The sequence below is a fragment of the Oncorhynchus kisutch genome, linkage group LG3, assembly GCF_002021735.2.
Source record: "Oncorhynchus kisutch isolate 150728-3 linkage group LG3, Okis_V2, whole genome shotgun sequence".
NCBI classification, from domain to species: domain Eukaryota; kingdom Metazoa; phylum Chordata; class Actinopteri; order Salmoniformes; family Salmonidae; genus Oncorhynchus; species Oncorhynchus kisutch.
In genome coordinates, this window is record NC_034176.2 from 4351139 (window position 1) to 4475323 (window position 124185).

Consider the following 124185-nt stretch of genomic DNA (forward strand, 5'->3'; position numbering starts at 1 on the left):
CACGAAATTGGGGAGAAAAAGGGGTAAAGTACAAAATAAAAGATTCTCTGGTATTACAAACTCAGCAAAAAAAGAAACCTCCTCTCAACTGTCAACTGCGTTTATTTTCAGCAAACTTAACATGTGTAAATATTTGTATGAACATAACAAGATTCAACAACTGAGACATAAACTGAACAAGTTCCACAGACATGTGACTAACAGAAATAGAATAATGTGTCCCTGAACAAAGGGGGGTCAAAATCAAAAGTAACAGTCAGTATCTGGTGTGGCCACCAGCTGCATTAAATACTGCAGTGCATCTCCTCCTCATGGACTGCACCAGATTTGCCAGGTCTTGTTGGGAGATGTTACCCCACTCTTCCACCAAGGCACCTGCAAGTTCCGAGACATTTCTGGGGGGAATGGCCCTAGCTCTCACCCTCCAATCCAACAGTTCCCAGGCGTGCTTAATGTGATTGAGATCTGGGCTCTTCGTTGGCCATGGCAGAACACTGATTTTTACTAATTATCTTTGAAAGACAGGGACCTGAAAAAGGGACGTTTCTTTTTTTGCTGAGTTTATAATAAAGTTTTCAATAAATATTTTCTCTACGAATAGTGGTAGAGGATGATTATAGTCGTTTCTTTTCTGATTATGCAGAGCTGACTGTGGTGATAATAGGAGCTGACTGTGGTGATAATAGGAGCTGACTGTGGTGATAATAGGAGCTGACTGTGGTGATAATAGGAGCTGACTGTGGTGAGCTCCTGTACCTCATCATAACTGAATGTGAAAGCGTCACTGCTTCTTCTTCTTCCTCCTCCTCTCGTCTTTCTTAAGGGCATCACGTTTGGTCGTCGTAGCAACCGGCTGGACTTGTACTATTCTCCCACAGTGGCCCAGCCAGGCAGTGAGCAGGTGCCCGTGGTAGTGTTTATATACGGGGGAGGCTGGGGTTCAGGGGAGAGGTCCATATACTGTCTACTGGCCATGCAGATGGCTAAGGAGCTCAGCGCAACGGTGATCTGTCCGGACTATTGCACCTACCCAAAGGTAAGACTCCCTCCACGACCATAACAATAGAGCTGAAACAAGACAAAACAATTTAAAGTCGCTGTCATATTCAGTGAGCGAGCGTACACATTGAATTTGACTTTAATCTTCTTTCCAGGGTAATGTTTTGTGTATGGTTCAAGATATCGCCGACTGTCTCGTTTGGGCGAGGGAGAACGGCCATAAGTTCAACTTTGACAAAGTAAGCGATGCAAACAAGTAGATGAATTCACGTTTCACAATTACAGTGTAGCACGTTGGTGTGTATCACAGAGGTCTATTCAAACTTATTTATTCGGCGTTTTCACTTTAATGTATTGATGTCAATGGGATGTTACGTTTTTATAAGGCCCTTAACTGAAGATTATTCATAAATGCAATGTTTATATACACCCTCCTGTGTCTGTTGTCTATTCACAGGACAATATAGTGTTAAAATAACCTTTATAAGGTTAATAAACACTAACCTGTAAGTTAATACAGTGGGGCAAAGAAGTATTTAGTCAGCCACCAATTGTGCAAGTAATTTTTATCATAGGTACACTTCAACTATGACAGACAAAATGAGAGAAAAAATCCAGAAAATCACATTGTAGGATTTTTAATCAATTTTATATGGTGGAAAATAAGTATTTGGTCAATAACAAAAGTTTATCTCAATACTTTGTTATATACCCTTTGTTGGCAATGACAGAGGTCAAACTTTTTCTGTAAGTCTTCACAAGGTTCTCACACACTGTTGCTGGTATTTTGGCCCATTCCTCCATGCAGATCTCCTCTAGAGCTGTGATGTTTTGGGGCTGTTGCTGGGCAACACAGACTTTCAACTCCCTCCAAAGATTTTCTATGGGGTTGAGATCTGGAGACTGGCTAGGCCACTCCAGGACCTTGAAATGCTCCTTACGAAGCCACTCCTTCGTTGCCCGGGTGGTGTGTTTGGGATCATTGTCATGCTGAAAGACCCAGCCACGTTTCATCTTCAATGCCCTTGCTGATGGAAGGAGGTTTTCACTCAAAATCTCACAATACATGGCCCCATTCATTCTTTCCTTTACACGGATCAGTCGTCCTGGTCCCTTTGCAGAAAAACAGCCCCAAAGCATGATGGTTTCCACCCCCATGCTTCACAGTATGGTGTTCTTTGGATGCAACTCAGCAGTCTTTGTCCTCCAAACACGACGAGTTGAGTTTTTACCAAAAAGTTATATTTTGGTTTCATCTGACCATATGACATTCTCCCAATCTTCTTCTGGATCATCCAAATGCTCTCTAGCAAACTTCAGACGGGCCTGGACTTGTACTGGCTTAAGCAGGGGGACACGTCTGGCACTGCAGGATTTGAGTCCCTGGCGGCGTAGTGTGTTACTGATGGTAGGCTTTGTTACTTTGGTCCCAGCTCTCTGCAGGTCATTCACTAGGTCCCCCCGTGTGGTTCTGGGATTTTTGCTCACCGTTCTTGTGATCATTTTGACCCCATGGGTGAGATCTTGCGTGGAGCTCCAGATCGAGGGAGATTATCAGTGGTCTTGTATGTCTTCCATTTCCTAATAATTGCTCCCACAGTTGATTTCTTCAAACCAAGCTGCTTACCTATTGCAGATTCAGTCTTCCCAGCCTGGTGCAGGTCTACAATTTTGTTTCTGGTGTCCTTTGACAGCTCTTTGGTCTTGGCCATAGTGGAGTTTGGAGTGTGACTGTTTGAGGTTGTGGACAGGTGTCTTTTATACTGATAACAAGTTCAAACAGGTGCCATTAATCAGGTAACAAGTGGAGGACAGAGGAGCCTCTTAAAGAAGAAGTTACAGGTCTGTGAGAGCCAGAAATCTTGCTTGTTTGTAGGTGACCAAATACTTATTTTCCACCATAATTTGCAAATAAATTCATTAAAAATCCTACAATGTGATTTTCTGGATTGTTTTTCTCATTTTGTCTGTCATAGTTGAAGTGTACATATGAAAATTACAGGCCTCTCTCATCTTTTTAAGTGGGAGAACTTGCACAATTGGTGGCTGACTAAATACTTTTTTGCTCCACTGTATATAGTTTATAAAGGTGTAATAAGCTGTTATAACACATTGGTTGATTATTCACTCCACTACGTTGTCTGTGCAGGATAACATTGTGTTAGTCGTTCATAAACTGTTAATTTTTAGTTTGTAAAGTGGGTAATAAACAGTTAACAGGTATTGATATCCACTACGTTGTCTGTGCAGGATAACATGGTGTTAATGGGCCACTCCGCTGGGGCTCACCTAGCAGCTCTAACCGTGCTGTTCATGGTCGAGGGACGAGACGAGCTCTTTATAGAAGCCAAGAAGCAGACAGAGATCACCATGGCAATCAGAGGAGTTACAGGTCAATATGTGGTTTATAGATACAGGTCAATATGTGGTTTATAGATGCAGGTCAATATGTGGTTTATAGATGCAGGTCAATATGTGGTTTATAGATACAGGTCAATATGTGGTTTATAGATACAGGTCAATATGTGGTTTATAGATACAGGTCAATATGTGGTTTATAGATACAAGTCAATACGTGGTTTATAGATACAGGTCAATATGTGGTTTATAGATGCAGGTCAATATGTGGTTTATAGATACAGGTCAATATGTGGTTTATAGTTACAGGTCAATATGTGGTTTATCGAGTTACAGGTCAATATGTGGTTTATAGATACAGGTCAATATGTGGTTTATAGATACAGGTCAATATGTGGTTTATAGATACAGGTCAATATGTGGTTTATAGATACAGGTCAATATGTGGTTTATAGAGTTACAGGTCAATATGTGGTTTATAGATACAGGTCAATATGTGGTTTATAGATACAGGTCAATATGTGGTTTATAGAGTTACAGGTCAATATGTGGTTTATAGATACAGGTCAATATGTGGTTTATAGATACAGGTCAATATGTGGTTTATAGATACAGGTCAATATGTGGTTTATAGATACAGGTCAATATGTGGTTTATAGATACAGGTCAATATGTGGTTTATAGATACAGGTCAATATGTGGTTTATAGATACAGGTCAATATGTGGTTTATAGAGTTACAGGTCAATATGTGGTTTATAGATACAGGTCAATATGTGGTTTATAGATACAGGTCAATATGTGGTTTATAGAGTTACAGGTCAATATGTGGTTTATAGTTACAGGTCAATATGTGGTTTATAGATACAGGTCAATATGTGGTTTATAGATACAGGTCAATATGTGGTTTATAGAGTTACAGGTCAATATGTGGTTTATAGAGTTACAGGTCAATATGTGGTTTATAGTTACAGGTCAATATGTGGTTTATAGATACAGGTCAATATGTGGTTTATAGATACAGGTCAATATGTGGTTTATAGATACAGGTCAATATGTGGTTTATAGATACAGGTCAATATGTGGTTTATAGATACAGGTCAATATGTGGTTTATAGATACAGGTCAATATGTGGTTTATAGATACAGGTCAATATGTGGTTTATAGAGTTACAGGTCAATATGTGGTTTATAGATACAGGTCAATATGTGGTTTATAGAGTTACAGGTCAATATGTGGTTTATAGATACAGGTCAATATGTGGTTTATAGATACAGGTCAATATGTGGTTTATAGATACAGGTCAATATGTGGTTTATAGATACAGGTCAATATGTGGTTTATAGATACAGGTCAATATGTGGTTTATAGATACAGGTCAATATGTGGTTTATAGATACAGGTCAATATGTGGTTTATAGATACAGGTCAATATGTGGTTTATAGTTACAGGTCAATATGTGGTTTATAGATACAGGTCAATATGTGGTTTATAGATACAGGTCAATATGTGGTTTATAGATACAGGTCAATATGTGGTTTATAGTTACAGGTCAATATGTGGTTTATAGATACAGGTCAATATGTGGTTTATAGTTACAGGTCAATATGTGGTTTATAGATACAGGTCAATATGTGGTTTATAGTTACAGGTCAATATGTGGTTTATAGATACAGGTCAATATGTGGTTTATAGATACAGGTCAATATGTGGTTTATAGATACAGGTCAATATGTGGTTTATAGTTACAGGTCAATATGTGGTTTATAGATACAGGTCAATATGTGGTTTATAGAGTTACAGGTCAATATGTGGTTTATAGATACAGGTCAATATGTGGTTTATAGTTACAGGTCAATATGTGGTTTATAGATACAGGTCAATATGTGGTTTATAGATACAGGTCAATATGTGGTTTATAGATACAGGTCAATATGTGGTTTATAGATACAGGTCAATATGTGGTTTATAGATACAGGTCAATATGTGGTTTATAGATACAGGTCAATATGTGGTTTATAGATACAGGTCAATATGTGGTTTATAGATACAGGTCAATATGTGGTTTATAGATACAGGTCAATATGTGGTTTATAGATACAGGTCAATATGTGGTTTATAGATACAGGTCAATATGTGGTTTATAGATACAGGTCAATATGTGGTTTATAGATACAGGTCAATATGTGGTTTATAGTTACAGGTCAATATGTGGTTTATAGATACAGGTCAATATGTGGTTTATAGATACAGGTCAATATGTGGTTTATAGATACAGGTCAATATGTGGTTTATAGATACAGGTCAATATGTGGTTTATAGATACAGGTCAATATGTGGTTTATAGATACAGGTCAATATGTGGTTTATAGATACAGGTCAATATGTGGTTTATAGATACAGGTCAATATGTGGTTTATAGATACAGGTCAATATGTGGTTTATAGATACAGGTCAATATGTGGTTTATAGAGTTACAGGTCAATATGTGGTTTATAGTTACAGGTCAATATGTGGTTTATAGATACAGGTCAATATGTGGTTTATAGAGTTTTATTGCATAGCTTATTGTTAGAGGAATTCTAAATTCCTATATGTTTTGTAGCCAAAACCAAATTCACACTCTCTCTATTTCGTGATAAGTTGTAAGTATATCATTTATGCATGAAATAGATCGAGACCAGTCTTAAAAGTCAGGTAACAGCGTTTAATTCAAGAGAGTACTGGTATATACACATTTTTCCACAGGTTATAAACTGAAAATGACGTCAGCGTTTTCTAAATGATCTATCTCTTCATAACACCGGTAGAGAGGCCCTATAGTTCTCAAGCCTTCCCTCCTCGCCTGTAGCCAAGGTCAATTCATCAGTGCAGATAGCATTCTAGACAGTCTAGAGATAGTCCGTCCCTGCCATCTGGAGATAGTTCATTCATTTGTACCAAGGCACTGTTCTAAACTCCTGACTATATTATATACAATTGGAATAGGGATCAAGAGAGAATTCATATATGTACAGTAACATAATAGTATTTCTGATTAGTACATCCTGATTGAAATGTATAAATAATTAGTCATCATTGATAAAAAAATTCCCTTAACACTTATATGTTTATAACATGGCATATATGTCTATAACATGTTTATAGATCTTTATAAACATACAATATAATCACTCAATTGACCTAATTGGATGTATAAAGTTTGTTTTATGTATATATATATATACAGGTCAATATGTGGTTTATAGATAGATATATATATATATATATATATATAATACACACACAGTACCAGTCAAATGTTTGGACACGCCGACCCATTCAAGGGTTTGGACACGCCGACCCATTCAAGGGTTTGGACACGCCGACCCATTCAAGGGTTTTTCTTTATATTGACTATTTTCTACATTATAGAAGAATATTGAAGACATCAAAACTATTAAATAACACCTATGGAATCATGTAGTAAACAAGAATGTGTTAAAGCAAATCAAAATGTATTTTATATTTGAGATTCTTCCAAGTAGCCACCCCCTTTTGCCTTGATGACAGCTTTGTACACTCTTGGCATTTCTCTCAACCAGCTTCACCTTGGTAATCAAGCCCACTACTGTTGTGTCGTCTGCAAACTTGATGATTGAGTTGGAGGCGTACATGGCCACGCAGCCGTGGGTGAACAGGGAGTACAGGAGGGGGCTGAGCACGCACCCTTGTGTGGCCCCAGTGTTGAGGGACAGCGAAGTGGAGATGTTGTTTCCTACCTTCACCACCTGAGGACGGCCCGTCAGAAAGTCCAGGACCCAATTTCACATGGCGAGGTTGAGACCCAGGGCCTCCAGCTTGATGTTGAGCTTGGAGGGTTCTGTGGTGTTGAATGCTGAGCTGTAGTCAATGAACAGCACTCTTACATAGGTATTCCTCTTGTCCAGATGGAACAGGGCAGTGTGCAGTATGATGGCGATTGCGTCGTCTGTGAACCTGTTGGGGCGGTATGCAAACTAGGGTGGCCGGTAAGGTGGAGGTGATATGATCCTTGACTAGTCTCTCAAAGCACTTCAAGATGACAGAAGTGAGTGCTATGGAGTGGTAGTCATTTAGTTCAGTTATCTTAACTTTCTTGGGAACAGAAACAATGGTGGCAATCTTGAAGAATGTGGGGACAACAGACTGGGATAGAGAGCAATTGAATATGTCCGTAAACACACCAGCCAGCTGGTTTGCGCATTCTCCGAGGAAGCAGCTAGGGATGCTGTCTGGGCCGGCAGCCTTACGAGGGTTAACACGTTTAAATGTCTTACTCACGTCTGCCATGGAGAAGGAGGGGGGGGGGGGGGGCGCAGTCCTAGTTAGCGGGCCGCGACGGTGGCACTGTATTATCCTGAAAGCGGGCAAAGAAGGTGTTTAGTTTGTCTGGAAGCAAGACTTCGGTGTCCGTGACGTGGCTGGTTTTCTTTTTGTAGTCCTTGATTTCCTGTAGACCCTGCCACATACATCTCATGTCTGAGCCGTTGAATTGCGACTCCACCTTGTCCTTTTACCGGCATTTTGCTTGTAACTACACTGTTTATATTCAGCCATATTCCCAGACCTCTTTCCATGGTTAAATGCTGTGTTTCGGCCTTGCCAGTTTTGACGTGAAAGCCGCCATCCATCCACGGTTTTGTGTTATGTTTATTTATTAAAACACTCCCTGAACTTGATCCCGACTCGGCGCACATCGTTACACCTGAACTTGATCCCGACTCGACGCACATCGTTACACCTTGTCACAGCACGATTGTTTGGCTCAAACGCATCAAGGGAAGAAAAGAAATCCACAAATGAACTTTTAACATGAAGCTGCTTGAGAGAATTCCAGGTGAAGCTGGTTGAGAGAATGCCAAGAGTGTTCAAAGCTGTCATCAAGGCAAAGGATGGCTATATAAAATATATTTTGATTTGTTTAACACTTTTTTTGGTTACTACATGATTCCATATGTGTTATTTAATACTTCTGATGTCTTCACTATTATTCTATAACGTAGAAAATTAAATGAAGATATATATAAATAAATTAAGATAAATTAAAGTTCCGTGACTTTTGTTTCTGACATGGTGTTTTGTTGTCTGTACAGGTTTAAGTGGAGTGTACAACATAATGGACCACTATGAGCATGAACAGATGAGAGCTGTGGAGTATGTCTCTACAATGCACAAAGCCATGAACGGACTAGAGAACTTTCCTTATTATTCACCCACACACCTACTGAAGGAATTCAGCGAGGAGCAACTGAAAAGGTATGCGGGTGTTGCAGTGTTGTACTGAAATTTGATACGATCTCGTCTGGGTTCTGATGATACTTTGATGTGTTTAAATACACAGTGGAAGAACAAATTGGGGAATGGAAATATTACCTATTAGGGGAACGGAAAGAGGAATATGACTTATTAGGGGAACGGCAAGAGGAAATATGACTTATTAGGGGAACGGCAAGGGGAAATATGACTTATTAGGGGAACGGCAAGAGGAAATATGACTTATTAGGGGAACGGCAAGGGGAAATATGACTTTCTAGCATTTAGTCTACCTTTATTTGTTTTTTAGAAATCATTATTTTCGTTCTTCCTCCCATTCTGCAGAGTGGCCTTATATACAGTGGTGCTGTACTGTACTGTGTAGGATTACAGGGCATTCGGAAAGTATTCAGACCCCTTGATTTTTTCCCCCCCACATTTTATGTTATAGACTTATTCTAAAATGGATTCAATTGTTAATTTTCTCTCATCAGTCTACACACAATACACCATAATGACATCACAATACCCCCTAATGACATCACAATACCCCCTAATGACATCACAATACACCATAATGACATCACAATACCCGCTAATGACATCACAATACCCCCTAATGACATCACAATACACCATAATGACAAAGCAAAAACAGGTTTTTAGAAATGGATTGAAATGGATTAAATTTGTTAAAAACAAAAAAGTGAAATATTACATTTCCATAAGTATTCAGACCCTTTACTCAGTACTTTGTTGAAGCACGTTTGACATCGATTACAGCATCGCGTCTTCTTGGGTAATGACGCTACAAGCTTGGCACACCTGTATTAGGGGAGTTTCTCCCATTCTTCTCTGCAGATCCTCTCAAGCTCTGTCAGGTTGGATGGGGAGCGTTTTGCTGCACAGCGATTTTCAGATCTCTACGCAGAGATGTTCGATCGGGTTCAAGATGGGCACACAAGGACATTCAGAGACTTGTCCCGAAGCCACTCGTGCATTGTCTTGGCTGTGTGCTTGGGGTTGTTGTGCTGTTGGAAGGTGAACCTTCACCCCCAGCCTGAGGTCCTGAGTGCTCTGGAGCAGGTTTTCATCAAGGACCTCTCTGTACTTTGCCGGGTGGCCAGCTCTAGGAAGAGTCTTGGTGTTTCTAAACTTCTTCCATTTAAGAATGATGGAGGCCCCTGTGTTCTTGGGGACCTTCAATGCTGCAGACATTTTTTGTTACTCTTCCCCAGATCTGTGCCTCGAAATAATCCTGTCTCGGATCTCTACGGACAATTCCTTCGACCTCATAGCTTGGTTTTTTCTCTGACATGCACTGTCAACTGTGGGAGCTTATATAGACAGGTATGTGCCTTTCCAAATCATGTCCAATCAATTGGATTTACCACAGGTGGAGAAACAACTCAAGGATGATCAATGGAAACAGGATGCATCTGAGCTCAATTTCGAGTCCCATAGCAAAGGGTCTGAATACTTATGTAAATGAGGTATTTGCAAAGAAATGGGTGGGTGGTGGACCCTTCTTGATACACACGGGATACTGTTGAGCGTGACAAACCAAGCAGCGATGCAGTTGTTGACACAAACTGGCACCTACGACTAGACCCTGTTCAAAGGCACTTAAATATTTTGTCTTGCCCAGTCACCCTCTGAATGACACACATACACAATCCATGTCTCAATTGTCTCAAGGCTTTAAAAAATCCTTATTTAACCTGTCTCCTCCCCTTCATCTACACTGATTTGAAGTGGATTTAACAAGTGATTTCAATAAGGGATCATAGCGGTCACCTGGATCCACCTGGTCAGTATATGTCATGGGAAGAGCAGGTGTTCTTAATGTTTTGTATACTGTTTTTTTCCCCTGTTCTAACAGATTGCCACCTTTCTGCTTGCTGCACGGAACGAGTGACATCATAGTTCCGATGGAATCTTCCCAGAGGTTCTCTGAGCTGCTTACCTCCCTCTCGATCAAGGTGTCCCTTTACCTCATGCCTAAAATGGACCACACCGAGATTGTCACCGATCTCATGGCGACAGACAGGCACTTCTACAACACAGTGTACAGCTGCATCAAACAGGAGTACAGCAAGTTCATAGGTCAGGTCTGTCACTGCTGAGCGTTCTTCTAGACCGGTCTTCTGCACAACAAGGAAACTAACTTAACTTCAATACATTATCCATTCATTCATTCATGATGTGCCGCAATTCTTCGTTTACATCTTTTTTCAGTGCATTATTATGACACCATGAACTTACAGGGTTGAACCTTTTTGACTTAAAAACATTTTGCAGTTTTATCGCTCTGTTTTACTCTCAGTAATGATTCCTCTTCTTCCTCTGGTGTTTTACTGTGTGATTGATGATAGTTCCTGCGATTGTAAACAGACTGAATGATATTTATGATAGTACCCTGATCGTAAACAGACTGAATGATATTTATGATAGTACCCTGATCGTAAACAGACTGAATGATATTTATGATAGTTCCCTGATCGTAAACAGACTGAATGATATTTATGATAGTACCCTGATCGTAAACAGACTGAATGATATTTATGATAGTTCCCTGATCGTAAACAAACTGAATGATATTTATGATAGTTCCCTGATCGTAAACAGACTGAATGATATTTATGATAGTTCCCTGATCGTAAACAGACTGAATGATATTTATGATAGTACCCTGATTGTAAACAGACTGAATGATATTTATGATAGTTCCCTGATCGTAAACAGACTGAATGATATTTATGATAGTTCCTGCGATTGTAAACAGACTGAATGATATTTATGATAGTTCCCTGATCGTAAACAGACTGAATGATATTTATGATAGTTCCTGCGATCGTAAACAGACTGAATGATATTGATGATAGTTCCTGCGATTGTAAACAGACTGAATGATATTTATGATAGTTCCTGCGATTGTAAACAGACTGAATGATATTTATGATAGTTCCTGCGATTGTAAACAGACTGAATGATATTTATGATAGTTCCCTGATCGTAAACAGACTGAATGATATTTATGATAGTTCCTGCGATCGTAAACAGACTGAATGATATTGATGATAGTTCCCTGATTGTAAACAGACTGAATGATATTGATGATAGTTCCTGCGATTGTAAACAGACTGAATGATATTTATGATAGTTCCCTGATCGTAAACAGACTGAATGATATTTATGATAGTTCCTGCGATCGTAAACAGACTGAATGATATTGATGATAGTTCCTGCGATTGTAAACAGACTGAATGATATTTATGATAGTTCCTGCGATTGTAAACAGACTGAATGATATTTATGATAGTTCCTGCGATTGTAAACAGACTGAATGATATTTATGATAGTTCCCTGATCGTAAACAGACTGAATGATATTTATGATAGTTCCTGCGATCGTAAACAGACTGAATGATATTGATGATAGTTCCCTGATTGTAAACAGACTGAATGATATTTATGATAGTTCCTGCGATTGTAAACAGACTGAATGATATTGATGATAGTTCCTGCGATTGTAAACAGACTGAATGATATTGATGATAGTTCCCTGATCGTAAACAGACTGAATTATATTTATGATAGTTCCCTGATTGTAAACAGACTGAATGATATTGATGATAGTTCCTGCGATTGTAAACAGACTGAATGATATTGATGATAGTTCCTGCGATTGTAAACAGACTGAATGATATTTATGATAGTTCCCTGATCATAAACAGACTGAATGATATTTATGATAGTTCCCTGATCGTAAACAGACTGAATGATATTTATGATAGTTCCCTGATCGTAAACAGACTGAATGATATTTATGATAATTCCCTGATCGTAAACAGACTGAATGATATTTCTGATAGTACCCTGATCGTAAACAGACTGAAAGATATTTCTGATAGTACCCTGATCGTAAACAGACTGAATGATATTTTAATATAATAGCTGCTGGATCTGATGAAGGAGAGATACCAGGCAAACTAAACATGCATTTGACATATTTGACCTGCAGTAAGTCTGGTGTATGAGAATATTGGTTTATCTAGGATGCCTGTGAGCTATCCTAGAGGGCCCAGTATACAGTATATCCAGACTCAGCCTTTATAGAAATATCGTTATATGACGTAGCCATGATTTCCAATGGGAGTCGTACCGTCAACGTCCCATCCATTTTCATGGACAGAAAAGTTTCAGATGAACTTTTTGATTGGTCGATGGAGACGTTGGCCAATCAGACACACTCTGCACGGACCAAAATGAATCCCTTCTAATTCTGTTTCCGTTCTCCACGGATCAGTTTGGCCACGCCCTTATATAGCCTGCATTATGTGTACCATGTGGAACCCTGAATGGCCCCCTATTCCCTATTTGGTGCACTACATTTGATCAGAGTCCTATGGGCAGTGCACTACATAGGGAATAGGGTACGGTTGGGACAGAGACTGATAGCAGTTCTATTGTATATTTTCTACTGATAATCTGCTGCATTAATATGGTCAAACCAGGGCACATCAAATCAAATCAAATGTATTTATATAGCCCTTCGTACATCAGCTGATATCTCAAAGTGCTGTACAGAAACCCAGCCTAAAACCCCAAACAGCAAGCAATGCAGGTGTAGAAGCACGGTGGCTAGGAAAAACTCCCTAGAAAGGCCAAAATCTAGGAAGAAACCTAGAGAGGAACCAGGCTATGTGGGGTGGCCAGTCCTCTTCTGGCTGTGCCGGGTGGAGATTATAACAGAACATGGCCAAGATGTTCAAATGTTCATAAATGACCAGCATGTTCCAATAATAATAAGGCAGAACAGTTGAAACTGGAGCAGCAGCACGGCCAGGTGGAAGTTGAAACTGGAGCAGCAGCACGGCCAGGTGGACTGGGGACAGCAAGGAGTCATCATGTCAGGCAGTCCTGAGGCATGGTCCTAGGGCTCAGGTCCTCCGAGAGAGAGAAAAAGAGAGAATTAGAGAGAGCATACATAAATTCACACAGGACACCGGATAGGACAGGAGAAGTACTCCATATATAACAAACTGAACCTAGCCCCCTGACACATAAACTACTGCAGCATAAATACTGGAGGCTGAGACAGGAGGGGTCAGGAGACACTGTGGCCCCATCCGAGGACAGCCCCGGACAGGGCCAAACAGGAAGGATATAACCCCACCCACTTTGCCAAAGCACAGCCCCCACACCACTAGATGGATATCTTCAACCACCAACTTACCATCCTGAGACAAGGCCGAGTATAGCCCACAAAGATCTCCGTCACGGCATAACCCAAGGGGGGCTGCCAACCCAGACACATTACCTTGTTTATGGTCAACCCAGGGCACATTACATTATCCATTTTATGGTCAACCCAGGGCACATTACATTATCTCATTTATGGTCAACCAGGAGAACATTACATTATCTTGTTTATGGTCAACCCAGGGCACATTACATTATCTTGTTTATGGTCAACCCAGGGCACATTACATTATCCATTTTATGGTCAACCCAGGGCACATTACATTATCTCATTTATGGTCAACCAGGAGAACATTACATTATCTCATTTATGGTCAACCAGGAGAACATTACATTATCTTGTTTATGGTCAACCCAGGGCATATTACATTATCTTGTTTATGGTCAACCCAGGGCACATTACATTATCTTGTTTATGGTCAACCCAGGGCACATTACATTATCTTGTTTATTGTCAACCCAGGAGAACATTACATGATCTTGTTTATGGTCAACCCAGGGCACATTACATTATCTTGTTTATGGTCAACCCAGGAGAACATTACATTATCTTGTTTATGGTCAACCCAGGGCACATTACATTATCTTGTTTATGGTCAACCCAGGAGGACATTACATTATCTTGTTTATGGTCAACCCAGGGCACATTACATTACCTTGTTTATGGTCAACCCAGGAGAACATTACATTATCTTGCTTAATTAAATGTTAGGACATCAACTATATAGTACATCTGATTAAATGCATTCAGTACATTGTTCTACAGCGTTGGGGTCAATTCCATTTCAATTCAGGAAGTAAACCATTCAAAAGGATTGATGGAGGTAATTGGAATGTCAGGGTACTTCCTGGATTGACCCAAAACCTTGTTACTGTATTTAACATGTTGAATATCTGCTGTTAATAGTTATGCATATTGGTTCAATAAAATTATTACCATGTGTAAAATACATTGTAAGGATTATTATTATTTTTTTTTACTTTAAATAGCTGCAAAATGATTTGTTCGTTGGCAATAGGTTCTCATAGTTTTATAGTAGAATAGATGGTGTGCCAATATGCAGCTATACTGTAGTCACTGTGCTAGCCATGTAAATTACACAGTTATAGGGACACTACTGTAGTCACTGTGTTAGCCATGTAAATTACACAGTTATAGGGACACTACTGTAGTCACTGTGTTAGCCATGTAAATGACACAGTTATAGGGACACTATACTGTTGTCACTCTGTGCTAGCCATGTAAATGACACAGTTATAGGGACACTATACTGTAGTCACTGTGTTAGCCATGTAAATGACACAGTTATAGGGACACTATACTGTAGTCACTCTGTGCTAGCCATGTAAATGACACAGTTATAGGGACACTATACTGTAGTCACTCTGTGCTAGCCATGTAAATTACACAGTTATAGGGACACTACTGTAGTCACTGTGTTAGCCATGTAAATTACACAGTTATAGGGACACTACTGTAGTCACTGTGTGCTAGCCATGTAAATGACACAGTTATAGGGACACTATACTGTAGTCACTCTGTGCTAGCCATGTAAATGACACAGTTATAGGGACACTATACTGTAGTCACTCTGTGCTAGCCATGTAAATTACACAGTTATAGGGACACTACTGTAGTCACTGTGTTAGCCATGTAAATTACACAGTTATAGGGACACTACTGTAGTCACTGTGTTAGCCATGTAAATGACACAGTTATAGGGACACTATACTGTTGTCACTCTGTGCTAGCCATGTAAATGACACAGTTATAGGGACACTATACTGTAGTCACTGTGTTAGCCATGTAAATGACACAGTTATAGGGACACTATACTGTAGTCACTCTGTGCTAGCCATGTAAATGACACAGTTATAGGGACACTATACTGTAGTCACTCTGTGCTAGCCATGTAAATTACACAGTTATAGGGACACTACTGTGTCACTGTGTTAGCCATGTAAATTACACAGTTATAGGGACACTACTGTAGTCACTGTGTTAGCCATGTAAATTACACAGTTATAGGGACACTATACTGTAGTCACTCTGTGCTAGCCATGTAAATTACACAGTTATAGGGACACTACTGTAGTCACTGTGTTAGCCATGTAAATGACACAGTTATAGGGACACTATACTGTAGTCACTCTGTGCTAGCCATGTAAATGACACAGTTATAGGGACACTATACTGTAGTCACTCTGTGCTAGCCATGTAAATGACACAGTTATAGGGACACTATACTGTAGTCACTCTGTGCTAGCCATGTAAATGACACAGTTATAGGGACACTATACTATAGTCACTGTGTTAGCCATGTAAATGACACAGTTATAGGGACACTATACTGTAGTCACTCTGTGCTAGCCATGTAAATGACACAGTTATAGGGACACTATACTGTAGTCACTCTGTGCTAGCCATGTAAATTACACAGTTATAGGGACACTACTGTGTCACTGTGTTAGCCATGTAAATTACACAGTTATAGGGACACTATACTGTAGTCACTGTGTTAGCCATGTAAATGACACAGTTATAGGGACACTATACTGTAGTCACTCTGTGCTAGCCATGTAAATGACACAGTTATAGGGACACTATACTGTAGTCACTCTGTGCTAGCCATGTAAATTACACAGTTATAGGGACACTACTGTGTCACTGTGTTAGCCATGTAAATTACACAGTTATAGGGACACTACTGTAGTCACTGTGTTAGCCATGTAAATTACACAGTTATAGGGACACTACTGTAGTCACTGTGTTAGCCATGTAAATGACACAGTTATAGGGACACTATACTGTAGTCACTCTGTGCTAGCCATGTAAATGACACAGTTATAGGGACACTACTGTAGTCACTGTGTTAGCCATGTAAATGACACAGTTATAGGGACACTATACTGTAGTCATTGTGTTAGCCATGTAAATGACACAGTTATAGGGACACTATACTGTAGTCACTCTGTGCTAGCCATGTAAATGACACAGTTATAGGGACACTATACTGTAGTCACTCTGTGCTAGCCATGTAAATTACACAGTTATAGGGACACTACTGTAGTCACTGTGTTAGCCATGTAAATTACACAGTTATAGGGACACTACTGTAGTCACTGTGTGCTAGCCATGTAAATGACACAGTTATAGGGACACTATACTGTAGTCACTCTGTGCTAGCCATGTAAATGACACAGTTATAGGGACACTATACTGTAGTCACTCTGTGCTAGCCATGTAAATTACACAGTTATAGGGACACTACTGTAGTCACTGTGTTAGCCATGTAAATTATACAGTTATAGGGACACTACTGTAGTCACTGTGTTAGCCATGTAAATGACACAGTTATAGGGACACTATACTGTTGTCACTCTGTGCTAGCCATGTAAATGACACAGTTATAGGGACACTATACTGTAGTCACTCTGTGCTAGCCATGTAAATGACACAGTTATAGGGACACTATACTGTAGTCACTCTGTGCTAGCCATGTAAATTACACAGTTATAGGGACACTACTGTAGTCACTGTGTTAGCCATGTAAATTACACAGTTATAGGGACACTACTGTAGTCACTGTGTTAGCCATGTAAATTACACAGTTATAGGGACACTATACTGTAGTCACTCTGTGCTAGCCATGTAAATTACACAGTTATAGGGACACTACTGTAGTCACTGTGTTAGCCATGTAAATTACACAGTTATAGGGACACTACTGTAGTCACTGTGTTAGCCATGTAAATGACACAGTTATAGGGACACTACTGTAGTCACTGTGTTAGCCATGTAAATTACAGTTATAGGGACACTATACTGTAGTCACTGTGTTAGCCATGTAAATTACAGTTATAGGGACACTATACTGTAGTCACTGTGTTAGCCATGTAAATTACAGTTATAGGGACACTATACTGTAGTCACTGTGTTAGCCATGTAAATTACAGTTATAGGGACACTTAGTAGTGGGGTCATTATTTTATTGATTTAATAAGTTTATTTAAAACAAGGACAATGTAACAACAAAACATACATCTCAGAAGTAATATGTTGCACCAGATCTAGCTAACAGCTCATTACCATCTGCAGTCTCAACTTGATTGGACATGATTTGGAAAGGCACACACCTGTCTATATAAGGTCCCACAGTTGGCAGTGCATGTCAGAGCAAAAACCCAAGTAATGAGGTCAAAGATATTGTCCTTAGAGCTCAGAGGCGGGATTGTGTCGAGGCACAGATCTGGGGAAGGCTACGTGTCTGCAGCATCGAAGGTCCCCAAGAACACAGTGGCCTCCATCATTCTTACATGGAAGAAGTTTGGAACCACCAAGACTCTTCCTAGAGCTGGCTGCCTGGCCAAACTGAGCAATCGGAGGAGAAGGGCCTTAGTCAGGGAGGCGACCATGAACCTGATGGTCACTCTGACAGAGCTCCAGAGTTCCTCTGTGGAGATGGGAGAACCTTCCAGAAGGACAACCATCCCTGCAGCACTTCACCAATCAGGCCTTTATGATAAAGTGGCCTGATGGAAGCCACTCCTCAGTAAAAGACACATGACAACCCACTCTGGTCTGATGAAACCAAGATCGAACTCTTTGGCCTGAATGCGAAGTGTCACGGCTGGAGGAAACCTGGCACCATCCCTACAGTGGAGCATGGCGGTGGCAGCATCATGCTGTGGGGATGTTTATCAGCGGCAGGGACTGGGAGACTAGTCAGGATCAAAGGAAAGATGAACAGAGCAAAGTACAGAGAGATCCTTGATGAAAACCTGCTCCAGAGTGCTCAGGACCTCAGACTGGGGCGAATGACCCTAAGCACCCAGCCAAAACATCTCAGGAATGGCTTCAAGTCTCTCAATGTCCTTGAGTGTCCCAGCCAGAGACCGAACTTGAACCTGATCGAACATCTCTGGAGAGACCTAAAAATAGCTGTGCAGCGACACTCCCCATCCAACCTGACAGAGCTTGAGAGGATCTGCATAGAAGAATGGGAGAAACTCTCCAAATACAGGTGTGCCAAGCTTGCAGCGTCAAACCCAAGAAGACTCGATGCTGTAATCGCTGCCAAAGGTGCTTCAACAAAGTACTGAGTAAAGGGTCTGAATACTTATGGAAATGTACTGAGTAAAGGGTCTGAATACTTATGGAAATGTACTGAGTAAAGGGTCTGAATACTTATGGAAATGTACTGAGTAAAGGGTCTGAATACTTATGGAAATGTTATATTTCTATGAATGAGTTTTTCCTTTGTCATTATGGGGTATTGTGATGTCATTATGGGGTATTGTGATGTCATTATGGGGTATTGTGATGTCATTATGGGGTATTGTGATGTCATTATGGGGTATTGTGATGTCATTATGGGGTATTGTGATGTCATTATGGGGTATTGTGTGTAGATTGATGAGGGGAAAGAAACGATTTATACATTTTAGAATTAGGCTGTAACGTAACAAAATGTGGAAAAAGTCAAGGGGTCTGAATACTTTCCCGAGGGAGCTGTATACACACAGTTAGACCTATTATAATTGTCCAGATGTACAAAACCTAAGTGAGAGTGTTGGACCTTGTTGAGTATGAAATTACTGAACCAAATTAACATAAACGATGAACCACAAGACCCTTTGGTGTCTTTGTTTACCAAGACTAAGACCAAAAGCCTCACCAAAGTTGAAGATGGAAATCCTAGCACAGCACTGTGCGTGAGCCTCAGTTCCAGAATGTTAAGCAATAGCTCATTAAAAATAATGAGTAAATATGCTTACAGTGTTAACGTTAGCCATGCAGGGAGTGTGAGGTACACACACACACACACACACACACACACACACACAGACTAATTACATCTAACTAGCCACCCTTCTGTGGAGTTAGTTTGGCATGCAGCACAGGAAATTGAATTGGTCCACTGACCATCCACAGCTTATGAGGCATTAGGGCTCACGGCTCACGTGAGAAAGAGATGTCAATCTCATTATGACTTCTCTAATTAAATAACAGATCAATTGATACAAATAAATCAGAGTTGTCAGGTTATGTGCTTTAGCCCTGTTGTCAGGCATTAGCCCTGTTGTCAGGCTTTAGCCCTGTTGTCAGGTTATGTGCTTTAGCCCTGTTGTCAGGCATTAGCCCTGTTGTCAGGTTATGTGCTTTAGCCCTGTTGTCAGGCTATGTGCTTTAGCCCTGTTGTCAGGCATTAGCCCTGTTGTCAGGCATTAGCCCTGTTGTCAGGCATTAGCCCTGTTGTCAGGTTATGTGCTTTAGCCCTGTTGTCAGGCTTTAGCCCTGTTGTCAGGTTATGTGCTTTAGCCCTGTTGTCAGGTTATGTGCTTTAGCCCTGTTGTCAGGCTTTAGCCCTGTTGTCAGGCTTTAGCCCTGTTGTCAGGTTATGTGCTTTAGCCCTGTTGTCAGGCTTTATCCCTGTTGTCAGGCTTTAGCCCTGTTGTCAGGCTTTAGCCCTGTTGTCAGGCTTTAGCCCTGTTGTCAGGTTATGTGCTTTAGCCCTGTTGTCAGGCTTTAGCCCTGTTGTCAGGTTATGAACTTTAGCCCTGTTGTCAGGTTATGTGCTTTAGCCCTGTTGTCAGGCATTAGCCCTGTTGTCAGGTTATGTGCTTTAGCCCTGTTGTCAGGCTTTAGCCCTGTTGTCAGGTTATGAACTTTAGCCCTGTTGTCAGGTTATGAACTTTAGCCCTGTTGTCAGGCATTAGCCCTGTTGTCAGGTTATGAACTTTAGCCCTGTTGTCAGGTTATGAACTTTAGCCCTGTTGTCAGGCTTTAGCCCTGTTGTCAGGTTATGTACTTTAGCCCTGTTGTCAGGCTTTAGCCCTGTTGTCAGGCTTTAGCCCTGTTGTCAGGTTATGTACTTTAGCCCTGTTGTCAGGCTTTAGCCCTGTTGTCAGGTTATGAACTTTAGCCCTGTTGTCAGGCTTTAGCCCTGTTGTCAGGCTTTAGCCCTGTTGTCAGGTTATGAACTTTAGCCCTGTTGTCAGGCTTTAGCCCTGTTGTCAGGCTTTAGCCCTGTTGTCAGGTTATGAACTTTAGCCCTGTTGTCAGGCTTTAGCCCTGTTGTCAGGCTTTAGCCCTGTTGTCAGGTTATGAACTTTAGCCCTGTTGTCAGGTTATGTACTTTAGCCCTGTTGTCAGGCTTTAGCCCTGTTGTCCGGTTATGTACTTTAGCCCTGTTGTCAGGCTTTAGCCCTGTTGTCAGGTTATGTGCTTTAGCCCTGTTGTCAGGTTATGTGCTTTAGCCCTGTTGTCAGGTTATGAACTTTAGCCCTGTTGTCAGGCTTTAGCCCTGTTGTCAGGTTATGTGCTTTAGCCCTGTTGTCAGGCTTTAGCCCTGTTGTCAGGCTTTAGCCCTGTTGTCAGGTTATGTGCTTTAGCCCTGTTGTCAGGCTTTAGCCTGTTGTCAGGCTTTAGCCCTGTTGTCAGGCTTTAGCCCTGTTGTCAGGCTTTAGCCCTGTTGTCAGGTTATGTACTTTAGCCCTGTTGTCAGGCTTTAGCCCTGTTGTCAGGCTTTAGCCCTGTTGTCAGGCTTATAAGGGTAACAGCCCAGTGACATAGCTAATGTCACGCCCTGGCCATAGAGAGGCTTTTTATTCTCTATGTTGGTTAGGCCAGGGTGTGACTAGGGTGGGCATTCTATGTCCTTTTTTCTATGTGTTGTATTTCTATGTCTTGGCCTGGTATGGTTCTCAATCAGGGACAGCTGTCTATCGTTGTCTCTGATTGAGAACCATACTTAGGTACCCTTTCCCCCCACCTGTTTTGTGGGAAGTTAACTTTGTAGTTGTTCAGGGCCCATAGCCCAAAGCTTCACGGTTTGTCTTTGTTCAGGGCACATAGCCCAAAGCTTCACGGTTTGTCTTTGTTCAGGGCACATAGCCCAAAGCTTCACGGTTGTTTTTTTGTTCTTCGTTTTGTTGGCGCCATTTTTAAATAAAGTTAAAATGTACGCTTACCATGCTGCACCTTGGTCCAGTCCTTCAGCCTGCCGTGAAGTCTATTTCTGTTGTCACATCTTGATGTTACTCAAATGATGTATGTACTGGTGTAATCTGATCTAAATCAAATCAAATCAAATGATGTATGTACTGGTGTAATCTGATCTAAATCAAATCAAATCAAATTGTATTTGTCACATACACATGGTTAGCAGATGTTAATGTGAGTGTAGCAAAATTCTTGTGCTTCTAGTTCCGACAATGCAGTAATATCCAATGAGTAATCTAACCTAATCAATTCCAAAACTACTACCTTATAGACACAAGTGTAAGGGGATAAAGAATATGTACATAAAGATATATGAATGAGTGATGGTACAGAGCAGCATAGGCAAGATACAGTAGATGGTATTGAGTGCAGTATATACATATGAGATGAGTATGTAAACAAAGTGGCATAGTTTAAAGTGGCTAGTGATACATGTATTACATAAGGATGCAGTAGATGATATAGAGTGCAGTATATACATATACATATGAGATGAATAATGTAGGGTATGTAAACATATTAAGTAGCATTGTTTAAAGTGGCTAGTGATATATTTTACATCAATTCCCAGTATTAAAATGGCTGGAGTTGAGTCAGTATGTTGGCAGCAGCCACTCAATGTTAGTGGTGGCTGTTTAACAGTCTGATGGCCTTGAGATAGAAGCTGTTTTTCAGTCTCTCTCTGTCCCAGCTTTGATGCACCTGTTTCTGACCTCGCCTTCTGGATGATAGCGGGGTGAACAGGAAGTGGCTCGGGTGGTTGTTGTCCTTGATGATCTTTATCTAACATATTTCCTACAGTTGTTGTTGTTGTTGTTGTCTTTTCATTTGATATAGCTAATGATGCTGCTAAAAAAAAAGTAGCACTTCCCTGTTTGTGTTTGTCAAGATGGCTGTGCCACGTTTTTTTCTTGGTCAGATTTAAAGAGATATAGAGATGTAGGCCAAGTCCCAGACACTGTGTTTCCACTATACTGGTGTCAGATGCCATTCCTATGGAAGTTCTCTTCAATATGCACATAGACCCATAGCTATGAACCAGTTCTGCTAATATCATCTGATAACGCTCACATATTATGCAACACACATTAGGATGTTGAAAATAACAAAACTACTCTATAGATTTTGTGTGAAAGAGGTGGAAAAATGAATGAATGATTGAAGAAACCAACTGACGACCTCCCTCTCCTGTTTGTCATGTCTTTATTCTGAGTCTGGAGAAAAGGGTTTGTCCTCAGACCTGCAGGAAGGAAAAAGTCATTCTGCTACCCAATAATATTAAAGAACCCTTTACTGGTTCTAACAGCCGACCAATCAGCTTGCTAACCGACTCTTAGCCAAGTTTAGGGAAAAACATGTGTTTGACCAGACACAAAGCTATTTCTCTGTAAACAAATTAACAACAGACTTTCAGCATGTTTATAGAGAAGGGCTGCAATGACAATGTACTGTACTGACAAAACAAGACTGATGATTGGCTGAAAGATAATTGATAATAAGAAGATTGTGGGAGCTGTATTGTTAGATTTCAGTGCAGCCGTTGATATTATTGACCTTAATCTGTTATTATCACGCCTCAGGATATGACCCAGATGCAGACACAGGAGATGGATGGTTCAGTTCTCAGATCATTTATAATAACACGGGGTAACCAGGTTAGAGTCTGACAGGTACAGGACAGGCAGAGGTTCGTAACCAGGTTAGAGTCCGACAGGTACAGGACAAGCAGAGGTTCGTAACCAGGTTAGAGTCCGACAGGTACAGGACAAGCAGAGGTTCGTAACCAGGTCAGAGTCCGACAGGTACAGGACAAGCAGAGGTTCGTAACCAGGTTAGAGTCCGACAGGTACAGGACAAGCAGAGGTTCGTAACCAGGTTAGAGTCCGACAGGTACAGGACAAGCAGAGGTTCGTAACCAGGTTAGAGTCCGACAGGTACAGGACAAGCAGAGGTTCGTAACCAGGTTAGAGTCCGACAGGTACAGGACAAGCAGAGGTTCGTAACCAGGTCAGAGTCCGACAGGTACAGGACAAGCAGAGGTTCGTAACCAGGTCAGAGTCCGACAGGTACAGGACAAGCAGAGGTTCGTAACCAGGTTAGAGTCCGACAGGTACAGGACAAGCAGAGGTTCGTAACCAGGTCAGAGTCCGACAGGTACAGGACAAGCAGAGGTTCGTAACCAGGTCAGAGTCCGACAGGTACAGGACAAGCAGAGGTTCGTAACCAGGTCAGAGTCCGACAGGTACAGGACAAGCAGAGGTTCATAACCAGGTTAGAGTCCGACAGGTACAGGACAAGCAGAGGTTCGTAACCAGGTTAGAGTCCGACAGGTACAGGACAAGCAGAGGTTCGTAACCAGGTTAGAGTCCGACAGGTACAGGACAAGCAGAGGTTCGTAACCAGGTTAGAGTCCGACAGGTACAGGACAGGCAGAGGTTCGTAACCAGGTTAGAGTCCGACAGGTACAGGACAAGCAGAGGTTCGTAACCAGGTCAGAGTCCGACAGGTACAGGACAAGCAGAGGTTCGTAACCAGGTCAGAGTCCGACAGGTACAGGACAAGCAGAGGTTCGTAACCAGGTCAGAGTCCGACAGGTACAGGACAAGCAGAGGTTCGTAACCAGGTCAGAGTCCGACAGGTACAGGACAAGCAGAGGTTCGTAACCAGGTTAGAGTCCGACAGGTACAGGACAAGCAGAGGTTCGTAACCAGGTTAGAGTCCGACAGGTACAGGACAAGCAGAGGTTCGTAACCAGGTTAGAGTCCGACAGGTACAGGACAAGCAGAGGTTCGTAACCAGGTTAGAGTCCGACAGGTACAGGACAAGCAGAGGTTCGTAACCAGGTCAGAGTCCGACAGGTACAGGACAAGCAGAGGTTCGTAACCAGGTTAGAGTCCGACAGGTACAGGACAAGCAGAGGTTCGTAACCAGGTTAGAGTCCGACAGGTACAGGACAAGCAGAGGGTCGTAACCAGGTTAGAGTCGGACAGGTACAGGACAGGCAGAGGTTCGTAACCAGGTTAGAGTCCGACAGGTACAGGACAGGCAGAGGTTCGTAACCAGGTTAGAGTCCGACAGGTACAGGACAAGCAGAGGTTCGTAACCAGGTTAGAGTCCGACAGGTACAGGACAAGCAGAGGTTCGTAACCAGGTCAGAGTCCGACAGGTACAGGACAAGCAGAGGTTCGTAACCAGGTCAGAGTCCGACAGGTACAGGACAAGCAGAGGTTCGTAACCAGGTCAGAGTCCGACAGGTACAGGACAAGCAGAGGTTCGTAACCAGGTCAGAGTCCGACAGGTACAGGACAAGCAGAGGTTCGTAACCAGGTTAGAGTCCGACAGGTACAGGACAAGCAGAGGTTCGTAACCAGGTTAGAGTCCGACAGGTACAGGACAAGCAGAGGTTCGTAACCAGGTTAGAGTCCGACAGGTACAGGACAAGCAGAGGTTCGTAACCAGGTTAGAGTCCGACAGGTACAGGACAAGCAGAGGTTCGTAACCAGGTCAGAGTCCGACAGGTACAGGACAAGCAGAGGTTCGTAACCAGGTTAGAGTCCGACAGGTACAGGACAAGCAGAGGTTCGTAACCAGGTTAGAGTCCGACAGGTACAGGACAAGCAGAGGGTCGTAACCAGGTTAGAGTCCGACAGGTACAGGACAAGCAGAGGTTCGTAACCAGGTTAGAGTCCGACAGGTACAGGACAGGCAGAGGTTCGTAACCAGGTTAGAGTCCGACAGGTACAGGACAAGCAGAGGTTCGTAACCAGGTTAGAGTCCGACAGGTACAGGACAAGCAGAGGTTCGTAACCAGGTTAGAGTCGGACAGGTACAGGACAGGCAGAGGTTCGTAACCAGGTTAGAGTCCGACAGGTACAGGACAGGCAGAGGTTCGTAACCAGGTTAGAGTCCGACAGGTACAGGACAAGCAGAGGTTCGTAACCAGGTTAGAGTCCGACAGGTACAGGACAAGCAGAGGTTCGTAACCAGGTTAGAGTCCGACAGGTACAGGACAAGCAGAGGTTCGTAACCAGGTTAGAGTCCGACAGGTACAGGACGGCAGACAGGCTCAGGGTCAGGGCAGGCAAAAGTTCAAAAACCAAGTAGTATTTTTTTCTCTCGAAAGGGTAAGTGTCAAAATTGACACCCCTAACGATTCTCATAAATAATTTCAAACGTTTAGTATTTGGTCCCATATTCATAGCACAAACTTGTTGGATGCATTTGCAGTTCATTTTGGTTCTGTTTAGATTATTTTGTGACCAAAATACATTTATATTAAATAATGTATTGTGTCATTTTGGAGTCACTTTTGTGGTAAATAAGAATAGAATATGTTTCTAAACACTTTTACATTCATGTGGATGCTACCATGATTACGTATAATCCTGAATGAATCATGAATAATAATGAATAGTGAGGGAGTTACAGAGGGTCAAAGATTATACCCCCAAGACATGCCTCCCCAGTTATTGGTAATGGTGAGAGGTTAGCATGCCTTGGGGATATGATATTACATGCTAACCTCCCCAGTTATTGTAATGGTGAGAGGTTAGCATGCCTAGGGGCTACGATATAACATGCTAAACTCCCTTGTTATTGGTAATGGTGATAGGTTAGCATGTCTCGGGGCTACGATATAGCATGCTAACCTCCCCAGTTATTGGTAATGGTGATAGGTTAGCATGTCTCGGGGCTACGATATAACATGCTAACCTCTCTTGTTATTGGTAATGGTGAGAGGTTAGCATGCCTTGGGGCTTTGATATTAAATGCTAACCTCCCCTGTTATTGGTAATGGTGAGACCTTGGCCTGTTTTGGGGCTATGATATTACATGCTAAACTCCCTTGTTATTGGGAATGGTGAGAGGTTAGCATGCCTTGGGGCTATGATGCTAACCTCCCCTGTTATTGGTAATGGTGAGAGCTTGGCCTGTCTTGGGGCTATGATGCTAACCTCCCCTGTTATTGGTAATGGTGAGAGCTTGGCCTGTCTTGGGGCTATGACATTACATGCTAACCTCCCCTGCTAACCTCCCCTGTTATTGGTAATGGTGAGAGCTTGGCCTGTCTTGGGGCTATGATATTACATGCTAACCTCCCCTGCTAACCTCCTCTGTTATTGGTAATGGTGAGAGGTTAGCATGTCTTGGGGCTATGATGCTAACCTCCCCTGTTATTGTAATGGTGATAGGTTAGCATGTCTTGGGGCTATGATGCTAACCTTCCCTGTTATTGTAATGGTGAGAGCTTGGCCTGTCTTGGGGCTATGATATTACATGCTAACCTCCCCTGCTAACCTCCCCTGTTATTGGTAATGGTGAGAGATTAGCATGTCTTGGGGCTATGATGCTAACCTCCCCTGTTATTGGTAATGGTGATAGGTTAGCATGTCTTGGGGCTACGATATAACATGCTAACCTCCCCTGTTATTGGTAATGGTGAAAGGTTAGCATGTCTGGGGCTACGATATAGCATGCTAACCTCCCCTGTTATTGTAATGGTGAGAGGTTAGCATGTCTTGGGGCTATGATATTTGACCCTCTTCCATTATTCATGATTCATTCAGGACTACCCGTAATCATGGTAGCATCCACATCAATGTTGGAGTGTTTAGATATATATTATTTTCTTATTTCTAAAAGTACAAAAATATGACACAATTTTTTTAAATGTAACCTTTATTTAACTAGTCAAGTCAGTTAAGAACAAATTCTTATTTACGATGACGGCCTAGGAACAGTGGGTTAACGGCCTTGTTCAGGAGGCAGAACGAAAATACTTTTTACTTTGTCAGCTCAGGGATTTGACTCATCAACCTTTTGGTTACTGGCCCAGCGCTCTAACCACTAGGCTACCTACCTCTAACCACTAGGTTACCTGCCTACCCCTCTAACCACTAGGCTACCTGCCTCTAACCACTACGCTACCGGCCTACCCCTCTAACCACTAGGCTACCTGCCTCCCCCTCTAACCACTAGGCTACCTGCCTCTCCCTTTAACCACTAGGCTACCTGCCTCCCCCTCTAACCACTAGGCTACCTGCCTCTAACCACTAGGTTACCTGCCTCCCCCTCTAACCACTAGGCTACCTGCCTCTAACCACTACGCTACCTGCCTACCCCTCTAACCACTAGGCTACCTGCCTCCCCCTCTAACCACTAGGCTACCTGCCTCTCCCTCTAACCACTAGGCTACCTGCCTCCCCCTCTAACCACTAGGCTACCTGCCTCTCCCTCTAACCACTAGGCTACCTGCCTCCCCCCTCTAACCACTAGGCTACCTGCCTCCCCCCTCTAACCACTAGGCTACCTGCCTCCCCCCTCTAACCACTAGGCTACCTTTCTCCCCCTCTAACCACTAGGCTACCTGCCTCCCCCTCTAACCACTAGGCTACCTGCCTCCTCCCTCTAACCACTAGGCTACCTGCCTCCCCCTCTAACCACTAGGCTACCTGCCTCCCTCACTAACCACTAGGCTACCTGCCTCCCCACTCTAACCACTAGGCTACCTGCCTCCCCCCTCTAACCACTAGGCTACCTGCCTCCCCATCTAACCACCAGGCTACCTACCTCCCCCTCTAACCACTAGGCTACCTGCCTCCCCCTCCAACCACTAGGCTACCTGCCTCCCCCTCTAACCACTAGGCTACCTGCCTCCCACCTCTAACCACTAGGCTACCTGCCTCCCACCTCTAACCACTAGGCTACCTGCCTCCCACCTCTAACCACTAGGCTACCTGCCTCCCACCTCTAACCACTAGGCTACCTGCCTCCCCCTGAACATTATTTACCATTAATTTATATTGTTGATGCCAGTGCTTCTCACAGTTGTGTCAAGTTGGCTGGATGTCCTTTGGGGTGGTGGACCATTGTTGATAAACACGGGAAACTGTTGAGCGTGACAATCCCAGCAGCGTTGTAGTTCTTGACACAAACCGGTCCGCCTGACACCTACTACCATAACCTGTACAAAGGCACTTAAATATTTTGTCCTGCCCATTCACCCTCTGAATGACACAAACACACAATCCATGTCTCAATTGTCTCCAGGCTTAAAAATCCTTCTTTAACCCGTCTCCTTCCCTTCATCTGCCCTGATTTTAATTGGATTTAACAAGTGACATCAATATAGGGGATTATAGCTTTCACCTGGATACAACTGGTCAGTCTGTCACGGAAAGAGCAGGTGTTCTTAATGTTTTGTCCAGTCAGACCCAGTTAACCAGCAGACCTATCTAGTAGCAGCAGTACAAACTATCCTATTTCTATGGTTTCACAATCTGCTAAGATGAAAGCCAGTAACTGAAGTGGCTGTAGTACAGTTGTTACTGGAACATTTGGGGAACATTTGGGGATACTCTTTTGCACACCAATATCTCTACCTGCACATGACCATCTCATCATTTATCACTCCAGTGTTATTAATCTGCAAAATTGTAATTATTTGCCTACCTCCTCATGCCTTTTGCACACAATGTATATAGACTCCCCTTTTTTTTCTACTGTGTTATTGACTTGTTAATTGTTTACTCCATGTGTAACTCTGTGTTGTCTGTTCACACTGCTATGCTTTATCTTGGCCAGGTCGCAGTTGTAAATGAGAACTTGTTCTCAACTAGCCTACCTGGTTAAATAAAGGTGTTCTCAACTAGCCTACCTGGTTAAATAAAGGTGTTCTCAACTAGCCTACCTGGTTAAATAAAGGTGTTCTCAACTGGCCTACCTGGTTAAATAAAGGTGTTCTCAACTGGCCTACCTGGTTAAATAAAGGTGTTCTCAACTGGCCTACCTGGTTAAATAAAGGTGTTCTCAACTGGCCTACCTGGTTAAATAAAGGTGTTCTCAACTGGCCTACCTGGTTAAATAAAGGTGTTCTCAACTGGCCTACCTGGTTAAATAAAGGTGTTCTCAACTGGCCTACCTGGTTAAATAAAGGTGTTCTCAACTAGCCTACCTGGTTAAATAAAGGTGTTCTCAACTGGCCTACCTGGTTAAATAAAGGTGAAATAAAAAAATATATAAAAAAAAACAAGGATCACCTCAAGATATATATATTTGTTGATCAAATAGATAGATAGATAGATAGATCCAATTTTACAAACACTTATTTAGCAGATGTAGCTCTAACAATACACACAAATCTAAAAGTTAAAGAATGGAATTAAGACATAAATATTAGATTGAGCAATGTCGGAGTGGAATGTCGGAGTAGAATTGACTAAAATCTATGGATTTCACATGACTGGGAGTACAGATAATGCATCTGTTGGTCTCACAATGAGCCCCAGGATCTCCTCACGGTATTTTTGTACATTCAAATTGCCATCGATAATATGCAATTGTGTTCGTTGTCCGTAGCTTATGCCTTCAGCATACCATAACCCGCCACCATGGGGCACTCTGTTCACAACGCTGACATCAGCAAACAGATCGCCTACACGACTTCATACACGTGGTCTGCGGTTGTGAGGCTACCTTGGACTTACTGACAAATTCTCTAAAATGACATTGGTAGAGAAACGGAACATTAAATTCTCTGGCAACAGCTCTGGTGGACATTCCTGAAGTCAGAATGCCAATTTGCACGCTCCCTCAACTTGAGACATCTGTGGCATTGTGTTGTGACAAAACTACACATTTTAGAGTATCCTTTTATTGTCCCCAGCACAAGGTGCACCTGTGTAATGATCATGCTGTTTAATCAACTTCTTGATATGCCACACCTGTCTGGTGGATGGATTATCTTGTCAAAAGATAAATGCTCACTAACAACGATGTAAACAAATGTGTGCCCAAAATCTTTGCGAAATAAGCTTTTTGTACTTATATGAAAATGTATGGGATCTTTTATTTCAGCTCATGAAACGAGGGACCAACTCTTCACATGTTTGCGTTTATATTTTTGTTCATGCTATTATATTATACTGACCAAGGATCATCTCTGTAGTTTTTTCTAGCATGAAAACCATTGGTCACAAGAAAAGCGGTTTATTAATTTTTTTGCTTCGGTCACATTTCACTCTTTACCGCCGTCAGCTAGCTACGTAACGTATGTTAGAACAATATTAGTCGCGACACGTTTCTCTGTGTACGTGTGGAGACCGCGAAGTGAGAACGTACTTTATTGTCGTTAACCCTCTTCGTTTATTCGGTCTTGTATCCTTCCGAACGTCGGTGATGCTGTGGGCAACAGTGCATTGAAGTGCTGCTTTGTTTACTAGAAATAACGTTGTAATTTGACATTTTTCTTTCAAACTTTTTTTGGAGTCTCTTTTGACAAGTTAAAACACTTTTTTTTTAAAGAGCTGTTGCACAAGTGCGGTCAATGATCGATCACGGTGTGACTTTTCCTCCTATTACTAATGGTAAATCACTCTAGTGGTGTGTACTGTATCTAGCGTGCAATCATCATGAGTTGGCTGTTACTAAGCAACTTCAAACCAGATTGATGATGATGATTATTATTATATTAATCCGAGTTCATTATTTATACCTTCTCATGTACAGAAAAAAAAAGTTGATATGAATAGGAATCATGATTTTTATCGAATGCAATTTTATTGTTGTTGGGCATTTTAAAGAAAGGGTGCCTTTGTCCTCCAGAGTGAGTATGAACTGTTCAACGTATTTATGCAATAATATTATTATATTACTGGGTTTTAAACATTTGTACTATTGTTTTGTTTTTGGTTATTTTTAATGATTATTGTAATTTTCAGCAAGTTTAGTTACTTGTTGCGTGTCATATTAACACAACTGACTTTCTGTGTCGGTTCATTGTACATATTTTTTTGGGGGGGGGGGCATTATTATTGTTTGTTGTGTTTTTCTTATATATTTTCAAGGCATTGTCAGTCATGAGTTGTTATAAGATGTTATAAGCCCCGAGCGACAGGTCTGTGTACAGAGTGGTGGAGATGTGCTCCAACTCTGGGTGGACTTTTGTACTCTTTAAGGACCGATCAAAATGAAATCCTGGATTTATTTTGGTGGTCTTATATTAGACTGCATTACTACAGTATAATAGTGTGCAATATGTGATGATGATGACGGAATGTTCATTATATATTTGTGTTCAGTACAACAGTGGGGGAAAAAATGTGTGAATATCTCTTACATAAACTGCTACAAAAATGCAATAAAGACGGTACTTATTCTCTTAATTTAAATTAAATACTCGCTGTTTACCACCAATTAGGTTGTATTTGTCATTTGTGACCAATCAACACAATTCGGTCTTATGTAGCAACATTTGAAATTGTGTTTTTTTTTTTTTACATTGGATTAAAGTAGAAACTCAGAACTGGAAAATTGTATATCAGACACTTCAGTTGAGGAACAATGGGAAAGTAATTCTGAATTGAAAGCTGATAAACTTGTAACCCCATTTTTGAGAAAATGGCCCTTGAATGTTTTGGTACAGTATACCTACTGGAGAGCTATTCTTTGTCTACACCCATTCAGCATTGTACACACCCTCTTAAGCTTTAGCCCCGCCCATTTCTTTAAGGGTTGATTCGAGCGGTCTGTACTAACAACAGCAGTCAAGCACCCCTGTAAAGACCTTTTTTAATACACCGATTCTAAATAGCTATTGATAACAAATTGTGTATTCTGTGGTCGTGACCCACAGACTCTTGATCATTTATTTTGGGACTGTTCTCATGTCAGAAGATTTTGGAGTGAGTTAGATTCTATTTGAAAATAAACTACTACTTTCGTTGTTAATTTGAAAAGACTCTGATGGCAGATAATTTATCTATAAAATGAAGTGGGTGGAGAACAAACAAACCCCTCTTCACATGAATATTGTTACAACACATCATTACAGCACTGTATATATCCATAATATGACATTTTAAATGTCTCTATTCCTTTGGAACTTTTGTGAGGTGTCTGTTTTATGGGGTGTGTGTCTTGTCAATAACAGCTGGTGCACAATATCTAATATGAAAGAAGTCTCGAGGTATTGCTCGCCTGAGGTAGAGTACCTTATGTTAAGCTGTAGACCACACTATCTACCGAGAGAGTTCTCATCTATATTATTCTTAGCCGTCTATTTACCAACACAAACTGATGCTGGCACTAAGACCGCACTCAATGAGCTGTATAAGGCCATAAGCAAACAATACAATTCTCATCCAGAATTGGTGCTCCTAGTGTCCGGGGACTTTAATGCAGGCAAACTTAAATCCATTTTACTTCATTTCTACCAGCATGTCAAATTAGCAACCAGAGGGAAAAAACACACAGACTGGAATAGGTTTCCGTGTTCATCCAATGGCATTGAGGTGTATACCACCTCGGTCATATGCCTCATCAATAAGTGCATCGACGACGTCGTCCCCACAGTCACCGTACGTACGTATGCCAACGAGAAGCCATGGGTTAAAGGCAACATGCGCATTAAGCTTAAGGCTAGAGTTGCCGCTTTCAAGGAGCGGGACACTAATCCATACGCTTATAAGAAATCCAGTTACGCCCTCAGATGAAGCATCAAAGCATGAAGCATCAATACAGGATTAAGATTAAGCTCTAACGCTCGTCGGATGTGGCAGGGCTTGAAAACCTATTACGGACTACAAAGGGAGAACCAGCCGCAAGCTGCCCAGTGATGCGAGCCTACCAGACGAGCTAAATGCCTTTTATGCTCCCTTCAAGGCAAGCAACACTGAAACATGCATGAGAGCACCAGCTGTTTCGGACGAGTGAGATAACGCTCTCGGTAGCCGATGTGAGCAAGCCCTTTAAACGGGTCAACATTCACAAAGCCGCAGGGCCAGACGGATTACCAGGACGTGTACTCAAAGCATGCACAGACCAACTAGCAAGTGTCTTCACTGACATTTTCAACCTCTCCCTGACCGAGTCTATAATACCTACATGTTTCAAGCAGACCATAATCTCTCAGACCTTAGTGCCTGTGCCCAAGGATGTGAAGGTAATCTGCCTAAATGATTACCGCCCCATAGGACTCACATCAGTAGCCATGAAGTGCTTTGAAAGGCTCGTCCTGGCTCACATAAACAGCATCATTACGGATACCCTAGACCTACTGCAATTTGCATACCGCCCCAAGAGATCCACAGATGACGCAATCTCAATCGCACTCCACACTGCCCTTTCCCACCTGGACAAAAGGAACACCTATGTGAGAATGCTGTTCATTGACTACAGCTCAGCGTTCAACGCCATAGTGCCCACAGCTCATCACTAAGCTAACGGACCCTGGGACTAAACACCTCCCTCTGCAACTGGATCCTGGACTTCCTGACAGGCTGCTCCCAGGTGGTAAGGGTAGGCAACAACATGCCTGCCACGCTGATCATAAACACTGGGACCCCTCAGGGGTACTTGCTTAGTCCCCTCCTGTACTCGCTGTTCACACACAACTGCGTGGCCAAACACGACTCCAACACCATCATTAAGTTTGCTGACGACACAACAGTGGTAGTGATTACCCACAATGATGAGACAGTCTATAGGGAGGAGGTCAGAGACATGGCAGTGTGGTGCCCGAACAACAACATCTCCCTCAATGTGAGCAAGACAAAGGAGCTGATCGTGGACTACAGGAAAATACGGGCCGAACAGGCCCCCATTAACAACAACAGGGCTGTAGTGGAGCGGGTTGAGAGTTTCAAGTTCCTTGGTGTCCACATCACCAGCCAACTTTCATGGTCCAAACACACCAAGACAGTTGTGAAGAAAGACCGACAACACCTTCTCGACCCTCAGGAGACTGAAAAGGTTTGGCATGGGTCCCCAGATCCTCAAAAAGTTCTACAGCTGCACCATCGAGAGCCTCGTGACCTCCTGGTATGGCAACTGCTCGGCATCTGACCGTAAGGCGCTACAGAGGGCAGGGCGTACGGGGCCAAGCCTCCTGCCATCCAGGAATTATATACTAGGCTGTGTCCGAGGAAAGCCCAAAAAATTGTCAAGGACTCCAGTCACCCAAGTCATAGACTGTTCTCCCTGCTACCGCATTTTTTTGATCATAATCACAGTAAGCATCGATAGCTCTGAAAGTACTTCATTGGACTCTATGTAATCTGGAAACCACATATCCTGAAGCTGCATTTATTGTAGCAGGGGATTTTAACAAGGCTAATCTGAAAACAAGGCTCCCCAAATTCTATCAGCATATCGATTGTGCAACCAGGGCTGGTAAAACCCTACATCATTGTTATTCTAACTTCTGTGACGCAAATAAGGCCCTCCCCCGCCCTCCTTCCGGAAAAGGTGACCATGACTCCATTTAGTTGCTTCCAGCCTATAGACAGAAACTAAAACAGGAAGCACCCGCGCTCAGGTCTGTTCAACGCTGGTCCGACCAATCGGATTCCACGCTTCAAGATTGCTTCGATCACGTGGACTGGGATATGTTCCGCATAACGTCGAACAACAACACTGACGAATTCGCTGATTCGGTGTGCGAGTTTATTAGCAAGTGCATCGGTGATGTTATACCCACAGCGTCTATTAAAACCTTCCCCAACCAGAAACCGTGGATTGATGGCAGCATTCGCGCAAAACTGAAAGCTTGAACCACCGCTTTTAATCAGAGCAAGGTGACCGGAAACATGACCGAATACAAACAGTGTAGCTATTCCCTCCGCAAGTCGATCAAACAAGCTAAGCGTCAGTATAGAGACAAAGTGGAGTCGCAATTCAACGGCTCAGACACGAGAGGTATGTGGCAGGGTCTACAGTCAATCACGGACTACAAAAGAAAAACCAACCCCGTCGCGGACCACAATGCCTTGCTCCCAGACAGACTAAACAAATTCTTTGCTCGCTTTGAGGACTATACAGTGCCACTGACACGGCCCGCTAACAAAACCTGCGGGCTCTCCTTCACTGCAGCCGACGTGAGTAAAAAATTTAAACGTGTCAACCCTCGCAAGGCTGCAGGCCCAGACGGCATCCCCGGCCTCATCCTCAGAGCATGCGCAGACCAGCTGGCTGGTGTGTTTACGGACATATTCAATCAATCATTATCCCAGTCTGCTGTTCCTACATGGTTCAAGAGGGCCACCATTGTTCCTGTTCCTATGAAAGCTAAGGTAGCTGAGCTAAATGACTACCGCCCTGTAGCACTCACTTCCGTCATCATGAAGTGCTTTGAGAGACTAGTCAAGGACCATATCACCTCCACCTTACCTGATACCCTAGACCCACTCTAATTTGCTTACCGCCCAAATAGGTCCACAGACGACACAATCGCTATCACACTGCACACTGCCCTAACCCATCTGGACAAGTGGAATACCTATGTAAGAATGCTGTTCATCGACTACAGCTCAGCATTTAACACCATAGTACCCTCCAAACTCGTCATTAAGCTCGAGACCCTGGGTCTCAACCCCGCCCTGTGCAAACTGGGTCCTGGACTTCCTTGACCGGCCACCCCCAGGTGGTGAGGCTAGGTAACAACATCTCCACCCCGCTGATCCTCAACACTGGGTTCCCACAAGGGTGCGTTCTCAGCCCTCTCCTGTACTCCCTGTTCACCCACGACTGAGTGGCCATGCACGCCTCCAACTCAATCATCAAGTTTGCGGACGACACTACAGTGGTAGGCTTGATTACCAACAACGACGAGACAGCTTACAGGGAGGAGGTGAGGGCTCTCAGAGTGTGGTGTCAGGACAATAACCTCACACTCAACGTCAACAAAACAAAGGAGATGATTGTGGACTTCAGGAAACAGCAGAGAGAGCAGCCCCATATCAACATTGACGGAACAGTGGTGGAGAGGGTGGAAAGTTTTAAGTTCCTCTGCGTACACATCACGGACAAACTGAAATGGTCCACCCACACAGACAGCGTGGTGAAGAAGGCGCAGCAGCGCCTCTTCAACCTCAGGAGAATGAAGAAATTCAGCTTGTCACCAAACTCATTCACAAACTTTTACAGATGCACAATTGAGTGCATCCTGTCGGGCTGCACGGTACGGCAGCTGCTCCGCCCATAACCGGAAGGCTCTCCAGAGGGTACAAAGCACAACACATCACCGGGGGCAAACTACCTGCCCTCCAGGACACCTACACCACCCGATGTCACAGGAAGGCCAAAAAGATCACCAAGGACAACAACCACCCGAGCCACTGCCTGTTCACCCTGCTATCATCCAGAAGGCGAGGTCAGTACAGGTGCATCAAAGCAAGGGACCGAGAGACTGAAAATCAGCTTCTATCTCAAGGCCATCAGACTGTTAAACAGCCATCACTAACATTGAGTGGCTGCTGCCAACATACTGACTCAACTCCAGCCACTTTAATAAATGGAAAAATGGCTCAACTTATCACTAGCCACTTTAAACAATGCCACTTTATGTAATGTTTACATACCCTACATTACTCATCTCATATGTATATACTGTACTCTGTACCATCTACTGAATCTTGCCTATGCCATTCGGCTATCACTCATTCATATATTTTTGTCCATATTCGTATTCATTCCATTCCACTGGTGTGTATAAGGTAGTTGTTGTGGTATTGTTAAGTTAGATTACTTGTTAGATATTACTGCATTGTTGGAACTAGAAGCACAAGCATTTCGCTACACTCGCATTAACATCTGCTAACCATGTGTATGTGACAAATAAATTCGATTTGATCCTCCAGCATGACAATGCCACCAGACGAACTGCTCGTTCTGTGCGTGATTTCCTGCAAGACAGAAATGTAATTGTTCTAACATGGCCAGCGAAGAGCCCGGATCTCAATCCCATTGAGCACGTCTGGGACCTGTTGGATCGGGGGGTGAGGGCTAGGGCTATTTCCCCCAGAAATGTCCGGGAACTTGCAGGTGCCTTGTTGGAAGAGTGGGTTAACATCTAACAGCAAGAACTGGCAAATCTGGTGCAGTCCATGAGGAGGAGATGCACTGCAGTACTTAATGCAGCTGGTGGCCACACCAGATACTGACTGTTACTTTAGATTTTGACCCCCCCCCCCCCCCCTTTGTTCAGGGACACATTATACCATTTATGGTACCATTGAGTGGCTGCTGCCAACACACTGTCAATGACACTGACTCAACTCTAGCCACTTTAATAATGGGAATTGATGGGAAATTATGTAAATATATCACTAGCCACTTTAAACAATGCTACCTTATATAATGTTACTTACCCTACATTATTCATCTCATATGCATATGTATATACTGTACTCTATATCATCGACTGCATCCTTATGTAATACATGTATCACTAGCCACTTTAACTATGCCACTTTGTTTACATACTCATCTCATATGTTATACTGTACTCGATATCATCTACTGTATCTTGCCTATGCTGCTTTGTACCATCACTCATTCATATATCCTTATGTACATATTCCTTATCCCCTTACACTGTGTATAAGACAGTAGTTTTTTTGGAATTGTTAGTTAGATTACTTGTTCGTTATTACTGCATTGTCGGAACTAGAAGCACAAGCATTTCGCAACACTCGCATTAACATCTGCTAACCATGTGTATGTGACAAATAAAATTTGATTTGATTTGATGTTAGTCACATTGGGGCGGCAGGGTAGCCTAGTGATTAGAGTGTTGGACGGCAGGGTAGCCTAGTGGTTAGAGGGTTGGACTAGTAACTGAAAGGTTGCAAGTTCATATATAATTTGTACTTAACTGACTTGCCCAGTTGAATAAAGGTAATAAAAAAAATGTCTGAGGAACTAGTTCTGTTTATGTCTCAGTTGTTGAATCTTTATGTCTCAGTTGTTAAATATTCCTACAAAAATGTACACATGCATAAGTTTGCTGAAAATAAACGCAGTTGACAGTGAGAACGTTTTTTGTTGTTGCTGAGTTTACATCAGGTGAAACATCTCACTCATCTGTGTGAAGGATGTGCATAACGGCAGCAACATTGGCAGCATTAAGTCTACTGGTTTTCGGAATTTCCCTTCAAAATAAAAGTCTGTGATACAAAATCTAGATTTTTTTTCCCAGCTTTGCATAGTGCATACTCTTTTAAAATTATGACCACACAGGGACTAATCTAAACTAAAGAGAATTACTACTTCGTGTAAGATAACAAATATAAGGTGGAGCACACTGTGAAAAGACCCCTGGTGGCATGTCTGGTGGGATAAGTGTGTGTGTCAGGTCTGTGTGTAAGTTGACTAAGCAAACAATTTGGGACAATAATCAAGATTAGACAAAACTAGAGCCTGCAGGACTTGCATTTTTGGAGTGTGGTGTCAAAAAAGCAGAGCATCTCTTTATTACGGACAGACCTCTCCCCATCTTTACAACCATTGAATCTATATATGTTTTGACCATGACAGTTTACGATCTAAGGTAACGCCAAGTAATTTAGTCTCTTGTTAAATAGCCACACCATTCATTACCATATTCAGCTGGTCTAGAACTTAAGAAATGATTTGTACCAAGTACAATGCTCTTAGTTTTAGAGATGTTCTGGACCAGTTTATTACTGGCTACCCATTCCAAAACAGATTGCAACTCTTTGTTTAGAGTTTCAGTGACTTCGTTAGCTGTGGTTGCTGATGCGTATATGGTTGAATCTTCAGCATACATGGACACACATGCTTTGTTTAATGCCAGTGGCAGGTCATTGGTAAAAATAGAAAAGAGTAGAGGGCCTAGAGAGCTGCCCTGCGGTACACCACACTTTACATGTTTGACATTAGAAAAGCTTCCATTTTAAGAAAACCCTCTGAGTTCTATTACATAGATAGCTCTGAATCCACGATATGGCAGAGGTTGAAAAGCCATAACACTAGCTATGACGCTAGTTTTTGTATAAACTCTTCATTGGTAAGACTGTCCAGTGCATGCAAGTATGCCCCCAATGCAATTCTGAAATCTATACATGCAGCTGGTGGCCACATACATCAAAAGTGCGATTTAAACAGAGTTATACTTTTTTTTGGTTCAAATTAACAAATTATTGTCTTTTTGTTTGATTTATATAAAAAACATTCCAGCCTTGTTTGGCATTATCTAGTCCGAATATGGCATGATTCCACTAGTAGTTACCTTTTTAAAACCCTTTCAAAATGGGACATTTATTTTGAAGGCGAGCAGTAAAATCCACACTATTGTGGCCTAGTCCTTAGTGTCTAACTTCACACAGGTTCAGACACCTGAGATGGCGAACGACAACTGCGGTAATAAACAAAACACATTCGGATCAGGCTAGTAGAGAGGCTGCGTACTGTTGTGTCAAAATAACAGCACATTGCAGAATCGGAAAAACCGACCATTTATTTCACGGTTAAACCCCCCTGAAGATCTTCATAACCCCGTGTGTGATTACAAAGGGGGCCGACGAGGTTCAATTCCAAGCTGTTTTAGTTGAGTCTTCAGACTCGATTTTTTTAATGTGTCTTGAGTGAAAATAAGGAAAACATGACGGAGGTAAGGAAGAGAGGAGGAAAAGGAAGAGATCCCGACAGCGTTAGTGACAAGGTGAGAAAACTTAAACTAAGAAAACATATTTGAATCTCTTTCGTGCTGAAATGTGCTTCTTCGTTGCTAGGGACGTCGTAACTAGCTAATCTCCTTCCTCGCTAATTAGCTTAGTTAGCTATAGGTAGCTCATGTTCAGTCAACGTTAACTAACTTAAGTTTTCCGCGAGATAACTATGTGAATGTTACGTTATTAAATAGGCATTTAGTAACTGTATAACCCTGGTAAATTGTGCCATTTGTAACGAGTAATGTCTTATTTAGTTATAACGAGTAATGATTTGTTAGCTGACATGCTATAATCGAGCTGCTGGCTAACCTGTCAAACCAGCTGACTCGGTGCTCTAGCTTAGTGACCCGACTGTTGTCAAAAAGAGATGGCCTTTCAAAACAAAGATCAGCTCTTTGTCTGACACAATCTAACCAAATGTTATATTACTTTCACCCCCAAAAATAAAATATATAGGACGCTCTTTTTATGTGCCTTGGACCCAAAGCTAGGAGTAAGTTGCTTTTTCATTGGAAAGACAATCACGCTGTTGGTTTGACAGATAAAATATATATATATATAGCCTGACTCCCCTGGGGTGGATTTGAGGATCTAGTCAAGTTTGCTCCTAATCATTTACAATGTCTAATAAAATGAGGAGCAATTTGTCTAGGATGTAGTTAATAACATGATTATTATTATAATATTATTATTATATTCCATTTAGCTTTTATCCAAAGCATCTTAGTCATGGGGGTGGCAAGTAGCCTAGTGTTTATAGTGTTGGTTGATGGGTCAAACCCCCGAGCTGACAAGGTACAAATCTGTCATTCCTCCCCTGAACAGGCAGTTAACCCACTGTTCCTAGACCAGTTAACCCACTGTTCCTAGACCAGTTAACCCACTGTTCCTAGACCAGTTAACCCACTGTTCCTAGACCAGTTAACCCACTGTTCCTAGACCAGTTAACCCACTGTTCCTAGACCAGTTAACCCACTGTTCCTAGACCAGTTAACCCACTGTTCCTAGACCAGTTAACCCACTGTTCCTAGACCAGTTAACCCACTGTTCCTAGACCAGTTAACCCACTGTTCCTAGACCAGTTAACCCACTGTTCCTAGACCAGTTAACCCACTGTTCCTAGACCAGTTAACCCACTGTTCCTAGACCAGTTAACCCACTGTACCTAGACCAGTTAACCCACTGTTCCTAGACCAGTTAACCCACTGTTCCTAGACCTGTTAACCCACTGTTCCTAGACCTGTTAACCCACTGTTCCTAGACCAGTTAACCCACTAGACCATTTAACCCACTGTTCCCAGACCAGTTAACCCACTGTTCATAGACAGTCATTGTAAATAAGAATTTGTTCTTAACTGACTTGCCTTGTTAAATAAATAAATGTGTTCTGGAATCGAACCTACCACCATGGTGTTTCTAACTATATCAACTGAGCTACAAAGGACCACATTTTTATTAACTTAAATGAATTCTTAAAAAAATAAAAAAAAACGACTTGATTATGGTATTCTTAGACATGATGAAGAATAGTAAAGTGTAAAAGATCCACCTCTTTAGTAGTTATGAAATAGCTATGCTACATGGTATGCCTGCATTGTAAACAACATGTCAACAACGTTGTGATGTTACCATCATTATGTTTACTTCATGGTGGTGTGCACAGTTGGTACGGTTGAGGCGTGTCTCTGTGTAGCAATTAAACGGACAGGCCATTAAATAGCATGACGTACATTACCATGGTAACTATTTTAAATAACAACAACAGATTGATAATGACCCCCACCTTGGCCCTGACCTCACTCCGAACATGTCTCAGGAGTTGGGGTATACAAAAAAACAAATAATTATATATATATATATATATATATATATATAAAATAAAATCCCTCTAATTTCTCAAAAGTGAGTTTACAACTTTCAAAGCAGAATTACTCTCCTATTGTTTCTCAACTGTTGTGTATGATAAACCATTTTGTAGCTCTGAATCTCTACTTTAAAAAAAATCCAATGTAAAAAAACAACAACAACAACCTGTTGAGTCACATATGCGTATAATACACACTTGTACATTGTGAAATAGTACAAATAGCAGCACCCACCAAAGTATTCTAATGCACTAGTCACCCTCTGGGTCCTGATCAATAGTAGTGGACTATAGGGAATAGGGTGCCATTTGGGATCCAATCAGGATCTACATTACAGATTGTGGGCCGAAAGATCCCGAGCTTCCCGAAAATTCTAGGAAAAAAAATAAACACCATCTGGCGCTAAATTTTGTTCACTGTACATCATTCCAAACAACACTTTCGGCTACGTCAACCCAACACGGCATATTATCATTTGTTATTTAACTAGGCAAGTCAGTTAAGAGGTCTTATTTACGATGGCGGCTTACCACGGACAACGCTGGGCCAATTGTGCGCCGCCGCCCATCACGGCCGGATGCAGCCTCGGATTCGAACCGGGGACTGTAGTGACGCCCCTTAGACCGCTGCACCAATCGGTAGCCATAACGTAACATCTAAATGAAAGTGAGATCAAATGGTTACTATACAGAATGATGCTGCATGGATGTTTTCACCAGTAAAAACAAAGATTTACCATTCACGGTTGAATGCGGTGTTTTTTATTTTTTTAAACTTACAGTAAGTTTATGAGATATATTCTCTTATGTAGAGTACTGTGATCGTTGGGTTCTTTCAGAGACTGTGTAAAGAGACCGTTCTCTAGGAGTAGAGCAGAGACCGTTCTCTAGGAGTAGAGCAGAGACCGTTCTCTAGGAGTAGAGCAGAGACCGTTCTCTAGGAGTAGAGCAGAGACCGTTCTCTAGGAGTAGAGCAGAGACCGTTCTCTAGGAGTAGAGCAGAGACCGTTCTCTAGGAGTAGAGCAGAGACCGTTCTCTAGGAGTAGAGCAGAGACCGTTCTCTAGGAGTAGAGCAGAGACCGTTCTCTAGGAGTAGAGCAGAGACCGTTCTCTAGGAGTGGAGCAGAGACCGTTCTCTAGGAGTGGAGCAGAGACCGTTCTCTAGGAGTGGAGCAGAGACCGTTCTCTAGGAGTGGAGCAGAGACCGTTCTCTAGGCGTGGAGCAGAGACCGTTCTCTAGGAGTGGAGCAGAGACCGTTCTCTAGGCGTGGAGCAGAGACCGTTCTCTAGGCGTGGAGCAGAGACCGTTCTCTAGGCGTGGAGCAGAGACCGTTCTCTAGGAGTGGAGCAGAGACCGTTCTCTAGGAGTGGAGCAGAGACCGTTCTCTAGGAGTGGAGCAGAGACCGTTCTCTAGGAGTGGAGCAGAGACCGTTCTCTAGGAGTGGAGCAGAGACCGTTCTCTAGGAGTGGAGCAGAGACCGTTCTCTAGGAGTGGAGCAGAGACCGTTCTCTAGGAGTGGAGCAGAGACCGTTCTCTAGGAGCGGAGCAGAGACCGTTCTCTAGGAGCGGAGCAGAGACCGTTCTCTAGGAGCGGAGCAGAGGCCGTTCTCTAGGAGCGGAGCAGAGGCCGTTCTCTAGGAGCGGAGCAGAGGCCGTTCTCTAGGAGCGGAGCAGAGGCCGTTCTCTAGGAGCCGAGCAGAGGCCGTTCTCTAGGAGCCGAGCAGAGGCCGTTCTCTAGGAGCCGAGCAGAGGCCGTTCTCTAGGAGCCGAGCAGAGGCCGTTCTCTAGGAGCCGAGCAGAGGCCGTTCTCTAGGAGCCGAGCAGAGGCCGTTCTCTAGGAGCCGAGCAGAGGCCGTTCTCTAGGAGCCGAGCAGAGGCCGTTCTCTAGGAGCCGAGCAGAGGCCGTTCTCTAGGAGCCGAGCAGAGGCCGTTCTCTAGGAGCCGAGCAGAGGCCGTTCTCTAGGAGCCGAGCAGAGACCGTTCTCTAGGAGCGGAGCAGAGACCGTTCTCTAGGAGCGGAGCAGAGACCGTTCTCTAGGAGCGGAGCAGAGACCGTTCTCTAGGAGCGGAGCAGAGACCGTTCTCTAGGAGCGGAGCAGAGACCGTTCTCTAGGAGCGGAGCAGAGACCGTTCTCTAGGAGCGGAGCAGAGACCGTTCTCTAGGAGCGGAGCAGAGACCGTTCTCTAGGAGCGGAGCAGAGACCGTTCTCTAGGAGCGGAGCAGAGACCGTTCTCTAGGAGCGGAGCAGAGGCCGTTCTCTAGGAGCGGAGCAGAGGCCGTTCTCTAGGAGCGGAGCAGAGGCCGTTCTCTAGGAGCCGAGCAGAGGCCGTTCTCTAGGAGCCGAGCAGAGGCCGTTCTCTAGGAGCCGAGCAGAGGCCGTTCTCTAGGAGCCGAGCAGAGGCCGTTCTCTAGGAGCCGAGCAGAGGCCGTTCTCTAGGAGCCGAGCAGAGGCCGTTCTCTAGGAGCCGAGCAGAGGCCGTTCTCTAGGAGCCGAGCAGAGGCCGTTCTCTAGGAGCCGAGCAGAGGCCGTTCTCTAGGAGCCGAGCAGAGGCCGTTCTCTAGGAGCCGAGCAGAGGCCGTTCTCTAGGAGCCGAGCAGAGGCCGTTCTCTAGGAGCCGAGCAGAGGCCGTTCTCTAGGAGCCGAGCAGAGACCGTTCTCTAGGAGCGGAGCAGAGACCGTTCTCTAGGAGCGGAGCAGAGACCGTTCTCTAGGAGCGGAGCAGAGACCGTTCTCTAGGAGCGGAGCAGAGACCGTTCTCTAGGAGCGGAGCAGAGACCGTTCTCTAGGAGCGGAGCAGAGGCCGTTCTCTAGGAGCGGAGCAGAGGCCGTTCTCTAGGAGCGGAGCAGAGGCCGTTCTCTAGGAGCGGAGCAGAGGCCGTTCTCTAGGAGCCGAGCAGAGGCCGTTCTCTAGGAGCCGAGCAGAGGCCGTTCTCTAGGAGCCGAGCAGAGGCCGTTCTCTAGGAGCCGAGCAGAGGCCGTTCTCTAGGAGCCGAGCAGAGGCCGTTCTCTAGGAGCCGAGCAGAGGCCGTTCTCTAGGAGCCGAGCAGAGGCCGTTCTCTAGGAGCCGAGCAGAGGCCGTTCTCTAGGAGCCGAGCAGAGGCCGTTCTCTAGGAGCCGAGCAGAGGCCGTTCTCTAGGAGCCGAGCAGAGGCCGTTCTCTAGGAGCCGAGCAGAGGCCGCTCTCTAGGAGCCGAGCAGAGGCCGTTCTCTAGGAGCCGAGCAGAGGCCGTTCTCTAGGAGCCGAGCAGAGGCCGTTCTCTAGGAGCCGAGCAGAGGCCGTTCTCTAGGAGCCGAGCAGAGGCCGTTCTCTAGGAGCCGAGCAGAGACGGTGTAAAGTAGAGAATAAACACGTGTGCAGAAGCTTCAGGAAGCTCACAATCTTTTGGTCCCGTGAACTTTAGAGTTGAATCCGCAGCCACGGCCTACATTTGTATATGGCTCTGGGCTATCCTAGTGCTCCACCCCCCTCCTGGACTTTCTGCTGCTTCAAAGGCTTACCGTGACCACTCCCTCTCCCCGGCCCACTATGGACTTGTGTGGCGTGTCTGTCAAAAGGTTCTATCTGGTTTTATGTGTGTGGGTGCTCATTACACAACAGAAATAGTGATTCATGACATGATGTCGTCTGACCTGATTTAGCTCTGGGAATGTGTGTCCCAAATGCACCCTATTCCCATAGGACTCCGGTATAAAGTAGTGTACTATATATAGGAAATAAGATGCCATAGGACTCTGGTATAAAGTAGTGTACTATATATAGGGAATAGGGTGTCATTTGGGACATGGTCCTCTATGCCATAGGACTCTGGTTATTTGTGTGTAATGTCTTAGAGATGGTGCCAAAGTGGTGATCGGAAAGCAGCCCACAATGTAGATTAGGCTGCCACAAGAGTCCCAGAACATGTGCTGTTATGAGGTTATTACAGACACGCAGACCAGTTATCTGTTCTATAGTGGCAGCTACCTGTTCTCTAGAGTGGTAGGTAGGTAGGCAGGCAGCTAACTGTTCTCTAGAGGTAGGCAGGCAGCTAACTGTTCTATAGAGTGGCAGGCAGCTAACTGTTCTATAGAGTGGCAGGCAGGCAGCTAACTGTTCTATAGAGTGGTAGGTAGGCAGGCAGCTAACTGTTCTATAGAGGTAGACAGGCAGCTAACTGTTCTATAGAGGTAGGCAGGCAGCTAACTGTTCTATAGAGTGGTGGGCAGGCAGCTAACTATTCTATAGTGGCAGGCAGGCAGGCAGCTAACTGTTCTATAGTGGCAGGCAGGCAGGCAGCTAACTGTTCTATAGAGGCAGGCAGGCAGCTAACTGTTCTATAGAGTGGTAGGCAGGTAGCTAACTGTTCTATAGAGTGGTAGGCAGGTAGCTAACTGTTCTATAGAGGTAGGCAGGCAGCTAACTGTTCTATAGAGGTAGGCAGGCAGCTAACTGTTCTATAGAGTGGTGGGCAGGCAGCTAACTATTCTATAGTGGCAGGCAGGCAGGCAGCTAACTGTTCTATAGAGGCAGGCAGCTAACTGTTCTATAGAGGCAGGCAGGCAGGCAGCTAACTGTTCTATAGAGTGGTAGGCAGGTAGCTAACTGTTCTATAGAGTGGTAGGCAGGTAGCTAACTGTTCTATAGAGGTAGGCAGGCAGCTAACTGTTCTATAGAGTGGTAGGAAGGTAGCTAACTGTTCTATAGAGTGGTAGGCAGGCAGCTAACTGCTCTATAGAGTGGTAGGCAGGCAGGCAGCTAACTGTTCTATAGAGGTAGGCAGGCAGCTAACTGTTCTATAGAGGTAGACAGGCAGCTAACTGTTCTATAGAGTGGTAGGTAGGCAGGCAGCTAACTGTTCTATAGAGGTAGGCAGGCAGCTAACTGTTCTATAGAGGTAGGCAGGCAGCTAACTGTTCTATAGTGGTAGACAGGCAGCTAACTGTTCTATAGAGGTAGGCAGGCAGCTAACTGTTCTATAGAGGTAGGCAGGCAGCTAACTGTTCTATAGAGGTAGGCAGGCAGCTAACTGTTCTATAGAGGTAGGCAGGCAGCTAACTGTTCTATAGAGTGGTAGACAGGCAGCTAACTGTTCTATAGAGTGGCAGGCAGCTAACTGTTCTATAGTGGTAGGCAGGCAGCTAACTGTTCTATAGAGTGGTAGGTAGGCAGGCAGCTAACTGCTCTATAGAGGTAGGCAGGCAGCTAACTGTTCTATGGAGGTAGGCAGGCAGCTAACTGTTCTATAGAGGTAGGCAGGCAGCTAACTGTTCTATAGAGGTAGGCAGGCAGCTAACTGTTCTATAGAGGTAGGCAGGCAGCTAACTGTTCTATAGAGGTAGACAGGCAGCTAACTGTTCTATAGAGGTAGACAGGCAGCTAACTGTTCTATAGAGGTAGGCAGGCAGCTAACTGTTCTATAGAGGTATGCAGGCAGCTAACTGTTCTATAGAGTGGTAGGCAGGCAGCTAACTGTTCTATAGAGTGGTAGGCAGGCAGCTAACTGTTCTATAGAGTGGTAGGCAGGCAGCTAACTGTTCTATAGAGTGGTAGGTAGGCAGGCAGCTAACTGTTCTATAGAGTGGTAGGTAGGCAGGCAGCTAACTGTTCTATAGAGTGGTAGGTAGGCAGGCAGCTAACTGTTCTATAGAGTGGTAGGTAGGCAGGCAGCTAACTGTTCTATAGAGTGGTAGGTAGGCAGGCAGCTAACTGTTCTATAGAGTGGTAGGCAGGCAGCTAACTGTTCTATAGAGTGGTAGGCAGGGAGCTAACTGTTCTATAGAGGTAGACAGGCAGCTAACTGTTCTATAGAGGTAGGCAGGCAGCTAACTGTTCTATAGAGGTAGGCAGGCAGCTAACTGTTCTATAGAGGTAGGCAGGCAGCTAACTGTTCTATAGAGGTAGGCAGGCAGCTAACTGTTCTATAGAGGTAGACAGGCAGCTAACTGTTCTATAGAGGTAGGCAGGCAGCTAACTGTTCTATAGAGGTAGACAGGCAGCTAACTGTTCTATAGAGTGGTAGGCAGGTAGCTAACTGTTCTATAGAGTGGTAGGTAGGCAGGCATCTAACTGTTCTATAGAGGTAGACAGGCAGCTAACTGTTCTATAGAGTGGCAGGCAGGCAGGCAGCTAACTGTTCTATAGAGTGGTAGGCAGGTAGCTAACTGTTCTATAGAGGTAGACAGGCAGCTAACTGTTCTATAGAGGTAGGCAGGGAGCTAACTGTTCTATAGAGTGGCAGGCAGGCAGCTAACTGTTCTATAGAGGTAGACAGGCAGCTAACTGTTCTATAGAGTGGCAGGCAGGCAGCTAACTGTTCTATAGAGTGGCAGGCAGGTAGCTAACTGTTCTATAGAGGTAGACAGGCAGCTAACTGTTCTATAGAGGTAGACAGGCAGCTAACTGTTCTATAGAGGTAGACAGGCAGCTAACTGTTCTATAGAGTGGCAGGCAGGCAGCTAACTGTTCTATAGAGGTAGACAGGCAGCTAACTGTTCTATAGAGGTAGACAGGCAGCTAACTGTTCTATAGAGTGGTAGGCAGGGAGCTAACTGCTCTATAGAGGTAGGCAGGCAGGCAGCTAACTGTTCTATAGAGGTAGACTGGCAGCTAACTGTTCTATAGAGTGGTAGGTAGGCAGGCAGCTAACTGTTCTATAGAGGTAGACAGGCAGCTAACTGTTCTATAGAGTGGTAGGCAGGCAGCTAACTGTTCTATAGAGTGGTAGGCAGGGAGCTAACTGTTCTATAGAGGTAGGCAGGCAGGCAGCTAACTGTTCTATAGAGGTAGGCAGGCAGGCAGCTAACTGTTCTATAGAGTGGTAGGCAGGGAGCTAACTGTTCTATAGAGGTAGCCATGCAGCTAACTGTTCTATAGAGTGGTAGGTAGGCAGGCAGCTAACTGTTCTATAGAGTGGTAGGTAGGCAGGCAGCTAACTGTTCTATAGAGTGGTAGGTAGGCAGGCAGCTAACTGTTCTATAGAGTGGTAGGTAGGCAGCTAACTGTTCTATAGAGGTAGGCAGGCAGCTAATCCCAAAGCCTTAAGGTATGAACCTGGAACACGGCTCGTTGAAAAAGTTCACACACACACACACTGACCTCCTTGACTTGTGTTGTGTAGTAGTGAGTTAAATGGATTACCTCCGTCACAGTGGAGGTAAATCATTGATCCTGTACCTGACCTTGTATGGGACTGTCTGTCTATTAGACTGTCCTCTGATTTAGGTTCTGTGGGGCTCGTGGGACCTACACAGCTTGGTAATGGATCCCTCGTGCAGTGATATACTAGCCTGGTCCCAGATCAATTGGCTTCCTATGGCCATTGGCGAGACAGGACTTACATCGAGGACCAGGCTAGTATGAAATCAGGGAAAATGGATCTGTTCTCACTTGTATACGTAGCAGCCAGCACTGTGCTTTCTTCATACACACGCATGCACAGCCTTCACTGTGCTTTCTTCATACACACGCATACACAGCCTTCACTGTGCTTTCTTCATACACAGCCTTCACTGTGCTTTCTTCATACACACGCATACACAGCCTTCACTGTGCTTCATACACACGCATACACAGCCTTCACTGTGCTTTCTTCATACACACGCATACACAGCCTTCACTGTGCTTTCTTCATACACAGCCTTCACTGTGCTTTCTTCATACACAGCCTTCACTGTGCTTTCTTCATACACAGCCTTCACTGTGCTTTCTTCATACACAGCCTTCACTGTGCTTTCTTCATACACAGCCTTCACTGTGCTTTCTTCATACACAGCCTTCACTGTGCTTTCTTCATACACAGCCTTCACTGTGCTTTCTTCATACACAGCCTTCACTGTGCTTTCTTCATACACAGCCTTCACTGTGCTTTCTTCATACACAGCCTTCACTGTGCTTTCTCCTCAAGAGGCTATGTTTGAGTAATTGTATTCATTAGGGATTCATATTTTATCACCTTTCCCAAGTTTCAATACCAGGAGTCAATTTTTTATTTGACCTTTTTATATAACAAGGCAAGTCAGTTAAGAACCAATTCTTATTTTCAATGAAGGCCTAGGAACAGTGGGTTAACTGCCTGTTCAGGGGCAGAATGACAGATTTTTACCTAGTCAGCTCGGGGGTTTGAACTTGCAACCTTCCGGTTACTAGTCCAACGCTCTAACACCTAGGCTACACTGCCGCCTCTACACTCTAACCACTAGGCTACCCTGCCGCCTCTACACTCTAAGCACTAGGCTACCCTGCCACCTCTACACTCTAACCACCAGGCTACCCTGCCGCCCCTACACTCTAACCACTAGGCTACCCTGCCGCCCCCACACTCTAACCACTAGGCTACCCTGCTGCCCCCACACTCTAACCACTACGCTACCCTGCCACCCCTACACTCTAACCACTAGGCTACCCTGCCTCCTCTACACTCTAACCACTAGGCTACCCTGCCTCCTCAACACTCTAACCACTAGGCTACCCTGCCGCCTCTACACTCTAACCACTAGGCTACCTGCCACCTCTACACTCTAACCACTAGGCTACTCTGCCACCTCTACACTCTAACCACTAGGCTACCCTGCCACCTCTACACTCTAACCACTAGGCTACCCTGCCTCCTCTACACTCTAACCACTAGGCTACCCCGCCACCTCTACACTCTAACCACTAGGCTACCTGCCTCTACACTCTAACCACTAGGCTACCTGCCTCTACACTCTAACCACTAGGCTACCCTGCCTCCTCAACACTCTAACCACTAGGCTACCCTGCCGCCTCTACACTCTAACCACTAGGCTACCCTGCCGCCTCTACACTCTAACCACTAGGCTACCCTGCCACCTCTACACTCTAACCACTAGGCTACCCTGCCTCCCTACACTCTAACCACTAGGCTACCCTGCCACCCCCACACTCTAACCACTAGGCTACCCTGCCGCCCCTACACTCTAACCACTAGGCTACCCTGCCTCCTCTACACTCTAATCACTAGGCTACCCTGCCGCCCCTACACTCTAACCACTAGGCTACCCTGCCGCCCCTACACTCTAACCACTAGGCTACCCTGCCTCCTCTACACTCTAACCACTAGGCTACCCTGCCTCCTCTACACTCTAACCACTAGGCTACCCTGCCACCTCTACACTCTAACCACTAGGCTACCCTGCCGCCCCTACACTCTAACCACTAGGCTACCCTGCCTCCTCTACACTCTAACCACTAGTCTACCTGCCTCCTCTACACTCTAACCACTAGGCTACCTGCCTCCTCTACACTCTAACCACTAGGCTACCCTGCCACCTCTACACTCTAACCACTAGGCTACCTGCCGCCTCTACACTCTAACCACTAGGCTACCTGCCTCTACACTCTAACCACTAGGCTACCCTGCCTCCTCAACACTCTAACCACTAGGCTACCTGCCACCTCTACACTCTAACCACTAGGCTACCCTGCCACCTCTACACTCTAACCACTAGGCTACCCTGCCACCTCTACACTCTAACCACTAGGCTACCCTGCCTCCCTACACTCTAACCACTAGGCTACCCTGCCACCCCCACACTCTAACCACTAGGCTACCCTGCCGCCCCTACACTCTAACCACTAGGCTACCCTGCCTCCTCTACACTCTAATCACTAGGCTACCCTGCCGCCCCTACACTCTAACCACTAGGCTACCCTGCCGCCCCTACACTCTAACCACTAGGCTACCCTGCCTCCTCTACACTCTAACCACTAGGCTACCCTGCCTCCTCTACACTCTAACCACTAGGCTACCCTGCCACCTCTACACTCTAACCACTAGGCTACCCTGCCGCCCCTACACTCTAACCACTAGGCTACCCTGCCTCCTCTACACTCTAACCACTAGGCTACCCTGCCACCTCTACACTCTAACCACTAGGCTACCTGCCGCCTCTACACTCTAACCACTAGGCTACCTGCCTCTACACTCTAACCACTAGGCTACCCTGCCTCCTCAACACTCTAACCACTAGGCTACCTGCCACCTCTACACTCTAACCACTAGGCTACCCTGCCACCTCTACACTCTAACCACTAGGCTACCCTGCCTCCCTACACTCTAACCACTAGGCTACCCTGCCACCCCACACTCTAACCACTAGGCTACCCTGCCGCCCCTACACTCTAACCACTAGGCTACCCTGCCTCCTCTACACTCTAATCACTAGGCTACCCTGCCGCCCCTACACTCTAACCACTAGGCTACCCTGCCACCCCTACACTCTAACCACTAGGCTACCCTGCCTCCTCTACACTCTAACCACTAGGCTACCCTGCCTCCTCTACACTCTAACCACTAGGCTACCCTGCCACCTCTACACTCTAACCACTAGGCTACCCTGCCGCCCCTACACTCTAACCACTAGGCTACCCTGCCTCCTCTACACTCTAACCACTAGACTACCCCGCCACCTCTACACTCTAACCACTAGGCTACCCCGCCACCTCTACACTCTAACCACTAGGCTACCCCGCCACCTCTACACTCTAACCACTAGGCTACCCCGCCACCTCTACACTCTAACCACTAGGCTACCTGCCTCTACACTCTAACCACTAGGCTACTTACCACCTCTACACTCTAACCACTAGGCTACCCTGCCACCTCTACACTCTAACCACTAGGCTACCTGCCGCCTCTACACTCTAACCACTAGGCTACCTACCACCTCCACACTCTAACCACTAGGCTACCCTGCCACCTCTACACTCTAACCACTAGGCTACCTACCACCTCTACACTCTAACCATTAGGCTACCCTGCCGCACCAATTCATATTTATCCAGAGTGTCCCCCGGGAAACAAGACTTTAGAGAGTTTAAAGAGTTTAAAACCAAGATGTGGTGACTGTGCCATGGTTGTCCACCAATGAGATCAGTGCCTCACCATCTTTTGTCTGCTCGGGGGCACCACTATGGAAAGATTTCAGTGCAAATTCAACTGATTATTTAGAATTTAGTAATGATAGTTATTCTATACTTGATCGCCAATGGCATTGTTGTTAATTGCAAAACAGGCAGTTTTTTAAATTTTTTAATGAATTCCCAAATGTTATGTTCCTGAATTCAGTGAGTGAGCTATCTGGACATAAAGTGTGTTTAGGACACTCAGGGCTATCTGGACATAAAGTGTGTTTAGGACACTCAGGGCTATCTGGACATAAAGTGTGTTTAGGACACTCAGGGCTATCTGGACATAAAGTGTGTTTAGGACACTCAGGGCTATCTGGACATAAAGTGTGTTTAGGACACTCAGGGCTATCTGGACATAAAGTGTGTTTAGGACACTCAGGGCTATCTGGACATAAAGTGTGTTTAGGACACTCAGGGCTATCTGGACATAAAGTGTGTTTAGGACACTCAGGGCTATCTGGACATAAAGTGTGTTTAGGACACTCAGGGCTATCTGGACATAAAGTGTGTTTAGGACACTCAGGGCTATCTGGACATAAAGTGTGTTTAGGACACTCAGAGCTATCTGGACATAAAGCGTGTTCAGGACGCTCAGAGCGCATCCAGACTCTACGTCGTTGTGGAATCATTAAAAACATTATAACGGCAGTCAAATGACCAATGTTGCTAAGCTTGCTAGATAACCTCCTCCAACAGATGACAGAGCTATATTTGGAAAAATCGGTTTGATTTTTATACAGATGGCAGATCAGCTCACGAATAACGGGGGAGATGAAGAGTGGAAATATTTTTTAAATATCAAGGTATTGAATTTTCACCCATATGCCTATATGAATTGTTAACAAGATGTCGTCTTTGACAGAGATGCCTATGAAGTGAAGAGTCAAGACGTTTATATTTTACACAATTATATTATCGACTAGCCCAGGCCTCTGCCTAGAGAGTCAGTTGTCTGTGAAACAATGACGTTGAGCTCAGAATTCAGTCTGGTTTTACTTCAATAAATACCCTTCAATGGGTCCTGGCTGTGGGGTAATAATTGTCAGATGTTTTTTTTTGATAGTTCATCCATCACAATAATGTAGCGCTCCTCCGTGACTGTGAAATGTGTTGAGTCCGTGTCGATAGGTTTCAATGATTAGTAAATATAGTGCGAATTTACACAATAATTCCATATGGTATAGCTAGAATCTCCACAATGATAATATAGACTATGGATAGGTTATATGCATGGTTGAATATGTTACCAATATGTTTTTGGGCTACTTTCTGGAGATTGAATGATATCAGATATATATTGATGATATATTTTTATTGTCTTACATTTTGGAGTAGAATGACCTTTTTAAAAAGTTAGCAGAACTGAGATTCTCGGTCTTTCGACATTAAAATGATCCCTGGGAGGATCCCGGACCCCCTGAGCAAAGAGAATACATGCACAAAATGAGCCTCAGCAGTAGATAAACTAGACTCTAGCCTCAGCAGTAGATAAACTAGACTCCAGCCTCCGCAGTAGATAAACTAGACTCCAGCCTCCGCAGTAGATAAACTAGACTCCAGCCTCAGCAGTAGATAAACTAGACTCCAGCCTCCGCAGTAGATAAACTAGACTCCAGCCTCAGCAGTAGATAAACTAGACTCCAGCCTCAGCAGTAGATAAACTAGACTCCAGCCTCCGCAGTAGATAAACTAGACTCCAGCCTCAGCAGTAGATAAACTAGACTCCAGCTAGGCCTGGCACTACAAAGCAGAACAGAATGCATGTTTGTTTGGCTTTACTTTTTCGTCCGTGTTCATTTGGCTGTTTGCTGCCCTAGTGAGAATGAATCCCTAATCAAGCTGGGCCTCTGTTTTCTGCCACCTCTGCAAAGCAGTTAAAGGGACCAGGGTTGAATAGGGGGGGGTGGGGGTGGACCGTCCAGACATTGTGCAAAGAATTTAAAGGGATGGTCCCTCTGCAAAGCTTTTAAAGAGAGGATGAGAGGTGCCAGATACCATCAGGGTGACTGTTCAATCTCTGGATAGAGACAGGGGTCAGTGTGTGTGTGTACCTCACTGCTCTCCTTCTCATTAATTTCCTCCTGAATGGTGCTCTTTCTGCTTCTGTAGCATGGTCTTTGCTGTGTACTGTTTATACACACACACACACACACACGGCTGTTTCTTCCCTGGCTGTTGGGGATTTTCCTAGTCTCATTTACTGAGTAGCTCATCACCTGTCCTACTGCTCTCTTTCTCTCGCTCACGCTCTCTCAACATTTTAAATGCTTTATTGGCATGTTAACATTGCCAAAGCAAGTGAAGTAGATAATAAACAAAAGTGAAATTGACAGTAAACATTACACAGAAGTTCCAAAAATAAAATAAAATACATTTCAAATGTCATATTGTGTAAATTTACAATATTGTAATGATGTGCAAATATTTTAAGTACAAAAGGGAAAATAACATAAATATGGGTTGTATTTACAATGGTGTTTGTTCTTCACTGGTTGACCTTTTCTTGTGGCAACAGGTCACAAATCTTGCTGCTGTGATGGCACACTGTGGTATTTCACCCAGTAGATATGTGAGTTTATCAAAATCGGGTTTGTTTTCTAAATCTTTGTGGATCTGTGTAATCTGAGGGAAATATGTGTCTCTAACATGGTCATACATTTGGCAGGAGGTTAGGAAGTGCAGCTCAGTTTCTACCTCATTTTGGGGGCGGTGAGCACATAGCCTGTCTCCTCTTGAGAGCCATGTCTGCCTACGGTGGCCTTTCTCAATAGCAAGGCTATGCTCACCGAGTCTGTACATAGTCAAAGCTTTCCTTAAGTTTGGGTCAGTCACAGTGGTCAGGTATTTTGCCACTGTACTCTCTGTTTAGGGACAAATAGCATTCTAGTTTGCTCTGTTTTTTTGTTAATTCATTCCAATGTGTTAAGTAATTATCTTTTTTTTCTTCTCATGATTGGATTGGGTCTAATTGTGTTTCTGTCCTGGGGCTCTGTAGGGTGTGTTTGTGTTTTTGAACAGAGCCCCAGGACCAGCTTGCTTAGGAGACTCTTCTCCGGGTTCATCTCTCTGTAGGTGATGGCTTTGTTATGGAAGGGTTGGGAATTACTCCCTATTAGGTGGTTGTAGAATTTAACGTCTATTTTCTGGATTTTGATAATTAGTGGGTATCGGCCTAATTCTGCTTTGCATGCATTATTTGGTGTTTTACGTTGTACACTGAGGATAGTTTTGCAGAATTCTACATGCAGAGTCCCATTTTGTGAATTCTTGGTTGGTGAGCGGACCCCACACCTCAAAACCATAAAGGGCAATGGGTTCTATAACTGATTCAAGTATTTTTGGCGACCGGACCTTTTTTGGAACACCATTATTTTGGTCTTACTGAGATTTACTGTCAGTGCCCAGGTCTGGCAGAATCTGTGCTGCTGTAGGCCCTCCTTGGTTGGTGACAGAAGCACCAGATCATCAGCAAACAGACATTTAATTTCAGATTCTAGTAGGGAAAGGCCGGGTGCTGCAGACCGTTCTAGTGCCCGCGCCAATTCATTGATATATATGTTGAAGAGCGTGGGGCTTAAACTGCATCCCTGTCTCGCCCCACGGCCATGTGGGAAGAAATGTGTGTTTTTTGCCAATTTTAACCGCACACTTGTTTGTGTACATGGATTTTATAATGTCGTATGTTTTACCCCCAACACCACTTTCCATCAGTTTGTATAGCAGACCCTCATGCCAAATTTAGTCAGGCTTTTTTTAAATCAACAAAGCATGAGAAGACTTTGCCATGGTTTTGGTTTGTTTGTTTGTCAATTAGCGTGTACAGGGTGAATACGTGGTCTGTCGTACGGTAATTTGGTAAAAAGCCAATTTGACATTTTCTCAGTTTTCATTGAGAAAATGTATGAGTCTGCTGTTAATGATAATGCAGAAGATTTTCCCAAGGTTGCTGTTGACGCATATCCCACGGTAATTATTGGGAGACTAGAATGATATTTGGCCCTAAACAGAGAGTACACAGTGGCAGAATACCTGACCACTGTGACTGACCCAAACGTAAGGAAAGCTTTGATTATGTACAGACTCAGTGTCACGCCTTGGTCTTAGTATTTTGTGTTTTCTTGAATTATTTGGTCAGGCCAGGGTGTGACATGGGTTATTGTGGTGTGTTTTTGTCTTAGGGGTTTTGTGGGGTGTCTAAGTAGTCTAGGGCTGCCTGAGGTGGTTCTCAATCAGAGTCAGGTGATTATCGTTGTCTCTGATTGGGAACCATATTTAGGCAGCCATATTCTGTGAGTGTTTTCGTGGGTGATTGTTCCTGTCTTTGTGTTTGCACCAGATAGGGCTGTTTCGGTTTTCGTTATTTCATTTAGTTATTTTTGTAGTTTCTGCTTGTATAGGGTTTTCCTTCATTTAAATAAATCATGAATCATCATGAATCATCATCACGCTGCATTTTGGTCCGATCCTTGTTCTACCTCTTCGTCAGAGGAGGAGATAGAAGAGAGCCGTTACACTCAGTGAGCATATTGAGAAAGGCCACCGTAGGCAGACATGGCTCTCAAGAGGAGACAGGCTATGTGCACAATGCCCACAAAATGAGGTGGAAATTGAACTGCACTTCCTAACCTCCTGCCAAATGTATGACCATGTTAGAGACACATATTTCCCTCAGATTACACAGATCCACAAAGATTTAGAAAACAAACCCAAATTTGATGAACTCCCACATCTACTGGGTGAAATACCACAGTGTGTCATCACAGCAGCAAGATTTGTGACCTTTTTGCCACAAAAAAAGGGCAACCAGTGAAGAACAAACACCATTGTAAATACAACCCATATTTATGCTATTTTCCCTTTTGTACTTTAAATATTTGCACATCATTACAACACTGTGTATTTACACAATATGACATTTGAAATGTCTTTTATTATTTTGGAACTTTTGTGAGTGTAATGATTACTATTCATTTTTATTGTTTATTGCACCTTTGTTTATTATCTACTTCACTTGCTTTGGCAAAGTTTACCTATGTTTCCCATGCCAATAAAGCCCCTTGAACTGAATTGAGAGACCCACTTGCTTCCCTTGTTTCAGAAATAATCTATACTCCAGTACTGTATCAGAATGACTAGTCTAATCTAGTATCTTTAGCTCTATACTCCAGTACTGTCGCGGAATGAGTAGTCTAATCTAGTATCTTTAGATCTATACTCCAGTACTGTATCAGAATGACTAGTCTAATCTAGTATCTTTAGCTCTATACTCCAGTACTGTCGCAGAATGACTAGTCTAATCTAGTATCTTTAGCTCTATACTCCAGTACTGTCGCGGAATGACTAGTCTAATCTAGTATCTTTAGCTCTATACTCCAGTACTGTAGCGGAATGACTAGTCTAATCTAGTATCTTTTGATCTATACTCCAGTACTGTCGCAGAATGACTAGTCTAATCTAGTATCTTTAGATCTATACTCCAGTACTGTCGCAGAATGACTAGTCTAATCTAGTATCTTTAGATCTATACTCCAGTACTGTCGCAGAATGACTAGTCTAATCTAGTATCTTTAGATCTATACTCCCGTACTGTCGCAGAATGACTAGTCTAATCTAGTATCTTTAGATCTATACTACAGTACTGTCGCAGAATGACTAGTCTAATCTAGTATCTTTAGATCTATACTACAGTACTGTCGCAGAATGACTAGTCTAATCTAGTATCTTTAGATCTATACTACAGTACTGTCGCAGAATGACTAGTCTAATCTAGTATCTTTAGATCTATACTACAGTACTGTCGCAGAATGACTAGTCTAATCTAGTATCTTTATTTCATGCCTGTGTTGTTTTTCTTTGTTGATGACACACTAGTATTTCTAGTCTAACTTGCTCTCTCTCCCTTGTGTGTGTGTGTGTGTGTGTGTGTGTGTGTTAGGAGGCAGATGGAGAGGACAGACTGGGTCTGCCTGGTGAGGCCGGAGGAGACGGCGAATATAAAGCAGACACCCCATCCGTTCCTCCCTCCACAGCAGACAACACTCCACAGTTCCTCAAAGAGGCCGTGGAGGGCCTCAACCCCAGGTAACACGCACATTTAACGTCCTCACTGGAGGGAGAGGTGGGATTGTACTCTATACTACACATTGAATACACTATAATAACCACACGGAGATGCATTTTGAACCACACACACATTATAACCTTTTGGGTTATGACCAGCATTATATAGTAATGAGATGTGGGACACTACATTAGTCCAGCATTATAGAGTAAGGAGAGGTGGGAGGGACACCACATTAGTCCAGCATTATAGAGTAACGAGAGGTGGGAGGGACACCATGGAAGTCCAGCATTATAGAGTAACGAGAGGTGGGAGGGACACCACATTAGTCCAGCATTATAGAGTAACGAGAGGTGGGAGGGACACCACATTAGTCCAGCATTATAGAGTAACGAGAGGTGGGAGGGACACCACATTAGTCCAGCATTATAGAGTAACGAGAGGTGGGAGGGACACCACATTAGTCCAGCATTATAGAGTAACGAGAGGTGGGAGGGACACCACATTAGTCCAGCATTATAGAGTAATGAGAGGTGGGAGGGACACCAGGGAAGTCCAGCATTATAGAGTAACGAGAGGTGGGAGGGACACCACATTATAGTCCAGCATTATAGAGTAACGAGAGGTGGGAGGGAGAGGGGGAGGAAGAGTACATGAATTGGATTGCGGAGGCAGCAAGGCGGCAGCACAGCAAGCCACTTTTTCCTTGGGGGAAGTGTGACGCTCGTGTCCCAGGCTCTGTACACCAGTTTATACCTGGATTTAAGCATGCCTATCCCGTGTTTTACAGTCAAGTGTATTTAGCCTGTCTAGATTTATGTACCAAACATTCATGAGCTCCAGAAAGTATTGGGACAGTTTGGCTCTGTACTTCAGCACTTTGGGTTTGAAATGATACAATGAGGATTAAGAGTCAGCTTTAATTTGAGGGTATTTTCATCCATATCGGGTAAACCGTTTAGAAATTACAGTAGTTCCTTGTACAATAGTACCTCCATTTTAGTGGATTTAGTGGAAGTAGTCAAGTCAAGTTAGTCCCATTTTCCTAAAAAAAAAACATGATTTATTTATTTTGATTTAACTAGGCAAGTCAGTTAAAGAACAAATTCTTATTTTCAATGACGGCCTAGGAACAGTGGGGTTAACTGCCTTGATCAGGGGGCAGAACAACAGATTTGTACCTTGTCAGCTCGGGGATTTGAACTTGCAACCTTCCGGTTACTAGTCCAACGCTCTAACCACTAGGCTACCCTGCCGCCCCATGATATCCTGGTTAGCATGTCTTTGCGGTATGATATTTGTGCATCTATTTTTCTCGTTCATCATTATTCACAATTCATTCAGGATTATACGTAATCATGGTAGCATCCACATCAATATAGAAGTGTTTATAGAAACATATTCAATTCTTATAGTGAATTTGTCCCCTACTTTTGGTCCCCTAAAATGTGGGTACTACTATGTACAGGAAGTACTGTAATTTATAAACGATTCGGCCGATAGGGATGAAAATACCCTCAAATGAAAGCTGACGGTTTGCACTTTAACCTCATAGTCATTGTGTCATTTTTAAATCCAAAGTGCTGGAGTACAGAGTCAAAACAACAACAAATGGGTCAATACTGTTGGAGCTCACTGTCGGTATCCAGTGACCGATACCTTTGTTCAACTGTAAAAACAGGATAGCTTTGTTTTTAATGACTGTGGTGAGATATTGGGGGTTTATGCAGGCCTACATTGATGTTTCTGGGTATCTGTGTGTGTGTATTGATGTTTGTCTGTCTGTGTGTAGTGCTGTGTGTCTGTGTGTATTGATGTGCTGTGTGTCTGTGTATTGATGTGCTGTGTGTATTGATGTGCTGTGTGTATTGATGTGCTGTGTGTCTGTGTGTATTGATGTGCTGTGTGTGTTGATGTGCTGTGTGTATTGATGTGCTGTGTGCCTGTGTGTATTGATGTGCTGTGTGTATTGATGTGCTGTGTGTATTGATGTGCTGTGTGCCTGTGTGTATTGATGTGCTGTGTGTATTGATGTGCTGTGTGCCTGTGTGTATTGATGTGCTGTGTGCCTGTGTGTATCGATGTGCTGTGTGCCTGTGTGTGTTGATGTGCTGTGTGTATTGATGTGCTGTGTGTATTGATGTGCTGTGTGTATTGATGTGCTGTGTGTCTGTGTGTATTGATGTGCTGTGTGTATTGATGTGCTGTGTGTGTTGATGTGCCTGTGTGTATTGATGTGCTGTGTGTATTGATGTGCTGTGTGTATTGATGTGCTGTGTGTATTGATGTGCTGTGTGCCTGTGTGTATTGATGTGCTGTGTGTATTGATGTGCTGTGTGCCTGTGTGTATTGATGTGCTGTGTGTATTGATGTGCTGTGTGCCTGTGTGTATTGATGTGCTGTGTGTATTGATGTGCTGTGTGCCTGTGTGTATTGATGTGCTGTGTGTATTGATGTGCTGTGTGCCTGTGTGTATTGATGTGCTGTGTGTATTGATGTGCTGTGTGTGTTGATGTGCTGTGTGTATTGATGTGCTGTGTGTATTGATGTGCTGTGTGTATTGATGTGCTGTGTGCCTGTGTGTATCGATGTGCTGTGTGCCTGTGTGTATCGATGTGCTGTGTGTATTGATGTGCTGTGTGTGTTGATGTGCTGTGTGTGTTGATGTGCTGTGTGTGTTGATGTGCTGTGTGCCTGTGTGTGATGTGCTGTGTGCCTGGATGTGTTGATGTGCTGTGTGTATTGATGTGCTGTGTGTATTGATGTGCTGTGTGTATTGATGTGCTGTGTGCCTGTGTGTATTGATGTGCTGTGTGTATTGATGTGCTGTGTGCCTGTGTATTGATGTGCTGTGTGTATTGATGTGCTGTGTGCCTGTGTGTATTGATGTGCTGTGTGTATTGATGTGCTGTGTGCCTGTGTGTATTGATGTGCTGTGTGTATTGATGTGCTGTGTATATTGATGTGCTGTGTGTATTGATGTGCCTGTGTGTATTGATGTGCTGTGTGTGTTGATGTGCTGTGTGTATTGATGTGCTGTGTGTATTGATGTGCTGTGTGTGTTGATGTGCTGTGTGTGTTGATGTGCTGTGTGTATTGATGTGCTGTGTGTATTGATGTGCTGTGTGCCTGTGTATTGATGTGCTGTGTGTATTGATGTGCTGTGTGCCTGTGTGTATTGATGTGCTGTGTGTATTGATGTGCTGTGTGCCTGTGTGTATTGATGTGCTGTGTGTATTGATGTGCTGTGTGTGTTGATGTGCTGTGTGTGTTGATGTGCTGTGTGTATTGATGTGCTGTGTGTATTGATGTGCCTGTGTGTATTGATGTGCTGTGTGTGTTGATGTGCTGTGTGTATTGATGTGCTGTGTGTATTGATGTGCTGTGTGTGTTGATGTGCTGTGTGTGTTGATGTGCTGTGTGTATTGATGTGCTGTGTGTATTGATGTGCTGTGTGTATTGATGTGCTGTGTGTCTTTTTCCAGGTGGAAGAACTGCTGTATACGAGGGGTTCTATCCATGGCCATGATATCGGGATTCTTCATGATGATTTACCTGGGACCTATCATGCTCATAGTAGTGGTACGTGGCTTCATAACATGTTCATATTAGTGTTATGTAGCTTTATAACACCATGTTCATGTTAGTGGTATGTAACTTTATAACACCCTGTTCATGTTAGTGGTATGTAGCTTTATAACACCATGTTCATGTTAGTGGTATGTAGCTTTATAACACCATGTTCATGGTAGTGGTATGTAGCTTTATAACACCATGTTCATGGTAGTGGTATGTAGCTTTATAACACCATGTTCATGGTAGTGGTATGTAGCTTTATAACACCCTGTTCATGATAGTGGTATGTAGCTTTATAACACCCTGTTCATGATAGTGGTATGTAGCTTTATAACACCCGTTCATGTTCCCTGAGCTTGGTGCGAACCACCCTTTCCATCTTGAGCTTGGTGCGAACCACCCTTCCCATCTTGAGCTAGGTGTGAACCCCCCTTCCCATCTTGAGTTAGGTGTGACCCCCCTTCCCATCTTGAGCTAGGTGTGAACCCCCCCCCCCCCCCCCCCCCCCCCCCCCCCCCAACTTGAGCTGTATACAGTGGGGCAAAAAAGTATTTAGTCAGCCACCAATTGTGCAAGTTCTCCCACTTAAAAAGACGAGAGAGGCCTGTAATTTTCATCATAGGTACACTTCAACTATGACAGACAAAATGAGAAGAAAAAAAATCCAGAAAATCACATTTGTAGGATTTTTAATGAATTTCTTTGCAGATGGAGAACCTATACCAGTCGAGCAATTCATCTCAACAATAATCTTCATTTTAATTTGACTAAGAGGGTTTAATTGGAGTCTATTTCTTCTGAGCCTATAAATTAGCTTACCTCAGCCAGTTAAGTTATGAGGCCTAACAGCCTAATTGAAGTAGGCTTTTTTTTATTAGGCCTACTTACAACTGGTCAAACATTTTGCATCCTACATAAAACAATTTAAAGAAAAAAAATTTCTGCATGTTTGATCTAAAACAATGTAGCTAATAATGAAAAGCGCACATTTGTAAATCCCCCTAACTCTAATTGGAAAGGTAGATAACAAATTATTTGTGACATTGTGGTTACAATAAAGAATTTAAACAAGATGCTGTGTTTTTTAAAATTTACAATAGTGATGGACAATTGGAGGCATTTTGAAAACAGGTTTTCAAACACTTGTTTTTCACAAGTGTACTGTAGCAGGTGTAGCCCATCATGCTAATGTTTCCTATTAACAGGACAATAGACTTCTTATAGCCCGGCTACTGTAGTGAAAATCCCTGAACTTGCAAATGTTTTCAATGCTTAAGTCCTCTAAAGTGCTACATTTCTAACTCAGAACAGCAGTACAGTGTTTCTTCATCAACATCTTTTATACTTTTGTTAATAAAATAACCAGAAAAGACATGGATGTTTACTTATTACCCTGCATTTTAGTCGCACTTCCAGCTCCACGACCACAGGTAAAACCTTGCTGAGATTGATCAATGTAGTTGTTGTATCGTCAGTTTCTCTAGCCATAACATCTTGATGGCCTTGAACCAGTTCATCTGTGCTTGTCGGCTTGACGGATTAATGTTTGTCAGTTCGATCGGGTTTATATCAGGAGACCTTCCTGTAGAGATGAGAGAAAAAATATTTATAGATATACTGTAGGCCTACCGTAGGTGTTGTAGGTATTGTATTTATATTTCACTACATAAAGGTCTGCTGACGTCTTGACCCAGTTTATGCCCTCATTTGCAATGCAAACCCGGGCGGCAGTATGTTTTGGGTCATTGTCTGCATTTGGAGAAGGAAAAAAAGACAGTTAGCCAACATTAGGTACAATCATATAAATATACATGTAAATGCATCTGAACATAACAGAAATATTGCTATAATCCTACCTTGAAGGAAACGATGTGGGTCCTAAGAAACACCTCTCTGAGACAAGCATGGAGGAAACAGTAATGTTCTGTGATGTCTGCTGAACAATCAAGTTTTGGTTTCTCCAGAAATAAGTCATTCAAAATAACAGACTGGCCTTATTTTAAAATGAGTGAGAATATCTCACCCCCCCCCCCCCCCCCGTGTGTTCAAGAATTGACTTTTTCTCACTCACTCTAAATGAAAACGGAATCTCCAAAAATGTTGGTACTTAAGCATTTGTATTATTATTTATTCATTTATGATTAAATAAAAGCAGGGTTGAAATATGCTCTTTGTTTACTGTTGTGCTATCATCAGATAATAGCATTTTATGCTTTCGCCGAAAAGCCTTTTTGAAATCTGGCATGTTGACTGGATTCACAACGAGTGTAGCTTTAATTTGGTATCTTACATGTGTGATTTAATGAAGGTTTGAATTTGTCGCTCTGCATTTTCCCTGGCTATTGGCCAAGTGGGACGCAAGCGTCCCGCCTATCCCGGAGAGGTAGGAGGAACCAAAGATGGTCTAAAAGATGGTCAAAAAAAAAAGTGATTATTTTATATGGGTTACCTCCCAAACACTGGTCCTAACTCCTCTTTCTCTCTCGTTCTCTCTCCTTGGCTAGGTGATGACCATCCAGATCAAGTGTTTTCAGGAGATCATAGATATCGGCTACAGAGTCTACCATTCCTACGAGCTGCCCTGGTTCAGGACACTCAGCTGGTAAGGACCGACTATCTTTCTCAGTTTCGATTATCCTTTTTTTTCACTCCCTCTTATCTCCCCCCCTCTCGTTTATCTCTCTCTGTCTCTCACTCTCTCTTCTCTTCTCTCTGGCCCCTCCCTCTCTCTCCCCCCTCTCGTTTATCTCTCTCTGTCTCTCACTCTCTATTCTCTTCTCTCTGGCCCCTCCTTCTCTCTCTCCCCCCTCTCGTTTTCTCTCTCTGTCTCTCACTCTGTCTCTCACTCTCTATTCTCTTCTCTCTGTCCCCCCCTTCTCTCAGGCCCCTCCTTCTCTCACCCCCCTCTCGTTTTTCTATCTCTCTCACTCTCTATTCTCTTCTCTCTGTCCCCTCCTTCTCTCTGGCCCCCCCTTCTCTCTCTCCCCCCTCGTTTTTCTCTCTCTGTCTCTCACTCTCTATTCTCTTCTCTCTGTCCCCCCTTCTCTCTCCCCCCTCGTTTTTCTCTCTCTGTCTCTCACTCTCTATTCTCTTCTCTCTGTACCCACCTTCTCTCTGTCCCCTCTCTCTCTCTTCTCCCCCCCCCTGTTTCTCGTCTCTGTGTCTCTGAAAAATAGAGAGCCATCAACTGTTTCCGGTTTTAATTATATGTGCGACTCTCCTGAGGCTAGGTTAGAGGACATAGAATGACCAACAGGAGACAGGGATACCATCTACACTTTATCACCAGACAGGAGACAGGGATACCATCTACACTTTATCACCAGACAGGAGACAGGAGACAGGGATACCATCTACACTTTATCACCACACAGGAGACAGGAGACAGGGATACCATCTACACTTTATCACCACACAGGAGACAGGGATACCATCTACACTTTATCACCAGACAGGAGACAGGAGACAGGGATACCATCTACACTTTATCACCAAACAGGAGACAGGAGACAGGGATACCATCTACACTTTATCACCAGACAGGAGACAGGGATACCATCTACACTTTATCACCAGACAGGAGACAGGGATACCATCTACACTTTATCACCAAACAGGAGACAGGGATACCATCTACACTTTATCACCAGACAGGAGACAGGGATACCATCTACACTTTATCACCAGACAGGAGACAGGAGACAGGGATACCATCTACACTTTATCACCAAACAGGAGACAGGGATACCATCTACACTTTATCACCAAACAGGAGACAGGAGACAGGAATACCATCTACACTTTATCACTAAACAGGAGACAGGGATACCATCTACACTTTATCACTAAACAGGAGACAGGGATACCATCTACACTTTATCACCAGACAGGAGACAGGGATACCATCTACACTTTATCACCACACAGGAGACAGGGATACCATCTACACTTTATCACCACACAGGAGACAGGGATACCATCTACACTTTATCACCACACAGGAGAAAGGGATACCATCTACACTTTATCACCACACAGGAGACAGGGATACCAGCTACACTTTATCACCAGACAGGAGACAGGGATACCATCTACACTTTATCACTAGACAGGAAACAGGGATACCATCTACACTTTATCACCAGACAGGAGACAGGGATACCATCTACACTTTATCACCAGACAGGAGACAGGGATACCATCTACACTTTATCACCAGACAGGAGACAGGAGACAGTGATACCATCTACACTTTATCACCAGACAGGAGACAGGAGACAGAGATACCATCTACACTTTATCACCAGACAGGAGACAGGGATACCATCTACACTTTATCACCAGACAGGAGACAGGGATACCATCTACACTTTATCACCAGACAGGAGACAGGGATACCATCTACACTTTATCACCACACAGGAGACAGGGATACCATCTACACTTTATCACCAAACAGGAGACAGGAGACAGGGATACCATCTACACTTTATCACCACACAGGAGACAGGGATACCATCTACACTTTATCACCACACAGGAGACAGGGATACCATCTGCACTTTATCACCAGACAGGAGACAGGGATAACATCTACACTTTATCACCAGACAGGAGACAGGAGACAGGGATACCATCTACACTTTATCACCAAACAGGAGACAGGGATACCATCTACACTTTATCACCAAACAGGAGACAGGAGACAGGAATACCATCTACACTTTATCACTAAACAGGAGACAGGGATACCATCTACACTTTATCACTAAACAGGAGACAGGGATACCATCTACACTTTATCACCAGACAGGAGACAGGGATACCATCTACACTTTATCACCAGACAGGAGACAGGGATACCATCTACACTTTATCACCAGACAGGAGACAGGGATACCATCTACACTTTATCACCACACAGGAGACATGAGACAGGGATACCATCTACACTTTATCACCAGACAGGAGAGAGGGATACCATCTACACTTTATCACCACACAGGAGACAGGGATACCATCTACACTTTATCACCAAACAGGAGACAGGAGACAGGGATACCATCTACACTTTATCACCACACAGGAGACAGGGATACCATCTACACTTTATCACCAGACAGGAGACAGGGATACCATCTACACTTTATCACCAGACAGGAGACAGGGATACCATCTACACTTTATCACCACACAGGAGACAGGGATACCATCTACACTTTATCACCAGACAGGAGACAGGGATACCATCTACACTTTATCACCAAACAGGAGACAGGGATACCATCTACACTTTATCACCAGACAGGAGACAGGGATACCATCTACACTTTATCACCACACAGGAGACAGGGATACCATCTACACTTTATCACCAGACAGGAGACAGGGATACCATCTACACTTTATCACCAGACAGGAGACAGGGATACCATCTACACTTTATCACCAGACAGGAGACAGGAGACAGGGATACCATCTACACTTTATCACCAGACAGGAGACAGGGATACCATCTACACTTTATCACCACACAGGAGACAGGGATACCATCTACACTTTATCACCACACAGGAGACAGGGATACCATCTACACTTTATCACCACACAGGAGACAGGGATACCATCTACACTTTATCACCAAACAGGAGACAGGAGACAGGGATACCATCTACACTTTATCACCACACAGGAGACAGGGATACCATCTACACTTTATCACTAGACAGGAGACAGTGATACCATCTACACGTTATCACTAGACAGGAGACAGGGATACCATCTACACTTTATCACTAGACAGGAGACAGGGATACCATCTACACTTTATCACCAGACAGGAGACAGGGATACCATCTACACTTTATCACCAGACAGGAGACAGGGATACCATCTACACTTTATCACCACACAGGAGACAGGGATACCATCTACACTTTATCACCACACAGGAGACAGGGATACCATCTACACTGTATCACTAAACAGGAGACAGGGATACCATCTACACTTTATCACCAGACAGGAGACAGGGATACCATCTACACTTTATCACCACACAGGAGACAGGGATACCATCTACACTTTATCACCACACAGGAGACAGGGATACCATCTACACTTTATCACCACACAGGAGACAGGGATACCATCTACACTTTATCACCACACAGGAGACAGGGATACCATCTACACTTTATCACCAGACAGGAGACAGGGATACCATCTACACTTTATCACTAGACAGGAGACAGGGATACCATCTACACTTTATCACTAGACAGGAAACAGGGATACCATCTACACTTTACCACTAGACAGGAGACAGGGATACCATCTACACTTTATCACCAGACAGGAGACAGGAGACAGTGATACCATCTACACTTTATCACCACACAGGAGACAGGAGACAGGGATACCATCTACACTTTATCACCAGACAGGAGACAGGGATACCATCTACACTTTATCACCACACAGGAGACAGGGATACCATCTACACTTTATCACCAGACAGGAGACAGGAGACAGGGATACCATCTACACTTTATCACCAAACAGGAGACAGGAGACAGGGATACCATCTACACTTTATCACCAAACAGGAGACAGGGATACCATCTACACTTTATCACTAGACAGGAGACAGGGATACCATCTACACTTTATCACCAGACAGGAGACAGGGATACCATCTACACTTTATCACCAGACAGGAGACAGGGAGACCATCTACACTTTATCACCAGACAGGAGTCAGGGATACCATCTACACTTTATCACCAGACAGGAGACAGGAGACAGGGATACCATCTACACTTTATCACCACACAGGAGACAGGGATACCATCTACACTTTATCACCAGACAGGAGACAGGGATAGCATCTACACTTTATCACCAGACAGGAGACAGGGATACCATCTACACTTTATCACCAGACAGGAGACAGGGATACCATCTACACTTTATCACCAGACAGGAGACAGGGATACCATCTACACTTTATCACCAGACAGGAGACAGGGATACCATCTACACTTTATCACCAGACAGGAGACAGGGATACCATCTACACTTTATCACCAGACAGGAGACAGGGATACCATCTACACTTTATCACCAGACAGGAGACAGGGATACCATCTACACTTTATCACCAGACAGGAGACAGGGATACCATCTACACTTTATCACCACACAGGAGACAGGGATACCATCTACACTTTATCACCAGACAGGAGACAGGGATACCATCTACACTTTATCACCAGACAGGAGACAGGGATACCATCTACACTTTATCACCAGACAGGAGACAGGGATACCATCTACACTTTATCACTAGACAGGAGACAGGGATACCATCTACACTTTATCACTAGACAGGAGACATGGATACCATCTACACTTTATCACCAGACAGGAGACAGGGATACCATCTACACTTTATCACCAGACAGGAGACAGGGATACCATCTACACTTTATCACCACACAGGAGACAGGGATACCATCTACACTTTATCACCACACAGGAGACAGGGATACCATCTACACTTTATTACCAGACAGGAGACAGGGATACCATCTACACTTTATCACCACACAGGAGACAGGAGACAGGGATACCATCTACACTTTATTACCAGACAGGAGACAGGGATACCATCTACACTTTATCACCAGACAGGAGACAGGGATACCATCTACACTTTATCACCAGACAGGAGACGGGGATACCATCTACACTTTATCACCACACAGGAGACAGGGATACCATCTACACTTTATTACCAGACAGGAGACAGGGATACCATCTACACTTTATCACCACACAGGAGACAGGAGACGGGGATACCATCTACACTTTATCATTAGACAGGAGACAGGGATTAGGCACTAACACGGGGTTAGGAAGTCCATGGTGGAGGCTTGTCCTTATAGGGCCTAGTGGTGAGTTGTGTTTAGGTGACGTGTCCTTATAGGAAGGGCCTAGTGGTGAGTTGTGTTGAGGTGACGTGTCCTTATAGGAAGGGCCTAGTGGTGAGTTGTGTGTAGGTGCCGTGTCCTTATAGGAAGGGCCTAGTGGTGAGTTGTGTGTAGGTGCCGTGTCCTTATAGGAAGGGCCTAGTGGTGAGTTGTGTTGAGGTGACGTGTCCTTATAGGAAGGGCCTAGTGGTGAGTTGTGTGTAGGTGCCGTGTCCTTATAGGAAGGGCCTAGTGGTGAGTTGTGTTGAGGTGCCGTGTCCTTATAGGAAGGGCCTAGTGGTGAGTTGTGTTGAGGTGCAGAGTTCTGACCTGTTGTCTCTCTTGACATCTTTGTCCAACTAAAGAACAGACTGTGTTGAGGGGGTTTGATATCCTCACCAGGTACAATCGTGTCTGACCAGGTCACATGACTCTAGCCCAGGGAAGAGTGTTCTGGAAGGGCCCTTGGCAACCCCCTAGCAACGGAGTACCCAGGACCAGAGGTGTGAATCCGGGGGATGGTAGAGTTCTGGAGAGTTTCTCTCTCTCTCTCTCTCGAAGTTTGTGCCTTTGTATCCCAGGGGACAGAGAGGGTTGGGTTTAACAGTCTCTCTGTCAAAAATGACGACTAGTTTTTATTTTTCAGGTAATAGTCTGAATATAGAGTCCCCCCCCCCCCCCCCCCTCCTTTATTTTTAGGTTTCTGTAGAGCAGAGCAACCTTTTCCCATAAAGGCACACAAACAAACTCATACACACCAAGGCTTGAGTTGAGCCAACCATGAGCAAATGTCACTGCCATGCTGGACGTTTTCATTTATTTTTGTTGTACCTTTTTTTATTTATTTAACTAGGCAAGTCCATTTGGAAAGTACACACGCAGCATGCCCTCTGAACAGCCTAACCCTTCACCACTTGAACTCTGACCTCTGAACAACAACAAAAAACAAACACACAAAACCAAAAAGGAATGAATACAATATCCTGGTTTTCCTTCAAGTACTTTTATCCTGATGATGATTTGTGTGAATTGATATTGACTTGTTTACCTTCCTTTTAATTATTATTATTATTATTATTGTTGTTTTTTTTAAAGGTACTTCCTGGTTTGTGTGAACTACTTCTTCTATGGTGAGACATTGGCGGAGTACTTTGGTGCGTTGGTGCAGAGAGAAGAACCGCTCCAGTTCCTGGTCCGATACCATAGATTTATCTCCTTCGCTGTCTACCTGGCAGGTGAGGCTCAGTGTAACGACATCGGCACCGTGAAGACAAGTGTAAGATAGATATATTAAATAACATTGTATTTGTCACATGCACCGAATACAACCATACAGAGGAAATGTTTAGTTACAAGCCCTTAACCAACAATTCCGTTTTTTAAGAAAAATACCTACAAAAGTAAGAAATAACACTTAAAAAGATGTATATATATATATATACATATAAGCCTGTGCAGTTCTTATCTCCATGGTGATATGAATCTGTGATTTGTTCCGCCCGGCCGCTGTTATAAAACGGTAATAAACCATAGACGTTAAACGGTCTGTCTGTAAATCTGTCCTAGGTCACTTGGTTCATGGAAAACAACAGTACTAATACACCGGTCTATAACGACGTTTGTGTGTGTGTGTATATAGGCACATTTTAACAGCCTAATTTAGAAACATGGGGTCATGAGAGAAACTATGAATGAAAGAACATCATGCTTGGTTCATAGAATCAGGGTTAGACTGAGTAACCGGTTTCTGTTTTCTTCCTGCATGCGCTATCTTTTGAACGGTTTAAGCTACAAAGTGAAAAACCCAAGCAGGTTCGCCTGGCACCTACTACCATACCCCTGTTCAAAGGCACCTACTACCATACCCCTGTTCAAAGGCACCTACTACCATACCCCTGTTCAAAGGCACCTACTACCATACCCTGTTCAAAGGCACCTACTACCATACCCCTGTTCAAAGGCACCTACTACCATACCCTGTTCAAAGGCACCTACTACCATACCCTGTTCAAAGGCACCTACTACCATACCCCTGTTCAAAGGCACCTACTACCATACCCTGTTCAAAGGCACCTACTACCATACCCTGTTCAAAGGCACCTACTACCATACCCCTGTTCAAAGGCACCTACTACCATACCCCTGTTCAAAGGCACCTACTACCATACCCTGTTCAAAGGCACCTACTACCATACCCCTGTTCAAAGGCACCTACTACCATACCCCTGTTCAAAGGCACCTACTACCATACCCTGTTCAAAGGCACCTACTACCATACCCTGTTCAAAGGCACCTACTACCATACCCCTGTTCAAAGGCACCTACTACCATACCCTGTTCAAAGGCACCTACTACCATACCCCTGTTCAAAGACACCTACTACCATACCCCTGTTCAAAGGCACCTACTACCATACCCTGTTCAAAGGCACCTACTACCATACCCCTGTTCAAAGGCACCTACTACCATACCCCTGTTCAAAGGCACCTACTACTAATCAACATCTGGTGAACTTCTCAATACCTTTCTGATGCGTTTCAGTCACTTCAAACCATACTGTCTTCAGATTGAAATTCCATCAAAAGCACTGCCAAGCCTGTCATCGTCCCCATTTTTTTTAAAGTTATCATTGGCTGTTGAATACACTTTTTTGTTTTTTTTTGTATCAAAATGGGGTCACGGACCAAAAAACGCTTGCAAACCTCTGGGCTAGCTACTACCCTGCAAACCAAAAAAATGAGTCTTGGAACATCGGGAGGTTGTGCCGTGTTCCCCTGGACGTCCTTAGGACGTCCCCTGTTTGCTGGGTAGTTTTATTGTAAAGACAAGGCCGACATAAAACATTTGACTACTGGACTGACTAAGTGCCTACACACTGCAGTTGGTGATTAACTAACAGGGCTATAAAGTATGTTTCTCAGATGCCTATGGACTCGGGTCAAAGAGCACTTCCATTATAACCATTAAGAAACAGACCACTATTGTCAGTTTCCCTCCTTCCTCACCTTATTGGTGTGTTAGCTAGTTAGGTGACTACATGACAACATTTTCTTTCTCCCTCCAGCTTCCTGCTGCAGCCTGGAAGATCAGATTCCAAAAATCTGCCAATAGATCTGATTTGGGTTGTCAATGTAAACACAGTCTTTGTGAATACAGGCCTTGGAGTGTCTTGTGATTTGACCCTGGCTGGAGTGTGACTGTCTGTCACAGCCAGTTAAAATCCACAGCTCTGCTGAACAGACTAAATCTGCCCGGCGACTCAATACGCAATGTCTTCCTAGGGGATCTCATATCGGCTGCTTGCATTATGTGGTGAAACCCGACACACAAATGAGGGTTTTAATCGACACCTTCAGCACAAATGTGACCGACCGGCTCGATTCGGTTTTATGTAGCAACTTTTGAAATAGTGTTAATTTTTTTTTTTTACATTAGATAGAAGTAGAGACTCAGAGAGAGAAAATGTTTTATCATACACTACAGTTGAGGAACAATCGGAAAGTAATTCTGCTTTGAAAGTTGATAAACTTATAACCCCACTTTTGAGAAAATGGCCCTTGAATGTTTTGGTACACCTACTGGAGAGCTCTTCTTTGTCTGCACCCGTTCACACCCTCTTAAGCCTTCAGCTTCACCCATCTCTTTATGGATTCACATGTGTGGCGAGACAGCCAGCTGACGTTAGCTAGCCAGCAGTACTAGCTAACAGAACACTTTAACTTGCAATGAAAATGACTCTGACAAAATTTGAAACGTATATCTGAAAATGTAGCTAGCTAGACTGTCTTTCGCTTCTCCTTCTCTGTCACGGATGCCACGGTTGCCCTTAGTTTGACGATATAATCCTGAGACGTTTGTTTTATACAACAGCCTTCTTTGTGTTCTCTTTTCAACTCCCTCTGCATATTTGAAACGAGTCACGAATTGAGTTCTATTAGCCCAGGTCCCACATCTGTTTGTGCTTTCTTGACAACTCGGCGTGACATTGGCAATATCAGTTTAGCAAGATCGCACAAACAGATTTGAGACCGGGGCTACAAATCTATAGCTCTTCAATCAATCCAATGGCGTTTTCTGAGGTTGCTTTGTTATTATTTTGTTTTGAGTAAACAGAGGAGAGAAGTGTATAGCACTTTGATAAAATACATTTTACGTAACGACGATGTCCGAGGGAACAAAATAGTGTTTGTTGTTAGTAGCTTCTTGGTTGTAATTATCCCAAACGGACAGTTTGACCAATTTATCGATTCCAGTTTTAAAAGACAATGTGATGTCCCGTTCATTCAATAGAGCAGGGAATGTCACGTGACTGTGTATAACCTCTCGCTGTTACGATCATCAGGCCTTCTACAGTGACTGATTGGTTAATAGTTTAAGGATGTAACGATTCACCGATACGCATCTGTCCCCGATTGTCTATACTTTTTTTTGCGATGTGCGCTGCATGGCCGAAGTCAGAGAAGATCTCTCCATTAAACTTCCAAACAATCAAAACCATCATTTTTTTTGTAATGGGGCGGGTGAAATCCAAAATTTGCTAAATATTCATTCGGTATGTCATAGCTAATTTGTAAAGAAGAAATATTGATATATGACTAGCTCAAACACTTAATCTGCAAAAATGACAAGTTAATTAGTGGGGGATGGTGATTTCAGAACCACAGTGGGGATAAAAACACACAGGCTACAATGACCCACAGTGGGGATACAAAACACACAGGCTACAATGACCCACAGTGGGGATACAAAACACACAGGCTACAATGACCCACAGTGGGGATACAAAACACATAGGCTACAATGACCCACAGTGGGGATACAAAACACACAGGCTACAATGACCCACAGTGGGGATACAAAACACACAGGCTACAATGACCCACAGTGGGGATACAAAACACACAGGCTACAATGACCCACAGTGGGGATACAAAACACACAGGCTACAATGACCCACAGTGGGGATACAAAACACACAGGCTACAATGACCCACAGTGGGGATACAAAACACACAGGCTACAATGACCCACAGTGGGGATGGGATACAAAACACACAGGCTACAATGACCCACAGTGGGGATACAAAACACACAGGCTACAATGACCCACAGTGGGGATACAAAACACACAGGCTACAATGACCCACAGTGGGGATACAAAACACACAGGCTACAATGACCCACAGTGGGGATACAAAACACACAGGCTACAATGACCCACAGTGGGGATACAAAACACACAGGCTACAATGACCCACAGTGGGGATACAAAACACACAGGCTACAATGACCCACAGTGGGGATACAAAACACACAGGCTACAATGACCCACAGTGGGGATACAAAACACACAGGCTACAATGACCCACAGTGGGGATACAAAACACACAGGCTACAATGACCCACAGTGGGGATACAAAACACACAGGCTACAATGACCCACAGTGGGGATACAAAACACACAGGCTACAATGACCCACAGTGGGGATACAAAACACACAGGCTACAATGACCCACAGTGGGGATACAAAACACACAGGCTACAATGACCCACAGTGGGGATACAAAACACACAGGCTACAATGACCCACAGTGGGGATACAAAACACACAGGCTACAATGACCCACAGTGGGGATACAAAACACACAGGCTACAATGACCCACAGTGGGGATACAAAACACACAGGCTACAATGACCCACAGTGGGGATACAAAACACACAGGCTACAATGACCCACAGTGGGGATACAAAACACACAGGCTACAATGACCCACAGTGGGGATACAAAACACACAGGCTACAATGACCCACAGTGGGGATACAAAACACACAGGCTACAATGACCCACAGTGGGGATACAAAACACACAGGCTACAATGACCAAAAATCTAATGGGGGGTGGTAGTCTCCTATATGGCTTTAATCTGATGGGGGTGGTAGTCTCCTTTATGGCTTTAATCTGATGGGGGTGGTAGTCTCCTATATGGCTTTAATCTGATGGGGGTGGTATTCTACTTTATGGCTTTAATCTGATGGGGGTGGTAGTCTCCCTTATGGCTATAATCTGGTAGTGGGGTGGTAGTCTCCTTTATGGCTCTAATCTGGGAGTAGTGGGGTGATAGTCTCCTTTATGGCTCTAATCTGGTAGTGGGGTGGTAGTCTCCCTTATGTCTCTAATCTGGCAGTAGTGGGGTGGTAGTCTCCTTTATGGTTCAAATCAGGTACCTACACCATAGATATACGCTGAGTGCACAGTTATTAGACAAATTGTATTCCTCACGATTCATTTTATTGTTGAACAAACACAATGGTCTTAGTCAATCCAAAATGTAATTGAACCTCAACCCGGAATGTTAAACAAAGGAAAAGTGAGTCATGTCTTTCTCAGGGGAAATATATAAGTGTGCGCAATTATTAGGCAACTAAATACCAAAAATAATTTCTCCCAACTCGCTTGTTTATTCTCAATTTTTAGAATAAGGGTAACAAATAAGTTATACCAAATGACAATTAAATTTTAAAAAAATTGGCCTTTCAAAAATATTCAATGACCGATATGGCCACCTTTTTCTTTTCTGTTAATGTCATGAGCCTTCCTTCCATGGAGTCTGTCAGTTTCTTGATTTGTTCACGATCACCTTTCGCTGAGGCAGCAACCACAGCCTCCCAAATGCTGTTCAAAGAGGTGTATTGTCTTCCCTCACTGTAAATCTCACATTTTGAGAAGGGCCCCACAAGTTCCCAATAGGATTTAAGTCGGGAGAGAAAGGAGGGCCAAGTCATTATTCAGGCATCTTTGAGGCCCTTGCTGGTTAGCCAAGCAGTGGAGTACTGGGATGCGTGTGATGGAGCATTGTCCTGCATAAAGATCATGGCGTTCTTGAATGCTGAGGACTTCTTCCTGTACCACTGCTTGAAGAAAGAATGTTCCAGAAACTGGCAGTAGGTTTGGGAGTTGAGTTTCAGTCCATCTTCAACCCGAAAAGGTCCAACTACCTCATCCTTAATGATAGCAGCCCATACCAGTACCCCTCCTTCACCTAGCTGGCGCCTGACTCAAAGTGGTGCCCCTGTGTCCATTGCTGATCCAGCCACGGCCCCATCCATCTGGTCCATCAAGAGTCATTCTCATTACATCTGTCCATAAAATACCTTTTTGGGCAAAGAAATACCTGAAGATTTTTGTCAATCTTGACGCTTCAACCTCTGAATCTACTTCAGTGGTGGTCGTGTTTCAGCCTTCTTGACCTTAGTCATGTCTGAGCTTTTGATACCTTGTACACTCCAGGTAGGTTGTACCTCTGGACTCTCCAGGTAGGTTGTACTCCAGGACTCTCCAGGTAGGTTGTACTCCAGGACTCTCCAGGTAGGTTGTACTCCAGGACTCTCCAGGTAGGTTGTACTCCAGGATTCTCCAGGTAGGTTGTACTTCTGGACTCTCCAGGTAGGTTGTACCTCTGGACTCTCCAGGTAGGTTGTACCTCTGGACTCTCCAGGTAGGTTGTACCTCTGGACTCTCCAGGTAGGTTGTACCTCTGGACTCTCCAGGTAGGTTGTACCTCTGGACTCTCCAGGTAGGTTGTACCTCTGGACTCTCCAGGTAGGTTGTACCTCTGGACTCTCCAGGTAGGTTGTACCTCTGGACTCTCCAGGTAGGTTGTACCTCTGGACTCTCCAGGTAGGTTGTACCTCTGGACTCTCCAGGTAGGTTGCAGTTCTGGACTCTCCAGGTAGGTTGCAGTTCAGGACTCTCCAGGTAGGTTGTACCTCTGGACTCTCCAGGTAGGTTGCAGTTCTGGACTCTCCAGGTAGGTTGCAGTTCAGGACTCTCCAGGTAGGTTGTACCTCAGGACTCTCCAGGTAGGTTGTACTCCAGGACTCTCCAGGTAGGTTGTACTCCAGGACTCTCCAGGTAGGTTGTACTCCAGGATTCTCCAGGTAGGTTGTACCTCTGGACTCTCCAGGTAGGTTGTACCTCTGGACTCTCCAGGTAGGTTGTACCTCTGGACTCTCCAGGTAGGTTGCAGTTCTGGACTCTCCAGGTAGGTTGTACCTCAGGACTCTCCAGGTAGATTGCTGTTCAGGACACTCCGGGTAGATTGCTGTTCAGGACTATGTTGGCGCTGGAGGATAATGGGTCCCTGGTAGCTTGACGGTTAATTCTTCTGCAGTTCATTTAGCTCCTTTTCTTCTCCATGCGTTGGTTTTTGCGGCCCCCAGTTGACAATTCGCAACAAAACGTTTGATTGTCCGGTCGTCACGCCTCAATAGTTTAGTTTTCAAGAGTGTTGCATCCGTCTGAAAGGCTTTTTTGAAATTGACTTTTCAGTGTTTGTTTAAATGTATTTTTACCTGAGGTAATGAAGCTTGCCTAATAATTATGCACACCTTTTGATATAAGGCGTTATTCACTTTAACCACACCCTCCCTCATTACACAAATACATTGCATATCACCTGAAAATGATTCAAACCCAATAAGCATTCAAGTTCATATGGTTTTGGAGTTGGAAAATGTGTATAGAAACAATGATAAGATCAGAATACTCACTTGCCTAATAAATGTGCACGCAGTGTACATCATTCTCTCTCTCTCTCTCTCTCTCCACACACACACACACACACACACACACACACACACACACACACACACACACACGTCAGCTTAGACATATCCAGCCCGTGAGTTTCCCATCAGCAGTTGATTTGAACTTGAAAAGAAATGTCACATTTTGATTCTCATTGATTCACTGAATTGTTTTCGAATGTAAACCTCTTAGTTTCCTGTATGGTAATGGAGTCCATGTATCTATATGCGTATATCAAATCGTCTCGAAAGATGCACATCCCTATTGATACCCCACTGCAACAGATTAAAGAGGGGGGGGGGGGGCTGTGGAATGATGATGATGATGATGATGATGAGGATGTTGTTCTTTCCCTCCATCCTTTGCAGAGAAACTGACCGCATGTTATTTGATTTTTCACAGGTTTCTGCATGTTTGTTCTGAGTTTAGTGAAGAAGCATTACCGCCTGCAGTTTTACATGGTGTGTATGAGTCACGTAACCCTGGATACCACTGACTGACTAACATCCTGGTACTCTGCATGCCATACCGTACAGCAGGGTTCCCCAACTACATCCAGCCACGGATGGTCAGGTGGCTGGAACATGGGTTTTAAATCATTTCTACAGTGCAAATTGACAGAAAACCAGAATCATTTCAAACTTTTATAACGTTGGGATACGATCACCTCTTTTATGTTTGGGAATACTTGGATCAGATTTCCTAAATTTAAAATCAATTTGAGTTGATTTCCTGTTTTCTTTTATTTTTTAATATCCAACAACGAAAATAATAAAATAAATATATACTGTACCAGTCAAACGTTTGGAATCACCTACTCATTCCAGGGTTTGTCTTTATTTTTTACTATCAGTTGTGTGTCTGATGTGGTGCCTTGCCTTCTCATCCTTGAGGCATTCAACTACTGTTGCAAAACAGGTCCTTCTGAAGTCACTGTGTGAGCGCTTCACATGCGATATGGCCTCACATTTTTTTTTTTAAAGCTTATGGCCATTCACAATATACATCTACATATTATTACTATTATTTTTTACTATTTGCTACGTTGTTAAAATAATAGTGAAGACGTCAAACTGTGAAATAACACATATGGAATCATGTAGTAACCAAAAAAGTGTTAAAGCAAATCAAAATGTATTTATATATTTTAGATTCTTCAAAGTAGCCACGCTTTGCCTTGATGACAGCTTTGCACACTCGTGGCATTCTCTCAACCAGCTTTGTGAGGTAGTCACCTGGAATGCATTTCAATTAACAGGTGTGTCTTGTTAAAGGTTAATTTGTAGAATTTCTTTCCTTAATGTGTTTGAGCCAGTCAGTTGTGTTGTGACAAGGTAGGGGTGGTATACAGAAGATAGCCCTATTTGGTAAAAGACCAAGTCCATATTATGGCAAGAACATCTCAAATAAGCAAAGAGAAATGACAGTCCATCATTACTTTAAGGTCAGTCAATGTGGAAAATGTAAAGAACTTTGAAAGTTTCTTCAAGTGCAGTCGCAAGAACCATCAAGCGCTATGATGAAACTGAGTTCATTAGAGTTAACTGCACCTCAGATAGCAGCCCAAATAAATGCTTCACAGATTTCAAGTAACAGACTCATCTCAACATCAACTGTTCAGAGGAGACTGTGTGAATCAGGCCTTCATGGTCGAATTGCAGCAAAGAAACCACTACTAAAGGACACCAATAAGAAGAGACTTGCTTGGGCCAGAAAACATGAGCAATGGACATTAGACGGGTGGAAATCCAAATTTGCGATTTTTATTTTCCTACTGCCGTGTCTTTGTGAGACGTAGAGTAGGTGAACGGATGATCTCCGCATGTGTGGTTCCCACCGTGAAGCATGGAGGAGGAGGAGGTGTGATGGTGTGGGCGTGCTTTGCTGGTGACACTGTCTGTGATTTATTTAGGCACACTTAACCAGCATGGCTACCACAGCATTCTGCAGCAGCGATACGCAATCCCATCTGGTTTGCTCTTAGTGGGAATATCATTCGTTTTTCAACAGGACAATGACCCAAAACACACCTCCAGGCTGTGTAAGGGCTATTTGAGTGCTGCATCAGATGACCTGGCCTCCACAATCACCTGACCTCAACCCAATTAAGATGGTTTGGGATGAGTTGGACCGCAGAGTGAAGGAAAAGCAGCCAACAAGGGCTCAAGACTGTTGGAAAAGCATTCCAGGTGAAGCTGGTTGAGAGAATGCCAAGAGTGTGCAAAGCTGTCATCAAGGCAAAGGGTGGCTACTTTGAAGAATCAAAAATATATTTTGATTTGTTTAACACATTCTTGTTTACTACATGATTCCATATGTGTTATTTCATCGTTTTGATGTCTTCACTATTATTCTACAATGTAGAAGATGGTAAAAATAAAGAAAAACCCTAGAATGAGTAGGTGTGTCCAAACTTTGGACTGGTACTGTGTATATATTTATTTTTTGCCCAAAAAACATTGAGAACTCCCTCTTGTTGGGGAACCTTACTTTACAGTATATACTGCCTCCTATTGGGGAACCCCACTATACAGCTCCCTCCTATTGGGGAACCCCACTATACAGCTCCCTCCTATTGGGGAACCCCACTATACAGCTCCCTCCTATTGGGGAACCCCACTATACAGCTCCCTCCTATTGGGGAACCCCACTATACAGCTCCCTCCTATTGGGGAACCCCACTATACAGCTCCCTCCTATTGGGGAACCCCACTATACAGCTCCCTCCTATTGGGGAACCCCACTATACAGCTCCCTCCTATTGGGGAACCCCACTATACAGCTCCCTCCTATTGGGGAACCCCACTATACAGCTCCCTCCTATTGGGGAACCCCACTATACAGCTCCCTCCTATTGGGGAACCCCACTATACAGCTCCCTCCTATTGGGGAACCCCACTATACAGCTCCCTCCTATTGGGGAACCCCACTATACAGCTCCCTCCTATTGGGGAACCCCACTATACAGCTCCCTCCTATTGGGGAACCCCACTATACAGCTCCCTCCTATTGGGGAACCCCACTATACAGCTCCCTCCTATTGGGGAACCCCACTATACAGCTCCCTCCTATTGGGGAACCCCACTATACAGCTCCCTCCTATTGGGGAACCCCACTATACAGCTCCCTCCTATTGGGGAACCCCACTATACAGCTCCCTCCTATTGGGGAACCCCACTATACAGCTCCCTCCTATTGGGGAACCCCACTATACAGCTCCCTCCTATTGGGGAACCCCACTATACAGCTCCCTCCTATTGGGGAACCCTATTCCCTATGTATTGCACCACTGTTGACCTTGACCACTGTTTTTGACCTTTTGAGTGGAAAGTGGAGCACTACATAGTGAAATGATAAATACATTTGACAACTCTCTCTCTCTGGACTAAACAGTAGGTGCACTACATGGGATGATGTTTCAGACTCGCCAGCATGACACACACACACACTAGTGTGCGGTGTATTAGCCTACCATAGATATCAGTGGGTGTAGTGGTGTGGAGTGACAGCCTTGCCGATCTTGATACTGTATTTCTATATCTATTGCCTGCCTGTCTAGATGCTGTATTTCTATATCTATTGCCTGCCTGTCTAGATGCTGTATTTCTATAGCCTGCCTATCTATATACTGTATTTCTATAGCCTGCCTAGCTAGATGCTGTTTTTTTGTATCTGTTGCCTGCCTATCTAGATACTGTATTTCTATAACTTGTCTGCCTATCTCTGCATTCTACGTACCAACATTTTTATTGTGAGTGGTCAGGCTACATTCCCCATGGCTAACTGTGTGTGTGGTTTACCCCTGCAGTTTGCGTGGACCCATGTTACCCTACTGATAGTGGTGACTCAGTCTCACTTGGTCATCCAGAACCTGTTTGAAGGAATGATCTGGTAAGAGACACACACAGCAAACACAACACACCCAGAAACCCTTCTCTCCTCTTCACTAATACTGTAGTAGTCTGATTCTCTGATACTGTAGTAGTCTGCTTCTCTTCACTGACACTGTAGTAGTCTGATTTCACCATCTGAGCCCTATGGTAGTTAGCCCTATGGTAGTCAGCCCTGAGCCCTATGGTAGTTAGCCCTATGGTAGTCAGCCCTGAGCCCTATGGTAGTTAGCCCTATGGTAGTCAGCCCTGAGCCCTATGGTAGTCAGCCCTATGGTAGTCAGCCCTGAGCCCTATGGTAGTCAGCCCTATGGTAGTCAGCCCTGAGCCCTATGGTAGTTAGCCCTATGGTAGTCAGCCCTGAGCCCTATGGTAGTCAGCCCTATGGTAGTCAGCCCTATGGTAGTTAACCCTATGGTAGTCAGCCCTGAGCCCTATGGTAGTCAGCCCTATGGTAGTTAGCCCTGTGGTAGTCAGCCCTGAGCCCTATGGTAGTCAGCCCTATGGTAGTCAGCCCTCAGCCCTATGGTAGTCAGCCCTATGGTAGTCAGCCCTCAGCCCTATGGTAGTCAGCCCTATGGTAGTCAGCACTGAGCCCTATGGTAGTCAGCCCTATGGTAGTCAGCACTGAGCCCTATGGTAGTCAGCCCTATGGTAGTCAGCCCTATGGTAGTCACCCCTGTGGTAGTTAGCGCTGGGCCCTACGGTAGTCAGCACTCAGCCCTATGGTAGTCAGCCCTCAGCCCAATGGTAGTCAGCTCTATGGTAGTCAGCCCTCAGCCCTATGGTAGTCAGCCCTCAGCCCTATGGTAGTCAGCTCTATGGTAGTCAGCCCTCAGCTCTATGGTAGTCAGCCCTCAGCCCAATGGTAGTCAGCTCTATGGTAGTCAGCCCTCAGCCCAATGGTAGTCAGCTCTATGGTAGTCAGCCCTATGGTAGTCAGCCCTCAGCCCAATGGTAGTCAGCTCTATGGTAGTCAGCCCTCAGCCCAATGGTAGTCAGCTCTATGGTAGTCAGCCCTCAGCCCTATGGTAGTCAGCTCTATGGTAGTCAGCCCTCAGCCCTATGGTAGTCAGCCCTCAGCCCTATGGTAGTCAGCTCTATGGTAGTCAGCCCTCAGCCCTATGGTAGTCAGCCCTCAGCCCAATGGTAGTCAGCTCTATGGTAGTCAGCCCTCAGCCCAATGGTAGTCAGCCCTATGGTAGTCAGCCCTCAGCCCAATGGTAGTCAGCTCTATGGTAGTCAGCCCTCAGCCCTATGGTAGTCAGCCCTCAGCCCAATGGTAGTCAGCTCTATGGTAGTCAGCCCTATGGTAGTCAGCCCTCAGCCCTATGGTAGTCAGCTCTATGGTAGTCAGCCCTCAGCTCTATGGTAGTCAGCCCTCAGCTCTATGGTAGTCAGCCCTCAGCTCTATGGTAGTCAGCCCTCAGCCCTATGGTAGTCAGCCCTCAGCCCTATGGTAGTCAGCCCTCAGCTCTATGGTAGTCAGCCCTCAGCTCTATGGTAGTCAGCCCTATGGTAGTCAGCCCTCAGCTCTATGGTAGTCAGCTCTATGGTAGTCAGCCCTCAGCTCTATGGTAGTCAGCCCTCAGCTCTATGGTAGTCAGCCCTATGGTAGTCAGCCCTCAGCTCTATGGTAGTCAGCTCTATGGTAGTCAGCCCTCAGCTCTATGGTAGTCAGCCCTCAGCCCTATGGTAGTCAGCCCTCAGCTCTATGGTAGTCAGCCCTATGGTAGTCAGCCCTATGGTAGTCAGCCCTCAGCTCTATGGTAGTCAGCCCTCAGCCCTATGGTAGTCAGCCCTCAGCCCTATGGTAGTCAGCCCTCAGCTCTATGGTAGTCAGCCCTCAGCTCTATGGTAGTCAGCCCTCAGCCCTATGGTAGTCAGCCCTCAGCTCTATGGTAGTCAGCCCTCAGCTCTATGGTAGTCAGCCCTCAGCCCTATGGTAGTCAGCCCTCAGCCCTATGGTAGTCAGCCCTCAGCCCTATGGTAGTCAGCCCTCAGCTCTATGGTAGTCAGCCCTCAGCTCTATGGTAGTCAGCTCTATGGTAGTCAGCTCTATGGTAGTCAGCCCTCAGCTCTATGGTAGTCAGCTCTATGGTAGTCAGCCCTCAGCTCTATGGTAGTCAGCCCTCAGCTCTATGGTAGTCAGCTCTATGGTAGTCAGCCCTCAGCTCTATGGTAGTCAGCCCTCAGCTCTATGGTAGTCAGCCCTCAGCTCTATGGTAGTCAGCCCTCAGCCCTATGGTAGTCAGCCCTCAGCCCTATGGTAGTCAGCCCTCAGCCCTATGGTAGTCAGCCCTCAGCTCTATGGTAGTCAGCCCTCAGCCCTATGGTAGTCAGCCCTATGGTAGTCAGCCCTCAGCCCAATGGTAGTCAGCCCTATGGTAGTCAGCCCTCAGCTCTATGGTAGTCAGCCCTCAGCCCTATGGTAGTCAGCCCTCAGCCCTATGGTAGTCAGCCCTCAGCCCTATGGTAGTCAGCCCTCAGCTCTATGGTAGTCAGCCCTCAGCTCTATGGTAGTCAGCTCTATGGTAGTCAGCCCTCAGCTCTATGGTAGTCAGCCCTCAGCTCTATGGTAGTCAGCTCTATGGTAGTCAGCCCTCAGCTCTATGGTAGTCAGCCCTCAGCTCTATGGTAGTCAGCCCTCAGCTCTATGGTAGTCAGCCCTCAGCCCTATGGTAGTCAGCCCTCAGCCCTATGGTAGTCAGCCCTCAGCCCTATGGTAGTCAGCCCTCAGCTCTATGGTAGTCAGCCCTCAGCTCTATGGTAGTCAGCTCTATGGTAGTCAGCTCTATGGTAGTCAGCCCTCAGCTCTATGGTAGTCAGCCCTCAGCTCTATGGTAGTCAGCCCTCAGCTCTATGGTAGTCAGCCCTCAGCTCTATGGTAGTCAGCCCTCAGCTCTATGGTAGTCAGCCCTCAGCTCTATGGTAGTCAGCCCTCAGCCCTATGGTAGTCAGCCCTCAGCTCTATGGTAGTCAGCTCTATGGTAGTCAGCCCTCAGCTCTATGGTAGTCAGCCCTCAGCTCTATGGTAGTCAGCTCTATGGTAGTCAGCCCTCAGCTCTATGGTAGTCAGCCCTCAGCTCTATGGTAGTCAGCCCTCAGCTCTATGGTAGTCAGCCCTCAGCCCTATGGTAGTCAGCCCTCAGCTCTATGGTAGTCAGCCCTCAGCTCTATGGTAGTCAGCCCTCAGCCCTATGGTAGTCAGCCCTCAGCCCTATGGTAGTCAGCCCTCAGCTCTATGGTAGTCAGCCCTCAGCTCTATGGTAGTCAGCCCTCAGCTCTATGGTAGTCAGCCCTCAGCTCTATGGTAGTCAGCCCTCAGCTCTATGGTAGTCAGCCCTATGGTAGTCAGCCCTATGGTAGTCAGCCCTCAGCTCTATGGTAGTCAAATACATGAGGTCCTCCTCATGGCTCTGTATTCAAACTGTATTTTGTAAAAAAAAAGATATGTCTGTAAACGGTCAAGATGCTCGTTGGTCAAATGTAAAGGTAATGTTAGGTTGGAGTTGACGTGTTTGAATGTTGTTTTTCTGTTGGAGTTGACGTGTTTGAATGTTGTTTTTCTGTTAGGTTGGAGTTGACGTGTGTTTGAATGTTGTTTTCCAGGTTCCTTGTCCCTGTCTCCATAGTGATCTGCAATGACATCATGGCCTACCTGTTTGGTTTCTTCTTTGGCAGGACACCACTCATTAAGGTACATTTACTGTATATTGTATTTTATTATACACCCAGTGGCCAGTTTATTGGGTACATCACCCTCGTTCACCAAAATGGATGGCTCCTACAGACAGTGAGTCACGTGGCTGTATAAAGCAGGCAGACAGGCATCGAGGCATTCAGTTACTGATCGATTAAGCGTTAGAATGGACAAAACTAGTGACCTAAACGACTTTGAGGGTGATATGATCGTCGGTGCCAGGCGTGCGGGTTCCATTATCCCAGAAACGGCAGCCCTCCTAGGCTTTTCACGCACGACAGTGTCTAGGGTTTTACCTAGAATGATGCGACAAACAAAAAACACATCCAGTCAGCGGCAGTCCTGTGGGCGAAAAACAGCTCGTCGATGAGAGATCGAAGGAGAATGGGAAGCTGCATGCAAGCTAACAGGTGAATAACGGCATCTCGGAACGCACAACTTGTCGGTCCTCGTCACTGATTGGCTATTGCAGCAGAAGACCACACCGGGGTTCCTCTCCTATCAGATTAAAACAAGAAGCTGCTGCTCCAGTCGGCATGACATCATCAACACTGGACCATTGAAGAGAGCAAAAACATGGCCTGGTCCGACGAATCCCAGTTCCTGTTGCGTCACGCCGATGGCCGAGTCAGGATTTGGCGTAAGCAGCATCAGTCCATGGACCCATCCTGCCTGGTGTCAACGGTACCGGCTGGTGACGGTAGTTCTGGGGGATGTTTTTTCCATCCTGCTTGGTGTTAACGGTACTGGCTGGTGACGGTGGTTCTGGGGGATGTTTTTTCCATCCTGCTTGGTGTTAACGGTACTGGCTGGTGACGGTGGTTCTGGGGGATGTTTTTTCCATCCTGCTTGGTGTTAACGGTACTGGCTGGTGACGGTGGTTCTGGGGGATGTTTTTTTGGCACCGGTAGGCCTGTAAATATAGGACATACTTTTTCTAAAAAGTAAATATATCCATAAAATATCCATGTGACATTGTTATACAAGGATATACAGTGCCTTGCGAAAGTATTCGGCCCCCTTGAACTTTGCGACCTTTTGCCACATTTCAGGCTTCAAACATAAAGATATAAAACGGTATTTTTTTGTGAAGAATCAACAACAAGTGGGACACAATCATGAAGTGGAACGACATTTATTGGATATTTCAAACTTTTTTAACAATTCAAAAACTGAAAAATTGGGCGTGCAAAATGATTCAGCCCCTTTACTTTCAGTGCAGCAAACTCTCTCCAGAAGTTCAGTGAGGATCTCTGAATGATCCAATGTTGACCTAAATGACTAATGATGATAAATACAATCCACCTGTGTGTAATCAAGTCTCCGTATAAATGCACCTGCACTGTGATAGTCTCAGAGGTCCGTTAAAAGCGCAGAGAGCATCATGAAGAACAAGGAACACACCAGGCAGGTCCGAGATACTGTTGTGAAGAAGTTTAAAGCCGGATTTGGATACAAAAAGATTTCCCAAGCTTTAAACATCCCAAGGAGCACTGTGCAAGCGATAATATTGAAATGGAAGGAGTATCAGACCACTGCAAATCTACCAAGACCTGGCCGTCCCTCTAAACTTTCAGCTCATACAAGGAGAAGACTGATCAGAGATGCAGCCAAGAGGCTCATGATCACTCTGGATGAACTGCAGAGATCTACAGCTGTATATTGCACAAATCTGGCCTTTATGGAAGAGTGGCAAGAAGAAAGCCATTTCTTAAAGATATCCATAAAAAGTGTCATTTAAAATTTGCCACAAGCCACCTGGGAGACACACCAAACATGTGGAAGAAGGTGCTCTGGTCAGATGAAACCAAAATTGAACTTTTTGGCAACAATGCAAAACGTTATGTTTGGCGTAAAAGCAACACAGCTCATCACCCTGAACACACTATCCCCACTGTCAAACATGGTGGTGGCAGCATCATGGTTTGGGCCTGCTTTTCTTCAGCAGGGACAGGGAAGATGGTTCAAATTGATGGGAAGATGGATGGAGCCAAATACAGGACCATTCTGGAAAACCTGATGGAGTCTGCAAAAGACCTGAGACTGGGATGGAGATTTGTCTTCCAACAAGACAATGATCCAAAACATAAAGCAAAATCTACAATGGAATGGTTCAAAAATAAACATATCCAGGTGTTAGAATGGCCAAGTCAAAGTCCAGACCTGAATCCAATCGAGAATCTGTGGAAAGAACTGAAAACTGCTGTTCACAAATGCTCTCCATCCAACCTCTCTGAGCTCGAGCTGTTTTGCAAGGAGGAATGGGAAAAAATGTCAGTCTCTCGATGTGCAAAACTGATAGAGACATACCCCAAGCGACTTACAGCTGTAATCGCAGCAAAAGGTGGCGCTACAAAGTATTAACTTAAGGGGGCTGAATAATTTAGCACACCCAATTTTTCAGTTTTTGATTTGTTAAAAAAGTTTGAAATATCCAATAAATGTCGTTCCACTTCATGATTGTGTCCCACTTGTTGTTGATTCTTCACAAAAAAAATACAGTTTTATATCTTTATGTTTGAAGCCTGAAATGTGGCAAAAGGTCGCAAAGTTCAAGGGGGCCGAATACTTTCGCAAGGCACTGTATCATGACATTTCAAATTATTCATTTCAATAAAAACAAACTTTTCAATATAGTTTTTAATGACGCTAAATAAAACAGACCGGTAGCATGTAGCATGTAGCTTGTTGTTTACAGTATGTTGGCCAATCAAAGTGACTAACTTCACAGTCAGAGGCGTCATGTGTAGCAGGAGTTCACTAATACAGATGAAAATAAAATCACAGAATTAAAAGTGAAATAATGAAGGAGTATGCTACAACGAGCAACCAACAGGTAGGCTGTTTATTTTTTTTTATGAATCTGTTTCTGGGCTGGAAAGTGTAGCATGTAACGTTAGCCTAGCTAGCTAGCTAGCTTCTGTAGGCTACTCCATTCAAGACCGCCACATGTAACGTTAGCCTAGCTAGCTAGCTAGCTTCTGTAGGCTACTCCATTCAAGACCGCCACATGTAACGTTAGCCTAGCTAGCTAGCTAGCTTCTGTAGGCTACTCCATTCAAGACCGCCACATGTAACGTTAGCCTAGCTAGCTAGCTTCTGTAGGCTACTCCATTCAAGACCGCCACATGTAACGTTAGCCTAGCTAGCTAGCTTCTGTAGGCTACTCCATTCAAGACCGCCACTGTTTTGAATTGATGATACATTTTTTGGCTGGACTTCCTGGGCTGGTGTTGCTGACTTACCCGTGGTCTGCTGTTGTGAGGCCGGTTGTGGACTTCCTGGGCTGGTGTTGCTGACTTACCCGTGGTCTGCTGTTGTGAGGCCGGTTGTGGACTTCCTGGGCTGGTGTTTGCTTACTTACCCGTGGTCTGCTGATTGTGAGGCCGGTTGGACGTACTGCCCAAATTCCCTCAAATTAGGTGACCTATGGTAGAGAAATTAACATTAAATGATCTGGCAACCGCTCTGGTGGAAATTCCTGCAGTCAGCATGCCAATTTGCACAACCCCTCAAAACTTGAGACATTTGTGGCGTTGTGTTGTGTGACAAAACTGCACATTTTAGAGTAGCCTTTTAATGTCCCCAGCACAAGGTGCACCTGTGTAATGATCGTGCTTCTTGATATGCCACACTTGTTAGCTGGATGGATTATTTTGGCAAAGGAGAAAAAGCTCACTGACAGGGATGTAAAACAAATGTATGCACAACATTTGAGAGAAATAATTTTTTTATGAGTATAAAACATTTCTGAGATCTTTTATTTCAGATCATAAAACATGGGACCAACACATGTTTGCGTTTTATATTTTTGTTCAGTGTACATGGTCCCCCCCTGTCTTGACTACATCAAACCGAGAGTAGCTAGCCAGCTAACGTTAGCTAGGCTAATTGAGACTACATAGCTTCAACTGTGCGTTTTCTCCCCGTCCCGAATCCTACAGTAAATAACTCCGTTCAGATGAATAAGTAGCAGTCTTCCTGATGGCTCCTTGGTGTTGTAGCCTGCCCTTCTCATTTTAGTTCTGTCATTTTAATTCCATCTTCCATTGATTTAGCCTAGATATCTCTTCATAACTTGGAACAGGGAGGCTGTAACTCTGACTGTAGCCTAGTGCTGGTTTGTTGACTTGCAACTGGATGACAACAACAAGCTAACATGGCATCACTCTCGTGAAAAGCAAGAGAACCAGCAGGATAAATTATTCAATTTTCTATCTCCGCGGGAAGCGTGACGTTAACCATCTGCATTGTGAATTCATGTGGCATTTTATGAATCTTATCGTTTTAATGGACATTCTTGTTTTTTATGTAACATTTTTTTGGGACAAAATTGTCCATTTGTCACACCCATAGTGTGAAACACTGTCATTCCTGTTTGAAAGATGGTTCCTGTATCTGTCTCTACTCGACGCCACAATTCAGTTTCCTAGTCACTCAGTTCAGGAAGTGGAATTTGCCATTTTAAAATCAATTTATGCATTTAAAAATATTTTTAAAAGACCTCATTGGAAGAAATGAAATAATTATCATAACATGCGTTAAAAATTAAATGTATTATTATTATTATTGTTATTTATTATTGTTGTTATTTATTGTTGTTATTTATTGTTGTTATTTATTGTTGTTATTTATTGTTGTTATTTATTGTTGTTATTTATTGTTGTTATTTATTGTTATTTATTGTTGTTGTTATTTATTATTGTTGTTATTTATTGTTGTTGTTATTTATTGTTGTTGTTATTTATTGTTGTTGTTATTTATTGTTGTTGTTATTTATTGTTGTTGTTATTTATTGTTGTTGTTATTTATTGTTGTTGTTATTTATTGTTGTTGTTATTTATTGTTGTTGTTATTTATTGTTGTTGTTATTTGTTTATTGTTGTTGTTTATTGTTGTTGTTTGTTGTTGTTATTTATTGTTGTTATTTATTGTTGTTGTTATTTATTGTTGTTGTTATTTATTGTTGTTATTTATTATTGTTGTTATTTATTATTGTTGTTATTTATTACAGCTGTCTCCCAAGAAGACGTGGGAGGGATTCATAGGAGGGTTCTTTGGAACCCTGGTCTTTGGATTCATAGTGAGTATTACAGTATGACAGCATGGTAATAGAATGGAATAAAGTTTAACAACATGGTAATAGAATGGAATAAAGTTTAACAACATGGTAATAGTATGGAATAAAGTTTAACAACATGGTAATAGTATGGAATAAAGTTTAACAACATGGTAATAGTATGGAATAAAGTTTAACAACATGGTAATAGTATGGAATAAAGTTTAACAACATGGTAATAGAATGGAATAAAGTTTAACAACATGGTAATAGTATGGAATAAAGTTTAACAACATGGTAATAGTATGGAATAAAGTTTAACAACATGGTAATAGTATGGAATAAAGTTTAACAACATGGTAATAGTATGGAATAAAGTTTAACAACATGGTAATAGTATGGAATAAAGTTTAACAACATGGTAATAGTATGGAATAAAGTTTAACAACATGGTAATAGTGTGGAATAAAGTTTAACAACATGGTAATAGTATGGAATAAAGTTTAACAACATGGTAATAGTATGGAATAAAGTTTAACAACATGGTAATAATATGGAATAAAGTTTAACAACATGGTAATAGAATGGAATAAAGTTTAACAACATGGTAATAGAATGGAATAAAGTTTAACAACATGGTAATAGTATGGAATAAAGTTTAACAACATGGTAATAATATGGAATAAAGTTTAACATGGTAATAGTATGGAATAAAGTTTAACAGCATGCTAATAGTATGGAATAACATCTCTGTGTTTCTTCTCTCCTGCTAGCTGGCATACCTGCTAGCTCAGTTCCAGTACTTTGTCTGTCCCGTGGAATACAACAGTGAGACCAACCGTTTCACTGCGGAGTGTGAACCCTCGGACATTTTCGTGATGCACGAGTACACATTGCCCTTCACTGTCCAGAGCATCCTCAGATGGGTAAGGGGACCTTTACAGTTGTACATTTCACCCCCCCCCCCCCCAGAAATCCTGTCTGAATAATTCCTGTTTGGGGAATTCCCTAACATCTTATTCTCTGCTGGTCCCAGAAGACCTCTAACTGGGCAAAGCAGTGGCATTTGGGAATGTTTTGGGGGATTTTGCCAACAGGGCCAAAGGTTATCTGGTCATAGAAGGTCAGCGCCTCTAGGCTGCGTGCTTTATTCTAGCCCAGCAGTCCTGGGCTCACCTGCTCTGACAAGTAGTGTGCCTTTCCTGTGGTCCTGGATGGCTTAGACACGAGGCAAACCTTTGTGTTCTTAGGCTGAGTTTTACACAGGCAGTCCAATTCTGGGCAAAAAAAAAAGAGCTTATCTGATTGGTCAAAAGACCCAATTAGTGGCAAAAAGATCAGAATTAGGATGCCTGTATTACTGGTCTGGTGAGAACAGAAGTCTGAGAGGCCTGCTGTTGTGTGTACTAGACATGATCAGTAATACAGGCATCCTAATTCTGGTCTGGTGAGAACAGAAGTCTGAGAGGCCTGCTGTTGTGTGTACTAGACATGATCAGTAATACAGGCATCCTAATTCTGGTCTGGTGAGAACAGAAGTCTGAGAGGCCTGCTGTTGTGTGTACTAGACATGATCAGTAATACAGGCATCCTAATTCTGGTCTGGTGAGAACAGAAGTCTGAGAGACCTGCTGTTGTGTGTACTAGACATGATCGATGCTTAATTGTATTTTACTACATGTTGCTCAAACATTTACTTACTAGCTGGTTACAACTAAATAGTAGTGCTTGTTTCAATGAATCCAAGGGAAATGCTAAAGTGTCTGCCTCTCTGTCTTCTTCTGTCTGCCTCTCTGTCTTCTTCTGTCTGCCTCTCTGTCTTCTTCTGTCTGCCTGTCTGTCTGTCTGTCTCTGTCTGTCTGTCTGTCTGTGCCTCTGCCTCTCTGTCTTCTTCTGTCTGCCTGTCTGTCTGTCTGTCTGTCTGTCTGTCTGTCTGTCTGTCTGTCTGTCTGCCTGTCTGCCTGTCTGTCTGTGTCTGTCTGTGCCTCTGCCTCTCTGTCTTCTTCTGTCTGCCTCTCTGTCTTCTTCTGTCTGCCTCTCTGTCTTCTTCTGTCTGCCTCTCTGTCTTCTTCTGTCTGCCTGTCTGTCTCTGTCTGTCTGTCTGTCTGTCTGTCTGTCTGTCTGTCTGTCTGTCTGTCTGTCTGTCTGTCTGTCTGTGCCTCTGCCTCTCTGTCTTCTTCTGTCTGCCTCTCTGTCTTCTTCTGTCTGCCTCTCTGTCTTCTTCTGTCTGCCTGTCTGTCTGCCTGTCTGCCTGTCTGCCTGTCTGCCTGTCTGCCTGTCTGCCTGTCTGCCTGTCTGTCTGTCTGTCTGTCTGTCTGTCTGTCTGTCTGTCTGTCTGTCTGTCTGTCTGTCTGTCTCTGCCTGCCTGTCTTCTTCTGTCTGTCTGTCTGTCTGCCTGTCTGTCTGTCTCTGTCTGTCTGTACAGAAAACGGTGACCATCTACCCATACCAGATCCACAGCGTGGCGCTCTCCACCTTCGGCTCTCTCATTGGTCCTTTTGGAGGATTCTTCGCCAGCGGATTCAAACGAGCGTTCAAGATTAAAGTGAGAACAGAGACATACACACACACACACACACACACACACACACACACAAAGGCCTACGCTTGGCTATGCTTGTTTAATTAACTAAATATTTGTGTAGGATTATTTCCATGGATACCTTAAAGACATAATCATGATGATTTGTCTGTAAGTAGTCTTGGGCGGTATCCAGATTGTCGTACTGTTCTTCTGCCATCCCGGGGTTTACGGTATTTCCAGCATAGTACACTAGGGGGCACTAAATACACACACACACACACACACACACAAAAAATACATTTTTTTGAGTTCTCATGAACACGTTTTAGCTAAATGCTAACGAAGGGAAAACAAACCAACTAATTGCAGACTGCCAAGTCCAGCTCATAAAGCTATAGCAAGCTACTTTAATCTCCTCATGTAGTTGTACAAGTTGACTGCGGGTATTCACTTCATATTCAAATGTATTGAAAAACTTTAAAGAAATAGTATTCAGCTCATAAAGGTATAGCGAGTAAACATTGAGTGAGTGTGGAAATTTTACAAGTTGAAAGTGAAATAAGAAAAATTGTGCAAATGAACAAAGTTGTTTTATGCAGTTCTTAAAATATCTGATGGTAACATTTAGTAGTGAATAACACACAAGTGTAACTTAATCACCTGATTGCACCACACGAGGCTTTGGGACTCCCGCTTTCTCCCGTGATGCTCGTTACGATGAACACGCGACTGGCTGCTGTTCTGGGAACCTACGGTGAAGCTTCATAATGTAAAGTTATTGTAACAGGCGACATGAAGGATGCAACCTACTTTAATCTCCTCATGTAGTTGTACAAGTTGACTGCGGGTATTCACTTCATATTCAAATGTATTGAAAAACTTTAAAGAAATAGTATTCAGCGGTATTGAAAAAAACATCTCGTGGGTATTTCCAAATATGTTATACTGCTCAAGCCTAGTAGTAACTTCTCTCTCTCCTGTCAGGACCTTCTCTGTAGTAACTTCTGTCTCTCCTGTCAGGACCTTCTCTGTAGTAACTTCTCTCTCCTGTCAGGACCTTCTCTGTAGTAACTTCTCTCTCTCGTCAGGACCTTCTCTGTAGTAACTTCTCTCTCTCTCTCCTGTCAGGACCTTCTCTGTAGTAACTTCTCTCTCTCTCTCTCTCTCTCTCTCCTGTCAGGACCTTCTCTGTAGTAACCTCTCTCTCTCCTGTCAGGACTTTGCAGACACAATCCCTGGTCACGGAGGCATCATGGATCGCTTCGACTGTCAGTATCTGATGGCTACCTTCACTCATGTTTACATAGCCAGCTTCATCAGGTAAGGGTCGTCACTTTAACATAGCCAGCTTCATCGGGTAAGGGTCGTCACTTTAACCTAGCCAGCTTCATCGGGTAAGGGTCGTCACTTTAACCTAGCCAGCTTCATCGGGTAAGGGTCGTCACTTTAACCTAGCCAGCTTCATCGGGTAAGGGTCGTCACTTTAACCTAGCCAGCTTCATCGGGTAAGGGTCGTCACATTAACCTAGCCAGCTTCATCGGGTAAGGGTCGTCACTTTAACCTAGCCAGCTTCATCGGGTAAGGGTCGTCACTTTAACCTAGCCAGCTTCATCGGGTAAGGGTCGTCACATTAACGTAGCCAGACAAATACCCATAATGCACTACTTGGGGAATAGGGAGTAATTGACATAGTTTATTAGCCAGTTTACATCAGCTTTTATCAGGCATGGATGATCTTTAAGCTGATCAATAGGCAGCAACTGTTCATTTAAAGGGGCAATTAGGTGGTACTGGAAGTGTTTTGGTGAAAAGCTGAGGGACTGTAACCGTTCGCCAATTCATAGTCAGATTTATGGATGCAAGGACTGACCATCCAAGACATCAATATTATAGTTTTTTTTTTTACAAAAAATCCATATCGCAATACATTTCCTGAATTGATGCGACAACGATAAAGAGAACAATAATTGTTAAATTTCCCTTTAAACTACTGCTATTAGTGTGATGGTTGTAGCCATCAAGTGTCTCATTAACAATCACCCATATTAGCAAACTTATTGTATTTAATTTCAAACTTCACATTTCTCTAGTATAGGCTACTTATCATAATGAACGATATCAACAAAATGCCTGCAATGAGTGGTCGGTGTCGATGAGTGGTCGGTGTCGATGAGTGGTCGGTGTCGATGAGTGGTCGGTGTCGATGAGTGGTCGGTGTCGATGAGTGGTCGGTGTCGATATGAGTGGTCGGTGTCGATATGAGTGGTCGGTGTCGATGAGAGTGGTCGGTGTCGATAAGGTGTCGATGAGAGTGGTCGGTGTCGATGTCGATGAGTGGTCGGTGTCGATGAGTGGTCGGTGTCGATGAGTGGTCGTGTCGGTGTGGTTTGATTTGATTTTCAGTCGGTGTGGTTGGTGTCGATAAGGTGTCTGTGGTCGGTGTGGTCGGTAACAATCATTTTGGTTTATCGTCCCAGCTCTAGTTTTAACCATGTTTTGAGGCTGTGTTTGGTTACTAACAGTAAAACAAGCTTCTATATGGGATATCAAGAGGCATGTAATGGCTATATGTCATCAATTTCAAACTGTCACAGCAGTTTGTGTCTAACTGACGGCCAGACGGAGAGAGATGGTGGCCGGTTGGATAGATGGTCACCTCCAAGCTGTTTAGATCAGGGGTTGGTGTCTAACTGACGGCCAGACGGAGAGAGATGGTGGCCAGTTGGATAGATGGTCACCTCCAAGCTGTTTAGATCAGGGGTTGGTGTCTAACTGACGGCCAGACGGAGAGAGATGGTGGCCGGTTGGATAGATGGTCACCTCCAAGCTGTTTAGATCAGGGGTTGGTGTCTAACTGACAGCCAGACGGAGAGAGATGGTGGCCAGTTGGATAGATGGTCACCTCCAAGCTGTTTAGATCAGGGGTTGGTGTCTGACGGCCAGATGGAGAGCGATGGTGGCCAGTCATAAAAATAGGATTGTGAAAGTCCTTCTGTCTCTATACAAGATGGTGTGTTGGTGACTGGAGTTTAGGCTGTGGTGTGTTTATCTGTTCCAGAGGTCCCAACTCCAGTAAGATGTTAACAATAATGACTTGTGGTTTAATGACAGGTTAATGGTAGTTATGTGTTATGGCTGACCCTGTCCTGTGGTTTGATAGGAGATTTGGGGTCGTGATCTCAGACCCTGTCCTGTGGTTTGATAGGAGATTTGGGGTCGTGATCTCAGACCCTGTCCTGTGGTTTGATAGGAGATTTGGGGTCGTGATCTCAGACCCTGTCCTGTGGTTTGATAAGCAGCTGTTTATATTATAATATGTTAATGTTATGTTAATGTTATGTTAATGTTATGTCTGTGTTCCAGAGGTCCCAGCAGCTGTTTATATTATAATATGTTAATGTTATGTTAATATTATGTTAATGTTATGTCTGTGTTCCAGAGGTCCCAGCAGCTGTTTATATTATAATATGTTAATATTATGTTAATGTTATGTCTGTGTTCCAGAGGTCCCAGCAGCTGTTTATATTATAATATGTTAATATTATGTTAATGTTATGTCTGTGCTCCAGAGGTCCCAACCCCAGCAGCTGTTTATATTATAATGTTATGTCAAGGTGTTTATATTATAATATGTTAATGTTATGTTAATATTATGTTAATGTTATGTTAATGTTATGTCTGTGCTCCAGAGGTCCCAACCCTAGCAGCTGTTTATATTATAATGTTATGTCAAGGTGTTTATATTATAATATGTTAATGTTATGTTAATATTATGTTAATGTTATGTTAATGTTATGTCTGTGTTCCAGAGGTCCCAGCAGCTGTTTATATTATAATATGTTATGTTAATGTTATGTTAATGTTATGTTAATGTTATGTCTGTGCTCCAGAGGTCCCAACCCTAGCAGCTGTTTATATTATAATGTTATGTCAAGGTGTTTATATTATAATATGTTAATGTTATGTTAATATTATGTTAATGTTATGTTAATGTTATGTCTGTGTTCCAGGGGTCCCAGCAGCTGTTTATATTATAATATGTTAATGTTATGTTAATATTATGTTAATGTTATGTTAATGTTATGTCTGTGTTCCAGGGGTCCCAACCCCAGCAAGGTGTTACAGCAGCTGTTGGTCCTGCAGCCAGAGCAGCAGCTCAGTATCTTCAACGCCATGAGAGACCGCCTGAGAGACAGGGGAATACTGCCCCCTGCTGCCACGGAGGCGATGTAGAACACACACGCAAGAGGGGGAGAGTGTGTGTGTGTGTGTGAGTGAGAGAGCGAGAGGAAGAGTTTGGCTGTGTGTGTGTGTGTCTGAGAGAGAGGAAGAGTTTGGCTGTGTGTGTGTGAGAGAGAGGAAGAGTTTGGCTGTGTGTGTGTGTGTGTCTGAGAGAGTGTCTTCGGCTGCTTGTGTGTGGCCTGCACCTTCTTCCAGACACTCATCCCTCATCTGCCCAGCGTCTGTTTGTTTTCTTTTCTTGTTTCTAACCAGTCATTACTGTGAACTAAGATGTTGCTCCCAGCATCAAGGAGTTACCAATAACAGCAGCCACAACAACACGTTCAGACTGTCATAGCTACCACTGGGACCTGCATGAGTACCTAACTACACAAACAAACTGCATCAACCGACCGTTATGCTACCAAGCTAACAGCAGCGTCAACCGACCGTTATGCTAGCTAGCAGCAGCGTCAACCGACCGTTATGCTACCAAGCTAACAGCAGCGTCAACCGACCGTTATGCTACCAAGCTAGCAGCAGCATCAACCGACCGTTATGCTACCAAGCTAGCTAGCAGCAGCATCAACCGACCGTTATGCTACCAAGCAAACTACCAGCAGCATCAACCGACCGTTATGCTACCAAGCTAGCTAGCAGCAGCATTAACCGACCGTTATGCTACCAAGCTAGCTAGCAACAGCATCAACCGACTGTTATGCTACCAAGCTAGCTAACTTAAAGACTAAAGGCTGCGTTGCTCTGAACAGAATGTCTTCCTAAACAAAAATGGATCCTAACTTAAGCACACAGATCGGGGACAGTGGATGACTGACTGACTTGACGGTTTCTCTACGGATGTACGGAGAACATTGCACTGATTGAAGGAAGAATCGTGGTAAAGCTTTTACAATACAAGGCTATCAGCGTATCCTGGGTTAGTGTCTTGGTGTTGGAAGTGGTTTTAAAGCAACAACGGGGTTGTTGTATTCACTAGACACCAAACGGAGGGGAAAACGGACTGAAAACAGGGACCTGGCCTGAATTTGTCCAACAAGAAAAGCCTGTTTTTAACTTTCTGTTGCCCTTAGTGCTACGATGTGAAATACGACCCAGAGGACAAAAAAATAAACGTGTTTTTGTATGTCAGCTGCTCCAACATGTTTTCAAGATACTAAATACACTTGACTTAGGCTTTGGCCGTTTAGTATGATCTATCTATCTGAGATAATGGTGTTCACTAAACTTAATATAGGACCTCTAAATTTTTTTTTTTATGATAAAAATGGAGAACATGAAGCATGTTTCTAAATTATATTGTTCATTACTGCTGAAAACATTGTTTCCCCCCCCCCCCCCTCTATGAACTTCTTTTAGGTTCTAGATATACCTATTGTAGGTATTGGCAATTAACCTCAACCTTGAGATAGATGGAGCTTGTGTGTAACCTTGGACGTAAACAAACAAACGCAGTAACTATAGCAACCAGCACACTGTTCTTATTTCCAATGTATTACTGTACATAGAATATAACATATATATATTTAGCTGAACAAAGACCTAATATCAAATCTGTGACTTGTCAAAATATACTAATATGGTAGCCCTATTATAAACACAACAATTACATGGGATGTAAATAATAATTTGATAATATACCTATATATACATACATTGAGTGTACAAAACATTAAGAACACCTTCACTAATATTGAGTTGGACACCCCCTTTTGCCTTCAGAACAGCCTCAATTCGTCAGGTTGTGGACTCTACAAGGTGTTGAAAGCGTTCCACAGGGATGCTGGCCCCAATGCTTCTCACAGTTGGGTCAAGTTGGCTTGTGGTCCTTTGGGTGGTGGACTGTTCTTGATAAACACAGGAAACTGTTGAGCGTGAGAAAACCAGCAGCGTTGCAGTTCTTGACACAAACCGTCGCGCCTGGCACCTACTACCCTACCCCGTTCAAAGACACTTTGTATGTGTGCCCCCCCCCCCCCCCCCCCATTCACCCTCTGAATGGCACACATACACAATCGATGTCTCATGGCTTAAACATCCTTCTTTAACCCGTCTCCTCCCCTTTCATCTACACTTATTGAAGTGGATTTAACATCAATAAGGGATCATATCACCTGGATCCTCCTGGTCAGTCTATGTCATGGAGAGAGAGAGAGCAGGTGTTCTTAGTGCGTTTTGTATACTCGGTGTATATACACATAAGTTGAACTGGTGTCTGCTGCTGTGGGGAACGTGTGGGGGTAACTTAAAACATATTTACTTGAGATTGTGAGGAAATAATGTTGTACTTCCTTCCTGTCTAGCCTGTTTTAACCAATGAGTTTAGTTCCACTGTATCTGTCATCCGGTGTCCATTCCAACTCACTTGAGCTGAGCCACTCCCCACTCCCCAATATTCTACTTCTTACTAGACTCAATGTTTTGTCAAACTGTGTAAAGAAGAAAAATATTTTTTTAGAAGTCTACTTATTTGTTTGAATTGCTCTTAACAATTATTTAATTATAAGGTAATATGCAAGTGGTAACATTTGATGTTAGGATTACAGTGTGAGACTAAGTACAGTAGGGGTGTGTGTGTGTATAATACATATAACATATACTATATTCAGAAGAATAGTTGTATCTTTCAGCAATATTTGATCTTTAATATGCAAGGGTTGAATCTATGAAAATAATATGGATGGGATTTCTGTGTTGGGCTGGTATTCAATCAAACACACAGTACGGGAAAACACTGCACTGTGGGAGAAAAAAAAACATTACTACTGTGCAAAACTTGAAAAACACTATTTTAAGTCATGTGATTCATAGACCATGTTTACTGGGTGAAGAAAAAATCTGAAAATAAAACTCACTTTGATTTGAATGAGTTCATGAAAGACTGCTGGGTTTTTTATATTGGAAAACTTTTTCCAGATTTTTTAATTTATTTTCTTCCTCGTCTGGTCTTTGATTGAATCGGACCCATCTGTTCTGATTAACAGAGAGAGAGAGAGAGAGAGAGAGAGAGAGAGAGATCCTTCCTGAAACGTTTACCAAAGCACGGTCCACATTTTAGAACCACTGTCTTAACTCCCCTAATGAATGATACAGTAGTCACTCCTAGCCTGGATAAACCAGACTGAAAGCTGGTGAATGCAGCGTTCCAATCTGGGTTCACCAGGCTAAGCAACTCCCACGGTCATTCCCAAACAGACGGAGCCCTCCTTTGCTCTCCCTTGGCCCTTGTTCGACCCCTATAGCTGATCTGAAAGGACCTAGTGTGGACACGAGAGTTTTTTTTTTGTTTAGTTTGGGATAAGGCGTAAGTGTTGTAGGACCCTAGCCTGGTTCCAGATGTCGCCATCTAATTTGATCATTATCACAAGACATTAAAAATGGTCGTAGGAGTTGCAGGAACTCCCTTTTTTTTAATGAACTGTGTACAGTAATGCCTGTCGTGTCACGTTGTCCTGTTCTCAGTACGTATCCGTTTATTGTTGGGTATGTCCTACTGGAAAACCAAAAGGAAATTAGCCTGGTTCCAGATCTCATTTTTGCTGTCCTAGTGCAAACTCCTATGGCATGTCTTTGTTACACTGGACAACACAAACAGAAATGGGACCAGGCTGAAAGGACATGGAACATCTACTGTGTTGATTTGATTCTCCAGGTTTTTACAAATTTTAAATTGATTTCCTCCAGAAGTTCATTTTATTTTGTGCTTCTTGAAATAATATCCGTGTGGAGTTCTGTGGACTTGGGACCAATTCTCTACTGTATAATTGTCGCTTCTAAAGCCTTCCCCATGGCGTGATGGCTCCTCTATTGGTTCCTCCTTGGGATAGCTTTACAGATGTCTCTTTTGTGGAAACTAAACTGTCCTCTCGCTTATTAAAACACAACTTGTGGATTATACTCCCTTAGAAATTAAACTTTTTTTCCCAATAGGAGAACCCTTTTTTTCCCAATAGGAGAACCCTTTTTTTCCCAATAGGAGAACCCTTTTTTTCCCAATAGGAGAACCCTTTTTTTCCCAATAGGAGAACCCTTTTTTTTGTTCCAGGTAGAAGAACCCTTTGGTGGTGATAAAGGTGCTATGTAGAACCTTGCGTTTAGTGAAAGGAGAAATAGTTATTTTCAGATGGTTCTCCTATGGGGACAATCGAAGAACCCTTTTCTGGTAGCACCTACATTTTCTAAGAGTGTACTGCATGTGCGTTTAAAAACAACCTAACCAAAAGTAGAGCTATCAAAAGCAAAGATTGTGGTCAAGTTTACGAGACTTCCTAAGCTATGATAAGTTATGATCATAACTTAAGTTAGTAACTCATCATAACTTAAGTTAGTAACTCAACCAGAACATGGTTAGTAACTTAAGTTATTGCGTGGTTTAAGTTATAATATTGTGATGATCAGTTCTGTTAATAATTTAACCCCAATACTGTTCGTTAGCACAGTAGTATTGCAACGAACTTGACCTAAAGTGTCAGATATTTGGCAGGTATTATGCATCTGAAAAAGTTGGGGGGTCTCATGTCTTACTTTTTATAATTTTTCTTTGTTTTTTTTAATTGTATTTTTTTGTGTCTAGACATTAAAAAAAAAATCTTTAGCAAAAAACACCATATTAAAAATATTTTTATAAAACCACAGGGAGATGTTTTCCTGATAAATTATCTGCTATTTAAAGAACATGATATTATGTTATGTGCCCTTAAGGAAACACAAGAATTGTTCTCATATCTTCTTCTTTTTCTCCAGCCTCTTTGCTAAGATGATTTTTAAAATGTTTTTAAAATATTTTTTATTAACATGTTAATCCACTCCGTGAACATTTGCTCATTAGATCTGTTTGAATGTTTAACACGGACACAATACTTCAACATTTTATATTTTACACTGTCTGGTTAATCCCTCTTATTTCAGACGTGTCACTCAACAGTCTTGGTGACCTACAAGTAGGTACATGGGGAAATACAAGGCCGTCTCCCATGCACTGTAAGGCTTTGTCCCATAGGGGGTGTACAAACGAGCTTTCCCACAATGCATCTAGGAGGGTTCTTTTTGACCCGTTCACATCGGCAACACACATCAATCATCCTGTGACAAACCCATCCTATGTAACCGTTTTAGGTGGAGTAAAATAAAAAATATATGAAGAAAAAACAATGTTAAATTGTATACCTTTTTCTCTTGGCTTCTCTGACATGTTTGCCCTATATCTGACATAATATACAACCATGTCTTATCTATCTCGCAGTTGTAAATCCCTTTGTCACAATTCTCAAAATTTCAAAGTTGTCATTATGAACTTTTTCCACAGTATTTTGTAACGTAAATGAAGCTGATTTGTACAGAACATGGTAGTGAAGAAATCTACCTCATCCGTTGCCTTTTGACATAACGGCACCACCTAGTGTTGAGACACAGCTTTTAATGAGCATATCTCTATACCTCATTACTACACTTTATTTTATTTTAATTGGCATATCTCTATACCTCATCGCATTTGATTTGACATAGATTTACATTAGCATATATCTCCATACCTCATTATCACACAGTTTATACTTATTCCCCATTTCTTCAAATGACAAAAAAGACCTAATTCTTGTGCAGGTCACCCAGAGTATGAACCCCTTCTCTTATCCATTTCCCCCAAATGATTGACTGCTTCCCCATTCCAATAGCAGGATTCTACCACTCAGAAGCATATCTTGGTCTATGTAGAGACTCTTTGATCCTTGTATGTAATTGACATTCACTCTGCCCTAGAATGGCCTAGAATTGGATTGATGTCCTGCATTTCTGTATCATTGGCTCCTTTTTTGGGATAGAATATTTAACGTCCTAAAGGAATTGTCAAACCACTTTCCAACCCGCCTCACCTCATTTCATTGAAAATAATAAGTTATTCTTAAGTGACTTACCTAGTTAAATAAAGAAAAAAGAAAAAGTCACGTTATACAGGACTACATCTAGTGGCTGTCTTAACTCTCTTTCTTTAGGGGAATGCATTTTCTGCGTACTGATGCGTGGTCTTTTTCCCACCCATATAAAGTCTTTAATAATACCATTATACTGCTTAAAAGGTTATGATGGAATGCATATCGGTAGCGTCATTGATATTAGTGATGCGCTGGTCAGCTGTTTGTTCAACCGTATCCAGCCTGGATGCTCGTAACCCATCCGCAACTGCCGGACTAAATGTGATCGTGAAAATCTGAGGGGTGGACCCGATCCAAACCCGCCAAGCCACCTTTTCTGACTTCAAGAAATGCTTAATTCTGAAGGAGTTAATATTTTGATTATGTGAGAGGTTATAGACTTCTCACATATAGACCTCTAGACTGTAGGTCTACTCCTTCAGAATTAAGCATTTCTTAAAGTCAGTGATACACCAAATGTAGGAACAGGAGCTGAGAAATACGATTAATTTCTTTCAGCAATTTGAGAGAATGCGAATCCACAGTTAGGGTCCGTCTGTAAAGGTGGCTTCTTTATCAGCGGCATAAAAGCTGATAGTACACATACAATATTCATACAAGCCTAACTGAAATCTTATTCCGTCCATTTAACTAATCGGAACAGTAGGCTACAGTTGCCTTGACGTGCCATAGGTCTATTTGAAGTCTCCATCTTGTGACTGGAATTAGTATAGCCCTTCACAATCACCACTTAACCACATTTTACCCCAAACGCGACTTTTCTGGTCCTCCCTTCTCTTTACTTCCTCTTATTGAATTTAACTCTTACCATACCCCATTCAAAGGCACTTATAGCGTTTGTCTTGCCCATTCACCCTGTGAATGGCACACATACACAGTCCTTGTCTCCATTGTCTCAAAAATCCTTCTTCAACCTGTCTCCTCCCCTTCATCTACACTGATTGAAGTGGATTATAAACAGGGGCATCAATAAGGGATCATATCTTTCACCTGGATTCACCAGGTCAGTCTGTCACAGAAAGAGCAGGTGTTCATAATGTTTTGTACAATTAGTCTATAGTGAAAAATACACAGTTAAAATATAATCGCAACATTCAACAATTTTACTGTGTAACAACAGTTCAGATAAGGAAATCAGTCAATTAAAAAAATAATCATTGTAAGTAAGGATTTGTTCTTAACCTACTTGCCTAGTTAAATAAAGGTTCAATTAAAATTTGCTCAGCATATGTGGGAACTCCATCAAGACTGTTGGAAAAGCATTCCAGGTGAAGCTGGTTGAGAGAATGCCAAGTGTGTGCAAAGCTGTCATCAAGGCCTGCAGCAAGGTGAAGCAAGTTCATGTTTTCAACAGTTATAGGACCTGCAGCAAGGTGAAGCAAGTTCATGTTTTCAACAGTTATAGGACCTGCAGCAAGTTGAAGCAAGTTCATGTTTTCAACAGTTATAGGACCTGCAGCAAGGTGAAGCAAGTTCATATTTTCAACAGTTATAGGACCTGCAGCAAGGTGAAGCAACTTCATGTTTTCAACAGTTATAGGACCTGCAGCAAGGTGAAGCAAGTTCATGTTTTCAACAGTTATAGGACCTGCAGCAAGGTGAAGCAAGTTCATGTTTTCAACAGTTATAGGACCTGCAGCAAGGTGAAGCAAGTTCGTGTTTTCAACAGTTATAGGACCTGCAGCAAGGTGAAGCAAGTTCGTGTTTTCAACAGTTATAGGACCTGCAGCAAGGTGAAGCAACTTCATGTTTTCAACAGTTATAGGACCTGCAGCAAGGTGAAGCAAGTTCGTGTTTTCAACAGTTATAGGACCTGTAGCAAGGTGAAGCAAGTTCATGTTTTCAACAGTTATAGGACCTGCAGCAAGGTGAAGCAAGTTCATGTTTTCAACAGTTATAGGACCTGCAGCAAGGTGAAGCAAGTTCATATTTTCAACAGTTATAGGACCTGCAGCAAGGTGAAGCAAGTTCGTGTTTTCAACAGTTATAGGACCTGCAGCAAGGTGAAGCAAGTTCATATTTTCAACAGTTATAGGACCTGCAGCAAGGTGAAGCAAGTTCGTGTTTTCAACAGTTATAGGACCTGCAGCAAGGTGAAGCAAGTTCATGTTTTCAACAGTTATAGGACCTGCAGCAAGGTGAAGCAAGTTCATGTTTTCAACAGTTATAGGACCTGCAGCAAGGTGAAGCAAGTTCATGTTTTCAACAGTTTATAGGACCTGCAGCAAGGTGAAGCAACTTCATGTTTTCAACAGTTATAGGACCTGCAGCAAGGTGAAGCAAGTTCATGTTTTCAACAGTTATAGGACCTGCAGCAAGGTGAAGCAAGTTCATGTTTTCAACAGTTATAGGACCTGCAGCAAGGTGAAGCAAGTTCGTGTTTTCAACAGTTATAGGACCTGCAGCAAGGTGAAGCAAGTTCATGTTTTCAACAGTTATAGGATCTGCAGCAAGGTGAAGCAACTTCATGTTTTCAACAGTTATAGGACCTGCAGCAAGGTGAAGCAAGTTCATGTTTTCAACAGTTATAGGACCTGCAGCAAGGTGAAGCAAGTTCATGTTTTCAACAGTTATAGGACCTGCAGCAAGGTGAAGCAAGTTCATGTTTTCAACAGTTATAGGACCTGCAGCAAGTTGAAGCAAGTTCATGTTTTCAACAGTTATAGGACCTGCAGCAAGGTGAAGCAAGTTCATGTTTTCAACAGTTATAGGACCTGCAGCAAGGTGAAGCAAGTTCATGTTTTCAACAGTTATAGGACCTGCAGCAAGGTGAAGCAAGTTCGTGTTTTCAACAGTTATAGGACCTGCAGCAAGGTGAAGCAAGTTCGTGTTTTCAACAGTTATAGGACCTGCAGCAAGGTGAAGCAACTTCATGTTTTCAACAGTTATAGGACCTGCAGCAAGGTGAAGCAAGTTCGTGTTTTCAACAGTTATAGGACCTGTAGCAAGGTGAAGCAAGTTCATGTTTTCAACAGTTATAGGACCTGCAGCAAGGTGAAGCAAGTTCATGTTTTCAACAGTTATAGGACCTGCAGCAAGGTGAAGCAAGTTCATATTTTCAACAGTTATAGGACCTGCAGCAAGGTGAAGCAAGTTCGTGTTTTCAACAGTTATAGGACCTGCAGCAAGGTGAAGCAAGTTCATGTTTTCAACAGTTATAGGACCTGCAGCAAGTTGAAGCAAGTTCATGTTTTCAACAGTTATAGGACCTGCAGCAAGGTGAAGCAAGTTCATGTTTTCAACAGTTATAGGACCTGCAGCAAGGTGAAGCAAGTTCGTGTTTTCAACAGTTATAGGACCTGCAGCAAGGTGAAGCAAGTTCATGTTTTCAACAGTTATAGGACCTGCAGCAAGGTGAAGCAAGTTCATGTTTTCAACAGTTATAGGACCTGCAGCAAGGTGAAGCAAGTTCATGTTTTCAACAGTTATAGGACCTGCAGCAAGTTGAAGCAAGTTCATGTTTTCAACAGTTATAGGACCTGCAGCAAGGTGAAGCAAGTTCATGTTTTCAACAGTTTATAGGACCTGCAGCAAGGTGAAGCAAGTTCATGTTTTCAACAGTTATAGGACCTGCAGCAAGGTGAAGCAAGTTCGTGTTTTCAACAGTTATAGGACCTGCAGCAAGGTGAAGCAAGTTCGTGTTTTCAACAGTTATAGGACCTGCAGCAAGGTGAAGCAACTTCATGTTTTCAACAGTTATAGGACCTGCAGCAAGGTGAAGCAAGTTCGTGTTTTCAACAGTTATAGGACCTGTAGCAAGGTGAAGCAAGTTCATGTTTTCAACAGTTATAGGACCTGCAGCAAGGTGAAGCAAGTTCATGTTTTCAACAGTTATAGGACCTGCAGCAAGGTGAAGCAAGTTCGTGTTTTCAACAGTTATAGGACCTGTAGCAAGGTGAAGCAAGTTCATGTTTTCAACAGTTATAGGACCTGCAGCAAGGTGAAGCAAGTTCGTGTTTTCAACAGTTTACTAAACAACTAGTGATTTAGAACCACAGAGTTACTGCAAGTCAGAACAAAGACAACAGGAGCCCCGCCTCTGCTATTCCAGCACCATTTACACTTAAAACACCATCAAATCAACAAGGTTATATATGCTTAGTTTCATACACTGAAAACAAACTTAAAGATGACAAAAACGATTTAGTTCAATCGATGTTGCTAAATATCATGTGGCTGTCCATGGTACTGATTTCTGTGTGTGAGCACGTAAATAAACACCTTTTTTTTTTTTACTTTCCCTAGTTGAAGACTAGTTGAATGTCAATGACATCCTCCTCTCTTTCATGTTGGCAAAACGGTCTATAGCTCTGTCATACAGTACAGTTTTAGTCTTTGTTGTCATAGCCTACCTAGCTAAAATGCTAACTAGCCTAGCTTCCTCACATGGGCAACAATGACACAGCTAAATTAGCTAGCTAGTTAACCTGAGTCTACTAGGCTACTTATTGAACTTCAATCAACTCAGGCCAGTGGCACAATATATTAATTTATGGTTAGATCAGAATCGCCATCATAATCATTGGCCTGTACAGAGAATTAAGTCAAAACCACAAGTCCAAATCCCAATCTCCATCCATGGCTTAGTAAAAGGCCAATTTAGCAAGCTAGCAGGACATCAACACGAGCACACCAAAAACGAACACGTTTTTCTGAAAACGTTTTGCTGCACAAGGACAAGCCACAGTTGACCTCAGGTCAACGCTAATTATTTTATAATACAATTATAATATTATCAAGGGAGGCCAAATGCTTGCTGTCGTCAATCAATCAAATGTTACAGCGGCAACATGTTATACTCTTTAGGTCCAGGCAGAATCAGATACTTAGGCTACACATACTGACACAGAGGGTTGCTGTTTCCCTCACTCTGATGATTTCTCTGGTGAGATTCAGCCATTTGCCAATTGATGGAAAATTATGAAAACACAGAGAGAGAGAGAGAGACAAAAGATAAATATTTTATCATTTAAAAAAAACAGTTTTATTGGTCAAATATTTGGGGAAGCCTGCATCCCTTGTCATCCATTAATACACGCTACTGCTAACTGGGGATAGCTAGCTAACGAAATGTCACAAAGCATTATCTAACTGGGGATAGCTAGCTAACGCAATGTCACATAGCATTATCTAACCTTGGATAGCTAGCTAAAGAAATGTCACAAAGCATTATCTAACTGGGGATAGCTAGCTAACATAATGTCACAAAGCATTATCTAACTGGGGATAGCTAGCTAACATAATGTCACAAAGCATTATGTAACTGGGGATAGCTAGCTAACGCAATGTCACAAAGCATTATCTAACTGGGGATAGCTAGCTAACATAATGTCACAAAGCATTATCTAACTGGGGATAGCTAGCTAACGCAATGTCACAAAGCATTATCTAACTGGGGATAGCTAGCTAACATAATGTCACAAAGCATTATCTAACTGGGGATAGCTAGCTAACATAACTTCACAAAGCATTATCTAACTGGGGATAGCTAGCTAACATATTGTCACATAGCATTATCTAAAGGGGGTTGCTAGCTAACGTAATGTCACAAAGCATTATCTAACTGGGGATAGCTAGCTAACATAATGTCACAAAGCATTATCTAACTGGGGATAGCTAGCTAACATAACTTCACAAAGCATTATCTAACTGGGGATAGCTAGCTAACATAACTTCACAAAGCATTATCTAACTGGGGATAGCTAGCTAACATAATGTCACATAGCATTATCTAAAGGGGGTTGCTAGCTAACATAATGTCACATAGCATTATCTAACTGGGGATAGCTAGCTAACATAATGTCACAAAGCATTATCTAACTGGGGATAGCTAGCTAACATAATGTCACAAAGCATTATCTAACTGGGGATAGCTAGCTAACATAATGTCACATAGCATTATCTAACTGGGGATAGCTAGCTAACATAATGTCACAAAGCATTATCTAACTGGGGATAGCTAGCTAACATAATGTCACAAAGCATTATCTAACTGGGGATAGCTAGCTAACATAATGTCACAAAGCATGATGCTCTAGCCAGTTAACTTTCATTCTAAAATAACTTCATATTTCTGAGTCAGTCAGAAATTAGACATGGGAGCTAACTAGCTAGCAAGCTACTGAATCAGCTAGCTGTTAATCAAAAAGGTAAATAGCTGGTTAATTTGACCCCTGCCCCAAAAAAAGACAACTATTTATCAATGACACTGGAACATTTATACATTTACCACACATAAGATCATTTAAAACATAATTTATGGTTTATATAATATATATATATTTTTAAATACAAATATTTGGACCTATTTTTGACCGCTGCCCTGAAATCTGATTGGCCACCCTTTGTGTCCCCCCCCCCCCCTCCCCATTCTCATTGGATTAGAGCACTGTCAATCTGGCTCAGATTGAGGAGAAAAAGGTAGTGTAAAATATTGGTGAGAACGAACAGTAGATGGGGTCCTCCCCCGGACTTTTTTGGGGGGGACTTTTTAAAATCTAATTTCCTGCAATTGTACACAGTTTGACATTACTTCTTATTTTGAGGGGTATAAGTGGAAGGCAGAGGGGGCTGGTGGGAGGAGCTATAGGAGGATGGGCTCATTGTAAAGACTGGAATGGAACATATCCAACACATGAAGCATATGGAAACCACATGTTTTATTCCATTCCATTACATTTATTCCATTCCAACCATTACAATGAGCCCATCCTCCTATAGTTCCCCCCACCAGCCTCCTGGAAGGATAAATCATCAGCATCGTTGAAGCCAGTTGAAGTTGGAAATTTACTTTTTTTTGCTAACTTTACCCTTTGACCTTACGTATCAACATCTGGTCAGAATACAGAAGTCATACTGACGCTCTTCAGTCAAACGCAACCCGTCAACACGTCATCATCATCATCATCATCATCATACTGAATGTCTGGAGTCACAGAATTAGAGCACATAGTACACTACAGATAGAGTTGAAGTCGGAAGTTTACATACACCATAGCCAAATACGTTTAAACTCAGTTTTTCACAATTTCTGACATTTAATCCTAGTAAAAAATCCCTGTCTTAGGTCAGTTAGGATCACCACTTTATTTTAAGAATGTGAAATGTCAGAATAATAGTAGAGAGAATTATTTCAGCTTTTATTTCTTTCATCACATTCCCAGTGGGTCAGAAGTTTACATACACTCAATTAGTATTTGGTAGCATTGCCTTAAAATTGTGTAACTTAGGTCAAATGTTTTGGGTAGCCTTCCACAAGCTTCCCACAATAAGTTGGGTGAATTTTGGCCCATTCCTCCTGACAAATCAAATAAAAAAATCAAATCAAATCAAATGTATTTGTCACATACACATGGTTAGCAGATGTTAATAATGCGAGTGTAGCGAAATGCTTGTGCTTCTAGTTCTGACAATGCAGTAATAACCAACGAGTAATCTAACCTAACAATTCCAGAGCTGTTGTAACTGAGTCAGGTTTGTAGGCCTCCTTGCTCGCACACACTTTTTCAGTTCTGCCCACAAATTTCCTATGGGATTGAGGTCAGGGCTTTGTGATGGCCACTGCAATACCTTGACTTTGTTGTCCTTAACCCATTTGTGACGATTTGTAATGTCTTGAGATGTTGCTTCAATACATCCACATTTTCCTCGCTCATGATGCCATCTATTTTGTGAAGTGCACCAGACCCTCCTGCTGCAAAGCACCCCCACAACATGATGCTGCCACCCCCGTGCTTCACATTTGGGATGGTGTTCTTCAGCTTGCAAGCATCCCCCTTTTTCCTCCAAACACAATGATGGTCATTATGGCCAAACAGTTCTATTTTTGTATCATCAGACCAGAGGACATTTCTCCAAAAAGTACGATCTTTGTTCCTCCAGCATCTTCACAAGGTCCTTTGCTGTTGTTCTGGGATTGATTTGTACTTTTCGCACCTTCCTGAGCGGTATGACGGCTGCGTGGTCCCATGGTGTTTATTCTTGCGTATTATTGTTTGTACAGATGAATGTGGTACCTTCAGGCATTTGGAAATTGCTCCCAAGGATGAATCAGACTTGTGGACGTCTACAATTGTAAAAAAAAATTACAATCAGTCTTGGCTGATTTCTTTTGATTTTCCCATGATGTCAAGAAAAGAGGCACTGAGTTTGAAGGTAGGCCTTGAAATACATCCACAGGTACACCTCCAATTGACTGAAATTATGTCAATTAGCCTACCAGAAGCATCTGAAGCCATGACATAATTTTCTGGAATTTTCCAAGCTGTTTAAAGTCACAGTCAACTTAGTGTATGTAAACTTCTGACCCACTGGAATTGTGATACAGTGAATTATAAGTGAAATAATCTGTCAACAATTGTTGGAAAAATTACTTGTGTCATGCACAAAGTAGATGTCCTAACCGACTTGCCAAAACTATAGTTTATTAACCAAAAAATTGTGAAGTGGTTGAAAAACGTGTTTTAATGACTCCAACCTTCCGACTTCAACTGTAGAAGCACTAGGCAGAAATCGCTCTACCATTTCCTGGTTGCTAAAATTAGAATAGTTCGCCTAATTTCAGATTGGGACCAACAAGAGAAAATCACTGTACCATCTAAACCGCTGTGAAAAAAATATATATATATATTTTAGCTGTATGAAGCTGGTGTACAAAACCGAAAGTAAAAGACTCCAAAAATATTTAAAAAACGTAAGCACGGGAAGCATAGAAATATAAGTAAAAGACGCCCCCCCCCCCAAAAAAAACGTAAGCATAGAAATAGTGCAAATAGAACAGATCTACCGTTTCTTAGAACCTTGGTACAGATTTCAGGAACTCCCAAAGAGTTTCATATTGCAGTTTTAATGAAGTTAAATTAACGGAGACAGAGTTGTATTATAATGATGCACACATACATATTTATTTATAATAAGAAGATACAAAAGATGAAGACCGAGTTTTATTATAGTTTGAGTTCGCCTACTCTACGCCCAGTCCACATTTTAGTTTTATGATATATAATAATTGTGTGAACATACCATGGACAAAGACTGACACTTGTCGTTGAACGTTGATCCTAACGCCTGAGTCTGTCTCCCGACTGTATTCTGTCAGTATCTACTACCTAGTCTGTGTCCTGACTGTATTCTGTCAGTATCTACTACCTAGTCTGTCTCCTGACTGTATTCTGTCAGTATCTACTACCTAGTCTGTGTCCTGACTGTATTCTGTCAGTATCTACTACCTAGTCTGTCTCCTGACTGTATTCTGTCAGTATCTACTACCTAGTCTGTCTCCTGACTGTATTCTGTCAGTATCTACTACCTAGTCTGTCTCCTGACTGTATTCTGTCAGTATCTACTACCTAGTCTGTCTCCTGACTGTATTCTGTCAGTATCTACTACCTAGTCTGTCTCCTGACTGTATTCTGTCAGTATCTACTACCTAGTCTGTCTCCTGACTGTATTCTGCCAGTATCTACTACCTAGTCTGTCTCCTGACTGTATTCTGTCAGTATCTACTACCTAGTCTGTCTCCTGACTGTATTCTATCAGTATCTACTACCTAGTCTGTCTCCTGACTGTATTCTGTCAGTATCTACTACCTAGTCTGTCTCCTGACTGTATTCTGTCAGTATTTACTACCTAGTCTGTCTCCTGACTGTATTCTGTCAGTATCTACTACCTAGTCTGTCTCCTGACTGTATTCTGTCAGTATCTACTACCTAGTCTGTCTCCTGACTGTATTCTGCCAGTATCTACTACCTAGTCTGTCTCCTGACTGTATTCTGTCAGTATCTACTACCTAGTCTGTCTCCTGACTGTATTCTGTCAGTATCTACTACCTAGTCTGTCTCCTGACTGTATTCTGTCAGTATCTACTACCTAGTCTGTCTCCTGACTGTATTCTGTCAGTATCTACTACCTAGTCTGTCTCCTGACTGTATTCTGCCAGTATCTACTACCTAGTCTGTCTCCTGACTGTATTCTGTCAGTATCTACTACCTAGTCTGTCTCCTGACTGTATTCTATCAGTATCTACTACCTAGTCTGTCTCCTGACTGTATTCTGTCAGTATCTACTACCTAGTCTGTCTCCTGACTGTATTCTGTCAGTATTTACTACCTAGTCTGTCTCCTGACTGTATTCTGTCAGTATCTACTACCTAGTCTGTCTCCTGACTGTATTCTGTCAGTATCTACTACCTAGTCTGTCTCCTGACTGTATTCTGCCAGTATCTACTACCTAGTCTGTCTCCTGACTGTATTCTGTCAGTATCTACTACCTAGTCTGTCTCCTGACTGTATTCTGTCAGTATCTACTACCTAGTCTGTCTCCTGACTGTATTCTGTCAGTATCTACTACCTAGTCTGTCTCCTGACTGTATTCTGTCAGTATCTACTACCTAGTCTGTCTCCTGACTGTATTCTGTCAGTATCTACTACCTAGTCTGTCTCCTGACTGTATTCTGTCAGTATCTACTACCTAGTCTGTCTCCTGACTGTATTCTGTCAGTATCTACTACCTAGTCTGTCTCCTGACTGTATTCTGCCAGTATCTACTACCTAGTCTGTCTCCTGACTGTATTCTGTCAGTATCTACTACCTAGTCTGTCTCCTGACTGTATTCTGTCAGTATCTACTACCTAGTCTGTCTCCTGACTGTATTCTGTCAGTATCTACTACCTAGTCTGTCTCCTGACTGTATTCTGTCAGTATCTACTACCTAGTCTGTCTCCTGACTGTATTCTGCCAGTATCTACTACCTAGTCTGTCTCCTGACTGTATTCTGTCAGTATCTACTACCTAGTCTGTCTCCTGACTGTATTCTATCAGTATCTACTACCTAGTCTGTCTCCTGACTGTATTCTGTCAGTATCTACTACCTAGTCTGTCTCCTGACTGTATTCTGTCAGTATTTACTACCTAGTCTGTCTCCTGACTGTATTCTGTCAGTATCTACTACCTAGTCTGTCTCCTGACTGTATTCTGTCAGTATCTACTACCTAGTCTGTCTCCTGACTGTATTCTGCCAGTATCTACTACCTAGTCTGTCTCCTGACTGTATTCTGTCAGTATCTACTACCTAGTCTGTCTCCTGACTGTATTCTGTCAGTATCTACTACCTAGTCTGTCTCCTGACTGTATTCTGTCAGTATCTACTACCTAGTCTGTCTCCTGACTGTATTCTGTCAGTATCTACTACCTAGTCTGTCTCCTGACTGTATTCTGTCAGTATTTACTACCTAGTCTGTCTCCTGACTGTATTCTGTCAGTATCTACTACCTAGTCTGTCTCCTGACTGTATTCTGTCAGTATCTACTACCTAGTCTGTCTCCTGACTGTATTCTGCCAGTATCTACTACCTAGTCTGTCTCCTGACTGTATTCTGTCAGTATCTACTACCTAGTCTGTCTCCTGACTGTATTCTGTCAGTATCTACTACCTAGTCTGTCTCCTGACTGTATTCTGTCAGTATCTACTACCTAGTCTGTCTCCTGACTGTATTCTGTCAATATCTACTACCTAGTCTGTCTCCTGACTGTATTCTGTCAGTATCTACTACCTAGTCTGTCTCCTGACTGTATTCTGTCAGTATCTACTACCTAGTCTGTCTCCTGACTGTATTCTGTCAGTATTTACTACCTAGTCTGTCTCCTGACTGTATTCTGTCAGTATCTACTACCTAGTCTGTCTCCTGACTGTATTCTGTCAGTATCTACTACCTAGTCTGTCTCCTGACTGTATTCTGTCAGTATCTACTACCTAGTCTGTCTCCTGACTGTATTCTGTCAATATCTACTACCTAGTCTGTCTCCTGACTGTATTCTGTCAGTATCTACTACCTAGTCTGTCTCCTGACTGTATTCTGTCAGTATCTACTACCTAGTCTGTCTCCTGACTGTATTCTGTCAGTATTTACTACCTAGTCTGTCTCCTGACTGTATTCTGTCAGTATCTACTACCTAGTCTGTGTCCTTAGCCTGCCTGTGGTGCCGGGTCAGCGCCAGCTGCGTTTTTATCTTGCTGAACTTGATGGAGCAGCCCCCCCCCCCTCCCCACCAAAATGTTCTTCTTAAATCTGAGCTAAATTGACAGAGCGCTGATCCATTGAGAATGGGGGCGCACCAAGGGTAGCGCACCAGCCACCCCCCACCCCCGGTCTCGTTCCGCCCTCATGTCACCCCCCACCCCCCGTCTCGTTCCGCCCTCATGTCACCCCCCCCCCCCCATCTCGTGTGCCCCCCCCCCCCCCGTCTCGTCTCGTACTCCCCAGGCACCAGCACCAAGTTGAGTGTGAGGTACAGTAACACGGAATTCATTGTACATTGCCTCACAAAACAGTGATTTTGGAAGTCCTGGGGGTTGCCCCCCCCCCCCCCCCCCCCCCCCGACTCGTACTCCCCAGACACCAGCACCACGGTGATGTTGGAAGTCCTGGGGGTTCTCTCTTCTCTCTCCTCCATAGTAAACGGTTACTACAGTAGAATTGGGTCAGCATCACTTCTCTCCTAATCTGTCATTTGCGTAGTAGCTCTTAATTGCGCTTTAATCTTAACACTACAGCTAAAGTGGTGAGTGGAAGGGTGTGTGTGTGTGTGTGTGTGTGTGCGTGTGTGTGTGGTGTGTGTGTGTGTGTGTGTGCGCGAAATTAAATTCCTCAGTGTGTTAAAGTGACGCCAGCCGGAGAACAGGGCTGAGAGAGAGAGAGAGAGAGAGAGAGAGAGAGAGAGAGAGAGAGAGAGAGAGAGAGAGAGAGAGAGAGAGAGAGAGAGAGAGAGAGAGAGAGAGAGAGAGAGAGAGAGAGAGAGAGAGAGAGAGAGAGAGAGAGAGAGAGAGAGAGAGAGAGAGAGAGAGAGAGAGAGAGAGAGAGAGAGAGAGAGAGAGAGAGGTACACGTACACTACGGAAAAAGAAGGAGGAACAGAAATCAGCTCAGTGGGAAAATTGGAAAACACTAAACAAATAAAAACACAAGAATGATCCAAAATGGAGATGTTTGGGTGTAAACCACTTCTCCAATCTGTTTGGCTCTATGACAAAGAACAAACAGCAAAACATGATCAAATATAAATCATAGAATCAACTTAAAGACTTTAAAGACTAGCAGAACCCACCGGATTCTCCAATTACCTTGAATGAGCTACAGGACAAAATACAAACCCTGCAACCCAAAAAGGGCCTGTGGTGTTGATAGTATCCTCAATGAAATGATAAAATATACAGACCACAAATTCCAATTGGCTATACTTATATACTTAAGCTGTTTAACCTCATCCTTAGCTCTGGCATCTTCCCCAATATTTGGAACCGAGGATTAATCACCCCAGTCCACAAAAGTGGAGACAAATTTGACCCCAATAGCTACCTGTCACGCCCTGACCGTAGAGATCCTTTTATTCTCTATGTTTCTTTGGTCTCGAGTCTTTCTTTCTGGTTCTTTGTTTTTGGCTCAGCTGTCGTTGTCTCTAATTGGGAAGCACACTTAGGCAGCCTTTTTTCCTTTTCTCATTTGTGGGTTGTTGTCTTTGTTAGGGGCATTACATGTATAGCCTTACAGAGCTTCACGTTCGTTTTGTTGTTTATTGTTTTGTTGGCGACATTTAAAATAAAAGAATTATACGCTGCACCTTGGCCTGGTAATTTCCTTGACGACGATCGTGATCTACCATTAAATATGCGTCAACAGCAACCTTGGTAAAATCCTCTGCATTGTCATTAACAGCAGATTTGTACAGTAAAAACAATGTACTGAGCAAATGTCAAATTGGCTTTTTACCAAATTTTACCAAATTATGGTACGACAGACCACTTATTCACCCTGCAAACAAACAAACCAAAACAAAGGCAAAGTCTTCTCATGCTTTATTGATTTCAAAAAAGCCTTCGACTCAATCTGGCATGAGGGTCTGCTATACAAACTGATGGAAAGTGGTGTTGGGGGTAAAACATACGACATTATAAAATCCATGTACACAAACAAGAAGTGTGCGGTTTAAATTGGCAAAAAACACACATTTCTTCCCACAGGGCCGTGGGGTGACACAGGGATGCAGCTTAAGCCCCACCCTCTTCAACATATATATCAATGAATTGGCGAGGGCACTAGAACAGTCTGCAGCACCCGGCCTCACCCTACTAGAATCTGAAGTCAAATGTCTACTGTTTGCCGATGATCTGGTGCTTCTGTCACCAACCAAGGAGGGCCTACAGCAGCACCTAGATCTTATGCACAGATTCTGCCAGACCTGGGCCCTGACAGTATTCATTCTTAGCATACATCATCTAAATAGAAGTGTGGGTCAGGAACTACTTGTAAAGAGAGAGAGACAGAGAGGCAGAGAGACGGAGAGAGAGAGAGATAGAGAGACAGAGAGAGAGAGACAGAGAGACGGAGAGAGAGAGAGATAGAGAGACAGAGAGAGAGACAGAGAGACAGAGAGAGAGAGAGATAGAGAGACAGAGAGACAGAGAGAGACAGAGAGACAGAGAGACGGAGAGAGAGAGAGATAGAGACAGAGAGAGAGAGACAGAGAGACAGAGAGGCAGAGAGACGGAGAGAGAGAGAGAGAGAGACAGAGAGACAGAGAGACAGAGAGGCAGAGAGAGAGAGACAGAGAGGCAGAGAGATGGAGAGAGAGAGAGATAGAGAGACAGAGAGACAGAGAGAGAGAGACAGAGAGGCAGAGAGACGGAGAGAGAGAGACAGAGAGACAGAGAGAGAGAGACAGAGAGACAGGAGGGCCTACAGCAGCACCTAGATATGCTGCTAGCACCTATATATTCTGCACAGATTCTGCTAGACCTGGACCCTGACAGTAAATCTCAGTAAGACCAAAATAATGGTGTTCCAAAAAAGGTCCAGTCAGCAGGACCACGAATACAAATTCCATCTAGACACCGTTGTCCTAGAGCACACAGAACTATATTTACCTTGGCCTAAACATCAGCACCACAGGTAACTTCCACAAAGCTGTGAACGAGCTGAGAGACAAGGCAAGAAGGGCATTCTATGCCATCAAAAGGAACATAAAATTCAACATACCAATTAGGATCTGGCTAAAAATACTTGGTTAAGGGCGCTGTACTGCAGCGCCAGCTGTGCCAGCTGTGCCATCAGAGTCCCTGGGTTCTGTCGTAACCGGCCGCGACCGGGAGGTCCATGGGGCGATGCACAATTGGCCTAGCGTCGTCCGGGTTAGGGAGGCTTTGGTCGGTAGGGATATCCTTGTCTCATCGCGCACCAGTGACCCCTGTGGCGGGCCGAGCGCAGTACACGCTAACCAAGAGTTGCACAGTGTTTCCTCCGACACATTGGTGCGGCTGGCTTCCAGGTTGGATGCGCGCTGTGTTAAGAAGCAGTGTGGCTTGGTTGGGTTGTGTATCGGAGGACGCATGACTTTCAACCTTCGTCTCTCCCGAGCCGTACGGGAGTTGTAGCGATGAGACAAGATAGTAGCTACTACAACAATTGGAGATTGAATGAAATTGGGGAGAAAAAGGGGTAAAATAAAAAGACTTGAACCCTTTATGGTTTTGAGGTGTGGGGTCCAAGAATTCACTAAATGGGACTCTGCATGCAGAATTCTGCAAAAATATCTTCTGTGTATAACGTAAAACACCAAATAATGCATGCAGAGCAGAATTAGGCCGATACCCACAAATTATCAAAATCCAGAAAATAGACGTTAAATTCTACAACCACCTGAAAGGAAACGATTCCCAAACCTTCCAACAAAGCCATCACCTACAGAGAGATGAACCCGGAGAAGAGTCCCCTTAACAAGCTGGTCCTGGGGCTCTGTTCACAAAACACAAACAGACCCTACAGAGCCCCAGGACAGCAGCACAATTAGACCCAACCAAATCATGAGAAAACAAAAAGATAATTACTTGACACATTGGAAAGGATTAACAACAAACAGAGCAAACTAGAATGCTATTGGCCCTACACAGAGAGTACACAGCGGCAGAATACCTGACCACTGTGACTGACCCAAACTTAAGGAAAGCTTTGACTATGTACAGACTCAGTGAGCATAGCCTTGCTATTGAGAAAGGCCGCCGTAGGCAGACATGGCTATCAAGAGAAGACAGGCTATGTGCTCACTGCCCACAAAATGAGGTGGAAACTGAGCTGCACTTCCTAACCTCCTGCCCAATGTATGACCATATTAGAGAGACATATTTCCCTCAGATTACACAGATCCACAAAGAATTCGAAAACAAATCCAATTTGAAAAACTCCCATATCTACTGGGTGAAATTCCACAGTGTGCCATCACAGCAGCAAGATTTGTGACCTGTTATTTCACTTTTGTATATTATCTACTCCACCTGCTTTGGCAACGTCAACACATGTTTACCATGAAGCCCCTTGAATTGAATTGATAGGATCAGGACTGAGAGAGAGATAGGATCAGGACTGAGAGAGAGATAGGATCAGGACTGGGAGAGAGATAGGATCAGGACTGGGAGAGAGATAGGATCAGGACTGAGAGAGAGATAGGATCAGGACTGAGAGAGAGATAGGATCAGGACTGAGAGAGAGATAGGATCAGGACTGGGAGAGAGATAGGATCAGGACTGAGAGAGAGAGTACAAGTGTCAGAGAGAAAAAAGGAGAGGGGATGGGAGCGTTATCGTGCCAACCAGCCAGTCAGTGTGACTGGTGACAGCGCTGTGTGACAGTGTGACATTGCGCTGTCTCTGTACAGAGAATTGCTGCCGTAGTGACTTTATGATTGACGGGGTCTCTGGCAGTTCCACACTTGTTGTCCTGACAACAACACCGCCTTCTTCTAGACAAAGAAGACCCTGGTTGAGAGTTTGGGGAAGGGTTAGGAAGAGGTTTGGGAAGGGTTAGGGAGAGGTTTGGGAAGGGTTAGGGAGAGGTTTGGGAAGGGTTAGGGAGAGGTTTGGGAAGCGTGAGGGAGAGGTTTGGGAAGCGTTAGGAGAGGTTTGGGAAGGGTTAGGGAGAGGTTTGGGAAGCGTTAGGGAGAGGTTTGGGAAGGGTTGAGGGAGAGGTTTGGGAAGGGTTAGGGAGAGGTTTGGGAAGGGTTAGGGAGAGGTTTGGGAAGGGTGAGGGAGAGGTTTGGGAAGGGTTAGGAAGAGGTTTGGGAAGGGTTAGGGAGAGGTTTGGGAAGCGTTAGGGGAGAGGTTTGGGAAGGGTTAGGGAGAAGTTTGGGAGCGGTGAGGGAGAGGTTTGGGAAGCGTTAGGGAGAGTTTGGAAGGGTTAGGGAGAGGTTTGGGAAGCGTTAGGAGAGGTTTGGGGAAGGTTAGGGAGAGGTTTGGGAAGGGTTAGGGGAGAGTTGGGAAGGGTGAGGGAGAGGTTTGGGAAGGGTGAGGGAGAGGTTTGGGAAGGGTGAGGGAGAGGTTGGGAAGGGTTAGGAAGAAGTTTGGGAAGGGGTTAGGGGAGGTTTGAGAAGGGTGAGGAGAGGTTCGGGAAGGGTTAGGAAGAGTTTGGGAAGGCTTAGGAGAGTTTGGGAAGGGTTAGGGAGAGGTTTGGGAAGCGTGAGGGAGAGGTTTGGGAAGCGTTAGGGAGAGGTTTGGGAAGGGTTAGGGAGAGGTTTGGGAAGCGTTAGGGAGAGGTTTGGGAAGGGTTAGGGAGAAGGTTTGGGAAGTGTTAGGGAGAGGTTTGGGAATTGTTAGGGAGAGGTTTGGGAAGGGTTAGGGAGAGGTTTGGGAAGGGTTAGGGTTAGGGAGAGGTTTGGGAAGTGTTAGGGTTAGGGAGAGATTAGGGAAGCGTTAGGGAAAGGTTTGGAAGGGTTAGGGAGAGGTTTGGGAAGCGTGAGGGAGAGGTTTGGGAAGCGTTAGGGAGAGGTTTGGGAAGGGTTAGGGAGAGGTTTTGGAAGGGTGAGGGAGAGATTTGGGAAGCGTTAGGGTTAGGGAGAGGTTTGGGAAGCGTTAGGGAGAGGTTTGGGAAGTGTTAGGGAGAGGTTTGGGAAGTGTTAGGCTTAGGTTATGGAGAGATACCCTTCCCCCCTGATTTGGAAAGGCACACAGCTGTCTACTGTATATAAAGTCCCATCGTTGACAGTCCATGTCAGAGCAAAAAACAAGCCATGAGGTCGAAGGAAGGACTGTGTCAAGGCATAGATCTGGGAAATGGTACAAAAACATGTATGCTATAACAGCCTCCACTCTTCTGGGAAGGCTTTCCACTAGATGTTGGAACATTGCTGCTATAACAGCCTCCACTCTTCTGGGAAGGCTTTCCACTAGATGTTGGAACATTGCTGCTATAACAGCCTCCTCTCTTCTGGGAAGGCTTTCCACTAGATGTTGGAACATTGCTGCTATAACAGCCTCCACTCTTCTAGAATGTCATTCTATGCTGTAGCGTTAAGATTTCCCTTCACTGAAACTAAGGGGCCTAGCCTGAACCATGAAAAACATCCTCAGAGCATTATTCCTCCTCCACCAAACTTTACAGTTGCCACTATGCATTGAGGCAGGTAGTGTTCTCCTGGCATCTACCAAACCCACATTTATCCGTTGGACTGCCTGATGTTGAAGCGCGATTCATCACTCCAGAGAACATGTTTCCTTTGCTCCAGAGTCCAATGGAGGCAAGCTTTACACTATTACAGCCGACGCTTGACATTACGCAATTGGTGATCTTAGGATTTTGTGCGGCTGCTCGGCCGTGGAAAACCATTTCACAAAGCTCCCAATGAACAGTTCTTGTGCCGACGTTGCTTCCAGAGGCACTTTGGAACTCTGTAGTGAGTGTTGCAACCAAGGACAGACTATATTCATGCCCTACAGCACTCTGCGGTCCTGTTCTCAGATCTTGTGTGGCTTACCACTTTGTGGCTGAGCCGTTGTTGCTCCTAAATGATTCCACTTCACAATAACAGTTCTAACAGGGCAGAAATTTGACAAACTGACACTCTGGAAAGGTGTAATCCGATGATGGTGCCACGTTGAAAGTCACTGGGCTCTTCAGTAAGCCCATTCTACTGCCAATGTTTGTCTATGGAGATTGCATGGCTGTGTGCTCGATTTTATACACCTGTCATCAATGTTGGGCGGGGGACCCCTAACTTAACACTTTAAAAAATATATATATTGTGGTTTCATCCTTCACTCCATGAAATGATGACCTCTTTTCTAAATATCTGGTCACATGATTCATTATGTGTTGTACTCCTGTAATGTACGGATAAAAAAACCACAGTTGGATCTGCTCTACATGAAACTACTATCAAATAAAAGTAACCGAAACAATTGTTGGTAAAAAATATAAATATATATATACATATGCCCTCAGACAACATAAACTTATAAAGTCATTAGTGATTCATTCACCTCCGTCCCTCAACAGTGGCAATGAGAGAAATGAAGACTAGAATGTGAGTCAATCTATTGGTGCTCATTTACTAATGGTCTGCCCTGTTCCGGCCTACTGTCGGGCCGGGTGTTTAAATCATGATGGTGCCCCAAGCCTGACTTGCTGCTGTACTGCAGTGGTGTGTGTGTGTAGGTGGATGGGTGGATGGAGAGTGT

General features: G+C 43.6%; 2 protein-coding genes across 2 annotated transcripts in view; both read left to right on the forward strand.

The window, feature by feature from the left end:
* Positions 1–14846, forward strand: part of LOC109875037 (probable isoprenylcysteine alpha-carbonyl methylesterase ICME) — a 27483-nt gene extending 12637 nt beyond the window's left edge. Inside the window, exons 5-9 of the mRNA XM_020467182.2 lie at positions 824–1036; positions 1155–1238; positions 3250–3391; positions 8473–8635; positions 10515–14846. Coding sequence (XP_020322771.1) covers positions 824–1036; positions 1155–1238; positions 3250–3391; positions 8473–8635; positions 10515–10758 — 846 coding nt within the window. The 3' untranslated portion in view covers positions 10759–14846. The remainder of the gene's footprint in view (positions 1–823; positions 1037–1154; positions 1239–3249; positions 3392–8472; positions 8636–10514) is intronic.
* Positions 14847–39984: 25138 nt separating this feature from the next.
* LOC109882980 (phosphatidate cytidylyltransferase 1) lies at positions 39985–101637 on the forward strand. The gene is made up of 13 exons (XM_031816626.1): positions 39985–40361; positions 59084–59229; positions 62695–62791; positions 65290–65387; positions 71854–71993; positions 79750–79808; positions 83156–83238; positions 86850–86937; positions 91955–92023; positions 92773–92925; positions 94425–94544; positions 95740–95843; positions 98622–101637. Exons 1-13 carry the CDS (start codon positions 40302–40304, stop codon positions 98755–98757), a joined length of 1353 nt encoding a protein of 450 aa, XP_031672486.1. The 5' UTR covers positions 39985–40301; the 3' UTR covers positions 98758–101637.
* Positions 101638–124185: the final 22548 nt, after the last annotated feature.

What these genes read in the sequence shown, in the direction of transcription:
- LOC109882980 (XM_031816626.1), top strand. Translation starts at nt 40,302, where the DNA reads ATGACGGAGGTAAGGAAGAGAGGAGGAAAAGGAAGAGATCCCGACAGC. An exon ending in CTATCATGCTCATAGTAGTG is followed by an intron (nt 62,792 to 65,289) that starts GTACGTGGCTTC and finishes CTCCTTGGCTAG; the next exon opens with GTGATGACCATCCAGATCAA. An exon ending in AACGAGCGTTCAAGATTAAA is followed by an intron (nt 94,545 to 95,739) that starts GTGAGAACAGAG and finishes CTCTCCTGTCAG; the next exon opens with GACTTTGCAGACACAATCCC.